This window comes from Nicotiana tabacum, chromosome 8 (assembly GCF_000715075.1).
Source record: "Nicotiana tabacum cultivar K326 chromosome 8, ASM71507v2, whole genome shotgun sequence".
NCBI classification, from domain to species: Eukaryota; Viridiplantae; Streptophyta; class Magnoliopsida; order Solanales; family Solanaceae; genus Nicotiana; species Nicotiana tabacum.
Window position 1 is genome coordinate 95,032,828 of NC_134087.1, and position 144,179 is coordinate 95,177,006.

Sequence of the window (144,179 nt, forward strand, 5' to 3'; positions counted from 1 at the left end):
AATTCCCCCTCATATATAAAGGGGATCCTTGTCATTTTGTAAAACACATAATATCATTTGCAACATTCAATACAAGATCATTCCCTGCTCTCTAACACATTCTCTCTTGATTCTATTATTTACATTTATTGCTTGCATTTATCGTGTTTATTTACTGTTCTTCATTTATTGCTCGTTATTGAACATAAAGAGCCTTCATCAAAGCTCTCAACACTGTTAGCCCTTCATCGGTTATCCATAGCTCAGTATCGAGCTCAAGCTCGAGGCCCCGTATAATCAGGCTCGAGGCCCCAATTCTCAGCTGCTCGGTTTTCTTAAACACACTATTTCAAGTTCATACCTTATTTCTTAGTCTCATAATTAGCACCTATTGCCTAACAACTAGCATAAAAACATATCACGTATTTTTAGAACCACAAAATTAAATCTAATTGTAATTACCATTTTCGTGGTAAACAGTTTGGCGCCTACCGTGGGGCTAAATATAATAGTGATTATTTTCTTGCAAGTTTAACACATAACACAAGTTATCTTTTACGCTTTTTCTTGAATCTTTGATTTCAGGTCAAAAAGTCTAACTCAGTGAATGCATATGAAAACAACGGTCTTGAAGACCATGGAGAGAATGGTGTAGCTGTGTCAGGTATTGGTGTGCCACCACGAAACCCTGAGGATGCACCAGAGCCAATCCCCGTGGATGTGGTCTCACGCGATGCCCAACACGTCGATCTAAGCTCCCACACTAAAAGGAGCATACGACAAGGAGACCAACAAGAAGTTTAGAAAACCCCATCTCGGGAGGAACAAGAGGTTAGCCTTCATGTTATTTTTGAAATGTTACAGGCACAACAACTGGCGATTGCTCAACTGCAAAGCCATCAAAAAACTCCAAGCACAGCAGCACCGGAAGCAGCTCCTCGAGCCGAACAGGTACTGGAAATATCGAGTAACAACGGGTCAGTAGCCGACCCCTCTATTATGAAGATGCTCGAGGATCTCACAAAGAGGATTGAATCAGGCAAAAAAATGATAGAAGCCAAGGACAAAAGGTAGAGACCTACAACTCGAGGGTCGATCAGATCCCGGGCGCACCCCCGATCCTAAAGGGTGTTAATTCAAAGAAATTCGTACAAAAGCCATTCCTGTAAAATGCCGCTCCAAAGCCCATCCCGAAGAAATTCAGAATGCCTGACCTTTTGAAGTACAACAGAGCCTCAGACTCCAACGAGCACATCACTGCTTACACTTGTGCGGTGAAGGGAAACGACCTGAGGGACAACGAGATCGAATCCGTCCTGCTAAAAAGGTTTGGGGAAACACTCTCGAAAGGGGCCATGATGTTGTATCACAACCTAGATCCAAATTCAATAGACTCATTTGCCATGCTGGCAGATTCTTTCATCAAGGCACATACTGGTGCCATCAAGGTGGCTGCAAGAAAATCCGACGTCTTCAAAATCAAACAAAGAGAAAACGAGATGTTGCGAGAGTTCGTATCTCGCTTCCAAATGGATCTGATGGAATTACCACCAGTCTCCGATGAGTTGTTAGTGCAGGCTTTCACGCAAGGTTTGAACGAACGAAGCTCGGTGTCTTCGAAGAAGCTGAAGTAGAATTTGGTTGAATATCCCGCCTTGACCTGGTCGAATGTCCACAATCGATACCAATCAAAGATTAGGGTCGAGGACGACCAACTGGGAGCCCCCTCGGGCTCGGTATATCCAAGCAGACTCCTGGTAAAGGAGCCAAAGCCAAACAAGGAAAGGTAACAACCGTACACCGAAGATAGGAGAAACTCCCCAAGGCATAGCATACCCCGAAATGATAGAAGACCAGACCGAGGTCAGAATCTTCGGGGACTCATGAGTAGAGTCGGATTCGACAGACATGCAGGACTGACGGAGGCACCCCACCTATCAGAGTAAAACTTCAACGTTGACGTTTTAGACATCGTATCTTCCATCAGTAAAATCAGAGATACCGGGTGGCCAAGACCTGTACTATCAGATCCTTCGCAGAGGAACCCTAACTTAGTGTGCGAATTTCACAGCACACAAGGTCATAGGACCGAAGATTGTAGACAGCTCCTAGAAGAAGTAGCCCGACTACTCAGCAAAGGGCACCTCCGGGAGTTCCTCAGCGACCAAGCCAAAAATTAGTTCCGGGAAAAAGAGGCAAACGGGAAAAATGAAGCAGATGAGCCGCAACATGTCATCCACATGATCATGGGAGGAATCGACATCCCATAGGAACCCACTATCAGAAGAACAAAAAAATCCATCACCGGGGAAAAGCGAACTCGAGGTTACACACCCGAGGATGCTCTCAGATTCAGCGATAAGTACATCGAGACCCTGTCTCAGCCTCATAACGACGCACTAGTAATCCCTTTTCTTGTGAATACATTTCAAATTAAATGTGTAGTTATGGATCCAGGTAGCACGACTAACATTATCAGGTCGAAGGTGGTGGCGCAGCTCAGACTACTTGACTAAATCGTGCCCGCCTCTCGAGTCCTCAACAGATTCAACATGGCAAGTGAAACAACAAAAGGAGAAATCACCCTCCTGGCCAATGTGGCCGACATGATCCAAAATGTCAAATTCCATGTCATCGAAGAAGATATGAGGTACAACGCCTTGCTCATAAGGCCATGGATACACTGCATGAGAGCAGTACCATCAACCCTTCATCAAATGATGAAGTTTTTGATGAAGGACGAAATAAAAATCGTGTATAGGTAAAAACATATAGCGAGGGAAATGTTCGCGATGCATGATGTGACACCAACGTCAATGCCTCCCACATCGAAGGAGTCAAAGGATAAACAAATAGTGAAGTAGCAATCACGAGACACATTCTCTACTACACCCGAATAAAACGAGCAAAGGACCGTGTCGTGTCCCAAAATCTAACGTTCGAAGCATATCAAGACCCATACTAAGGCTCAAAGCGCCATGCCACTAAGGTATAACCATCTCCCCTTTTATTTAAATCTTACACTAACGTTTGTGCAGATGTCTGATCGGAACAGTCGAAGCGCTACCCACCTCGAAGACCTTAAGGTTTCAAAGCGTACGTTGCACTCTTTTCCTTCGATCGGGTTTTATCCCAAGAAGGGTTTTACCGATAAGGTTTTTAATGAGGCAACATCTATATGCTACCTAGGGAGAATTTCACAAGTATTCAAGGCTTCTTTTCAATCAACCTCGAACGATGGGGGGCATCCCCCTTGAAGATCACCTTCTCGAAGAAGTCAAGATAAGCAAAAAAGGGGTCTCTATAGGAAAATGATTTATCGGGCCAAACGGTCAAATGAACCATGTCCGCATAGAATAATTGAGCCCTAGACGACGAAAATATGTATATTTGTACCAAGTAATCAAAGAATATTTCCCCTCCAACAAAACGTGTTACGCTTCTAAGAAGTACACTACTTTCATAAGAAATGGCTCTAGAGCCAGAGAATTCCCGAACACTCGGGGGCTGACGCCAAAAATTTGAGGCCACATAGCCTCCGGGTCAGAAACTTCAAACTCGTAAGCTCTCAATGAGGCAATACCAAGTTTAAAAGGAATGACTCCAGAGCCGGGAAACTTTGGATGACTCGGGGACTATCCCCGACTGTCATCCCTATCGAAAACTCGAGGACATAAGACCCAATGCGGGCAACCTCGAGCTCATAAGACCTTACAAAAGGCATAAATCCCGATCTTAAAGTAAGGCTATACATTCGAATTTGTAAGGCCCCTAAAAAGGCATACCCTCGATGTAAATGCCGAAACTACTTCACTCGGACACTGAAAGGCTACAGCCAAACGCAATGACTCCAGTCACAAGGCTCCGGCCAAACTCACGCGACTTAGGGATGCCCGACCATCGCTATAAAATCACAGGCCTTCAATTACTTCAAAAAAACTTCGAAAAGAACCGGTTAATCAGGCTACCCTTATTATAAGCAAAAGAGCTTCAATCATATCAACTCCAAATAATAGGCTTCGAAACAATTCAGCCATCGAGCAAAACCTCTTGAGGTGATCATTTATCGCTACATAACGGCTCACAATCGAGGTTCTTATCGAATTGTCGAAGAGTCGAGCGAGCACAAAAACTTCAAAATGTCTTTAGCGAGGAAAAAATAAAGCCCACATTAGAGGTCGTATCGACCCAACACGTAAGAGCCACTATTGTCAGCCCGCATTAGAGGTCGAACCGACCCAATGCATAAGAGCCACAGTCGTCAGCCCACATTATAGGTCATACCTACCCAACGCGTAAGAGCCACTATTGCTAAGAGGTCGTACCGACCCTATGCATAAGAGCCTAAGAGCCAGCTTAAAATTCAAAAACTTAAGGGTCAATGAGCTCGAGTCAAAATCTGACTTGGAGACTAAGCCCAAAATAGTTAACTAAAGGCGCCTAAGGGCAAAGGCGTAAGATCCTATAAGCCAGTCTAACAAGCCCCAGGGACAAATTATAAACCTAAGGGTTTCTACTCAAAGGCCAATTTGTCTGGCTAATCGTTTACAAAACATCAAAACTCAAGACAAAGAAAGGCATACACAAGTAAATAGAAATTCGTGGAAGGAGAAAACCGAAAGGTTTCTTTATCTATGCACATATGAAACAATGCAAGGCTACATTTGCAGATGTTTTCTAAGAGCCATGTACAAAGAATCAAAAACAAAAAGCCTAGTCTACGTCCCCCTCAAGGACTGTGGCACGTCGGCCTCTTCCTCATTATCTTTGGTATCGGACAAAAGGAACTTGGTGTCATATTCATCCGCCTTGGCCTGCGCTATCTCTTTCGAGAGATCGAAGCCCCCAGCATGAATCACTTCAAGGGTTTCCCTCCAAGATTTACACCAAGCATATTCATTGCTTCTGCTCTCTCAATCAGAAGCTCCTCTCAGCTCAGCCCGAGCTTTGGTAGTGTCTTTTAAATAGACGGCCACTTTCTTGTCGAACTTAGCTGAATCTCTTCAGCTTCAGCCCGAGCATCCACGACCTCGGCCTTCATCTCTAAAAGTTCGGACTCAAGCCTCGCAATCCTACTCGTCTGAATCAAGTTTTTTTCACGGGCATTCCGGAGCTGCACCTCGAGTGCAAAAACCTTGGCCAGAGCATTCTTCTTGGCCACAACATGGGCATCTATCTGAGCCTTTAGCTCGTTACACTCATGCTTGGCCTGACCAACCTCGCCCCAAAGGTGTTCCAGATCCTCTGCCTTGCCCTGCAACTGAGGTATCAAAATATTAATCCCTAAGGATAGAAGAAGGATCATGCGTTCCCTCGGAGCAAAAGTTACATGTTTGTCAAGGTGGCTTTCATAGTTCAGGCTTTGATTCGCCTCGTACCGAAGGTGCCTCAATTTTTTTCCCCTTTCATCACAAAGAAGCCTGAGGGATTTCTCCCTATCCAAGGTTTTCCTTAACCGGGCTTCACAGCGGAGCAGCTCGGACATGAGCTTGTCAAAGGCCTATGAAAAGAAGCTCAATGACTAAACGAAAATGTGAAATCAGAAGATCGACGAAATTGACCAAGGCTCACCGCAGAACAAATCTGCTGAGCCTCCTCAAAGGTTGAGCGTGCACCTACTTGCCTGGTCTCACCGCCCCCAGTTGAACTGATCGCGATAGGTACACGGTCGTTCAACACCCCGCTTGATTTAGGCTGCTCCTGGTCTCGAATATCCCTCGAAGTACCTTTGATGGGGTGCGAGGACAGTGGCTGAACACATGTATCCCTCGAAGTACCTTCGATGGTAAATGAAAATGGCGGCAAGAGAGGAACCATTTTTCCAAGGCTAGAAGCCTCAGATGCCGCAGGATCAGCAGATATATCTTCTTTGAGCCTTCGAGTAGGACTTGTCTCGCTAAGAGCACTCTTGTCCTTCGAGGAATCCTTCTGTTTGTTATCAGTCCTCGACCCCAAAGCCGACGATTCTTCCTCCTCCCCGAGGGGGCACGGCCTCATCTCAGAAAAATCTCCAATACCTTCGGTGACGGAGTTAGTACACATAAAAGAAAGTACCTTTCAAAGGAAGCAAGCCACACACCACGTACCGTGATGTTTTGTCTCCCATCTACCTTTGGCCAGATCTCACCACTTACGCTCATCGTAAGTTGAGCAAACTGCCAGTTTCCGAGACCAATCCGCTAGGTCGGGAACCTCGTGTGGCATCCATGGGATTGATGCAAAAAAGAAAAGGAAAGGAAAGCATCTTTACAGAGTCCACCTTCACTATGGGCAAAAATAACAAGAACAAAAGTGTACCACTTATGTGTGAAATTCCATTTCTCAGGAATTGGAAGGAACTCTGCAGGGATAATATCGACAGTCTACACTCGAACAAAACGACTCATCCACCCTCAGTCCCCATCTTCTTCATTACTAACAACAAAGGGCCAAGTGGATCAACGTCGCAGAGTAATCAGGCCTCGATGATGCAAGGGCCAGTACAGTCTAAGGAGATGACTAAGGGTGAACTCGAGCCCGACTTTATCTGCAAAATACCTTACCATCAGCACTATCCTCCAAAATGACAGGTGAACCTGTGTCAGGGTAACCCGACATCTCCTACAAAATTCGAGCACGACTCTATCGAGGGGACCCAACGTAAAGGAGTACATATATACGTTCAAAAACCCCTCGACATGAGCCATGATGCTCTCTTCCAAGGAGAGTACCTGCAGTAACACTTTTTCTCCCCATCCGTAGTCTTTTCTAACTACCTCGAGGTGCTCCTCCCCTATTGAGGAAATAAGCCTCAACGCATGCTCCCGATGACCCTGAACATTGGGAGGTCTCTCTAACACAAAGTCCCTCCTCGTGACAATGCATCTCAAGGGTAGCTCACCAGATACCGGCGGTGTACCACCAACTGAGCGCAAAGCGGAGGCAGAACTCTCCTCTTCTTAATGAATAGGTTTGGATGTAGCAGCCATGGAAGGTAAAGGCTTGGGTGAAAGCTGTTGGAATGGTAAGAGAACTAGCACAGAAAAGAGCTCTATAATAGGGATAGTTACCCAAAGTAGCGAAGTCCTCAAATAAGAGATAAGCAAATTCATATATATAGAGCAAGCAGCAACTGTTCGCCTATCCTGAAGGCAAATTAATTCTGACCATGTCAGTTCTATTTTTGGGGAAGTGTACTGGTAGGACCACCCCAGTCACTTCACAACCGTGGAACATAAATGATACTGCCACACAGCGCTTGGGAGCTGTCACAAGCATCGATTCTAAAAAGCTATCAACCTAACCCCAAAATGGTGCCCGATCTCGAGGGTCCCGACTATTCCAAATATGGGCTCCGAAGAGCCAACGTCAAAATTCAACAGACTAACTTTACATAAGTGTTAAGAATAAATTCGAAGACTTGAAGCAAAATAATTTTCTTATATTGCCAAAAATATATTTACAAGGGGCGTCTTTGCAAGACCTTTTCCCCCGAGAAATTCATACACAAAAAAGAATGGAAGACGACGTAGGTCTATTCTTCGCCGTCACTACTCTCCGAGTCATATCCGGAACCCTTATTCGAAGTGGCCGAGAATGTCGATTCTTCCTCCAAGTCTCGGGATTCCTCAATCTCAGCTGAGAGATCAGCGCCTTTAGCGCTTGCTTCCTCGAGAGCTTGCCTCCTTGCCTTTGCACGAGCGTAAGTGACGGTCTAAGCTAACTTCTGCTTGGCTTTCTCCAATATTTCTCAGGCTCGTTCATACGCAGTAGCGGTATTTTTCATGTATGAATACGCATCCTCTTCGGCCTTAGACTTGGCCGCAGATAGTGCAGCAGCCTCCTTTTGGACACTTTGTAGGAGATCACGGGTCGATTCCAGCTCCGATCGCAAAATGTCTCTCTCCGAGGCCACGGCCTCATTTTGCTCCCTCAGCTCGAGGATCTCCGCATCCTTGGCCACGGCCTCTTCTTGAAGTCGCCCCATGATGGCATCCTTTTTCCCTACCTGTAAAGACAAAACAAGTTTGTAAGCATCAAGCTACGAGAATAAAAACAAACTCGTGGATGCCATGTTACCTGCTCAGCAAGGCCAGCCCTTTCCTGGCACACTCCCTCCAAACTAGCCTGAAGCCCGCTCAACTCATCCACCTTTTGAGCATAAAAGGCCTTCGACTCCTTTAGATCCGAGGTGAGCTTCTCGATCTCCTTCCCACAGTACAAAAGCTGGTCTCGGAGCCTAGAAAAGGCATGATCATACATTTTCTTAGCCTACAACAAAATAGGGAAGTTAGAAAAACAAGGGCAAAAATTTTTGAAACACCAAAAATGCATCAAAATATGTTCACCTGTTGTTGAAGCCTTTCCGCCTCCTCAAGAACGATGGGAGCATCGTGGTCAATGTCCTCATCAATACCATCGATGAGGTTTTCAAACATATCTTCCCCCTATGGGAAGCCTCAATACCAACGGTAGTCGGGTCCTGTGTATCCCTAAATTCCCTCGGTGAGTACGAATGGCCAAAAATAAAGCCACCCAGGGCATTAAGTTCCCTAAGGGTCTCATCTTGCCCCCGAGAAGCTTCAGGTTCAGGCCCTCCAAAGTCTCCAACAGCGAGACCATCGGCGCGGACTATACCATGTCCGACTTGGAACTCGGGGGCTATGCCCGCACCCTCCTCGAGGGTCTCCTCAGCACGGGTTTGGTCTATATCGACCACCCCTAATTCGGTGGCTTTTCGCCCAACAACTTGCGAAGCATCTGTACCTCGCATCGTCCTTTGTACCAAAGGCCCTTCATCATCACTATCACCTTCATCCTCGGTACGAGGACTTGCCATAGCAGCCGAAGCTGATACCATGGCATCAATCTTAATTGAAGCCTCGGTCAAAACTTCCTTCTTCCTCTTTTTACCCTTGCGGGGTTTCGAGGTGCCCTCTTCACCAGCAGGGGCTGGCCTCATCGACACTTCATCCCTAAGGCCTACACAAGCATGATGCATCAAACTTCCACCAAAAAGGATACTCATAAGGAAACCTAGCAAAGATAACGGTAAAGAGCATACCATGGTTCTTGGGCTACCACCGTGTTCTGGCCAAATCACAGAAAGAACGCTAAATATAAGGAAAATTGGAGTCCAACTGTCTAATCCATCCCTATAGGTTCCGAACCGCGCCTGGGTACTAAGCGGTGACTACACAATCAAAAGAAGATCATTTTTCAAAAGGGGGCGAAAGGACAATAAAACATGCTCAAGGTAAGGGCACTTACGTTGCATATTCCATTCCTCCGGGAATGGCATCCTATTGGCTGGGATTATGTCCGAGGTCCTTACTCGGACAAACCGTCTCATCCACCGTGATCCCTGTCCTCATCGATGCTCGAAAAGAACGTCCTCACAGATCGAGGATGAAGCTTGATCAAACCGCGAAAGATACAGGGGCTATATAGTCTGACCAAGTGATTGAGGGTGAATTAAGGTCATACCCTCGACCTGGTTAGAAAAATATCAGATCATATAGACAATGCTCCAGAATAAAGGATAGATTTGGCCAAGCGTCACCCGATACTCACGACAGAAGTCGAGAATCACAGGATCTATTGACGGGGGAGAAAGGTCCGAAGAATTTACGGGACCTAGAGTAAAGGGGTATGTATATACACTGAGAAAGCCAGCCTTATGGTCTATTATGCTTTCAGTAGGTCTAGGAATCCCAACTAACACTGTTGGCCACAGATTGGCAGTCTTCCTTCACCCCGTGTGTATTGGTCACCATGCTGATGTATCGAGACACGTCTTCACATCGGCCTGGTGTAGCAGGAGGATTTTTTACGGAAAAATCAGATATGGTATCGAATTTGGTAGGGGTACATTATTCGACAGTTGGAGGTACTTTTGGTTTACCTCTAGATGACCGAGATGAAGAAGTGGTGCCCTCTTTCTAAGGCACTATTTTAGAGGTCCTAGCCATGGCTATAAAAAGGTTTTTGAGAAAGGAAGTGAGGAGGCAAGCGCGAAAGGGAAAGGAATGTAAGAGATGGTGAACTTAGCTCTATAAGATTGAAGATGTTGTAAAAGTGTGAATAACAAGGCAATTGAGGTATTTATAGAGACGTATGGGCAGCGTTTGGGAAACGGAAGGGCCAAACCAGTAGCGGTTCGTGGGCTTCTCGATAGTCGTGTTGATAGCGACTCCTGCGCGACTTTTGAGTCATGGCATTTAATGCTCTGATAGGCGAGAATTCAAGACCATTTCTTATCATTTTCATTCTAAGAAACGTGGGGACTATCTGTATACGGCTAAAATCGGAATGCCCGATTTTATGATCGTTATGGTATCCCTCAGCCCGTTTTTGGAAGGCTCGAGGCCAGGTTTGAGGCCCGACCCTGAGGGTTTCCAATATGCTCGACCTCGGGGCAGAGTAAATCAGTGGCTATGATAAACGAGTGGGAGATTCTCAAGGCACGTGACTAAAGCTGACCAAGCCTATTAAGTTAGTACAAGCCCGTACCATGACATTAAATAGATGTACCAGTCATATATCTTTGTAATAAATGCATTTGTACTATGTTGGAATTCCCCCTCATATATAAAGGGGATCCTTGTTATTTTGTAAAACACATAATATCACTTGCAACATTCAATACAAGAACATTCCTGCTCTCTAACACATTCTCTCATGATTCTATTATTTACATTTATTGCTTGAATTTATCGTGTTCTATTTATTGTTCTTCATTTATTGCTCATTATTGAACATAAAGAGCCTTCATCAAAGCTCTCAATACTGTTAGCCGTTCATCGGTTGTCCATAGCTCAGTATCGAGCTCAAATTCGAGGCCCTGTATAATCAGGTTCGAGGCCTCGATTCTCAGCCGCTTGGTTTGCTTAAACACACTATTTTCAAGTTCATACCTTATTTCCTAGTCTCATAATTATCACCTATTACCTAACAACTAGCATTAAAATAGATCACGTATTTTTAGAACCACAAAATCAAATCTAATTGTAATTATCATTTTCGAGGTAAAAGAATCATTACCCAATTGATATCTCTGAAAATCCCTCAAAATATCGTCCAAATCCGAGCTCCCAAACTCGAGTTTTGATAAAAATAGCCAAACCCTCGTTTTTGAAATGTTATATTCTGCCCAGGTAAACCTTCTTCACGAACGCAGCCATACCCTCACGTTCACGTAGAACAAAATCTTACTGACCAAAATTCCTCTTATAGAAAACATATAGTATAATATAACATGAGATTTGGTTCCGGAAAAATTTGACTTTTATAGAGAAGTGTTGTTATATAAGGATACTATTATAAAGAGGTCTAACTGTATACCGCGCGGATCTACCTTGTGTGAAGCAGTGTCATCGCCGGAAAGTTTCATAAAAGATACATATAAATTACATGAAACAATATCCTATTTAAATATATATTCTAAGATAACCTTGCTGAACAAACACACTTGATTAGTTCACTGATCAAGCGCTTCTCTCGTCTAGGAGAGGTTGAGTGATCGATACTGAATTTTGTATAGAATGCGTGCTTTTAAGTTTTTAAAGCTCCTTTTTGTGAAAAATTTGATGTAGGCAGTATAATTTAAAACCAAATTGAAAACCAGACGGACTAGGATTAATATGTACGCTAAAGGTAAACAATAAATTCAGAATTCATTTATTCACTTCTTTAAATATTGATACCGCTTAAAAAAAATTTTGCGTACGCCTATGACTGTATATGTATGTAACAGAGTATTTAATAGGTTTTATTCTATGCATGTTGTACGGTAACTGAATCAATTTTAGTGCATAACGTAATGAAAGCCAGCTACTTTGTCCTTAAGAGTGCAGTTTTTTCCTCTCTTTTTCTTTTGATTTGCCGTTAGCAAATATTACAGAAATAATGAGCCGCCTCAATAATTGGCCGCCGAAGCGGGCTGGATGTAAGATTTACTACGCAAAAGTTTGAGCAAAGCAAATATTAAACTAGAAAAATATTGGTGTGATTGAACAAGTACTGAAGTTCAGCTGTTCAGAAGTGAAGGAATTTGCTCAACAATAATTGTTTATAGAAAAAGATTTACAGTAAACACTAAGCTTGAATTACTAATACAGTAATACCCATATTCTTATTCCATATTTTATCCCGTTCTAATTAATGCATATGCAAAATTTCAAGTATAACTTAAACATGTATTATTTTTGTGAACACGAAAAAGAACATACCAGATAATATATAACTTATAATTTTATTCGGGTATGATCTAGGAAATAGACAACCGTATAATGCATGTTTTGAGTTTTATACATAGGGTGTTCATGATTCGGTTTGGATTGGTTTTTCCCAAAAAGGAAATCAAGTAAGTCGGTTTTTTAAATATTAGAACCAAACCAAACCAATTAAGCCGGTTTTTTCTCGATTCGGTTTTTGTCGGTTTTTCGGTTTTTGTCGATTTTTCAGTTTTTTCGGTTATTTGTCGATTTTTTCTTAAATATAAGACATACACTACCAAACACACATTTCGGCGACCACATTTTCAACGTAACACTATCAAATCAATTGCCCTTTGAGAAATCTATTATTTACCAAGATATATTGATGATAATTGAATCAAATAGTGATGAATAATTTAAGGACTCAATTAAAAATATACTTATTTTTAACATGAAATAGATTCTTACATTTAACAAAAGAAAACTACCAATTAAACTAGAATGTAAAGGTAAAGAACTATACTAAATGTGCAAACGATTAATATTTACTATAAAATTTAAAACTTTGTATAAAGGTATACATATATATAGGTGTAATAATAAATTTAAAATAGCTACTCCTATATTCGGTTTGGTTCGGTTTTTTTAATTAAAACCAAATCCAAACCAAATTTAATCGGTTTTTAAATTTCAAAACCAAAACCAAACCAAACCAAAAAGTATCGGTTTTTTTGGTCGGTTTGGTTTGGTTTTCAGCTTGGTTCAGGTTTTCGGATTTTTATGAACACCCCTATTTATACATGTATTATAAGGTAAAAAATTCTGTGGGCCCAGAGATAAAATAAGAATTTGAAGTTTATGGGTTCAAGATTCTAGTATGTTCAAATTACTGAGTTCTAAATTAATGATTTATACATATTCTATAGATTTCTTAAGGCAAAATACAGAAATTAGATTAAAGTTATTTGGTTCGGTTGAACCCATAACCTTTGTTCTAGCTCCGCCCATGTTTGCGCCTAGTGCTTACGCAAAACGAATGACTGCAAAACACATGCTCCATCTTTTATATACATATTTATCAGTTTGCCATAATTAAGTATATGTATTATCACTTAAATTTTTACTCTTATAATTAAATTGGTTGATTTGATATAAATGTTAAATAGAGGTACATTTACCTTTACTAATAACTTGTAATGAGTCACGAGCAAATGAAAAGAAATGTTTCTGACCCTACACTCTAAGCTCCCATGATTCGTTCTGTCAAATGAGTTAATAATAAGGACGATAATGCAGAAAGCAGCAACCAACCTTCTTAAATGACTTCTCCAATATTATTATTATTATTATCTGAATTCTCTGACATAACAATGATGGATTCTCATTGAATGCTTCTCCTTATGATGACACCAGCATGACTATTATTTCAGTGCCACTTTGACGTCTTCATCTGTATTTTTGTCTATCTATTTATAGTACAGATGACTATACCCTAAATGAAACATCTCCCAAAAAAGCACAACTGTTTGTTCTTCTAAAACCCTAAAAAAGGTACTTTGACAATTACTCACAAAATGCCTCGAACTAGATGGAAACCAACTCCACAACAGCTGATGATCTTACAGGACTTGTACAGAAAAGGGTTGACAAATCCTAATTCTTCAGAAGTACAAATGATAACGTCCCATCTTTCTATGTATGGAAAGATTCAGTGGAAGAATGTGTTTTACTGGTTTCAAAACCACAAAGCTAGAGACAGGCATAAGATGAGAAAACAACTTTTGCAAAAATACCCTAAAGATGATCATCGACAACTCATTATCAACAACAAAAACCCTCCTTCTCCTTCTCCTTCTCCTTCTTCTTCTACTACTGTCAGTCAAGTTTACTCTCACTCTCCACCTATATTTCTTCATCAGGTACACTTTTGTTTGTTGCGGTTTGTACGTGTAAGGGAGATCGCTTTCATACGTATGCTTTTTTCTTCATATAGTAGTAATGATTGTTTGATAGATCCACAAATATTTGATATACATTTCTTTGTACAATATATACAAGGTTTGAGCATAAATTATAGGGTTCGAAACAATATATGATACTCTATCTCCGCCCCAGTCATACATGCAAAGTTAAATACTCCTGGTACTCTTTCTTTTTTAGTCCGTCTAAAAAAATCACCTTATTTAAAAAAATATATACTATATCTTTAGAACTCATACCTTACCCTTAATGAATTGATTTACAAACACACAAATATTTATGGTTTATTTTAGTCCATATATTTCAAAAATCTTCTTTAACATAATTTGTAGGTGCTCTTCTTATCCGAAAAATATATATATCCACACTCAATGTTACCCTTGTACATACACTTTTACCACTTAAACAATGTTAATTGATAGGTCTTCTCAACTTAGTTTATATATCACTTAACAGTAGTAAATTTATGTGATTTAGTATAATACCTAGTACAGGAAAAAGAGAAAGTGTCCTCAATATAGCAACAAAGTCTATAAGCATGTATATTTTTAGGATAAATGTTAATTCTGATATATCTCGTCTTTTATCTCTAGGTTGAAGCAACAACAGAAGTGTCACCTCAAATGATGAACTACCTTTGGGGAAATCGCATGATGAGGATGAACGGTAGAGATTGGATCTTGATGACAGACAAGGGTTCTTCTAATATTGTCCATTGCAGCAACAAAGTACCTCTCAGGACATTAGAACTCTTCCCCGTTGAAACGACTGGCTTCAAGGATTAGAACACAAGAGCAGCGCACCACTTATAAATCTTCTTTTTTAATATGCTTTATATATCACTAATATATATTAGTGGTATGTAGTTAAGTATATTGTTTGAAGAGTTTAGTGCTCTTGACTCGTGTATTACGCGGTAGTTTGAGTTATGTGAGTTAGAAACATGCATCTTTCCTTTCTAACTTTCTGATGTTTGTACGTCGATCGGGGTGTGCATGCTTAATTGGTTGATTTCATTTTTTGCCTAAGACCCCATGACTCAATGAAGTTGCTCTAATGGTAGAGGAGAAGTAGGCACACTTATGATCTTTCTAAGGTAAGAGTAAAAGAAATAACATTCCATGTTTTCTGAGTAAATGAACATAAAGTTTAAAAAAGAATTTTTTTTTTTTTTTTTTTTTGGAGCTTATCTTAAACATGTTACGACACTTTTGTGGATAATATGTTATTAAGGATAAAGTAAGAATTTAAAGTAATGAGATAATTTTAGAAATATTCCGTTTTTTAGAGGCGGAGCCAGGATTCCAACATTACGAGTTTTTGATTTTATAATGACAATTTTAAGTGTTAATAAGTGGGTTCTGAATTATATTTAATGAATATTTTAACATAAATATATTGTATAAGCAAAAATTTGCTGGATTCGGCCAAACCCGTATTCCGATCTCTAGCTCCACCCCCGACGTTTCTATCTCAATGACCTCGTGGTTTATGATGTTGCACTTACCTCTCTTATTTTAATTTTTTTTTGGGTAACAATTCTTTTTATTTATTTTACATTAATATTAAAAATTGCAATCTCACAAATTTACCTTTTCCTGATATTAAATCCTTTAGTTAATAATTTCTATAAAAATTTATATTTAACAAATTCTTTAAAAAAAAAAATTATTCCTGTGTTCGAAAATCCTTTTCCCTAAATACTTATTCCTCTCCCGTCATTGGCTGTTATCGAAAGCATTCAATTATGAGTGTAACGAAGCGACTTCAAAGAATTTTGCACTTCTGACACTGACCAGTGATCAGCTTCCTTCCAATGGGTGAAGCGAAGCCACGCCAGACAAGTTTGCTTGTGACACTCACATACAAGTGGTTATAGCAAGAAATGACCTTTTTTTTTTAAATATTAATAAATCTGACTTCAATTGTAGTAAATGGCATTTTGATAGAAATAATCAACTTGTATTTACATCAACGAAAAATAGGTAAAAAGAATTGTTAAAAAAAAATTAAATTAAGTATTGGCCGTGCAAACAAAGTCCTACATTATTAGCTGAAAAGATTGATAACGTTATACGGATCTCTTAATGGTGTTAGGCCATTTGAGAAAAACCGTACAAGTCAGACAATATCACATTATGTCATGGGTGTTTTTGAGCCGGTTGAGCCCAACATTAAGGAATGTAAGCGTCATAAAGGAAGGTATTGTGATGGGAAACATGAAGGCAGGTCTATGAAATTATCGGATCAATTGATTTTGTGGTTCTTTACAAACTTGTTAATTATCCTTTTAAATTATAAAACATATAACTTTTTAAAATGGATTAATAAGAAATAATATAATCAAATAGGCAAGAATGAAAATTATGAATGTCATTTAGTAGATTTGTCTTCCACTAAACCAAGTTTCAGCCGAGATTTGACTTTATGACCACTTATCTCCAAATTTCACATTTATTTCCCAATATACATGCATGGTAGAATCTTTCCGATGGTAGAGTCACAATTTGTCTTTAACTCAAAGCCGACAATTTTTAAAATTGATTATCTTAAAACTTATCTTTCACTTCGAATATGCATCTCAATGTGGAGTATTTATGTTTTCGAAAATCTGAAATAATCTAAACATGGCAAATAGAGTATTTATCTTTTATTTCTCATATACTCCTATTTTTCGACGTATCTCTTAGCTGCTTTAATTTCCCTTTAATTTCTTTTGCTTTTTTGCTGGTTAAATCTTTTCTTCTCATATTTGTTGGATCACATTGTAATCTTTGTACAAGTTTAACAAAATGATCGGCCACTAATGTTGTTAAATAGTATCAATAATTAGTCCATTTCATCTTCAAAGCCAATCGTCAGAGATCGGTCGATGGTCCACTAATGGCAACTGACAAGAACTTTCTCGTGCTCTTTTTTACATCAACTCAATAAACACAAGTCATATTTGTACGTAAATTTTATTCATTTAGTTATAATTAATAAGGGGTTAATTTCACTGATGGTCACTCTGTTTTAACTTCATTAAAGTCACTCAACTATTTTTTGTCACTTAAAAGTCATTTTGGCTCAAACTTCTACCATAAATATGACATGACGTAAAATTTAATGAGAAAAATTCAAAAATAAATGTCACATAAGTTTAAATGGATCATACGCACTTTAGATCCATTTCTCCCTTAATGTGATTTGACTCATAACCCAAATGGGTTTCAATAGGGGGCAAAACACACACCCCTAATAAAATTAGGTCTTGTGATTTTTTTTGTGGGGGGTTTTTATCGTACAAATATAATATTTCTTTTGTCTAAACAATTGCAATAGGTTGTCTGTAATTGCATGTTTATTGTAAAAATAAACTCTTATTAGCCTTATTATTATTATTCTTGTATGCTTATGATACATTAATATGTTATGTAAGATGAATACAATACTATTTTAATTTCACTAGAAAATTATAAATATGTTATGTGAGTTGGATACAATAGTATTTTAACTTCAGTAGAAGTTATAAAATGACTAGGATGTGGCATACAAACAAGATAAGAATTTTTTTAGTATAGCATAATTATAAATGAGCACAATGTAACAGAAAAGGCAAGAATTTTGTAGTATAGGATAATCATTTTAAACTAATGTGAAATTTAATATTTTTTTAATTGAAAGCATTTGGGTTATGGGTCAAATCACATTAAGGAAGAAATGGATCTAAAGTGGGTATGATCCATTTAAGCTTATGTGGCATTTATTTTTGAATTTTTTTCATTAAATTTTATGCCATGTCATATTATGGTAGGGGTTTGATCCAAAATGACTTTTAAGTGATAATGTGAAAGTTTAGTTACTTTTAAGTAATAAAAAATAGTTGAGTGACTTTAGTGAAATTAAAACATAGTTGAGTGACCATCAGTGAAATTAACCCAATTAATAAGTATATGATTTTGCCTGAATTTTACCGCAAATTAATATAGTTTGATGCAACCATTATAAGTTTTTCCAGTCCGTTACTTAGACAGTATTCTATATAAATTATAGTTACATTAGTAGGTCCCTGCTAGTAGTCTTGCTCAGGTTATATTAAAGGTGAAATACATAAAGCGCCAGCTTATTTGGATGGTTGTTCCCCATTGTATCATATTGTATTGTTATCCTAAAATAATGTCTGTTTTGATTGTTTCATTAAAATTGATTGTATTGTATTGTTAAATTCATTGTTCCGGAACAATGAAAAGTCCCCTTTTTTGAAATAACCGATTTGGTGTGGTGGGATTGTTTCCTATTTTTCTTTCCAATTATGCCCTAACTTATTGCTCCACAATTCTAATTTACCCTTTACCTTTTTTTCTATTTTAACTCCAAATCTCCAACCTATAACCTACTTTTTTTTCCAGAACTTCTGCCGCTAATGTTAAAGGTGTTTTAACCCCTTCTGTTTTATATTTTCTCCTAATTTGCGTTTAACTCAATTCTGATTAGCTATGTTCATTTGTTTTGCCTTCTTCTGTCTCGCTCCTCTGTTCTGGTTTCTGAAGGTGTTTTGCCTTCTTCTGTTTTATTTTTTAAAATCATTTGTATGCATAATTTTTGATAAATTTAATATCTAAATAATTGAGGGTATTTTAGTAAACTTATCAGTTACAGTACAGTCCGATATAGTCAAACCAAACAGTGAAATATTATTTAACAATAACAAACAATACAATCTATCCAAACATTGTATTCTTAAAACGATACGATACAATACAACAATACATTATAAAACAATGGGGAACAATGATCGAAACAGAGTGTTAAAGGCGAAATACATAAAGCGCCCCTTTAAGTTGTCCTCAACGATCAACTGAACACCTCAACTGACCCCTTTATCATTGTAACGACCCGACCGGTCATTTTAAGCTTTTGCGCTTTGATCGCCAGTTCTCGGGCATGACTTGCCCCGTGTTATGTATTATGACTGATGTAGATCGTTGGTTTTGGTTTTCAGGCAAAAAGAATCTGAATGAATTTGAAAGAATAGTCTCAGTTGAAAGCTTTGAATTTGAAAGGTTTAACCAAGAGTTGACTTATGTGTAAATGATCTTGGATCGGAATTTTTATGATTTGTCTAGCTCCATTAGGTGATTTATGACTTAGGAGCGTGATCGTAATTGGTTTTAGAGGTTTGGTGTGGAATTTGGCTTGAATTGGCGAAAGTAGTATTTTAGCGATTTTCGGTTGATAGGTGAGATTTTGATTCAAGGGTCGGAATGGAATTCCGAGAGTTTTTGTAGCTTCATTATGTGATTTGGGATGTGTGTGCAAAATTTCATGTCATTCGGAGGTGATTTGGTCGGGTTTTTGATCAAATGCGTGTTTCGGAAGTTTTTGGAAAACTTAGGCTTGAATTCGATGTGAATTGATGGTTTTGATATTGTTTGAGGTATTTTGTTGATTGGAAAAAGTTTGAATGATGTTATGGAGTGTGTTGGCATGTTTGGTCGGGGTCACATGAGGCTCGGATAAGTTTTGGAAGAGTTTTTGGAAGATTTTTGCCGTTTTGAGCATAAGCACATAATGATCCAAAGGTCCATTTTTAGTTCTAGAGATTGAAATTTGATTTTGAGACTTCCAGAATTTTGATAATGAATTATAGGACTGATCTGGAAAGTTTGGTCTAATTTCATCAAGTCGCGATTGGGTTTTTGACGCGAAACATCTGTTAATTGTTTAACGAGCGAAATGGATATCGCACTGAGCAAACGAACTACGAATTGAGTTTCGATTGAAGTACTATGTTCGTATCATTATTTGTGACTCATAGGAATAAGAATCATCGAATTCAGAGTTTGTATGGTGGAGTTAGAGCCTTTTTAGTAAAAATAAATATTATTGGTGCAGAAGGTTCTGGTGTGCACCTTTAGCGACCAGATTTGGCACCTTTAGCGACCGGAAAGGTCTTTTAGCGACCAAAATGGGCTTTATTTGTGCTGTTCTATTTTTTTAGCTCATTCACGTTTTCTTGTGAAAGAACACGGCTTGGGGCGATTTTTGAGCAAGAAATCATGGGAAATCTTGAGGTAAGTCACTTGTGATCATTTCTACTCCATAATATTAAATTATCATCGAATAATCCGACTAGATTACATGTTTTTGAGGAGTAAATTGGGGATTTAGGCCTAGGAATTTGAAAATAAGATTTGAAGATTTGAGGGTCGAGTTGATGTCCGATTTTGGTAAATTTTATATGTATCGTGGCGAGATAAGGAATCCGTTGATGTTAATTTTTCTGAATTTCGAGAAGTGGGCCCGGGGCTCGGGTTTTGCCAAATTTCGGGATTTTTCAGTTATCTTCGATTGGGTATTGTTCCTACAGCATAATGTGACATATTCATTTTGATTTTGGATAGATTTGATGCAGGAAGAGGCCAATTCGAGAGGCAAGGGCATAGCGAGCTAGACTTTTGGCCGTCTTGAGGTAAGTAATTGATGTAAATGATGTCCTGAGGGTTTGAAACCCCGAAATTTCACATTGTAACGCTATATTAAGGTGACTTGCACGCCGGATAACGAGCGTGGGGTAGAGCACCATTGGGGATTGTGATTTGGTCCGTCCCGAGAGATGTTTTTTTACCGTGTTTTCTACTTGAACTAAATTGAGAATCATCCTTACTTAGATTTGATTGTTACATTTGGGCTTCTTGCCAATTATTTGAATCCTTCAGGGATTGATATCACTGTTTTCGCATATTTTGCATATCATTTGATCTCAGTCCAAGGTTTTAAATAATGTTTTGCAAACTCAACCATCTTTCTAAGATTTGAAAACTTAAATGATATTTCTAAATGATATTTTGGGTTGAGAACTATTGTTTTACGAATGCCCAAGGGGCTTATGATGATTTCTGGACTGAGCATGGATCGGGCTGCGTGCCGCAACAGTGTTACATTGATATTGAGGCCGAGAGCCTGGTTGATTACATTGATATTGAGGCCGAGAGCCTGGTTGATTACGTTGATATTGAGGCCGAGAGCCTGGGTGATTATACTGAGATTGATATGAGGCCGAGGGCCTAGATTTGATGCCACGAGATGGCTTGATATTGCGCTTGGGCTGTAGGAGCCCCTCTAGAGTCTGTACACACCCCCAGTGAGCGCCATCGACGATAAATAAATATGGATGGCTCGGGCTGCACGCCGCAGTGGGTACCAGAGGGTACCGTCATATGCATTGCATTGCACTCATGCATTTATTCCTTATCTGCATTATCTGCCATAATAATTATGTGCTCTTATTTCATTGACTGGTTGCTTCATACTGTTCTGAGCCTGAGAGGCTGATACTGTTCTGAGATACTGAGCCCGAGGGGCAGATTTCTACTTATTATTTTGATACTGAGCCCGAGGGGTAGATTTCTACTTATTATTTTGATACTGAGCCCGAGGGGCAGATTTCTACTTATTATTTTGATACTAAGCCCGAGGGGCAGATTTCTACTTATTATTTTGATACTGAGCCCGAGGGGCAGATTTCTAATTATTATTTTGATACTGAGCCCGAGGGGCAGATTTCTACTTGTTATTTTGATACTGAGCCCGAGGGGCAGATTTCTACTTGTTGTTTTGATATTGAGCCCGAGGGGCAGATTTCTACTCGTCATTTCACTACTAAATTACCTGTTTTACTGGTTTAAAAGAAATTTCACATGATGTTTCACTGAATTGTTATTTTAAATGATTTCACTGCTTCTGTATAGAATATTGTGTGCCTTAACGTGTTTTCTTACCTTCAGTCATTATTTATATTTATTACTCACTGGGTCGGAGTACTCACATTACTCCTTGCACCATGTGTGCAGGTACAGGTATTCCTGAGGCATAGAGCGAGTTTTCTGCTGTTCAGTTTTCATCGGAGTTATCGAGGTAGCTGCATGGCGTTCGCAGACCCATTTTCTCCCTTATCTTCTGTTATTTATGATATCTTCAGACTTTGTTCCTAATTCCATACTTTGTAGAATTTAGTAAACTCTATAGTAGATCATGACTTGTGACACCCCGGTTAGGGCTGAGTTGGGTTGGATTTCCATATTTTATCTATACTTTCCGCTATTGGATATTATTAAACCATGTTTATACTATAATTGTGTTAATTAATTGTCTTAAAAGGATGAATTGGGTTGAATGACTGGCCTTGTCTTCATGAGAGGCGCCATCACGACCAGGTTCGGGAATTGGGTCGTGACAATCACCTTATCATGCTCTAATCGAGTAAATACCCGAGTGCAACAGATCATATGCGTGAGTTACACTTGCCGATGACGTGGCAAATGAGCCAATTAGTGTACTACACGTGTAATTTATAATAAAATCTTAACACATATATAATTAACCAAAAAAGAAAATGAATTTAAAGACCTTTTCCCTCATCTTCTTCATTCCACCCAAAACCAGCGCCAACCCCCCCTCACACCACCACCCCGCATTCATCTTCTTCCTTCTGCCCCTCTTCTGCGTCCCCCATCAACTTCATCTTCTTCCTGTTCTCCTTCTCACCTTTACTAACCACCACAAAAACTCAATCCCATTTTCGGCAGTTTTCACCCATGGTCTTCCCCCATTAATCCGCCTCCTCTCCTTCAGTCTTGAAAAATAATCAATAGCAGCAACCACGCCATAATAATATTATTGACATTCATAAAATTTTAATCTCATTTTCGGTAATTTTTAACCATAGTTAGAGCTACTGGGTCTTCACGATTTGTTTGCCGAAAAAAATGGACGGTGGTTGATTTTAGTGTTGTATTTATGGTGTTTAGGTGAAATTCTAAAATTGAAAACACAAAAAAGAAAAAATAGAGATATGGGTGTTACTCCGTTTTCTCAAAGAAGAAGAAGACCTCAAATAGTTTCCTTATTTGATCTTTTTATATGTGGGTATGTGTCATCCAATTTCTTGGGAGGTGCTAGAAAATCAGTGTGAGAGATTATTTGGGGGGAAGTGGGTGGGGGCCGAGAGGGGGAGTGTGAAGGAAGAAGATGAAACTCGTGTGGGGTCCACATTATTTTAGAAAGAAAAAAAAGAGAAAACCTAATTTTAGGTATGCAACTCGCGTCCTAGAGAGTGCATTTCACACAATGGGGGCTGACATGGGTCGAGTTGTTCAGTTGATCGTTGAGGACAACTTAAAGAGACGCTTTATGTAAGCGGCAGATAGACTAATTTGGCCGGTATTCACTAATGAGTAGCTTTAGAAGATAAAGGCCCCCCTTATATTCTCCACCCATCTACAACAAATAAATGAAGACGAGAAATTGCTAAATCAACTGCTCGTCCAGAATGGCTGGTAATACCACTTAAAGGCAGATAAACCGTCCACCCAGCTCTTGATCCAGAGATACTGCTTCAAGAATCAACTAAACTCAGGAAGTGAGTTTAAGTTATTTTTCCTATATTAAATGGCCTAACACAAGACAAAAAGGTATCTTGGATACCATAAATAAGACGAATGGCCTTATTGTGAACTGAATTTTACCGCAAATTAATATAGTTTGATGCAACCATTATAAGTTTTTCCAGTCCGTTACTTAGACAGTTTTCTATACAAAATATAGTAACAGTAGTAGGTCCCTAGTAGTCTTGCTCAGGTTATATTAAAGGGATTTTCTCATTCCTATACACTATTGAAAACTTTATAACCCTAAATGTTCATGTTTAGTAAATTACCCTACCTACACAAGTTTTGTTTACAAAATATATACATTCCACCTTAAAAGACTCACAATCCATTATTAATGCCTTCAATTAAGGGATTTAGTTACACCATTTTCCTTCTTCTCATTTTCAACTACGAAAGATTAAAAGCTAGGGCTATAAGGTCTATAATAAATATGCTAGCTATAATAAATTGCAGAAATTAGATCTGATTTATACATAGTAAAACAAATTTCATACAACTAATTATATATTATACAACTTATCTATAACTTTCACACATTATTTCTATCCAGTTAAATACAACTACAATAACATACAACTTAAATATAAATTTTATACAAACTTTATACATTATGTCTTTTGTATATTTTATATCTGATTTATACATAGGAATGAAGAAGGACTTACAACTAATTATATATTATACAACTTATCTACAATTTTCATACATTATTTCTACTCAGTTATATACAACTACAATATTATGCAACTTAAATATAATTTTGTACAACTTTCATACAATAGTTAAATGAATAAAAGAAAAATAAATAAACAACAGAATACAATTTTTCTACAATTTTACTACAATTTCTGCAATATAATGTATGTCATGTCGTCATCTTCCTCTTGATCTTCTTCTTCTTCTTCTTCTTCTTCTTCTTCTTCTTCTTCTTCTTCTTCTTCTTCTTCTTCTTCTTCTTCTTCTTCTTCTTCTTCGAGTTTCAATCTGAAATTCATCCAAAACCAAGTCTAATCTTCACCAAAACCCCTCAAAATTGAGATATAAACTCCAAACCTTATTCCCAATTATTTACAACAACATCCAATCCAAACAAATAATAATTTTTGAAAACTCAAATTCGAATTCAAAGCTTCAAAGCTTTTTAATGGCTGTCAATGGTGGAATTGCTGCTCTCTTTTCCTTTGCTTTACATTACTGAAATTTGGGATTGAGAGATAGAGAGAGAGACGTAGAGAGAATTCTCAATTCTTTGCAACAACATTCAATCCAAACAAACAATGTCTTTTGAAAACCCAAATTCGAATTCAAAGCTTCAAAGCTTTTTAATGGTTGTCAATGGTGGAGGGGTTACAGATTTTCGCTGGTTTTAGAAGAGGAAATAGTGGGTGATTGAAGAGGAAATCATGGGGTGTGGTTTGATACGTGGGTGAGGGTGTGGGATTTGGAGAGAGAAACTTGGAGGAAGTGGGAATATACAGTAGAGTTAAATTAGGAGACTAATTAATACCATTAAAACACTTAAAATATACATAAATGGTAATTAGGTATATAAAAGGTAATTATATTTAAAGTTAAGCGTGAAGGGTAATATAGTTTACTATATGGCATAGAAATGTAAAAATCTCTATTAAATGGCCTAACATAAGACAAAAAAAAGTATCTTGGATACCATAAATAAGACGAATGGCCTTATTGTGAACTATACGATAAAGCAATTTTAATGCATGCGTTACAATGGTTTTAGTGAAGATTTAATTTAATTTTTGAAAGAATATATGTTATAAAAATTGCCACATATGTCCATATGTTATTTGTTAGTCTAAATTTATTTATCCACTATACTAAAAATAGATGTTCATTTTTATTTGTCCAATTTGAAAAACCAGTGTATAATTTTCTATTTTATACCTATTTTACATTTCTTATTAATAAGTACTACTCCCTTCGGTCCACTATAATTGATTTTTTGGCTGATTTTTGTACAATATTTGAATTTTCAGATATTAAAAAGGAATTAATTTCTTTTTTTTTTTCAAAGTTGTCCCAGGAGTAAAGAGTTTCAGAGTATCTGTTATATTTTCAATGAATAAATTAAAGAGATAGTAAATGTTATTATTGTCAGTTAATTAATGTTAAAAGGTGGATGGATTCGTATGTGTGAAAATAGCCAAAAAAATCAATTAAAGTAGACTAGAGTGAGTACTTATTTCCAATTCATTTTCCAACATATAATAAATAGTGGGTGATATAGTAAACCATGATATCTATTATTTCCTAAAGGGTGTGCCAAGTCAATAGTGGAGAAGTAAATTTGGACCGAGTGGACGGAGGGAGTATATGAAAAGAGATTTGAATAAGAATTGTCATTGTTCCAATTAATGTTGATGATTTAAATATTGCTGAAACTGCAGACAGCTGATCAAGAACTATAAATAATTCGAATCATTGCTATGTCTGAAACAGATAAAAAGCAAGATGAGTAAGGACTGAAATAAAGTCCGACTTTCCCAAATATACATCAAGCAACATATTCTTGACACTATTTCTAGAAATTTTCTTTGTGGAAATTGAAGCGAGTGGATGAATTCAAACTAAATTCTTGACACAGCCTTCTAAGTGGTTTTGTTAGAGTGGGACTTCCGCAGTAAAACACCCCTGCAATATATCATAGGTTAAAACTTCACATGAGGAACTAAGAATAAGCAGTTAATATCTTTGGCATATATAAAATACTGATAAGCACTTTAAGCTCTTTTCTACTAAAATAATTAAAGTAAGTTGTTTATAAGAAAAAATATGAATGTAAAAATATCATTATATGAAAAAGCACGAAAATGGAATGGAGGAGTATGGCCAAAGATGCTTCTAATCTAACTGAGGGAATTATTTACTCGTCCTTTCATCAGTTGCCTAAAGGTGCTAAAGGACTCTTCCTGATGAATAAATGGCAAATTCCCACTTTTAGAATTAGATATGAAAAATATAATTTTTTTGTTAGTTAAACATAGGAAAAGGAGGAGATAATAAATTTATTTTTGTCCATAAACCCCCTCCTCATCTATATCTTACTGGTTAAGTTTACAGTAAGCAATGCATTGTAAATGGAGGTTAGGCCAAGCCCCCTCCAAACATGGTTGTTGTCGGAAGATGAATATATCCCAGCCTACGTATTAATGGGCAGTTTTAAAAAAAAATAAAAAATAAAAAAAATAAAAATAAAAAACGAGTATAGAGCTTTTATTTTTGTGCATGGATGCGAAATAATAAATATTTGATCAAACCCGAAAGTATTTGTAAGCTAATAAAATCCTAAGTTTGGGTAAGGCATACAAAGAAAGCCGACAACCGCACCAAATCAATAATCCGAATCAAATCGGAAAAAAAATTGCACTATGGTTTGGTCTGATTTGGTTTGGTATTGGGAAAAAAATCGATCATAATTATTTTGGTTTTGTTTTAACTAACAAAAATTAAACGAAACCAAACCAAACCGACATTATAGGTATAAAAGTTTTTAAAATATTTATCGTAATGTAATTTATAAATATTTCTTAAATTTTTCATAGTTCTCCCTTTTAATGGATTATTTTGAGTTTGGACTTAAATTTTTTGAATGGTCTAATATGTTTTATAGCTTAAAAATATTAATAACTCAAATAAAGGCCAAACCAAAACCAAATCAATAATAATACTAACAAAAAAACTTCAACTTTATATTAAGAATGATAATAGTGTTGGATATTTATTTTTTTAGTTTTGCATTGATTTAAGTAGTTCCTCTCTATCCCCTGCAGGGTAGGGGTAAGGTCTGCGTACATTCTACTCTCCCCAGACTCCACTGGTGAGATTTTACTGGGTTGTTGTTGTATTGGTTTAAGTAGTTAAAATGAATAATTTATTTTTGTCGCTGTTTAATCATGTAATTAATACTTAATATATTACTTGTACTTATTTTAATATGGCTTAGTACATTTAGATTATGTTCACTATCATTATGGCTTTATGTGTCGAATTTTTTAATACAATATCATGACTCATCTAATATTATTTTGTGTTATTTTCTTAGGTAATACCTATATAGTTGTATCTTATTTAGTGCTTTTAGATTATGTTCATTTTCATTATTAATTAGCAATATTTGTTTTTATGCGATTTTATTATCTTTATTGTTGATTATTTTAGTATAATGATATGACTCATCTTACATTTTTTTGTGTCATTTTCTTAGGTAATACCTTCTATAGTTGTATCCTACTGAGACCAAATAAATATTTTAAGCACAAATTATATGTTTTGTGCTATAAAAAGTATATTGAAAAAAAACCCGAAAAGAAACCGAGATTGAAAACCCGACTTTTGTTAGTTTAGTTTGGTTTATAGATTTCCGACATAATTTGTTTGGTTTGATAATTAAAAAACTCAAACCAACCCGACTTAGATGACCTAATTTTGGTACTCACCAAATAATATATAAGTTAAGAAGTGCTTATAAGTTAATTTGACATGTTTATAGACTTACCCAAATAACAATTAAATTCTTGGAGAGATTGCCGGCAATATTCATTTATAAGCAGGTTATTACAAAATTGGTCAATTCATAAAATAATACTAATATTAGCCAATTAGCTATTTTGTGGCCAAAAAAGAAATCAAATTTTTTATTTTTTTAGTGGGTGTTATTATAATAGATTGGATACATCTAAAGGAGTTTGAACCTCTGTTTTGGGGTAAATTGGTGGAGTTTTGAGTTGGTTTGAATTGAAAATTCAAAGTAGAAGATGAACATGAAAAAATAATATGTGTATCACATATGTATCATATTGGTATCAAATGTGTATCTCATGTATATCTATGTGAAAAAAAATTAAACTCGATTTTAACTACGAATTTTAATACCAAATCAGTCCAAATAACCTCCAATCTTCCTTAAATTTTGTATATTTACTCATCTATATGTTTTCAATGAATTTCAACTATACCCATTGAAAAAGGTCCTTTTTGCTTAGATTTTTTAATATATATATATATACACAAACACATTGTATTTCATCATATTCGTTGCCACCTCATCCATGAAATTTCCTTGGAAAAACTCCCGGCTATATCCATTTATAAGTAGATTATTACAAAAATTGATCAATTTATAAAATATTACTAATAGTAGCCAATTAGCCATTTGTGGCAAAAAAAATCAATTTTTTGCTTTTTTGAGTGGGTATTATTAGAATAGATTGGGTACATTTTAAGGAGCTTGAATCTCAGCTTTGGGATGATTTGGTGGAGTTTTGAGCTGGTTTGAATTGAAAATTCAAAGTAGAAGATGAACATGAAAAAAATGATATGTGTATCACATATGCATCATATTTATATCAAATGTGTATCAGACATGTATAGTTGTGTATGTGATACATGTGTCGCAGAAAAAAAAAATTGAACTCGATTTATCTACGAGTTTTGATACCAAATCACCTCCAATCTTCCTCAAATGTTGTATATCGACTCATCCATATGTTTTCAATGAATTTCAACTATACCCATTGAAAAATATTATTTTTTGCTTAGATTTTTGGAATTTTGTATACATATATTTTTTTTTTGCATTCATCACCTTGTTTGTTACATCATCCATAAAATTTTCTTTCTGTCTTGCATCTAATGTTGTTGATCACGTGGAAGAAGATCTTTGTGTACATTTTTGAAGAGAAAGAAGCTTATTTATTTGGGTTTTTAATTTTTATATGTGCTTTTTGGTAAGTCTATGATTAATGGCTAGAAATTGGTAAGTCAGAACTTATTTGGAACATTTCTATCAGATTTGTAGAGACTGGAACAATATGCGTTCTTTTTAAAAAATAAGGGGGCTTACCAATTCGAGAGGATGGATGGGCTGCTGCCAAGCGAGAGAATACCTTTTTCCAATTTGGTCTTGCAAAATGTGTTCTTATCTGTTATAGAAGCTGTGTCAATAACAATATTGTTTGAATGAAAATCATGGGTAAAGAGGATATATATATATAATACCCGACTGTCGGAGACAACATCAACTCCATTTTTAGCATGTTGTAGTGATTGCACCATTGCAATAAGTGCAGATCGAGCATCTCCTTCTTCATATACACTTGTCAAGTAGTTGTGCATTTCTATCAATTCCTGCTCAAAATATATTATAAATGTATTAGTTGAATTTTATGGAAACAACGAAAATCATGTTTTGAAAACTCACATTATGGTCATATTCAGCAATGTCATCCATTACACCCTTGAACCAATCAAATGATCCTTGTTCTCTTGTCACCCAGTAGAAATATGCTCTGTTAGGACCTCTCTTATTACTAGACGATTCACCAACTTGCTGATTCTGCACTAGTTGAATTTAGTTAGTAGTAGCAAAATCAATCCATTTTTTTTAGTAATATGTTCGAGAGGAATTTTCAGAAACCACTATTGTTTAGTGGTTATTAACTTTCTATAGCTACCATATACATAATTACTTCCTATAGCTACTATTCAGTTGTTTCTTCGTTGTATTCGCGTTGTTGTATTCATGAATACAGCAGCAAAAACGCCTAAAAATCAGGGCAGTCCAGCTGTACGCGCATGTATTCACATGTATTCGCGCCATATATTCATGAATACAGTAACGGCAATCGTCTTAAAAATAGGTATGTTTAGATGTCTAATAACGGAAAAAAATAAATAGCGTATTTCATGCCTCAATGGTAATATATACCATAAATACTTATTTTGTTATAAAATATAAAAGGTAGCTATAATATAAAAGGTAGCTATAAAAAATAATTTTGGTGTATAAAAGGTACCTCCTATACTTTTGATATAGGAGGTAAAATTTCCTATGTTCTCGTGGCACTCAGTATTAGCAAAATATGGTTTTGGAAGTAGGAACTTACAGATTCAGATTCATTGTTTAGAAGGTCCTTTAAAATGCTGATAAATGGTGTTGCTCCTATTCCCAAGCCAATCAGTAGAAGTATATCATATTTCTTGTAGTTCTGAGCTGGTGCACCATAAGGTCCTTTGATACTGATTTTGGGAAATCTGCTCTTCGTCAAAATACATACATATTATAAGTTCCAAAATGAGAATTAGCAGCTGTAACGACAATAGAACACACTTCATACTCGCATTGAGACTGTTCAACATTTGAATATGCTTTGGTTTCCATTCTAACAAGACTTCCTTTCCTTGATCTCGCAGATTGAGGCTCACATGCCTGCAAACGAGAGCTTTAATATCAACAAAAGTACATATTCTGCCCTCACCATTCATCAAGGAGTTTAACTTCCATTCACTCATTTAAAAGGTAATTACATTTGATGAATTTTATTATTTTTAGCTCATTAAATAGCAAATGAAAGTGGCTTGGAGAACAAATTTGTTACCTTTTCAAATCTGGTTTTGAGCTCTGTAGTCCAGTCTCCCAATGTACGTATATGGACACTTAAATAGTTATCGTCTGGTGCACAAGTGATTGAGAATGGATGCCTGTAAAAAACTTCCTTAGCGGAAAGTGATGGCCAGATTTGTAATTGCAGTGAGAGAGTTTGTGTTTCTTCAATTACCATTCAAAGGTTGATATATCTGGACATTTAACAAAAAGGTACATTCCACTCTTATACTTGAATCCAGGAGGTTTACTCATATATAATGCAAGTACATTCCCTGTATACGTGACAGCCTGCATATTTTTAACACCAAATAAAATCTGAATTCAGCAACTTCTGTAATTGGTTAAAGTTGATAATAAATTTGTTCAAAATAAAACCTTTATGATATTGACATGGTAGCTGTGCTCATAGACAATGAGAGTTCTTTCCGTAGCATACGCAAGTACTGGAACTGCAAGATACATCCATGTCTGCACAACGCAAGTATTCTTTCATCACCAGTTTGATTTTAAAAGCCATAATATGATTGATGTGCATTTTTCAAGTTACCACATAACTTACTGCATAGCTAGAGATGTCAACATACCGTCTTTTTGTACCATTCTTTGGTAAGGTATATGAAGTAGCCATGGAGGATCAAGAGGATGTAGACGAGGAAAAGCAGATGATGTGCATACCAAAACGCGTTAAAACCTGCTAAATGATGGAACGGCCAAGGCAATTTGATGACATTCCTTCTGAATGAATGTGTTGCCAATGTGAATGAGAAAAGCATGATAAGTGTCATCAGAATCCCTGTTATTCCGGGGATAGATGCAACGAGATTCAAGTAAGTCGGTTGGTGGTAGTCAAAGTTGCTTCCATGAAGTGTCATAAATTTGGTTTGCGGACATGATGTTAGTTTCACAAAATTGCAGCTCATATGAAAGAGCGCGTGAATAAATGTTGCTATTGCAATTCCCCATGCAATTATCTTGTGGAAATTGATGTTATCATCAAAGGGAATTATTGAACCAAGAAAAGTTTCTCTGAGCTTAGTAAGAGTTCTTCTGCAAACAGGAAGGAGAATGAGAGCCATATTGAACTTAAGTGTCTCCCCTGCACCTTTAGCAATGCAAACACAATACCCCATGATCTGAAAAGCTGTTTTCCTTTTAAATTGTTGGAACTTCCATATGAAGAGTATCAAGTTTATGCACAACCATAATGTTAGGAGCCATATTCTTTTCCAGTTTTCTTGTATTTTCTCTGTGGTTTTGCATAAGAATTTACTGACTGGAGTTCTGTATTCTTTCGGTATCATGGTTTTTGCTAGTGTTTGCGATCTCTTCAGAGTTTTTTCCCCTTCTTCTGATCCCACCATCCCTCTTAGTAGAGCTTCAAGTTGCCACATCTGCTTTCAAGTACAAGACGAGATAATAAAGGAGTTTAAGTTCTGCACATAGATAGTGTATAGATTTTTATAGAATCATATTACGTTAAACTATCTACTTGCTGTCAATGTTTCTTTCATCTTTTCTTTAGCGGAGGGTCTGTGGGAAACAATCTCTCTGCCCTCTAAGGCTAGGGGTATGGCTGTGTACATCCTACATTCCCAAGACCCCACTTGTAAGAATCCACTGGGTTGTTGTTGTTGTCGTATATTATGTTAAACTACAATAATAGATAACTCTTCATAAAGATAGGGCAAACTGCTATAACCGATTAAATTTGCGCAGATTGTGCAAATATTGCTTATACTATCAGCTTATATAACTTAAATACATTATAAAAATAGGAGAAAAATAGCATTTTTCAGTGGCATCTTTACCTCAATATATCCCATGTGATCAGGGTCAAGCTCTTCCATAATTAGAGCTGCATATGTAGGTGCATGTTGCTTGAATTTTGACAATTTGTTTGCTGAGGCACTCATCACTAGAACCTTTTTCACAAATATACTTAGTAGATAGACTTGCAAAATAAGAAGAAAGAAGAAAATATTTACAAGGTACATTTTGCTCACCTCCTTTACCTCTTCCTCTGATAGTTTGCCATCACCATTCTTGTCACACCTGAAATATTTGACCATCATTAGTTCTTTAGAAACAAGGCTTTTAGTTTTTTTTTTCTCACATTGAATAACTTCTTACATGTCAAAGAAAATAGAAAGCCTTGCATCAAGAGATTGAGTTGATATGTCCTCCCAAAATCCTCTCACTTCATCTATATTTATACCATTTTCTGTGTTAACCTTCCTACGCCTTGCCAATGTGTCAAATAATTCTCCAGCAAATTCCTTGCTTTCTCCCATACCTATTTATGCAAAATATAGAAATGTTACTTTCTGCTATAACTGAAAGTAAGTTTATACTATGAAAAAGCCAGAAAGTTGAACAAAATACCAATGCAGGTCCCAAATTTCTCTCTGAATAGCCTCCCGTTAACTGCATTTTGATTGAAGCGTTTCTCGACACTTCTCCAGGCATCTCCTTCCTTCCCTGTTGTTGAAAATATAATTCAGTAAATAAAAAATTTCCTTTTTCTTTTTGTAATAGATTACTAACTGATGAGATTATCACACAATTCAATATGGTATTAGATCGAGCACATAGAGGGCCCATGTGTTCAAATCTAACCGCCACCATTATCTATAATCAGTTGGCGTCCAGAATCTATTGGTCCAATTAATCTAGAGTACCAAAGTAGAAGACCTACTATGGGGGTTTTTAGCTACCATAGAGAACTCGAACCCTGTACCTCCTAGTAATTCGTCACCCCATTATCAAAACGAATTCACACATTTTAGATGAGAATAGTTACAGAATTCAATACCTGTGGTTGTTCTGTCAAGAAAGCGCAAGCTGTTGAGGCCTCTAGCAGCCCCTGATTGCATCCTCCCCATTCTTGGGACAACTCCATTTCTTCTTCTTGAAATGCTAAAATTTTTCTTGAAAGATTTTTGGTTAACAGGTTCTTGATTATCCGGAACATCACTATCTATTTCAGCATTTTCAAGAATCCATTTCACTGAATTGTCTCTAGATAAGTCCCCATTGTCAATGGGCATCATACTATGTGATTCTCTCCTTCTTTGATGCAAATACTCTGTTCACAGAATTTGTATTTGGTGGATGAAAAAGAGATTTTAGAGCATAGAGGGAAAAGAGAGGAGAGTTCGTTAAGTCAGTTGTTTGACAATACACCGTTTTTCAAAAACCATAGTGTCCCCCACTAAACAGCAGCTAAAATGAAGTCTGACTATTATCCACCCCCCGCCCCTTTTAGTTTGCATTCATGTTCTTTTCTTTGAGTTAATTGAATAATTTTAAAACAGCCAAGGAGTAGTTGAATGAAAGTTTAGTCACTAAATGACTGGATTTATACATAAGATACTGCAATTTGTCATTAACCCGTAATGTCAATACAATATCTTAATTTTAGCAAGCTAGGGACAGATCATATGATTAAATATATTTATCAATGTTCCAATGCTTGCATTCTTGGGAATCAAATTTGGTGGGGAAAATGCATCTTTAAGACGTGTTCGAATTGTTCAATGCAAGAAGTAGTCCTTTGTGATCCCCAATCAGCTCCTACTTGCAAGCACGTCGTCCTCCACTGCTTTTATTTATTTATTTCCTTTTGATATTCTTTTTCTCTTTAAGCTTTTGGGTTTTGAAGTTATCATTGATGGATAAAATGATGAAAGCTTAGAACCTTTTCTAATATTTGTCGGACTCTTATGTACACAAATATAAGTCAGTTGACTTGGATTTGGATCTAATTTGGCAATTTCTTCTTCCATTGATTTATTGCTTTCCAAAGTCTGTCATGGGCCAAGCATTTCTCTCAGTCAAACTGTATTTACCATGAATATCCAAAATGATATACTTCATTGTTTTATTTTATGTAACACATCTTTCTTATAGCTAGAAATAATTTAATTTTAAACTTTCCATTTTTATGCTAGAAATAATTTAACTTTAAACTTTCCATTTAAATTTAAAAATTTAAAAGAATGACCTCAAGATGTCACATTGAACAAAAGACACCTCAAAGCTACTCATTCACTATATTCTTGTCATTGTCTCAGAAAACTCCCAACTCTGCTTCGTAGAAGAGCTCAAACAAGTGAAACTCTTCTCAATAATAATTTAAAGAATAGGATACACTAACATAAATTACATGTAGGAAACTTTTTTTCTCTCTTTCTTTTTGCGATATGGTAACCCACATCCAAAACCCTCACTGAAGGAGCCCAATAGAGGCTTCTTCCACTTGCTCCCTTGATGACTCGAACCCCCAACGCTATGATTGGAGGTGGAGGGCCCTTACGACTAACCTATCCCTCACTCGTCCATGTAGGTGAATTCTTATGTACAGCTTCCATATCTAATTTCTATAGTCCTAATTAATAGTAGTGAGGGGAAGTCTTGAATCTCTCAAAGAATGAGCGTCCTCTGCAATATGCTTTACATCTCCATTTGCTTGCTTCAGTGATTTTCCATCCCAAAATGATTTCAACAACTCCTCGAATGGAGGAGTTTTGAGCTCTTCAATGGAACCAACGCTTGGTATACTGAAAGCTCTCTTTTTCGGTGTAGAGCATGATGGTTCGTCAACCTAGTACAAGTGACAAAGATTTGGAGAAACAAATTACATGAATAATGACATTCCCTACAGAATAGACACGAGAGTTTCTGTCATATAACGCTATGTCCTTACCATGTACTCTTGTGAAAGACATTGCCCTGCATGATCTGTAATTTCAACAACCTTGTGGTAGTGCCCACTCTTCAATTCTCTCAGCTCTCCGCAACAAGGAACAATCATGGAATCAAGGTTTCCACAAGCATCACGGTCAAGTTGTAATGAATCTGCAGATCTTAATTTAGTTAGCCGGAAGATACCAAGCAGCCAGCAAAGGTCATTAATATATGTGTTAAACTTTATAGCTTACGGTCAATGGAAGAGAGTAGGTTTTTGTTGGCAACATCAGTGTCTTCAAGAGTAGATGACACGCCAGAAGAAAACTGTGCACGCAATGCTTCATTGGTATTCAATCCTTCGCTACAAAAATATACAAGCTCACAGTAAATAAAAGGTGATATATTGGAACTATGAGACAAAATCCTTGAATAGCAAGTGAATCAACCAACCTAACTATTTTATCCATAAACGCAACATTTCTTTCCTCTAGACTAATCAAAGCGCGTTGAGCATTCGTCCACTGTTCAGCACCCAATTTTGCCTTTTGCAAACTGCACAATATGTATTCAAGTAAGCAGAGAGAGGCCAAGAAAAACTTCAGCAGCCAAAGAACACATAAGTACTCATCAGAGGTGATATGGTATATGCTAGGAGAACATACCAAGACCGTAGCACCTCCTCCATCTCTTTCTTCCCGTTTTCCACAGAAGCAGTATCCTCAAGATAATGGCATTCAGCCATTTCCATATAATTGGTCCATTCGGCTTTGACTGAAGTGGTTGAATCATGCATGGTTGACATCTCTTGTTTTAGTCTGCTGGTTCGGTTGTAACCACTTTCGCGGAGGTCATTAATTGCGGTTTGAACCTAGAGCAGACCAAGTAAAATATCCATTAGCTTTCGCAGTCTACAGTAGATAAAGTATTAAGTCAATAATTGTCATCTCGGATCCACGATGTATTCTTCTTGTCACTGTTAAATGAAGAATAACATTATTCCATCATTAAGTACAAGCACTAGAAACAAAATTCATACATAAAAACTAGGCATGATTATGCATCTTTTTGCCATATTTATTGGTCAATGAAGTACAAGTACTATCGCTTTGTCTAGGTTTAGGGATAATATAAATTTTTAGCCAAAACTGTACTGATGCCTTTCTTCAGCTGGTGAAGCAAATCATGATGCACGCATTTAAATGACCAATAAATCACCATACCAATTTTTTCTTCCTAGCATTTGATCCTTCAAGGAGTTCCGCCACTTTCTGCAAGATTTGCTTCTCCTCATTGGCAGCACATTCCTGTAAAAGGAAGATATCCATATGAAACGGGGCTAAGATGCATATTGACCTTCATTAAGTGAAATAGAGATGCACATGGATGACTCCAATTACCTCAAACTTCTTTTCAAGTTCAGAAAACTTCTGGTCGCTGACTGTCTGTGCATCTTCCACTATATCACCCAATTGGGAGACATGCATATCTAATGTCTTAAAGAAGTTGCCAGTAACTTCAGAAAATGACCTTGACGTTGTGATTGTCCTGCAGTGAGCCTATAAAGCATCCAAAATATATCACACAAACTTGAGAAGGAAAAGGAGAGAGCTATAGAGAGGGGAACCAAGGGGTGAAGGGGGAAGATTTCACAAAATAGAAACTACTGATACCTCACGCTGTTGTGCTGCAAATGCAATTAGTTTCTCTTCCTGGCTGTGAAGACTTTTTTGAAGATCATTAACCAAGGTATTAGCTTCAAAGCCAATCTCCTCAAAAAGCTACATTTCGATACAAAGAGATAAGCTGATTGTCAATACTACCTGGAATTTCTCAGAGAATTAAAAAAGAGGCATACCTCTCGGAGAGCAGATGAATGTTTAGAAAATTCAGAGTTTAAACGATCAAAAGTTGACCGAGCATTGCCATCGAGCTCCCCAGCCAAACCATCTAAAGCTTCGATACCCGACCCAAACATGATTTTCAAATTGTCTAGGCGCCCTCGAAGCTCCTCCATAGCCTAAAAAGTACACCAAAACCCATACTGATTAGCACGAGTAAGAATCTCTGAAGCATGTATGGCTGGCTAGGATACTTTTTTATACCCAACACTGGTTGAACATGCATGCGAAATGTGTTGAGACACAAAAGAGCAGGTTCAGATTTTTAGCTAAGTTCAGACAATTGGATTTAAGTCTTTTCATCTAGATTCCGCTGCATCAGAATGGATATTTTCAAACATTCCTTTCATATGGGAAGAAAATTTAAATGCACGTATGAAATTTATTGAGAGGAATATGAGAGAGAGAGAAAAAAAAAATAGTTAAAAGAAAAGGAGAATCAACCATCCATCACTATAATTAGAGGACACATGACGACTGCTGAATATGACATGTAAATTTGGATCACACATAGTTTTGATTGTGTTTTACAGAAGCGCTTTTGCAATTTCTCGAAAATGGTATGTAGATGATGATAATCACATCCTTGGGTCTAGGCAATATTGCAAGGCCAACCCTTAATTTAGTTAAGTCAAGGATGCTTAAACTTTGTAGACATGACATCATGAAAACAATGAATTCTGTAAGTGTAAATAGAGAAGTGCATACTTTAAGTCTTGTAGCTTTTTCCAGAAACATTGTAGAGTGTCTTCTTTAAAAGGTACATGGTAAATTTTAAGTCAACTATACCTCAATCTTGCTAGATACAAAGGATTGCATGTCTTCCTCCATGTGTTTGAGTTGTTGCTCTTGTTGGGTGGCTGAGGAAGAGACACTCTTATGCAGAACTTCAAGCTGTTGAGTTAATTGGGATTGGAACTTTTGAATGAGAACTTTGTTTTCATATTCTATTTTGTCCTTGCGCTCTGAAATCGACCATTATCAGTATAGTAGGTGCAATGCAGCCTTTATTTGAGAAAGAAAGTTCATTACATCTACAAGTCTTTAAAAGCTGTTGACATACCAATCTTTGCAAACAGGTTTGAGACATCTGATGCAGCATGTTCCAGCTCAGCTCGAAGTTCAAAGGCCTGCTCAACCAGTGATTTTTCTGGTAGAAAACGTACGCTTTAAATATCTCATACAACTAATCCGAAAGGTAAAATGACTCGAAAAACCCAGACTCCATAATGTGTCTCCTTTGGTGAATTTGGTATTATTTCCCTTAAAGAGAAATATGACCTCATCCCAAATTGTTTATAAAAACACCAAAAATTGCATAACCCCCACCCCCCACACCCACCCCCCAAAACAAAATATATTCACCCCAAAGTTCAGAGGAAAAGCATGCAATTTCAGAACAATAGCAGATGGCTAATCGAAAGAGTCTGCCTTGACAATGCGCAGAGGATGCAGCTTACCAGACTTTAGAAGGTTCGTTATCAGAAATTCCTTTTCTTTTATTGTTGTAATTGCCAGCCTGTGTTTCTCTTCAAGATCAGCCAAAGTATGTTGAGTTTCCTGAAGCTTTCTCTGAAAGATACAAAATTATAGCTAATCTCCATGAGAAAGAGGTGGACAACAAATGAAAGCTTCTGATATTAGGTGGGGTCAGAACTCCATATACCTCTGTCTTGTCAAGTTTGTCAGTCAATTCAGTGGTCAACAACTGCTGAGAATTGTACAGTTCCTGAAGCTCCATGAGTTGCTGTTTGCAGCAGGCAAAAATGTAATGAGTTTTGAGTTCTCAATGGTCAATAAGATCTAGCTGAGTTATTAATCAGTAGCATACCTTGTCTTTAGATTCTAAGTCAAGTTCCATCTTTTCTATCTTTTCAGACATTGCCTGAGAGAGGAGAAAAAACATGTTTACCATAAATGAGAAAAGATTACAGGATAATTCGACCAATCATGGGGATCTATGGATCAGGGCCTAACCTTTTTCTCTGCTTCCTCTTGGAGATATCGATCTCTTGGTATGTAGATGCCATTCTTCTCTCTCGCAGCATACACCTCTGTTGGCATTAAAATGGAAATTTTATGTTTCAAAACATAAATAATCTAACTAGCATCCGAGATAGAGATTCATGTACAAAGAGAAGAAGAAAGCAGTATCACCTTGCTTCAGTCTTTCAATCTCAGAATATAAGTCCTTCATTAATGCAGATTTCATCATCTTCTGGTTAATCTAAATAACAGCAAAAGAAAAGTCAAGGACAGTTGAACACAAAATCAAACAGACGGCTTTTGAGAATGCTTGATTGTCCACAGAAAACTGACCTCTGGCTTATTCTTTATGTTTTTGGCACGATGAGCATAATCTAAAGTGCTCAGAGTCTCTTCCATAGAGTGAATGGAGGGTGATATTGTCGCAATTATGCATGTCTTTGTTTTCCCTCCCAATGAATCCCTCAACAATCTTGTTATTTTGCTCTCCCTGACATACCAACAACTGCTTCTCAAGGTATGTAAAAAGCTTCATACAATATTGTGTAATATAGATATGGATTTTTAAGCACCTATATGGGACATGACCAGAGTGCTCAACTAAAGAATTTATAACACGACCAAGTGTAAGCAAACTCTTGTTGATTTCCCCAGCTTCCCTCGCTCTGCCCTGCAAAAGAAAATCTATCATCTAGTACAGTTTACTATAATGTTTACAGAAAAAACACAATCAAAGTGGGAAAAAGAACCAAAAAGAACTTGAGAAGTATCTTCCAGGATAATTTGCCCTGAAGAAGGTAAAATTATGACATTTCTAAAACAACTTTTGCACGCTTGTTCTTTTCTTTCTTTCTTTCTTTTTTCCTTTTCTTACTAACAAACTTGCTAAATGCAATGGTTAACGAATTACAGAATTTTAATGTCTCACCTCTCTTGCACCAGAACGTGAAATGTTTTCAGAACCCGCAAGGTCTACAAGATTAAGTTTGCCACATTTGATCATCTCTTCCCCTTCTGGAGTATATTCCTTGATGTGAATTGTGATAGAGAATATAGAATGAGAACGACTGCTCTGTTTGTTAAGAAGAGTTTCAGCTGTACGCCTTTTAGCAGAACCTTTCTCCAAGACATTATAGATTTCATTTGCAGAGCATACTATCTCCTCTTCCAGGCCTCTAACAAAAACTCCACCCTTACCATCTTCCATCAGAGCTAATGGTTTCTTAGATTTGTCATCTGTAAACTTATTACATTCCTCTGGAGCTAAAAGATCGGTTATCTCCTCGTTATACAGCTCCAAGAATGTTACTTTCACACTATATTCGGCACTTTGAGCTTCCAATATGTCAAAGATTTGCTTTATAGCTCGTGGGATAACACCTGCATCACTTGGAAATTCCCCATTCTAAACGGGGTGACTGTAATGAATTAATATGAAGAAGAAATTAGCATAACAAATGCATTTCTAACAGCTACCAACCTTCTTTCTTCCCCCTCCCTCCATTGTATAAGTTTTCCCTGTTCCTGTCTGCCCATAAGCGAAAACTGTGCAGTTATAGCCCTCTAGAACTTCAAAGACAATAGGACAGATTGCAGAATCATACAAGTCCTTCTGTTTGGACATAGGACCAAAGACCTGGATAGCATTACCCAACACAATGTTAGTGTCATCTCAAGAATCACCAGATATCTTGATTCACAACCTTTTTTATTCTTCTTTGCAACAACAACAACAACAACAACAACACAACTATGCCTCAATCCCAAACAAGTTGGTGTCAACTATATGAATCCTTACTGACCACGTCACTCCATTTAAAGTCATCTCATGCCAATATTATGCAAATACAAATAAAAAGTATTAGAAGTCCTATATATTTTCAAAAAGTATAAATCTTTCTTTTTTTCAGCAGTACCAGAAAAATTAATTTTGTACCGGAACTCAAGAAGTATGGGCATTCAGTCTAAATCAATCAAGCCGGCAAATACACCTCTAGCATCAAACTAGTAGGAGCTGGTTATTATATGAATTCCTTGTATCATTCTGCTCTAAACAGGCAATGTGTCCGAATTATTACTTGAAATTACCGTTTTAACTATACACTCTACACTTTTCTTTTTCTTTTTTCGTTTTGGCCAATGTTCATTTGTCCTTTATCTATATTTCAGTACCAATGCTATCAAGATAAGGATAAATCAAATAAAAAAAATTCAAAACCTTATCAAAGACAAATGTTTTGTCAATCTGCTTATTAGCAATGTTCTGCATAGCAGAAATTTCTCTTCTTCCCTCATTGCAGGAAATCACCGCTGGTGTATTCAATCTCATCTCATCCTCACTCAACGGCCTGCATATTTCATAACAATTCCATCAAATACAATCAATTCAATTCAGAGGTTACACTAAAGCTCCAAAATGCTCTGATTTTACTAACCTGCAACGCACAATAACCTGCACATTGACGCCTTTATCTTTGTCATGATGCTTTCCACTCATATTTCCTTCCACCGATCGCAGATCTCTAGCCGCCTTATCGCTCGACCGCGGTGTCTGCGACGGTGACCGCGTGACATAGCCACCTCCTCCTCTTCTCTGTTGCTGCTGAGATTGCGACGACTCCATTTCTAGAATGATCTTCTAATTATATCCTCCAATCTCACAACCGTTTCTACCGATTCTCTGATTCAACTCAGCTCGTTTAGAAATCTAAGAACAAAATCCTGATGTAGCAATATAGAAACTTCCAGAAACACAATGTCACTCGATTGCGCTGAAACAGTATAAGGAGAGGTGAAAATGTAGATTTTCACGTCAGATGTGAGAGGTAAATGCAAACGAAAATTCACCGTCAAATCGAAAATGATTGATCAAATGCTTGAGAATTGAGATTTCATTATTCAAATAACAAAATCATGAAAAAAATCGGAAAAAGAAGAAATACATTGATTGAAATATATGCATTTATATTTGTACGATACAGACAAACGACTAAGAAAATGTGTAGACTTACCGACGATGAAATCGCCGGGCGGCCGTTGAGAGATTCAACACAATGTGAGAACAACGGCGATGTTTTAGAGAGAAGATTTTGGAGAGAGAATGTAGTGATTTTGATTTGAAAAGAAATAGACTGTGATAAATTGGTGATTTTTTCTTCTTTTATGGTTATAAAAAGAAATAGTATTAGAAGGAATTGAGAAGAGCAGCTGTGTGCATATGCGCGTGACGTGAGATAAAGTTGAAGAGAAAACTCAGATTTTGTGGCTGTTACGGGGCATTTGAAATAGATTTTTGACCGTTGTAACATAAAAACAGAAAGAAAAGGCTTTAAATATAATTGAAGGATCTGGTCATGAGAGGGCACACTTTTGCTAATTATTACGAGAAATGCCACAGAGTTTGATTGCTATGATAATTGATAAGTAAGGTGAGCTTAGGGCTTAGGCTTTTCGAATTTATATTTCTGTTCCATTTCCAGACAAGAGGGTTGCTATGATGGTAAGCAACCCCCACTTCCAATTAAGAGATTGTGAGTTTGAGTCTCCCCAAGAGCAAGGTGGGAAGTTCTTGGAGGGAAGGATGTCGGGTTTAAGGTGGGAAATTCGTTGTTCCATTTCAAATTACTTACGGTAGTACTCCCTCCGTTCCAGTTTACTTGAACCTATTTCTTTTTTGGTTCGTTTCTAAAAGAATGACCTTTTAAAAATTTGGAAACAATAGCTTAATTTTACAATTCTATCCTTAATAAGAATGTTTTATAACCGCACAAATATTCTGTACTTCTTTTTGACTTGTTTAGTACCACAAATTCTAAAAGTTTTCATTTTTTCTTAAACTTCGTGCCCAATCAAACAAGTTCGCATAAATTGGAACGGAGCGAGTAACTGTTTTCTAATTCTCTTGGTTATTAGGCATATCTGTTGAAAAATTAAAGAGTTCGTTCATACATAAATAAATAATACTTACTCAAAAATTAATGTAAGAAAGCAGATATTGACATTTAGAGATGGCAATAGGGCGGGACGGGTTCATCTATAATCTGCATAAAGTTCAACCTGCCCCGCCCCGCACCACATAGCAAGATATTCTGTTTTCAAACCGCCCCATCCCGCCCCGCACAAACCCGCACCGCACAGCCCCGCAAAGCAAAAAAATCATTTTTTTCATTTTTAACAAGTAGTTTCTATTTTTTTAAAAATTCCAAACAAATTAATGATAACCTATGGCCTTCTTGTCTCTTTTTCTCGATAGTTCCAGTTATGTCCATAGTGTTTTTAATGTGCTACTATATATCTACTACTAATCTTGTTAGAAAACATCTTTTAGCGTATTACTCCATAATAAAAGTGGTAATTTAATTAGTGAATTAATTATAATAGTCAATTTTAAAATAGCTTCTTAAAACTAGTATGCTACATTCCTACCGAACAGACGCATCAATATTAAATTTTAATGACCTAAAAAAGTGGTAATATCTGAATATGAACTAACAAAATTTAAAATAAAAATAAAGATATAAAGATGAGCAAGGGAACGTTTATAAAACAGATTCCAATTGAGAAAGTAGATTACAACTCTACGAAAATATTTGATTCTTCTTTGATGAAAAGCAGCAAATGTGCGATGCAGGTATTAAACAAATGCACAACCCACAACCGCAGTGAAATTAAAAAATACTCTTGAACCCGCCCCATACCCGCCCCGCCCCGCATAAGCTTAAACCCGCTCCGCTCCGCCCCCGCCCCGTTTGCCAATGATATTTGGAAAATTCTTAACCGAGAGGCGAGAAATTATCTCAATTTTCAACTATAAAATGAAAATGAGAATAACGACAAAGAAGGTGAGAATGCTAAAATGGTGTATAATTATATTTGTGTATTAACAATGTGAAAATTAGTTACTCCTACTAGTTTACTTGATTAATTACTGATTTGAGGACGACGTGTAGCCTCTCCAAAAAATTACATCTATCTGGTGTTTATACTAAATTATACTATTAATTTATTATTAATTAAATGATATATTAAGGTAAAAATATATATTAATTTATTACTATGATTTACCGAATTGTTGTTATTGTTGTAGTACTATGATTTAGTGATAGTGTATGTGCATATACATGTCATGTATTAATTGATCGAGTTGGTATTAAGAAACTTAATTTTTTATTAGTATATTGAGGGTTATTTTAAAATATATGAATTAGTGAAAATGGATACGGTAATGTTGGGATGATTTGAATTAATTCTTTTCTTCTCGGGTGTTAATTTTGAATTCAAGAATCTTCTTATTTATAGTTTCAAGGTTTATTTCCCCAAAAAATAGTCTCTGAGTGCTTTAGGAGCTTATACAGATGCGACATTCGGCAAGTTTAGCATACGTTAAATGTCAACTCTCTTTGAAAACTAAAATTACCACTTTCATAGCTTCATTTGTAGAGCTGTCAATATGAGTCGGGCCGGGCTAGTCCAGCCTAACTCATATGGGCTTTAGCAATTGACGGGCTGAGCTGGGCTAGTCTACCTAAAAAAAGATAATTATTTAAAAGTTAAAAAATATCTTATTGGAAAAAATTCGCAAAACTTAATAACTTTTTATATTATTCCAATATATCACAATAAATACTAAAAAAGTAAAGACATGACTATATTTCATTCACTAAAAGTCAAAACTTAAAACGAACTATTCAAGTGAACATCCATGATGCTTATGAGATATCCAACACATCATCTTCATCAAACACATTTGAATTCGCTTGTGACAAGGTTATCTTCACTTTCATCTACAATTCATACGCAATATTAATTAGTTAAATATTAAAAATAATAAATTTTAAAAATTAATAATATTTAAATTCACATAAAAAAATATTACCAGTTTGAGTTCGGGAAAACCTGTGCAGCCAATTTCGAGTAGTAACAAGTGTTTGGATATTTTCATAATAAATGCAACTTCTGTACTTTGTAAGAACACGCCACCAATGCTAAATGTTGATTCTGATGGTACAATGGTAATAAGAATGCTAAGTACATCACGCACCATCATTGAAAGATCGAGATATTTTCTAGAATCTCTTGAAATTTCTCAAGATCAAGTTTTGGTTCCTCTTAGTAAAGATCCAATTCTGACTTTTCATCTCTAAAGGCAGTATACTTTTTATTTTTTTTTATATATTTTAAATAAATATTTTTTAGGCCCACGACCCGGTCCAGCTTCAGTCAAGCCTCACGGGCCACGGGCTTACTCGAGTCAGGCTTAAAAGCCTCGTTTTTAAACGGGCTCCAAAAATTCTAGCCCAACTTTACTAAATCACGGGCTGAGTTGGGCTGGCCCAACGGGCCAAGCCCATATTGACGGCTGCTAACGTATGACCAGTTCACCTTTCTTCTCTTATATATGAGTATCTTGTTTGACTTTACTAAAATACCATAATATTTCGAAATCATAGTGATTGATTTACTCAATGATGTTGATTTTTTTTTTCTCATCTACTCAAGGATCTTTTCTTCGATACTAATTAAGGAGTGGGGCTAGCAATAGATATAACGATTATGAGATATATCAGTGTTCAGATTCTATTAAGGAGTGTTGCTAGCAATAGATGAAATCAATATGATGATAATGATATATATCAATCTTCAAATTCTAGCTAGTATTGACGAAATTGTCAGATGATTTTCTCATATTTGTCTACATTTTATAGTGGATAGTTATGCTGTTTTTTCATTGATGGGAGAATGTGAATATTTGATATAATAATTTCTGACTTGCGTAAGTAAATCCAAACACAACCATTATTAAAAATAATTCACGGATATTATTTGTGATGTTTTAGAAATTTAAGAAAGTTATTTATATCTCTCAAATTTCTCTAGAAGAAAAAAATGTGTTTCTTTATGGAGTTAATTTTATCCATGGTCATTAAACTTTTGTGTTTGTTATTCAAAAGTCACTTCTTTTTTTTGGTTAAGTAAAGATCATTCAACTTTGTGTTCATTAGACAAAAGTCACTTTTCTTTCTTTTGTTACACAAAAATCATTTTACTTTGTTCTAGTTATCACAAAAGTCATATTTTTACTTGAAAAGTCTATTATGCCTTTGATATTATATAAACCTTCATATTTATGTAATACCTTCTATATTATATACTATATAATATACTTTTACCTATGTATTTTATTTATAAATAAAATAACTTAATATTATTTTATTTATTATTTTTATAATATATTCGTATATTTAATTTTTTCTAACTTTAATTTTCAAGATATATTAGTAGCATTATAAAACAATTTTTTTTCCAGCAATTCTTTTTTTTTTTTTTGAATTTAATTGACCGACCAAAGTTGGTCGGTAATTTTCCGACCAACTTTGGTTGGTTGGACCTTCCGACCTTCAAAATACCGACAACACGTTAATGGTTGCATTTTGGACGGTTATTAGTCATTACCGACCAACTTTGGTCGATTCTTTTTAACGGTTTTTCTCGAATTTCAGTAGTATAAAATACCCAATTGTTCAGGTAAATCCCCCAAAAATATCCGCAGCTAAATTCGCATGTAGAGTTACCTAGGAATTTTTCTTCAGATTAACATATGATTTTTTCATCATTTTCTTTGTTTGTTTACATGCGAATTTTCTCACGGAAATGTACTTGCCGATTTTTCTCTCTACTAATATATATTAAAGTTACTGACAAATTTTATAATGCTACTAATATATCTTGAAAATTAAAGTTAGAAAAAATTAAATATACGAATATATTATAAAAATAATAAATAAAATAATATTAAGTTATTTTATTTATAAATAAAATACATAGGTAAAAATATATTATATAGTATATAATATAGAAGGTATTACATAAATATGAAGGTTTATATAATATCAAGGGCATAATAGACTTTTCAAGTAAAACTATGACTTTTGTGATAACTAGAGTAAAGTAAAATGATTTTTGCGTAATAAAAGAAAGAAAAGTGACTTTTGTGTAATGAACACAAAGTTGAATGATTTTTACGTAACCAAAAAAAGAAAAGTGACTTTTGGGTAATAAACATAAAAGTTCAATGACCATAGATAAAATTAACTCTTTCTTTATGACACGTATAATCCAATTTGATTTTATTTTAAGGCTAATTTATGACTACAAATTTGTGATTCTACATGTTATAAAAAAAATTCAGCGTAAGATCGAAAAAAACGTTTAAATGTTGCCGTCTTAAGTTCATTGACTAGCGCCGAGTTTACCTTATCAAGACGTTTAATAAAAGGTTGCTGTCTTTAAGCCCGTAAAAGGGTATAGCCAAAAGCTGGACCAGTTTAATAACTCCATTATTGAGCCAGTACATATAGGTACTTATCAAAAGTGAAATAGCCGTTACTATTTCCTATCTGAATTAAAAAGTCTATTGTAAAAAGAGCAATTACTGTTGTCGCTACTGTGTTAAAATAGAAATTAGAAAAAAAAATTGTTAGAAGAAACTGGAAAAACAGTAAACTATAAGAAATATTCCGAGTCCACAATTTTCTTGTGTGTCCTTAAGGAATTTTAACCCCCTCACAAGTTGGCAAGGTAATGGATTAAATCCTCCCAGGATGAAACGGAATAAACCTTCCTGCAATAGTGACAATACAAACTGCAGGATACCAACGAACTCAAAGAACGGAGCAAAATCACACTTACGAATTTGAAAGAGAAACTGCGAAGTAGAATGCACGATTTTCAAAAGGAAGTTCTATATTTTTTCAGTATGTGAAAATGAAGCCATGCCTCGGAATTTATAGGCAATTGTCAGAAGAAGTGTGATATCTGTTTATAATGTGAACAGATATTTGAAAGGAAGAGGTGTCTGCTCATAATGTGTACAAAAGGGAAAATCAGTTTAGCGTTTTGGATTTCAGTTAATTCCGTTAATGAACTGACTGGCACTTAATTAATTCTTAAATAATTAATTAAATAATTAATTAAATAAACTTTGTCAAAAAATTAATCTCATCGATCATTTGACAAAGCCAAAGCCGAGCCGAGCGACGACGACGGCGCAAGGCTTCATTCTCTTCAACTCCTTTTAAGAGCTCTAAGAAGTGATCCTATATTTATACACACAAGTGTAGTTGTCCCTCACCAATGAGGGACAAAGTTCACTTGATTCAAATTTTCCAAATTTTTCATTTCCCTTCATTTAATTTCCCATAATTTTCCAATTCACACTTCTAACCTTTAAAACCCAATAGCTTAAATTCCAACAATTACATACCAAGATAATTATAAAAGCAATCATGAGGAACATGAGAGTGATAAATTAGTAAAGAAATATACTCCTAACATAAACAGCAAAAGTAAGACAAGCAGTGGGGTTAGTATGCATGTGGTTCACAGGACAAGAGCGATGTGAGTCCGCAGATGCAAATAATTTGGTATTCTCTTTGTGTTATAGTTTCAAACTATAGTCTATAACCAAGCACATTAATTACAAATTATGTAAGTGGCAATTACCGGTGAAACGGTACGTAAGAATCAATCAAATAACATAGTAGCTGATATTCGACTTAAAGTATGTGTCTTTATATGCATGTCGCCTCACATTTTATTTGTATTTTGTGGAATTTGGATGTATAATGTAATGATTTATGCTAATTAATGGTATTTTTATGTGTAGGAATCATCCGGAGGCAATTTGGGACGAAAGTAAATGAATTGAAGCGAAAAAGGGAAGAAACGAGAAAAAACCACAAAGTAGTGCCACTGGTATATGTGGCCCAGTTTCCATAAGCATAAAATTTCCGGCGCCAGGGCTAGCGCCCCACGCTACCTTGGGCACTGGTGATGGGGACTTGTCCTATTTTGCTCGGGACCTGGTTATTTCGGCCTACACACCCCCAACCTGTATAAAAGGGATCCTAAACCTATTTTGGAGATGAGAGGACATTTTTGAGAGGAGCCGTCGTGGAGGCCGGAGTTCATCGGATTGCATCTTTCTTCCGCCAAACTTAGTAATTTTTATGTTTCTTTGTGTGATTTGTTGTTTGACTACCATGTCTATGTGGAACTAAACTTCACGTTCTAGGGTTTTGGTTCTCTCATGACTATTATAATTTGAATATTGATTTTGATTTCTTGATTTATCATATTAGGTTATTTATTCAATCCTACGCCTAATTATTTGGTTGCTTGATCACCAATTAAATACTATCTACGAATCTAGAATTGAACTCGAAAGTAAAAATTCTAGATTGCATATAGAATTGAGTAGAGCAAGTTCTTGAACCTGAGCATCAGGGAATGGATTTGCGGTTAGGATAGACATATACCTAATTGCCTTGCTTGATTGATGTACAAGAATTATAAATGCGTTCTTATTAGTTCTAATTCCATAGACATATAGGCGTTAGGTTAGCTTGAATAGACGAATAAGAACTCGACATATTCTTATTAGCGATATTAACCCTGTCAACCAATAAGCTAGATAAATTAGTTAGTCAATTTAATTAAAGAATACAATAGGAATGTTAGATAGCCCATAATCCTAGATCGTTTTCATAACATTGATAACATAAAAATTTGTTCTTCCTCTGTTCAAAGTTCATTATTTATTTTTCTTTATTTTAATTAGTTTAGAATTAAATACTTTTAGTTTTAATTCTTTTTAGATAGTTAGGATAGTTTAATTTAGTTAATAGTAAATCATCAGTCCTCGTGGGTTCGACATTCGACTTTTAGTCACTTTATTACATGACGACCGCGTATACTTGCGTGTGCGTTTGGCCGCAACAAACTTTTGGCGCCATTGCCGGGGACATAGAAATAACTATTTTTCTAGATTAGACTTTTACTTTTATCTTTACAAGTCTTTCTTCTTCTTCTTCTTCTTCTTCTCTTTTGTAAATATTTTATTTTTATAACTATTTGATTTTCTCTTATTGTGTTTCTCGTTCTCTCAGCATGACATACAAGGATGAAATATACGGAAGTAAGGTTATTGAAGAAAACGCTTGGTTGACGAAAGATTTTATGGCCCGTATTTTTGGGCTTGTCATTGCTTGACCTCTTAGAGATCTGAATTTGAATATGGGAGTAAAGGTTGGTATTGGGACGGATATTCTCGATTAGGGGAATATGTGAATCGACATTGTCTTCTAACAACGTTGGTAAATGATTGGTCTAAGGAGAGAGTTGATCTTGCACATGAAATTGACAGTTTTGGGTTAGTTGAGCATCACTTTAATGCAAATTTGAGTGCAAAGGTTGATGCGTGTAACACCAACAATTTAATGATGAGTTGTGTGAACCTGAAAAAAAAACTTCTAGGCCAAATTGAGGAGCTAAAACGAGAATATCAATCATTAGACCATATTTTTCTTGAGGATGCCAGTGTTGAGAAGAGAGCTCTAGAGTCATATGAGGGAGCAAATAACATTACTTTGGGAGAATTGAGTGTGTGTATATATGAGGATGTAAATAATAGTACAATTCATGAGTTAGGGTGCATTAGACCTTATTCCAACCATTTTTTTCACATTGTGCTTAGATAGTAAGATAGTAATTAAGTCATCTGAGCCTTTGGGGAACTCAAATGGTGAGGATGAGAGTGCCCATATGCTTAAATTTGTTGTGTCAAAAAGCAAAAATTACATTCCTCATCTAAAGGCCGAGAAGTGCATAGTAAAAAAATTATTACTTGGCCTGATTATCTTTGCAGCTCCACCAAAGGAGCATAGCCACATACTGGATGCCTATTAGGGGTACAATTCATAAGTTCAAAGTGGAGGTAAAAAGTGGTTCAAGTTGTGCCACGACTTTAAATTAGGTGCTTGTTGGGAGGCAACCTAGCTTTACTACTTTCTTTTATTTTTATTTTTTTATATTATTTTTGTAGTGTTTATTTTTGTTTTGTAGGATTATGAGAAGATGAAGCAAAGCCATAGGAAATATGCAAAATAAAGCTAGATGGTTGAGACTAAGTGTGGGCCGCCCACACATAGGACCGTCCTTCGGAGAAGTCTGAATATCTCGTGAGCTGCTATTGCTTCGATCTTTGGCCTTCTAGGGAGTTTATCTTACCCTCTTGATTTTATTTATGATGTGCATTAATAACACTGCACTCTTTTAAATGTGGAGTGGAAGATTTTTTGTGGTTTGTATAGTATTATATTAATATATTGCTAGTTTACTATCTTTTTATTTTTAGATAGATTCTTTTTTTTAATTGCATAGTTAGTAAATTAATGGTGCAATATAGTAGTAGTAGATTTAGTATCTTAATTTAATAAAGAAATCAAAAAATACAGAAAATCAAAAAAATATTTGAAAATTTTGGACTTTTCCCAACGCTGGATCTCCTAGACAGTTTTCTTGAGGGATTAAAGTCTAAATAATTTTTTTAAAATAGAAAAACATAAAAACATGTCTTTTAGTTTTTTTAGGTACTAATAATCCCCCGTGGTTTTTCTTTGTGTCTCGGTTCTTTCCCATGGGATATAGTTTGAACCGAGTAGTTTTTCTTCTTCTTTTAGAGTAGATTAGGAATTTAGGGAATAAAAGAAGGAAGAATGATGAACCTAGGCGCTCTTGACTTATTTGATAGTAGCATATTTTGATTTTGGCATGTGTAGTATCTTCCCTATGATTTGAAATTATTAATGATACCTTGCTTAGTTGGATAGCATGTTTCGTGACGCCTATGTCTCGTTTTCTTGACTTGTGTTCACTTTATGCTTAATGCTTAATATCTCGTGGCTCCGTGAATACTTGCATTTGTTGAGAGTCAAAATGTGACCGTCCTTAGTGAGTCATATGTCATGTGTGGTGAGGTTTTTATGTAGTCCATGTATTGTACTTGTGTCTAGAACTTGCTCGTTATGTGAGTGTAGGCAAAATTTAGGTGATGCTCGGTGTGAAATGATTTTAGGCCTTCTTTGATCTTTTTGAGCTTAGTGTCATGACCCAAAATACACTAAGGGTCGTGAGGATGCCGGACACCGCTGTCAGGTAAGCCAATCATAAATACTTAATTTACGCCTTGTTTTAATAATTTTGAAAATTATGATTTTTCCTTCAATTTTACTAGTAAAAGATAACCGTTTCAAATTAATTAGAAATGTTTAGGAAATTAATACAAATACCCCTTAGTCATCCTAGAACCCGGTATTACAAGTGCATGAGAATTTACTAGGGAATGAAATAAAATACAATAATTGTCCGGAATACAATTGGACAGAAAAGCAAATACAGTACAATACTCTAAAAGAGACTTTGCTGGTTGCGGATCGTCTCGAGAGGTACAGCTCGCATGAGTCCCAGTATCAACCATGCCGCTGCACCAAACTAGGCCACTAGACTTACATACGCCTGTGCAACAAAAATGCACAACAAGTATAGTATGAATACGAAAACAACGTGTACCCAGTGAGTATCCCGTCTAATCTCGAAGAAGTAGAGACGAGAGGTCAACTTCGACACTTACTAGTGGTCCAATAGTAATATATTAATAATGCGAATAATCATGGATTTATTACAAGCGACAACAAATTTAAGTAAGTCACGAAACAAGTAAACATCCCTTTTTATATTAAGAAGTCTCCAAATTCATAATCTATTATTTATCAATTTATCTCAGACCAGGGAAGCAATATCAGTTCATAAATCTCAAGCAAGCACTATAAGCATGCGCAAAACATGCCGAGGTCGTACGACCCGATCCAAACAGGTATTTAAACTGTGCACTGCCAGAGGGTCGAATGGCGCGAACCGTAGATGCATCTATTTAATCTGCCGAGGCGTTCAGCTCGTTCCAAAATTAAACACACACAGACAGTCAATCAAGAAGTCATCAGGGAAAATTATCCAAAGAAAAGCCAATTCTCTTTTTAACAATTCAAGAAAATGAAGTTTAATCTTTTTAGAAATTCGTTTATTAATTCAATGTGATTTAAGCAATTCAAACTGCCAATAAGATTACAAATATTCCAAGTATATCATGCTTTTGGATCCTAGACTACCCGGACATAAACATAATAGTAGCTATGCACAGACTCTAGTTACCTCGTGCGTACGTAGCCCCCACAAATAGAAGCACAAATCCAATTAATTTACCTATGGGGACAATTCCCTCTTACAAGGTTAGAAAGGAGACTCACCTCACTCCGAAGATCCATCACGGGCATTCCACGTCCTTCCGAAGACTCAAATTGATGCACGATGCTCCAAAACTAGCCAATAATTATGTAAACCCATTAATATATGTTCAATTACTCATTATAATCCAATTTATAATAATTTTTAACCCCGATCGAAAGGTTGACAAAAATGCCATCGGGCCCACGTGCCCGAATTTCGAAAGTTTTCGAAGATAAGGTTTACCCATAACCTCACGAACTCAAATATAATTTACTCTCAATTTCATATCCAAAATCGTGGTCAAAATTCAAGAATACTAATTTTCTAGGTTTTCTCTCAAACCCCAAGTTTTCATGCTCAAATCCATATATAATCATGTATTTAACTCAAAATTAACATAAACCACTTACCTCATGCTTGGTGGTGAAAATGGCACCTCAAAGTTGCTCCAAAATCGGCTCCAATGGAAGAAATGGGGTTGTAATGAACCCAATCCCCGATTTAAAAGAACCTCACTGCCTCCAACATTTTCGCACCTGCGGCCACTTGACCGCTTCTGCGGTTGCGCAGGTGCGACCCACTAACCGCTTCTGCGGTCCTCCTCTAGCCCCCCAACTTCCGCATCTGCGTCCTTCCTTCCGCAGGTGCGGTCCCGCTTCCGCAGCAAGATTACCGCATCTGCGGTCCCAGCCTAGACCATCCACTTCCGCTTCTGCGGCACCTAGGCCGCTCCTGCAGCTCCGCACCTGCGGCCAAAACCTCGCAGGTGCGGTTACACCAGATACCAGCTGCTTCAGTCCTTCTTCAAATTATAAATTTGATCGGTTAACCATCCGGAATCCACCCGAGACCCCCGAGACCCCAATCAATCATACAAACCAGTCCCATAACATAATGCGGACCTGCTTGAGGCCTCAAATCATATCAAACAACGCTAAAATCATGAATCGACCTCCAATCCAAACTTAATGAACTTTAGAATTTCAAACTTCTACATTCGATGCCGAAACCTATCAAATACCGTCCGATTGACCCCAAATTTTGCACACAAGTCATATTTGACGTTACGAACCTACTCCAACATTCGGAATCGGAATCCGACCTCGATATTAAAAAGTCCACTTCCGGTCAAACTTCTCAAAACCTTCAAATTTCTATCTTTATCCAAATGACTTCAAAACGACCTACAGACCTCCAAATTCACTTCCGATTGCGCTCCCAATACCAAAATTACCATGCGGAGCTATTCCGAGAATCCCAAAGGGACATCGATAATGCTGAAATGCACTACAACCCAACTTATGAAATTCTTCCAAAAATGCTAACTTCCACAATAGGTGTCGAAATATTCCCGGGTCTTCCAAAACCCGATCCGGGCATACGCTCAAGTCTAAAATCATCATACAAACCTACTGGAACCTTCGAATCCCGATTCCGAGGTCGTTTACTCAAAAATCCAATCTTAGTCAATTCTTCTAACTTAAAGCTTTCGAAATGGGAATTCTCTTTCCAAATCAACTCCGAACTTCCCAAAATTCAATTTGACCATGCGCACAAGTCTTAATACCTGATGTGAAACTGCTCACGGCCTCAAACTGCCGAACGATGTGCTAGAGCCCAAAACGACCGGTCGGGTCGTTACATTCTCTCCCATCTAAACATATGTTCATCCTCAAATGTGTTGAGTATTGTACTGGAGATGTCCGAAATCACTATATAACACCTTGAGCACCTACTCGTGCTACCACAGCTCAGCTGAGCACATTAACTTGATCAAATCTGAAGATATTCTCCTTTATTCAACAAATAAGCTTAGAACCCACTTTCATCATCCGAAATTCTCTGTGAGGCCTGCTTCCAATATTTGAACACCGTATCAATCACTACACGGTGTGCCAGAACATGACTGCATACCTTTGCTGAATTCTCACCATGCACCACATCCTCCATAGGACCATATTAACATTCTCTGATCATAATAACCGATATTCCCCGAATCTGATGCTCACAATGCACCTCATGACATGTATAAGTCTTGTTCCAATTCTTACAATACTTCCACGACGGAAGAGACATGAAGAAATTCGTAACCAACTGCCGAGTCAACAAATCATTGAGGCTATACTCCTGACAAGAACCATTACCTCATTTTGAACCACTTAATGGTATTTTCTCTTTGATATAATTTATATAATCCAATCGCACTGATCCTAGATCCAATAATCTTGTCTCACCCAGTACGAATTGCTCAGGCAACAAGCCATCCCTGATATGACCAAAAGTCTTATATGATGCCACAATGTGCCAATGGGCTACCAACTCGAATGTGATACATAAGGAAACCGAACTCTGGAAGGGACTACTCAACTCACGCTGCTAATATGGACTTTCCTCAGAAAATGGAAAACAAAACACACAAAAATTAAAATACAGAAAACTGTACTCAACATCATACTGTTACGGCGTGCAACCCGGTCCAAACAACATACCCATGGCGGCATGCCACCCGATCCACACATAAAATTCACATAAGGAGATACACACCAAGCTAAATTGCTCATTACAACAAAATACCGAATATTGGTCCCAAGCACACTAAGTGCATAATACCATCCCTGGGGAGACATATAGCACCATAAGCCACAAACTTAAGCACAACTAAGGTGCGATATATGTTCTAAAACTAAAGAGCCATCCTACTCACATAACACCATCGCTACGCGGAATCTCAACACATAATAAATTATCGAGCCATTCACAACTCACATGATACAATATAGCATTACATGAAACAACCGACGACAAAATAACATCCAACGTCCGAATACTCCTCCATAAGGAGCGCTATGCTGAAGTGAACACATCCGGCCTGATATAGAGCCCATATTCGTACTTAAATCAATTCACACACCTCAAGTCGATTCTGATTGTATCGAAATAAGTCCATAATCTTTCCTGGGTCCATAATAACCCACTTTTTCCCATACACAAAGGAACAACCATCATAACCGGAGTAATCCTCCACAGTCCACAACCCAATAAATCGAGTGCCCTCTAGGCATCAATTCTCAAATTAACGATATCACCACAATCTTCATACTTGATTTAATTCTTCAATCAATCAAGTGACAACATGCCACACTTATACAACCTCCCCATAAGGCACGCTCCCACGACCTTCTGTAACAGATAACAAGTCTGTACATCCATGCCACCAGCCGCAATAACGCTGAAAAATGATCAAGAATCCTTAACCAGGATGCGAAGCCTTTTTCACAGACCACCGATCTCAGGCGACGCTGAAGACAATGACAACTTACTCTCAAACATTCAAAACCCCTTTCCTGATCATCCGAGCTCATGAAGTCCTTGTCAACACTAAACCGCAACCTTGATCGTCACTTTCAAATTCCGTACCACTCACTGCACCTACCACGCCAATATGTGATAGCACCAGAATTTCATCATAACTCCTGGACAACTAATAGAATAATACTTCATCATATAAAAAGTTTTCACTTAACTCATTTCATGAGAACCATAGCATCACGCGAGTGAATCCTCATAATCGTAGAACATGCAAATCCTCAAGTAGTGGTCTAAGCCACCATAGCCCTTCCGAGATCCGCCTACCCATAACAGGTCACAATAGTTGAATACTTCCAAAATAGGATCAATCACGGCGGCCGTCAAGCCTCATATGTACTGTCACAAATCACATGCATAACTTAATCACGCCGAAGGAACTGATCACTGCCATCAGCATGCCAATTCAACAACGGCTAACCTATCCAACATTTTCTAATTTATCCTCAACTGACTCATAAATAATAATAATTCAATTCAACACATAACACACTCCATCCGCTCTCAACCCGAGTGACCCCATTCCACGAGACCACCCTGTCTCCAAACCAATGAATCATTTCATACACCCCTTGCACGCACATTCGTATCTTCAATTGATATACCCGTTCTGATAACTCCTTTACAAATCCAAAGTCTTTTTTTCTCTTTTTTTTCTCCCAACGCTACACTACAAGTCAAAACATCATAAAACATTTTGAGCCTCTTATCATAAGCTGCTACAAAAGCTTGATTCTTAACCATACTTATAGGCTTGAAATCATTAGGCACCACACTTTAACCTTTGGATCGACTAGGACCGTTGTTGAGAGTCACCCACTCTGGCTTGGTCCCGAATATAATCAACTCCAAGGCTCCGCTGGCATATGGACACCCATCTCAATAAAGCACCCGACTGAATCACTTCCCTTGTAAATCAACTCTGTACAAAGCATAAATCTTGAATCTTCCCAAAGCCTGAACATGAGCCAATAAGGCTAACTTTAGCACACCTTTATCAATTCCTTTGCTCAAATTACAACTTATGTTCTTTTCCCTTAGCTGAAATAACTCATCAATATGCTAATAACCAGAAACCTCGCAAGTAGTTAACCATGAAACCCAATCATAGGCGGTGAGACTCTCCCACTTAGTTTGAAGCCACTATTACACAACTATGGAATCCACCAAGATTCTTTATCTCTCATTGATATAACCTTGCGCAATTAACCGCCAAAATTCTCAGAATCTTTCTGTAAAACCCTTTTTGAATACTTTAAATCATCAACCACATTCGCATGACCGATCTCTTTGCCGTATAGCCAATAGAATTCTTCGCAAAAGCTTCGCCAACCATACGACCACTGATCTGCTCATAGGAGATACCCACCTGTGAAATTACGTGCCGACGTCTTCCAACGCTGCTGCACGGGGTACAATCATTACGACATCAATAACCCATCCTGAGTCTGAGCCCACTCTCTAGCTGTACAAGTCCATTCACTTATCGTGGACATCAATTAAATGTGCGACAATATCCTTCCATGCCAAGTCATGTTGCATCCTTCTTCATATCAAGCAACTCCCTTCTATCATATCCAACCTCCCACCGCATAATAGCCAATACTTCAAATTAAATCCGTAGACCCAATCATTATCCACTAAAATTCCTGAATCATTCCAAACTTTCCTCCATGGTGCGTAGTAATCCTACCACAAAACTCATATGCAACTCCGCCACTCTCCCACTTTGGCGGAACTCAATCCTTTAATCAGCTACTCGACCTTCGCTTCTTTTGCCTGGCCTTCTAGAATATTTAACCACCGCCTGACACTTCCCACATGTCCTTCCTCATCCTTTGCTGATAGTTGTTGCGTTAATTCAATCTCTATCTTTGTAACATTCGCGCCAGCAGATCGTCACTAACTTTAAACTTTTTCAAAAATCATCTTTTCTTGAGCCGTCAATATTAGAAACACCGATTCAATCCTGAACCACCGCACCCCGCGATATCTGACAGCCGCTTGTCCAATACTTTTGCACAATAACATGCCCCAAAGGCGAATCGTAGAAGATCATAACACCAGCGAACTTAACACATCCAATCGAGTATGACGATACCACATCGCAGATGAAAATTCCACCACACTTGAAAATACGAGTCTCATTACTCCATCAATCCAAATCTGGACATTCATAGGCCAACTGTTTTTCCTCCGCCGGAAATGAAATACCGAATCTCTAAATCATGCACTGAGTAGACCTCCTTCCAAGTTATTCACTACCCCAACATATAAGCTAGTATCCTATTATCACATCAATACTGTGCGATAACAAATCATGAGCAATCATAGCAATCTGCGCATAACCTCAAAGCTCTCAAAAGTGCAGCTACCGAGATGAAATGACAAAATATCCTTCCGCCAGGTGACGACAATATCCCAATCTACTATGCAGGGAGTATTATGTTGCACCACATCTTGTAGTATCACTAGAATTCTTCAATTATTGATTTATAATAAGTGTTTTGCGTCGCGTAAGATTGAGTAGGAAGGAAACAAGGGCATAAGCCTCAAAGGAATCAAATCGCACGATGAGGAATCAAGAAGGGAAGTACTCCTAACAGCCCTGTAGCCTCTCGAAGATAAGTACAGACGTCTCTGTACCGATCCGCAAGACTCTACTAGACTTGCTCATGACTTGTGAGACCTAAGGGAACCTAGTGCACTGATACCATGTTGTCACAACCCAAAATTCACTAAGGGCCGTGAGGGCGCCGGACACCACTGTCAGGCAAGCCAATCATAAATACTTAATTTAGGCCTTGTTTTAATAATTTTGAAAACAATGATTTTTCCTTCAATCTTACTAGTGAAAGATAACCGTTTCAAATTAATTAGAAATGTTTAGGAAATTAATACAAATACCCCTTAGTCATCCCAAAACCCGGTGTCACAAGTGCATGAGCAATTTCTAGGAAACAATATAATACAACAACTGTTCGGAATACAATTGGACAGAAAGAAAATACAGTACAATACTCTGAAAGAGACTCTATTGGCTGCTGATCGTCTCCAGAGGTGCAGCTTGCCTAAGTCCTCGTATCAACCATACCCAACTAGGCCACAAGACTTGCATACATGCACCTGTGCAATAAAAATGCATAGCAAGTGTAGTATGAGTACGAAAATAACGTGTACCCAGTGAGTATCCCGTCTAATCTCGAAGAAGTAGAGACGAGAGGTCAACTTCGACACTTACTAGTGGTCCAATAGTAATATATTATCAATGCGAATAATCATGGATTTATTAAAAGCGGCAGTAAATTTAAGTAAGTCACGAAACAAGTAAACATTCCTTTTTATATTAAGAAGTCTCCAAATTCATAATCAATTATTTATCAATTTATCTCAGACCAGGGAGGTAATATCAGTTCATAAATCTTAAGCAAGCATTACAAGCAAGCGCAAAACATGTCGAGGTCGTACGACCCAATCCAATATGCATTTAAACTGTGCACTGCCAGCGGATCGAATGGCGCGAATAATAGATGCATCTATTTAATCTGCCGAGGCGTTCGGCCCATTTCAAAATTAAACACACATAGACAGTCAATCAAGAAGTCATCAGGGAACAATTATCCAAAGAAAAGCCAATTCTCTTTTTAACAATTTAAGAAAATGAAGTTTAATCTTTTTAGAAATTCGTTTACTAATTCGATGTAATTTAACCAATTCAAACTGTCAATAAGAATACAAATATTCCAAGTATAGCATGCTTTTGGGTCCTAGACTACCCGTACATAAACATAATAGTAGCTACGTACGGACTCTCGTCACCTTGTGTGTACGTAGCCCCCACAAATAGAAGCACAAATCCAATTAATTCACATATGGGGGCAATTCCCTCTTACAAGGTTAGAAAGGAGACTCACCTCGCTCCGAAGATCCATCACTAGCATTCCACGTCCTTTCGAAGACTCAAATTGACGTACGACGCTCCAAAACTAGCCAATAATTATGTAAACCCATCAATATATGTTTAATTACTCATTATAATCCAATTTATAACAATTTCTAACCCCGATCGAAAGGTTGACAAAAATTCCCTCGGGCCCACATGCTCAGATTCCGAAATTTTTCGAAGATAAGGTTTACCCATAACCTCACTAACTCAAATATATAATTTACTCTCAATTTCATGTCCAAAATCGTGGTCAAAATCCAAGAATACTAATTTTCTAGGTTTTCTCTCAAACCCCAAGTTTTCATGCTCAAATCCATATACAATCATGTATTTAACTCAAAATTAACATAAACCACTTACCATGCTTGGTGGTAAAAATGGTACCTCAAAGTTGCTCCAAAATCGGCTCCAATCTAAGAAATGAGGTTGAAATAAACCCAACACCCGATTTAAAAGAACCTCACTGCCCCAGCATTTTCGTACCTGCGGCCACTTGACCCCTTCTGCGGTTGCGCAGGTGCGACCCACTAACCGCTTCTGCGGTCCTCCTCTAGGCCCCCAACTTCCGCATCTGCGTCCTTCTTTCTGCAGGTGCGGTCCCGCTTCCACGGCAAGATGACCGCATCTACGGTCCCAGCCTAGCCCAGCCACTTACCCTTCTGCGACACCTAGGCCACTCTTGCGGCTCCGCACCTGCGGCCAAAACTCGCATGTGCGGTTACACCAGATACCAGCTTCTTCAGTCCTTCTTCAAATTCCAAATTTGATTCGTTAACCATCCGGAATCCACCCGAGGCCCCCCAGACCCCAACCAATCATACAAACCAGTCCCATAATATAATGCGGACCTGCTTGAGGCCTCAAATCATATCAAATAATGCTAAAATCATGAATCGACCTCTAATCCAAGCTTAATGAACTTTAGAATTTCAAACTTCTACATTCAATGCCGAAACCTACCAAATCCCGTCTGATTGACCCCAAATTTTGCACAAAAATCATATTTGACATTACAGACCTACTCCAACTTTCGGAATCGGAATCCAACCCTAATATCAAAAAGTCCACTTCCGGTCAAACTTCTCACAACCTTTAAATTTCTATCTTTAGCCAAATGACTCCAAAATGACCTACAGACCTTCGAATTCACTTCCGATCGCGCTCCCAATACCAGAATCACCAAGAGATGCTATTCCCAGACTCGGAATCCCAAAGGGACATCGATAATACTAAAATTCACTACAACCCAACTTATGAAATTCTTCCAAAAATGCTAACTTCCACAATAAGTGCCGAAACATTCCTGGGTCCTCCAAAATCCGATACGGGCATACGCCCAAGTCCGAAATCATCATAAAAACTTTCTGGAATCTTCGAATCTCGATTCTGAGGTCATTTACTCAAAAATCCAATCTTAGTCAATTCTTCCAACTTAAAGTTTTTGAAATGGGAATTCTCTTTCCAAATCAACTCCGAACTTCCCGAAATTCAATTCTGACCATGCGCACAAGTCATAATACCTTATGTGAAGCTGCTCACAGCCTGAAACTACCAAACGACGTGCTAGAGCCCAAAACGACCGGTCGGGTCATTACACTTAGTGCTTATCTTAAATAAAAATGATCTATAGTAAACTCTTTTGAGCCTATAAACATTTTTTGAGACCCACATTATAAGCCTATACCTTTTTTGTTCTTAATTGATATTATTTTGATCGTTTTACCTCTTAAAGCACTTTAATTATGAAATGAACGCTAAAAGAAGTAAGACGGGAATTTGGGGGGCTTTTGAGTGGAACCAATGAAAAGAAGAAATGTGCACTTGTGTTGTAAAAGAATACACCACTAACGAAAATTGTAGAAGAAGAAAAAATTGTTATTGAAAAGAAAAGAAAGAGAAAGAAAAAAAAACATGTAGATACATAAATTGACAGCTTGTCCTTGCTAGTGGCTATAAATTAAGATGGTTCTTAAAGAAAGAAGGAACATTTTTAGGGGGTGATATTGTTTGTGAAGTTGAAGTTGGATTGAGGAAATATGCTCTTAAAGTTGATCATTTGATGTGATAAAATGCTTAGGAGGGTTAGGCATTATTCCTAAATATATCCTACCCGTTCCTTAACCCATATTACAACCATGAAAAGTCTTAATTTATTTTAGATCGAGTGAGATTATATTAGTAGAGATTTACATTATGGGCAAGCCTATGGTACTGTAACGACCCGACCAATTGTTTCGTGAGTAATAACCTCATTTTTCCCATTCATGATTCCTTTTGCATTCTTCCTCTGTATTTTATTGTATCGTGTTAGTTGGTTCGAGTCCGGAGTGGTTTCGGAGTGGAATGAGACACTTAGTCTCCTATTTAGAAGCTTAAGTTGGAAAAATCAACCGGATATTGACTTATGAGTAAATGATCTCAGAAGCGCGTCCGTTAGGTGATTTTGAACTTAGAAGCGCGTCCGGAATATGATTTGGAGGTCTGTGGTAGAATTAGGCTTGAATTGGCGAAAGTTGGGAATTTGGCGATTTTGGTCAGCAATGGAAAATTTGATATTGGGGTTGGAATGGAATTCCGGAAGTGGGAGTAGGTTCATAGTGTCATTTGTGACGTGTGTGCAAAATTTGGGGTCATTCGAACGTGATTTGATAGGTTTCGGCGTCGTTTGTGAAATTGAAAGTTTAGAAGTTCTTTGGCTTGAATCCGAGGGTAATTTGGTGTTCTGATGTTGTTATGAGTGATTCGAAGGCTTGACTAAGTTGGAATGACGTTATGGTATATGTTGGTATGTTTGGTTGAGGTCCGAGGGCCTTGGGTGAGTTCCGGGTGGTTAACAGATCAAGTTTGAAGTTTGGAGAATGGCTGAAGTTTGGAACTCAACTATCATAACCGCACCTGCAAAGAGGGAACCACATATACGAGCCGCAGAAGTGGGAATTTAACCGTAGGAGCGATAGGAAGAAGAGTTGGCAGAGTCCGCAGATGTGAGGGGTTAGCCACACCTGCGATGGTCGCAGAAGCAAAAGAGAGGGTGCAGGTGCGAGGCTGAACCGCAGAAGCGTGAGGATTTACGCACCTGCGTGAGCACATATGCGATCTCGAGGCCACAAGAGCGAGGTCCGGATTTTAAGTGAAGTTCCGCACTTGCGATAGTCTTTCCGTAGGTGCGGCGTCGCAGAAGCAACAACTGGACCGCAGATGCGGTATCGCTGGGCAAAAAGTATAAATAGCACACTTCGTGAATTTTGGTTCATTTCCTCCGTTTTCAAGTCAGTTTTGGAGCTTTTGGAGTGATTTTTGAAGGGAGATTTGAGGGGTTTTCAGTGAGGTATTCAGTCAGTATAAATATGAACTTTACTTGCATTATTGCTCGTCGCTACTTCTCAGCCTTTATTTACTGTTGTTACTTATTGAGTTGGCGTACTCACGTTACTCCCTGCACCTTGTGTGCAGATCCAGGCGTATCTGGACACGGTAGCGGCTGTTGACTATTCCAGTTGCAGATATTCTCGGAGATAGCAAGGTAGCTGTCTCGCGATCGTAGACTTGCTCTTCTCCCTCTTATCTTCCTTTAGTTGTATTTCGTTATTTTCCAGACTATGTTAGTCTTGATATTGTCAGGCAAATAGTAGTAGATGCTCATGACTAGTGGCACCCCGATGTCGGGATTTTTTTCTGCACTTTTGTTTTGATTTGAACTCTTTTACGTAGGTTTTATGTTAAATAGCTTTAGAATTATCTTTCAAATGAAAATATCGATTTGTTTTGATAATGTGTCGGCTTCCCTAGTACCACGATAGGCTCCATCACGACATGGTTAATTTTTGGGTCATGACATGTACCCATTGCATGCATATGACTTCTTTTTTGAGAGTGAGAGATTTTCTATTATATATGAGAGTCCTTAAACTATATTTGATCATGAGATTCAGATGTTTGGATTCAACTTACTCTCTTTGCTTTTGTTTTGAGGGCACGTGGTTTCATGAGGGATAGGTAATATTATTAGACTTCTCTAGGATGTTGGGTGTTCAAGCCATGAGTGCATTGTGACATTGAGTCGGTTTGTGAGGTTACAATTGTTGTGAGCCTGTTGTCTTTGTTTGAATATTTTTGAAGAATGACATAGAGAAAGGGAAGCATATGTGATTGCATATGCTAGAGTTTAATTGTTGCTATCAACTATGGTCATTGGTGTAGAGTACTCAAAGATAGAGTAATTTGTTGGTTGACTTGAGGAGGAGCAACATTTAAGTGTGGGGTGTTGATATTCAGCTTAAAGTATGTGTATTTATATGCATGTTGCCTCGCATTTTACTCATATTTTGTGGAATTTGGATGTATAATGTAATTATTTGTGCTAATTAGTGCTATTTTTATATGTAGGAATCATCGGAGGTAATTTGGGACGAAGGTGGATGAATTGCAGCGAAAAGGGGAAGAAACGAGAAAAAGTCACAAAGTAGCGTCACAGGTAGCGTTGGGCGCTACCTGTGGCCCAGTTTCTAGAAGCATAAAATTTTTAGTGCCAGGTCTAGTGCCCCATGGTACCCTGGGCGCTGGTGACAGGGGCTTGTCCTATTTTGCCCGGGACTTGATTATTCCGGCTCTACACACCCTCAAACCGTATAAAAGGGTCCTAAACCTATTTTGGAGAGGAGAGGACATTTTTTAGAGGAAAACACAAGCATAGAGCCACCGTGGAGGCCGGAGTTCATCAGATTCCATCTTTCTTCTGCCAAATTTAGTAATTTTTATGTTTCTTTGTATGATTTGTTGTTTGGCTACCATGTCTATGTGGAGCTAAACTTCACGTTCTAGGGTTGTGGTTCTTTCATGACTATTGTTATTCGAATATAGGTTTTGGTTTCTTGATTTATCATATTAGTTTATTTATTCAATCCTACGCATAATTATTTGATTGCTTGATCACCAATTAAATACTATCTATGAATCTAGAATTAAACTCAAAAGTGGGAATCTAGATTGTATATAGGATTCACTAGAGCAAGTTCTTGGACCTGGGCATCAGGGAGTGGATTCATAGTTAGGATATATACCTAATTGCCTTGCTTGGTTGATGTATAGGAATCATAAATGCGTTCTTGTTAGTTCTAATTCCATAGACATATAGGTGTTACGTTAGCTTGAATAGGCGAGTAAAAACTCGATAGATTCTTATTAGCGATATTAACCCTGTCAACCAATAAGCTAGATAAATTAGTTAGTCAATTTAATTGAAGAATACAATAGGAATGTTAGATAGCCCATAACCCTAGATCGTTTTCATTACATTGATAACATAAAAATCTGCTCTTCCTTTATTCAAAGATTATTATTTATTTTTCTTTATTTTAATTAGTTTAAAATTAAATACTTTTAGTTTTAATTTTTGTTTAGATAGTTAGGATAGTCTCATTTAGTTAATAGTTAATCACAAGTCCTCGTGGGTTCGACATCCGACTTTTAATCACTTTATTACAACGAAAATCATTCAACAACATTCTTAGTTGGGAAGACCTCTTTCCCTTTAGCTTCTGGCAGCTCTGGATTACTAGGAATAACAACCTCTTCAACAACAAAAAGGATAGTATCCTTATGTCTGTTGTATTGGCTAAGACAACTGAGTATATCATTATCTCAGTTAACCAAACACTCACAAAAGAGAAGACCATCTGGGTCAAATGGGTTCCCCCGTTAACAAGTCATTACAAGCTCAATACCGACGGGGCCACTTTAGGGAATCCTGGGAAGGGTGGTGTGGGGGGAGTTTTCAGAAACTCCAGCGACAACTAGGTGCTGGGATTTATGGGAAGTTTGCTTCACACCACAAACACCCAAGCTGAACTACTTATAGTGCTGCAGGAGTACAAATTCCAGAGCAAAAAGGACTCATCCCCCTTGAAATCAGCACAGATTCAACAGAGGTAATAAGAATGCTTAATTCGAGTAACCATGTCTTTGACTGAATTATTTTTTAATGCAGGTCAATCATCCTAAGATTAAGAGACGTGGTGGTGAAGCACAACTACAAGAAGACGAACAAAGTAGCTGATCTTATGGCAAAGAAGGGTGCAAACAAAAACCTTTTTGGTAGAACAACAACTATGACAGTTCCTCCGGTGTTTGCAAATGAAGCTTTTTGGGCATACATCTTAGGAACTATTTTTCCTAAGAAGATTTTGGATTGTAATATATATATATATATATACTTTTGACCACAACTCAGGGGTTAATTCATACCCCTGAAAACAATGCATTTGTTTAGCTATATATATCATCCCGTTAATCTATACTATATTAAAAGCACGAAGGCCTTTAGCGAAATGTCGTTCGCCTTTTTTATCCCTCTAAAATAGAGTTTTCACTGAACAAAATAGTCATTTGATTATTTTCCTATTATATAGGAATAATCATGTAATTATTTTCCTTATATTTAGAAATAGTCATTTAATTATTCTCCTAATATTTAGAACATTAATTTTTCTAACTCCTTCCAATTCTAGAATTTACATTCTAATATTTAGAATCTAACGCTTATATGATTTAGTTATAAGCAAATTGAAATAGAAGAACTATGCTTAACTTACGTCTCTAATTTGTAAGTAAAGAAAGTATCCTCTTTCATTTAGGAGTTAAAAGTTTTTTGGCAATTAAATAATTTTTAATTATTTGATTTAGTAAGAGCTCCTAATATTAAGAAATTTAAATTATAAATCTCTTGCTTAATATTTAAAACATTAAAATTAACTAATATTTTAAGGACACACCTTTGATTTTATTATTGTTTGTTAAACAATTTATAGCCGATCATAAATTTAAAACCAATTAATTCAATACCATTAAATTATCTTAGTAAAAGTAAAAATAAAATAAAAAGATTTTTTGTGAAAAATTATATTTGATTCTCTGGGTATACAATAGTATATCCATTACCTTTTAGTTAAATATATCTTCTACAAAATTTATGTACCAAAATATAAAAACACATTCTTAAATACTAAATTATCATTCACTATTATGATATTCTTTAACTCAACATCAAATGTTAGAAATACTTCAAACTGATATTTAACAATTGCACATTAGATATATACAGTTTCATAATTTTATCATAATTTTTAAAAGTTTTATACTTCTTGATATGGGGTACACGCGCAAAGCGCGTACCCTAACACTAGTTAAAATTCTGCCTAGCCTAAATTTTCGCCCCTATGTTGAAGTATTAAATTTGTTTATTTTGTAGTTAATATCTTTTAGGTTTAGGAGATCTTTTTGGTTAAATTTTTTGCTTAAATCGCACACACAATTTTCTTTTTAGTTAGGAGTCTGTATTATTTGGTAAAATTCACACTACGCGCATTGCGTGTGTACCTAATCTCAATATGTAAGTATACTTACTAAAAGTTATATTCGAATATAAAATAAAAATTTTAAATTTTTGAAATTGATGAATATTCAAATTCTATATATTCAACTTTTCAGTTTTAGCAAGAATACATAACTTTTGAAGAACAAAGCCTAGAGCGAAATATCAATAAACCTTTTTACCCTTAAAAATAAATTTCAAATAGGATAACGAAGGCCCTTAGCGAAATGTCGTTCGTCTTTTTTACCCTTAAAAATATATTTTTACACCGGACAAAATAGTAATTTAAGTTATCTTCCTAATATTTTGGACTTTAAAATCATTTAAAATATTAATTATTAAATCTATCCTTATTAAAAACTCCTAATATTTTGGACTATTAATCCCACTCGCACAATGACACTGCCCAAAAGACATAGTTTGTTTTGACATCCAATTCTAATTCTTCTCTTGTATACGAGAGGTATGGAAACTAATTACAACTTTTCTCATGATACGTTCATGACTTCATATCCATTACAACACATAGGTATCTTCTTCTTTCTCTTTATTTTTGTTTTTGGCTATACTTTTACCATAATTATTCAAAGATAATAAAATAAATTAAAATTTTGAATCTTTTGGTCTTTTAGAAATTTGAGAGTGATGAGGTAGAGTTATAGCTCCTAGAAAAATATTGATAAATAACAAAATAAAATATTAAATAACTAATATTGAATTATAAAAAATAATGTAATACTATACTAAAAATATAAGAAAGCTATCATTTATTAGAATGAATATAAAAAGAAAGAAAAATAATAATGACAACTCTTTTGAATACCTTTTGTCTTATGTTACATCCTTAATGCTTCAACATAGCAATTTAATTTTTAATAATTATATAACAACAAATTTTGCTCTATTTTTTATTTCTTTCATGGACAAGGCTCTTTTTGTGAAAATAAATTTTTGTACCTTAAGAATTTTGTCAACTTGATAAATAATTTTATTTATATAATAATTTTGAATTTTTTTTCTTACCTAGTTTAATAAGGAAAGGTTTAATATTGCAAAAGTTTAATTGATTTCAAAATCCTAATTATTAGGAGAGTAAAATTAAATTATTTTTACCCTTTAAGAATTAATTTTGCACTAGACAAAATAGTCATTTAACTCATTTTTCTAATATTTAGGACTTGAAAATTAATTACTATATTTTAAGTATTAAATCATTCCTTATTTAAATTGGGTAGAAAATCCTAAAATTTAGGACTTTAAAATCAATTTAACTTTTACCTTATATTAATCACTTAAAAACAAAAACACCAACGTTTCCTTTCATTAACAAGAGATATATTACCTATTATATATTTTCTTAATTCTACAATATCAGTAATTGATATTTTTTACTTTAAAACTAATTTAGATGTGAATTACCTTATATGAATTATTTGTTTATTTTAGCAACGTGACATTATTAATTTTTTCATGTTACAATTCAATAATTAAAATTTGGGATGTGCTATATTAAGAATTTGAATCAATAAAACTTTAATGAGTTACTATAATAATAAAAATAAATAATTAAGTCTTTGAATTAATTATTAGCAAAAAAAACATAATCCAATTATTTTTCAAATGCACCCATCTAAGTACAATTAATTTTGTAGTTAACAAAACTCCTTACATATGAACATATAACTCTTCAAGAAATTTTTTCGAAAAAGCTGAAAAAAGTGTGGACTATTAGAACAAGTAGGGGTAAAATCTCCTAAACCAAGATTTTGAGTTACCCTTGCATGGAGTGACTTGATTTCTCCAAGTTTAGTAATGCATGGCTTGTACTCTCCTTCTCCAATATTTTAGGGATGGTAACAATATAAATTATTTACTCATTATTTGAATAATGTGAAATAATTATAACTCCTTAATTAATTTAGTTCCTGCATAGTGAAGAAAAACTGAATATTCAATTCAATCTATTATTTATCAAGATTTAATAATCTGAGTTGATATTCTTACGAAAAGATTTTTAAATGGCAAATTAGTAAATTAAAAAATAATTTTTAGTTGGTTACTTTTTTTTTCTTTCATAAAGTTGGATAAAAGGTGACAGTTGTGTTGCTGAATCTTCATAAACCGGGTCTGAGAAATATTTTCAACATATTAAAAAAAGAAATTACTATCACAAAAAGTAAATTCAACCCCTATATTTTAATTAATCTACTCTTTTTTTTTTTAACTTTCCATGTATGAAATTATATGTATAAATTTATTCAAGAGTATTATAGAATTTTGCAGTTGATGCTTATTACTATATTATAATCGATTTTGCATTAATTTTTATTCATTCCACCACAAATGCTATTCCTATAAAAAAAATCTAATTTTTGTATATATCATCCCGTTAATTAAAAAAAACGTATACATGTCCTAAAACGACCTTACATTTTTGAGGTTAGAAACAAATTTCGTCTAATAAAGATCTTAATTAAATTAAACCTATGTGTTCCTCCAACAAATATATTTTTCTGTGAGTGAAAATGGTTTGTTATAGTCTTAAAATGCATATGTAAAGGTTAAAATGTATTTTTGACACTAATAGCCATATATGCACTGATTAAATTTGTTCAGATTCTACCACTTGAGCTGTTACATTGAAATACAATACAACTTGTAAAAGGGTCTACAGGAATATGATACTTGCAGACTGAAACATTCTTCTCATAATTATATTGCTCCAATAAATAGATGGTTGAAGTGAAGCTGAAGCTCCATTTTATCACCAGAAAGATGATATATACTGTTACTTAGAACATACTCAATCTACGTTCACTACTACGCTTTACTTCTCCTATTTTCTTTTCCATAAAAAGCTCTGCACTCACTGACACAGTGACACCAGGTCAATTTGCTAAACATCTGTGTGTGCCAATCCTATACTTTCCCTTCGGCAGACCTCAACCTTCTTTTTCTTTACTTACTTTATTAGTCAAGAAAGATTTTGAATACGTCCGTTCGAAGAGGGTATAAATTATTTCAAAGTTTAAGTTGTACGTTCTAGCAATATATAGACTTTTTATATCATCAGGTTAACAACGACCTCAACAATAACAACGGCCCAGTAACATTTCACTAGTGGGGTCTGGGGAGGGTAGTGTGTACGCAGACCTTACTTCCACTCCGAAGGAATAGAGAGACTATTTCCGAAAGACCCTCGGCTCGAAAAGACGAAAAGAGACAATATCATCAGAAAACGTAGGAAGAATAACATCATGATATTTATAATAACACGCAACAACGACAACAACAACAATAACATACCCAGTATAATTCCATAAGTGGGGTATGAGGAGGGTAATGTGTACACAGACCTTACCCATACCTGAGGAGGTAGAGATTATAATAACACGTAAGTTTACGTAAACAAAACATAATGCATTAAATGAAAAAATAGAGCAACTATTTATTAATTACCAGTTATAGTATAAAATAAATTTATATTGCCGGTGTATGTAATAATTAAAATTTATTATGTATAGTTACGCTTTTTTTATTAAAAACATTAGTAAACGTATATATCCTTTAAGTTGAAGTCCTCAGACCTCACCCATTGATGTAATACTATATCTACCAATGCCTTTATATTTGAGCTCCAGCTAACTTTATATACTTTTGCTCTTTGTACCACCAGAAACCACATGCTGATTTGTTATCAAGTCACAGCCATATCCAAACACCAAATCCGCAATTTTTGGAATTCTACCTTAAATCCTTGCATGTGGAATTACTGGTGAAGGAATCATGTATGGGTATGACACTTTACTACTCTCTCACCCAAGCATGTGTTGATGTTTAGGATTTTCATAATTTTGTTTTAGAAACTCACAAGGAATACATTATATCCCTATTAGGCATCTTAACTTTGAAAAGAAGCTCCGTAAATTAGAGTGCTCGATTTTATCTTTTTTTTTTCTCACTATAAACTTAAGAGAACCTAATGAATAATCAATGATGTTTAGTTGATTCAATTTATAATTCATGAGTGTAAGCGTACTAATTTTTTTCACAACTTGTATGACATCCAAGCCAATTAATATGTAAATTTCTTGTTTGTATACCTTTTGTTTTTCCCTATTTTGGTTATAAGGAAGCATAAGATAAAACCTAGATTTGGGCAAGATCCCAAATTTTAGGGAATTTCAGTACATAACACGCACGCATGGAGATTGGACAGACGAAAGTTGGAAAAGTTTCTCTCACGACTACTTCCTCAGTTCAAGTTTACGTGAACCTATTTCCTTTTTGGTCCGTTCAAAAAAAAATGATCCCTTTCTAAATTTGGTAATAGTTTAGCTTAAACTTAATTCTACTCTTAATGAGAAGCTTTTATAACCACACAAATACTCTGAGCCTCTTTTTGACTTGTTTAGGACCACAAATTCCAAAAGTTTTCATTTTTTCTTAAACTTCATGCCCAATGCCAGTCATAAATTGAATCGGGATTAATTCCATGTAGTACTTTTGTTTTTATCCACGTAAAAGAATCACCAATAAATTGGTTACATGTTTTTTTTTCTTTTTGCATTCGTTTTTGAGTCTCAAATATATATTACTCTCTTCGATTCTAAATATTTGTGAAAAAATATTACTCTTTTTGGTCCATAATGTTAGTTGTTTTAACAAATTAAATTTGTTTTCAAATATTTGATGTTTCTATAATAACAAGAAGTCATTTATTACTTTCTTTTTCAAATTTATCATATAGTGCTTTTTCCCAAAAAGTTTTTTTATTACATTAGGAGAAGGGAGGCCGGAGAAGGGAATCCTATACTATTGATATGTTTGAACTCTCTAGCTCAATTGCGGAAGACATGGAGTTTGCCAAATGAGCTAATCCAACACACCATCTAACAATTAATGCTTCAATTATCGGAGTGTTAATAAAGTATGAGACGTTTAGTTGAAAGGCAAAAGACAGTTAAGACAAATATCATTATGAGTAATGCAATTGACAAGATAATATGGATATGAAGGAGTATTAATATAATCATTTATTACTTGGTCAAGAATAATTCAGACTATGAGTGAGAGCTGCGGTTGATGTTATGAGAATCCGAGTTAAACAGCTGACCAGCTTTGGATGCTGACATTTTAGCTAACATTAATAACAGTGTGTGTTCCTAGTGTTGAAGTTTGGCAAAATGCCAAAGTCCCACATTGGTTGGGAGTTAAGTTTGGGGGGGATTTTTCCCCTATAAAAGAAGGCCTAATGTTTAGGATTGAAACACACCTCTCATTTGCCTTCTCATCTGTTTAAGGCATTTGTATCTTCTCTCTTTAGTATTATTTCACTTGTATTTTTGGAGTGGAATAAAATATTTGGTTGTGTCCGAGGAGTAGGCGGAATTAGCCGAACCTCGTAAATTCTGGTGTTCCCTTTATTATTGCTTTATTGTCTTATTTATTATTTGGTGGCTGTCATAATTTTTGGTATAGTAGTTGTGACTTATTCACACTCTATACATTTGGCTTCCGCAACAATTGGTATCAGAGCCAAGGTACTGTCTAAGTATGCTCTGTGGTTGCAGCATAGTCTGATCTTCCACATCAGAAAAGATTTATCTTGGTAACTGAGTCAAGGTTCTGTCTGAGTATGCTCTGTGGTTGCAGCTTAGTCTGATCTTCCACACCAGAAAGGAAATAATCTTGATTTGTGTCGTCAGCTATTAAATAATATTTGTGTCAAAGATGGGAGACAATAAACAAGAAGAATCTACATCAAGTGTCAACAATACGTCATCATTGGCATCTTCGCTTATGACAAGAATTGTGTCAAATGCGAAATTTGCGGTCGAAATATTTGACGGGTCCGGACATTTTGGGATGTGGCAAGGCGAGGTTCTAGATGTCCTTTTTCAACAAGGGCTAGATCTGGCCATTGAAGAAAAGAAACCAGATGTTATTGGAGAAGAAGATTGGAGAATTATCAACCGTGTTGCTTGCGGTACCATTCGATCCTACCTTGCTAGAGAGCAGAAATATACACAAAGGAAACTTCTGCAAGTAAATTATGGAAAGCACTGGAGGATAAATTTTTGAAGAAAAACAGTCAAAATAAATTGTACATGAAGAAGAGACTGTTTCACTTCACCTATGTTCCTGGTACCACGATGAATGAACATATCACCAGTTTCAATAAGTTGGTTACAGATTTGCAAAATATGGATACAACTTATGATGATGGTGACTTGGCCTTGATGTTGTTGGCGTCACTTCCTGATGAGTACGAGCACCTTGAAACTACTCTACTCCATGGAAATGACGAAGTTTCTCTCAGAGAAGTTTGTTCGGCTTTGTACAGCTATGAACAAAGAAAGCGAGAAAAACAGAAGGGCGGAAAAGGAGAAGCACTATTTGTGAGGGGTCGTCCTCAAAATCAAACGAGGACAAAGAAGGGAAGATCCAAGTCAAGATCCAGACCCAGCAAAGATGAATGTGCCTTTTGTCGAGAAAAAGGGCACTGGAAGAAAGACTGTCCGAAGTTGAAGAATAAGGCCAAACATAACAATGGAAAGGCCATTATGGATTCAAATGTAGCTGATTGTGATGATTCAGACTTCTCATTAGTTACAACAGAGTCATCAACATCATCAGACATATGGTTGATGGACTCGGCTTGTAGCTATCATATGTGTCCCAACAGGGACTGGTTCATGGAATTTCAAGAAGGAGAATATGGAGTCATCCACACAGCGGATAACAGCCCTCTTACCTCATATGGCATTGGTTCAATACGATTAAGGAACCATGATGGAATGATCAGAACATTGATAGATGTTCGATATGTACCGGATTTGAAGAAGAATCTCATCTCTGTGGGAGCCCTAGAATCAAAAGGGTTCAAAATCATTGCAGAAAATGGAGTGATGAGAGTATGCTCCGGTGCACTAGTGGTAATGAAGGCTAATCGGAAGAATAATAATATGTACCGCTATCGTGGCAGTACAGTTATTGGGACAGCGACAGTAACATCCAGTGACGACAAAGAGGCAGAAGCAACCAAGCTATGGCACATGCGCTTGGGACATGCTGGAGGAAAATCCTTGAAAACTCTATCAGATCAAGGATTGTTAAAAGGAGTAAAGGCTTGCAACTTGGAGTTTTGTGAGCATTGTGTCAAAGGGAAACAGACAAGGGTTAAATTTGGTACAGCGATCCATAATACTAAAGGCATTTTGGATTATGTACACTCTGATGTTTGGGGTCCTTCCAAAACACCTTCATTGGGTGGGAAGCACTATTTTGTAACCTTTGTTGATGATTTTTCTCGAAGAGTGTGGGTGTATACAATGAAAAACAAAGATGAAGTGCTGGGAATTTTTCTCAAATGGAAGACGATGGTGGAGAATCAAACAGGCAGGAGGATCAAGTGTATTCGCACAGACAATGGAGGTGAATACAAAAATGATCATTTCAATAAGGTCTGTGAAAATGATGGCATCGTCCGACACTTCACTGTTAGACATACACCACAACAGAATGGAGTGGCAGAACGTATGAACCGGACCTTGCTGGAGAAGGTACGGTGTATGTTGTCCAATGCTGGCTTGGGCAAAGAATTTTGGGCTGAGGCAATTACATATGCATGTCACCTCATTAATCGTCTACCATCTGCTGCTATTGATGGCAAAACACCATTTGAAAAATGGTGCGGAAAACCTGCTGTAGATTATAACTCTTTGCACGTGTTTGGCTCAACTGCATATTATCATGTGACGGAGTCAAAATTGGATCCAAGGGCAAAGAAGGCTATTTTTATGGGAATTACTTCTGGAGTCAAAGGATATCGCTTATGGTGCCCTATGACAAAGAAAGTAATATTCAGCAGAGATGTTACCTTTGATGAATTTGCTATGGTAAATAAGGTAACAGAAGATACCAAACAAAATGAAGGTGCTTCTAAGCAGGTGGAGTTTGAGGGAAAATTTATTTTTCCTACACAAGAAGCAGAGGAGGAAACAAATGAAGATTACCCTCTGGAAGGAGAGCCAGTAGAGGAGATTCCAACTCAGGAATCTCAACAACAACTTGAATCAATAGCAACCAGCAGGCCAAAAAGAACAATAACGAAACCTGTTCGTCTCATAGAGACGGTTGCTTGTGCAACCTCAATTGTAGCTGATGATGTTCCTACTACTTATAAAGACGCTGTCCAAAGTTCAGAAGAAGATAAGTGGAGGATTGCCATGAATGATGAAATACAGTCCCTTCATCAGAATCATACATGGAGATTGGCCAATCTCCAGAAGGGAAAGAAAGCAATTGGGTGCAAATGGGTATTTTCAAAGAAGGAAGGATTTCCTAACCAAGTAGATGTTCGCTACAAAGCAAGATTGGTGGCCAAAGGATATGCTCAAAAGGAGGGAATTGATTACAATGAAGTGTTTTCTCCAGTTGTAAAACATTCCTCCATTAGAATTATGTTGGCTTTGGTAGCACAATTGGATTTGGAACTAGTTCAGATGGATGTAAAAACTGCGTTTTTACATGGAAACTTGGAGGAGGAAATCTACATGACTCAGCCAGAAGGATTCAAAGTTGCTGGAAAAGAAAATATGGTGTGCAAACTTGAAAAATCGTTGTACGGATTGAAACAATCTTCTAGACAATGGTACAAGTGATTTGACGAGTTTATGTTGCGGCAAGGGTACAAGAGAAGCAAATACGATCATTGTGTGTATTTGCACAAGCTTAAAGATGGTTCCTTTGTATATCTTCTCCTATATGTTGATGATATGTTGATAGCTTCCAAGAATTCGGAAGAAATTGATAAGTTGAAGATTCAACTGAAGAAGGAGTTCGAGATGAAGGATTTGGGTGAGGCAAAGAAAATTCTTGGCATGGAGATAATTAGAGATAGACGTTCAAAGAAACTCTGTTTATCTCAAAAGGAATATTTGAAGAGAGTACTTCAACGTTTTGGCATAGATGACAAGACTAAGCCAGTTAGTACTCCACTTGCTTCCCATTTTAAGCTAAGTACTACTATGTCGCCAATGGATGAAGCTGAACGAGAGTATATGTCAAAGGTACCATACGCAAATGCTGTTGGTAGCTTGATGTATGCAATGGTTTGCACAAGGCCTGACATTTCACAAGCTGTTGGAGTTATTAGCAGATATATGCACAATCCAGGGAAGGAGCATTGGCAAGCTGTGAAGTGGATTCTACGGTATATTCATAATACTGTAGATGTCGGGTTAGTTTTTGAGCAGGAAGACAATCAGTTTGTAGTTGGATATTGTGACTCAGATTTTGCGGGTGATATGGACAAACGAAGATCAACTACTGGTTATGTGTTTACTTTTGCAAATGCACCAGTTAGTTGGAAGTCTACTTTGCAGTCAACAGTTGCTTTGTCTACAACAGAGGCAGAGTACATGGCTATTACAGATGCTGTGAAAGAGGCAATTTGGCTTCAAGGATTGCTAAAGGAGCTTGGTGTTGAACAAAAAGGTATCACAATTTTTTGTGATAGTCAAAGTGCTATTCAATTAGCGAAGAACCAAGTTTATCATGCAAGGACGAAGCACATTGATGTTCGGTATCATTTCGTACGAGAAATCATAGAAGAAGGTGGAGTCACGGTGAAGAAAATTCATACTACAGAGAATCCTGCTGATATGCTGACAAAGGTGGTGACTGCGGTCAAGTTTCAACATTGTTTGGATTTGATCAACATTGTTGAACACTGAAGATTGAAGATGAAGACACAACCAAAATTTGTTATTGAGAGAGAATTGAAAATGTGGAATTTTGCCAAGGTGGAGATTTGTTGAAGTTTGGCAAAATGCCAAAGTCCCACATTGGTTGGGAGTTAAGTTTGGGGGGATTTTTCCCCTATAAAAGAAGGCCTAATGTTTAGGATTGAAACACACCTCTCATTTGCCTTCTCATCTGTTTAAGGCATTTGTATCTTCTCTCTTTAGTATTATTTCACTTGTATTTTTGGAGTGGAATAAAATATTTGGTTGTGTCCGAGGAGTAGGCAGAATTAGCCGAACCTCGTAAATTCTGGTGTTCCCTTTATTATTGCTTTATTGTCTTATTTATTATTTGGTGGCTGTCATAATTTTTGGTATAGTAGTTGTGACTTATTCACACTCTATACATTTGGCTTCCGCAACACCTAGCTCTCTTACTTTCTGCGTTCCTAGCTCTCATAAATGTATTTTTCCTAAGCTTTTCGGAGATTGTATTGTTCTGTCAAGTGCCGAGTTGACCCATTTCACGGCCCAAGGCGCACGAAATATTTACTCTTAATTTTGTAACCAAAGAGGACTTTCTTAAACAAAAATTGTATTATAGATGATGGGCGTGTGACGACCCAAAATTCCTCCGAAGGAATCGTGATGACACCTAGTCTCTAAAACTAGGTAAGCCTAATATTAAATGAAATAACAATAATATTTAATTAACACCGAACAATTTCGAAATAGAAATCTTTATACAAATTTACAATCCCAAAACCGGTAGTACAAGTCATAAGCCCTTTTAGGAGTAATTACACATAATGAATACATCACTATTCCGGAATAAAAGGAAACAATGGAGATAAATATAATAGAAGGTGACTTCGGAGCCTGTGAACGCCCAGTAGGTGTACCTTGAAGTCTCCAGTCACACCAAACATAAGTCGCAAATCTAACTCGATCCAAAGTACCTGGTTCTGCACAAAAAGATGTACAGAAGCGTAGCATGAGTACACTACAGTGGTACCCAGTAAGTATCAAGCCTAACCTCGGTAAAGTAGTGACAATGCCAGGTCAAGGCACCTACGAACATATGAACCTGGGCAGGATATGACATGAAGCTAACAAGGAAGGAATATCTAAGTAATACTAATATCAGAAAGAAACAGATTACAAACACTAGTAACGATAAGGGGAACACAAATGATGATGAGAAATAACCAAGTAGTTATACAACCACATAATTGGGGTACAGATGACGTATATATGTGCTTAAGTGGGAAAAATGATGTCAACTCAACCAATCAAATTATTTCTAATACACACTTCCAACAATCCCAATTCTCGTAATCTCGTATCATAAATCACAACTTCCAAACCTTTAACACGCATGGCAGCCTATGCCTACATCTTCCCATCTCACTTTGCACGGTAAAATTCACGTGCTACTCAGTACATTATATCTGTGTCAAATGCTAATTAAAACGTTCAAGAGATTTTATTTTTATATCATAAAGTAAGATTACAGTCTCTAGACCAAGTAGGAAATCAATGAGAAAGATGAGTTAGTTTTAAAAATCAATTGAGTGAAGAAAAATAATATTTTCAAATAAAATACAACCTCGAATAAGCTATTGAATTTAATATAGAATTTATTAAGTTAAAATATAATAAAAATTCCTTTTTAAGTAAAATAAAAACCTCAGATTGGTTAAGGAAATTAAGTTGAGAGATCAATTGGAGTAAAATATGACAACTATTAGAAATGATAAATACCGAAATATACGGTGAGTTTCATCTTAAAAGTCACACAAAGTAGCATGCTATTAATTCTTTTATTTTTAAATTACTATATTACAAACAATTTAGCATGATAAGAGGTAATGACTCAACGTAGTAAATTCACCTTGAAATCAATTCACCAGAATAATAGTATTAGGAACAGAGCTAAGGACATGCCGACAAAACAATAAGTCAATGACAACAACTCAATCCTTAGAAAATAGTGAAAACCGGAAATACACATTCTCAAAGTCTCGTACGAAGAAAGCCAATACAATAAAACAGGGAATACGAAATACAACATATGTTGTAGCGCGCAACCCGATCCCACCATATAATATTAATATCATAATTCACTCTTATTTTACCATATCAATTTGTTAGACCCCATGTTTTTGTACGTGAAAATACGCCATAAGTAAATTGATGAAAGATCGAAAATGAGATGTTACATCCCGTATTTTCATACGTTAAAGTTTCGTCGTAAGTTAATCGACGTAAGCTCTGAAATGAGATTATTTTGAGGTTATAAGTATTATGCTATTTCAAACAAGTAATAAGTAAATTCGTGAAGGTGAGAGGGTAAGCGAATAGAATAAAATGAGTTTCGTCGAAGTTTGACAATTTGGGATAAAATACGGTCCAAGCTATAACACCCCGTATTTATGGACTAGTGCCATATAAGGTACCACATGACCATGATAGTAAGATGTATAAAGTGTGTTAAAAGAGAATATTATTTTAAGTAATTTGAGATAATTCTTAATTATGTGAATAATTGATTAATTATTGGATTTGAGTAGGAAGTTAACAAATTAATTACAAATTTGTGGATAACTAATTAAGTGAGAATTTTGGATAATTACTAGACGACAACATCCACGTGGGATTATGGAAATTTTGTAGCAAATTGCCACCTATTCATGACCTTAAGAATGTGATGGCAACATTTAAAGATACGTGCACCTTTATATCATTCTTATTGAAGAATGCTATTAAGAAGGCTTCTCTAATCCACAAGGTCAGGTGGATGGAATCTGATCCAAAATTCCATAAGGGAAATTAAGTTGGATAAGAGACTTTGGTCTTCTACTTTCTTCGATTTTCTAACGACTTCAAATGTGAAAGGCCGGATACTTTCTTAAATTGAGTCCAATTCTTGGATCGAAAAGGAAGGAAAAAGAAAAGGAAAAATACAATTAGTAGTCTCAACGAATGAGATATCAAGTTGGAACCTTGCACCTGCCGTTGATTAAAACAAATGCCATCAAAAGGAATTTGCTTCTCTTTGAGGATTAGAAGTCAGTTAACTACTTTCAAATGGTGTATCAAATGGTGTTACACTTTGAGAACAACAAAGTGCGGATGAAGCTACAACAAAAATCCATACGAGATTACATTATGTAATAGAAACGTAATTTGCAATTCTAAGAGAGTACGGTACAATCTTTCTCAAGAATATCATACGAATTTTTTCCTACTTCGATCTCGCTGTTACGTGTTTCATCGCGATTGACGTGTGTTAGAGGGATTGTCAAGAGAATCGGCTCAGGTATGTTAAGGCTATCCCTTTTTTCCTTTTGACATGATCCATATGATATAAACGAAATGAGCAAATACACAACTTTCATAAATATTATATTCATAGAATCATTAGGGTGCCTATATTCATGATTCCCCATGTGTCCTATTATTCTATCATCTATTCAAGGGTCTCGGAAAATATGTAAGTTGATAAAGTTTACTTCAGGATATTAATCAAAGGCATATTGATCTTATGACATACCGAGAAATCTTATTAACTCACTTCTTATGCATTGCATTCAGTTATACATGCACATTGACCCATGACCAGATGGCGTTATATACGCGTATATATATGTATAAAAGATTATGGCGTTATATACACACCACCACCTGATCAGCTGGTATACGTTGATGATTTTGCCCACAGTGGCCGAGATGAAATGATGGGATGCCCTCAGAGGCTGATGATGTTATGTACGCATATACCTATGCATGGTATGACATTTATACACATATGCATGACATTATAAATATGAAGTGATTCACAGAGCTATTTAGACTTACATGCCGAGTCTTTTACTCTATGTTTCTCTCATGTCTATTATTTACTGATTTTCATTCCTTACATACTCGGTACATTATTTGTATTGGCGTCCCTTTTGCCTAGGGATGCTGCATTTCATGTCTGCAGGTCCCAATAGATAGGTCGAGAGTCCTCCAAGTAGGCTATCAGCTCAGCGGAAGGTGTTGGTGCACTCCATTTGCTCCGGAGTTTCTTATTTGGTCATTATGATTTGGACATGTATTTATTGATATGGTGGGGCCCTGTCGACCATTATGGTATTTATCTACTCTTAGAGGCTTGTAGATATATGTTACGTATATGAAAGATTGTATGGCCTTATCGGCCTATGTTTAGTGTATGCGTGATCATTTTGGCCTTATAGGCCCGTACGTCGTTTGTATAAGTTGGTGTATCATGTTGGGTTATTCTATGTTGAGTATTCCCTCATGCTTTATTCTAGATATCTCATGACAAACTCTCTGGTTCATTTACCTATGATAGAATCATACGAAAGATAAGTTACGTTGGTACTAGATTGAGTAAGGCACCGGGTTCCCGTCGCGGCCTATTGGTTTGGGTCGTGACAAAAGTGGTATCAGAGCAGTTCTATCCTAGGAAATATACAAGCCGTATCTAGTAGAGTCTTGTTAATGGGTGTGTTGTGCACCACACTTATAAGCAGGTGGCTACATGGCATTTAGGATTGTCACTCTTTCTTCTTATTCTAGATCATGTGGTAGAGCTCAGTTGTAAGAATTCAAAATCCTAAATTTGATTTTATTCTTAATACAACGATACCTACATCCAGAAAGACAGTTGGTAAGAGATTGTATATGGATGTGGAAGAGTTGAGTCAGAGGAACTCGATTTTACATGATGCTAATGATGAGTAAATCTAAGGTCTTCCGTAGATTATGTGTGTACCAAGATGTGTAAGCTTCTTGTTAAGGAGCCCTAAGGCATAAATATCTATCCACCCATATGGTAAAAAGCAACGAGAGAATCAGAAGGTACAAGTTTCAACAAGTAAAAGAAGCAAGGTGAAAAAGGGTATGAGGTACCCAGCTAGTGAAGATTATCATTATTTACCATTCAGGAAGAGAGATATAAGCATTTTGAGTTACCTTCAATAGTAACAGAGGTATGTACAATTGGCCACGCCGATCTCAGTTATGCCCTATAGGAGCTAACAAATATAGTTTAAGAGAAGGTCTGGATATCAGGATCCGGCTGGGGTTAGAGTAACCCAAAATGGTGGATGGATTGTTTGCGTTAGTTGACGTTTCCGAAGGATATTGCAAATATGCTAATAAATCTCCTTGTGAGACACCTAGATGGTGTACTCTTGAATAGTACATCTAGATATGAATACTAGAATGTTCAAAAAAAATAAATTACAAAGACATGCACTGGAATCCTAGAAGGGATAATATTATCTTAGTATGGCTCCCGTCCCTAGTAGAGCGAGAATGTTACGCAACCCGAAGAGCCAGGGGATGGAGCAAGGGAGCTAAAAGCAAAAAAATGTATTGTTGGAGTTTTCAGAATAAAGTGATAGGCATAAATATTAGCAGGGAAATAAGAAGAGAATTAATGAAGCATTATGAGTAAGATGTGATACATGGATGACAATGGTAGATAAAAAAAATAAAAATAAATGAATGATAGTATTACAGAGTCTATAGTTAAGGGAAGGAAAATATGAGAGGTGACAGGCCTTGAGACAACAAAAGAGTATAGTCCATAAAGTTGTATCCTCATTTCAAGAAATAAGTTTGTGACTCTAACGTGATTACCAGAAGGAAAAGTTAGACCCCAAAGTAATAGAAATCAGTATAGACTGGTGAACAATATAAACTAAACATGAATTAGGGACTGAGTGATTTGATAATGGTCGGCATCATGAGAATTTCAGATTGCGTTCCGGCGATAATAAAATGGACAACAAAAGAAGATTCATGAGAAATTCATAGAATGGTCATTCAAGAAGATGCTTCCCTAAAGCAAGCAATGTGAGCAAAGTTAAGCTTAAGGGACTGTATGTGCCAGTTACACTAAGTGTCACCCTCGTGAGAAAGGAATTTTGTTATCCTTGGTACAGAAGGATTACCGCAAGGCGAGTAAGGGTCATCGATGATGTGAAAAGACGCTAAAGATGAAGAGGTAAAACATCTATAGGTAGATCGTCGTAGCTCTAACTCTTAGTACTCCCCTAAATGGGGGAATATTGAGTGATGTGGCAATAAATTAGATTAAGTGGTTTTAGTAGCTATGGAATGGTAATGGAAGAATTCAATAAAAATAAGAAAGGGATGAGATTGAACTTATTCAAATTCTATAGTTATGCTACGATTCCAAAACATTATGCAAACATGACGTCAAGAAAAGGAAGTAAGGGTTGCTCGGGATCTTATTGATAAATAAGGAGCCAGTGCGAGAGATAAGTTAAGACAAAGAAAATAACCCAAGAAAGATTACGCGGAATATTAATATGAGAATGGGCCAACGAGTAGTTAGTAGTTGATTCAGAAAGAGCCTAGTTATGGCTAGACAAGAGGATACAGACAAATCAACAGATCATGCAAGATAAACATAGTGAACCCAATATAGGGAATTCAGTCTTGCAGATATGACATCGTGACCCTTGAGATATACACACGCCAGACACTCGTCAAATTTTTGGCACCGTTGCCGGGGATTGGCTAAAATCTACTATAAATTAATTGTTTTACTACTAATTTGAGATTTTTTTTGTGACGACCCGGCCAGTCGTCTCATGAGTTACCGCTCCGTTTCCCCCATTTCAGCTTCTTTACGCTTCGTTATCCATGTTTTATGTGATCGAGTTGATTAGTTCGAGTTCGGAGAGGATTTGGTAAGAAATGAGACACTTAGTCTCTTTTAAGAAGGCTTAAGTTGGAAAAGTCAACCGGGTGTTGACTTATGTGTTGGAAAGCTCGGAAGTGAATTCTGATGGTTCGGTTAGCTTCGGGAGGTGATTTGTGACTTAGGAGCACGATCGGAATGGGTTTTGGAGTTGTAGAGAAGATTTAGACTTGAATTGGCGAAATTGATATTTCGGCAAATTCCAGTTGATAGGCGAGATTTTGATATAGGGGTCAGAATGGAATTTCGAGAGTTGCAGTAGCTTCGTTGTGTCATTTGGGATGTGTGTGCAAAATTTCAGGTCATTCGGACAAGATTTGATAGACCTTTTGATCGAAAGCATAATTTAAGAGTTCTTGGAGTTCTTAGGCTTGAATCCTATGTTAAATTGGTGATTTGATGTTGTTGTAAGCGTTCCGAAGTGTTGAACAAGTTTGAACGATGTCATGGGATGTGTTGGTACAATTAGTTTGAAGTTTCGAGGATCCCGGGTAGGTTCCGGGATGTTTTAGGCCGAAAATCATAGTTGTATCAGGTCTAGGAGGGATGCAGGCCCCAGAACGCACCCACGCGGTTCGCTCAAAAATGAGTGCGCCCACGGTGAGTGCTGTGCGGACCGCACAAAAGCGGGCGCGGCTGCGGTAGGCGTCGCGCGGATCGCACAAAAGTGGGCACGGCCGCGGCGAAGAACTCTCCCGCTGGTCTAACTTCGAAAGCTTATATATTTTGATCTACAAGGAATTGTGAGGTGATTCAAAAACAAAAGTTGTAGACCTACGTGTTGAGTTTCTAGAAAGGTAAAGATATCGCAATTTGGACATTTGTAGCAAAAGTTATGGCCAAAATACTAAAGCCTGTTACTGCAGAGGAAGGCCTGTGCGACCGTGGTTGCGTTTGCGCGGACTGCACTGGCTTGCGCGGACCGCGGTCATTTTGGTGCGGCCCGCGATAGCTGAAACCTGAGGGGTACCTATAAATACGAGGTTTTGGGTTTTATTTAATATTTTAACCTAGAGAGCTCGGATTTTGGCGATTTTTCGAAGTTTTTTCAAGAAATTCATCGGGGTAAGTGATTTTAACTTAGATTTGGCTAGAATACATGAATCTATCACTGAATTCATCATTTAATTCGTGATTTGAGATGGAATATGGGAAGAAAATTGTGAAACCTTTCAAAAATATAAAATGATGATTTGAAGGACCAAATGGTATCAGAATTGGCTAATTTTGGTATGGTTAGACTCGTGAGGGTATGAGGATTCGGAAAATATAAATTTTACCCGATTCCGAGACGTGGGCCCTGGGCTTGGGTTTTGCTAATTTCGGAATTTTTGATATTTTTTGAATGTTTTCGCTTGGGCTTTATTCCCTTAGCATATTGTGACGTATTCGTTCTGATTTTGGATAGATTCGACGCGCATGGAGGCCAATTCGAGGGGCAAAGGCGTCGCGATCTAGAGAATTAGCCAGTTTGAGGTGAGTAATGGTTGTAAATGATGTCCTGAGGGTTTGAAACCCCGGATTGCACATCGTAGTGCTATATCGAGGCAGTATACGTGCTGGATGATGAGCGTGGGGTCTTTCACTACTGGGGATTGTGACTTGGTCCAACCCGATTGATGATTTTACCGAATATTTGACTGAAATTCATTTGTTATCATCAAGATTTGGGCTGATTGCCATATTTGGGCTTCGTACCAACTATTTGAACCCTTCAGGGATTTTTATCACTGTTTCCTCCCTGCTTGACTTATTATTTGAATTCAGTCCTATTGATATCTACTGTTTTACAAGCTCAGCCACTTCTACTCAGATTTGAAACTTAAATGATATTTCTACATCATATTTTGGGCTGAGAACTACTGTTTTACTAATGCCTAGGGCTTGTGATGATTTTTGGACTGAGTGAGGCTAGCGCTTGGGCTGTAAGGGGCCCCTCCGGAGTCTGCACATCCACAGTGAGTGCGAGTACCCATTGTTCTGAGTGATTGATGCTATGCCCGAGGGGCTGATATGAGTGATTGTGAGGTAGCCCGAGGGGCTGATACTATTCCAAGAGTGAGACCGAGGGGCTGATACTATTCCGAGAGTGAGCCCGAGGGGCTGATACTATGCTGAGCAATTGATAATGTGCCCGAGGGGCAGATTTCTACTCATTATTTACCCGTTAAATTACCTATTTTACTTGTTTTAAAAAGGAATATCATTTGATTCTTCACTAATTTACTACTTTAAGTGATTTTACTGCTTAATATGGAATTGCTTTGTGTTTTTACGTGTTTTATACTTTCAGCCATTATTTGTAATTGTTACTCACTGAGTCGGAGTACTCACGTTACTCACTATACCGTGTGTGCAGATTCAGGTATAGCAGAGTCCGCACCTGAGCATTGATTCCGTCCAGGCTAGGCAGTGATTTGGAGTTACGAGGTAGCTGTTGACATCCGCAACCCCTTGTCTCTCTTATCCTCTATCATTTTTGTTTTCTTCAGACTGTTGTATCAGATTCCGTACTTTGTAGACCTATAGCAGATTCTGTAGTAGCTCATGACTTGTGAAGCCCCGGTTTGGGCTGTGTCGGGATGGTTCCTGCTGTTGTTAACGTTAAAATTCCGCAATTTATGAGTATTATATTATATGTTATTACTTTTTATGATGATTAACTGTTTAAAAGAGGTGTTCCATTTTGGTCTGGCTGGACTTGTCTTCCCGAGAGGTGCCATCACGACCTGGTTCGGGGATTGGGTCGTGACAAGTTGGTATCAGAGCCTAGGTTACATAGGTCTCACGAGTCATGAGCAGGTTTAGTAGAGTCTCGCGGATCGGTACGGAGACGTCTGTATTTATCCTCGAGAGGCTGCAGAACCTTTAAGAAAAACTTCATATTTTTGAAACTCCTGTCGTGCGAACTTGTTGATCCGAATGCTAAACTTCTGTTATTTGATTCTCTCGCAGACGGCGAGGACTCGTGCTACCGGATGAGGTGGACGACCACTAGTGCCACCCACTGAGGCCACCAGAGGTCATGGACGCGGTCGTGGATGTGGCAGAGGCAAAGCAGCGAAGGCAGCACCTGTTGACCCACCAGCTGCCCCAGCTCCGGATCAGGCTCCCGCTATGGATGCTCCAGCAGCACCAGTTTAGGCACCAGCTGTGCCCATCGTGGTTCCGGGTCTTCAGGAGGCCTTGGCATAGATCTTATTAGTTTGCACTGGCCTGGCTCAGACAGTTTCAACCACTACAGCAGCAACTACTTGACATGCCGGGGGAGGCAATCAGACCCCCGCTACTCACACACCTGAGCAGGTAGTGCAGGGACTAAAGACACCGGGGGCACCTCCAGCTCAGCCGGTTGCACCAGCTCAGGAGTTTGTTGTGCCAGTTATGCCGGATGATGAGCAGCGTCATCTTGAGAGGTTTGGTAGACTCCAGCCTCCGTCATTCAGTGGTGCCGAGGGTGAGGATGCCCAGGGTTTTCTTGATAAGTGTCAGTGGATGCTCCGTACAGTAGGGATTCTTGAGACTAGTGGTGTGGCATTCACCACCTTTCAGTTTACTGGGGATGCTTTCACATAGTGGGAGGCGTATGAGAGACGTAGGTCGGTTGGAGAAGCACCCCTTACTTGGCAGCAGTTCTCCACTCTCTTCTTGGAGAAGTATGTGCTGCGTAGACAGTTCGAGTGGTTGCGACAGGGGGATATGACTGTGTCACAGTATGAGTCGAGGTTTTCTAAGTTGGCTCGTCATACCATTTGGATGGTTCCGACAGATCGTGAGAGGATTAGGAGATTTGTTGATGGCCTTAACTATCACCTCCGTATTCTTATGACCCGAGAGAGGGTGTTGGGTGCTACATTCAAGGAGGTGGTTGATATCACTCGTGAGATTGAGACGGTTCGCCGTCAGGATCGATAGGAGAGGGAGGCCAAGAGGCCTCGAGGATCTGGCAGTTATAGTGGCGCTTCTTCGAGGGGCCAGTTTCAGCATGGTAGAGGCCGTTCTTTCAGGCCTGCTCAGTCAGCCCGCCCAGAGTATCGCGGGGCATCTTCGGGTCATGGTCATCATGGATCTCAGCGGGGCCAGTCATCACTCAGTGCCTTTCCAGCCCATAGTTCATCTCGTGCCCCGTCAGCTCAGGGTTCTTCTATGCCCAGTGCATCAGCTGGTCACTCCGGTGTGAGGGGTTCCCTTCAGTCCCCTTCTCCAGCACCTGGGAGTTGTTTTGAGTGTGGAGAGTTTGGACATGTGTGGAGGCAGTGTCCTCGTCGTGTTGCTAGTTCGTCCTAGCAGAGGGGCCAGCCCTCGACTTCTGCTCCAGTTACTTCACCACCCCCCAGCCAGCTAGGGGTGGAGGTCAGGCAGCCAGGGGTCACCCTAGAGGGGGAGGTCGATCAGGGGGCGGTCAGGCCCATTTCTATGCACTCCCAGGCAGACCCGACACCATTGCTTCAGCTGCCGTCATTACAGGTATTGTTTCAGTCTACCACAAAGATGCCTTTGTATTATTTGATCCCGGTTCCACCTTTTCTTATGTGTCCTCATACTTTACTCGTTATTTGGGTACACCCCGTGAGTTTCTTGCTTTACCTGTTCATGTATCTACCCTAGTGGGCGATACTATTGTTGTAAACCGTGTGTACCGGTCATGTGTGGTAACTATTGGGGGTCTGGAGACCCGAGTGGATCTATTGCTATTGAGCATGGTGGATTTTGATGTCATTTTGGGCATGGATTGGCTATCTCCATGTCATGCTATTCTAGACTATCATGCTAAGACAGTCACTTTGGCTATGCCGGGTGTACCGTAAATCGAGTGGCGTGGTGTGACTGATTATATCCCTAGTAGAGTGATCTCTTTCTTGAAGGCCCAACGTATGGTTGGGAAGGGTTGCCTTTCATATCTAGCATTTGTAAGGGATGTTGGAGCTGAGACTCTTAGTATCGATTTTGTCCCAGTTGTGAGGGATTTTTCTGATGTGTTTCCTGCAGACCTGCCGGGCATGCCACCGGACAGGTACATTGATTTTGGTATTGACCTGGTGCCGGGCACTCAACCCATTTCTATTCCGCCATATCGTATGGCACCAGCAGAGTTGAAAGAATTGAAAGAACAACTTCAGGAACTCCTAGATAAGGGGTTCATTCGGCCTAATGTGTCCCCTTGGGGTGCATCGGTTTTATTTGTGAAGAAGAAAAATGGCATGATGAGAATGTGCATTGATTATAGGCAATTAAACAAAGTAACAATTAAGAACAAGTATCCTTTGCCTCGCATTGATGATTTATTTGATCAGCTTCAGGAAGCGAGGGTATTCTTCAAGATTGATCTCCGTTCTGGTTATCACCAGTTGAAGATCAGGGTTTCAGATATTCTTAAGACTGCTTTCAGGACCAGATATGATCATTATGAGTTTCTTGTTATGTCTTTCGGGCTAACCAATGCCCTATCAACATTCATGCATTTGATGAACAGCGTGTTCTGGCCTTAACTGATTCGTTCGTTATAGTATTCATTGATGATATCCTGGTGTACTCGCGTAGTCAGGAGGAGCACGCAGAGCATTTGATAGTTGTGTTGCAGAGATTGAGGGAGGAGAAGGTTTATGCAAAGTCTCCAAGTGTGAGTATTGGCTCAGTACAGTGGCTTTCTTGGGACACGTGGTGTCTAGCGAGGGTATTCAGGTTGACCCAAAGAAGATAGAGGCGGTTCAGAGTTGTCCTAGACCGTCCTCAGCCACAGAGATTCGTAGCTTTCTTGGGTTAACAAGCTATTATCGTCGGTTTGTTCAGGGATTTTCATCCATTGCATCGCCCTTGACCAAGTTGACTCAGAAGAGTGCTCCATTTGTATGGTCGGACGAGTGTGAGGAGAGCTTTCAGAAGCTCAAGACAGCCTTGACCACAACTCCAGTGTTGGTTTTACCATCACCTTCGGGTTCATATACTGTGTATTATGATGCTTCGAGAGTTGGGATTGGTTGTTTCTTGATGCAAGAGGGTAGAGTTATTGCTTATGCTTCTCGTCAGTTGAAGCCCCATGAGAAGAACTACCCCGTTCATGATTTGGAGTTGACTGCCATAGTTCATGCATTGAAGATTTGGAGGCATTACTTGTATGGCGTATCTTGTGAGGTGTTCACTGATCATCGCAGTCTTCAGCATTTGTTCAAGCAAAAAGATCTTAATTTGAGGCAGCGGAGATGGTTGGAGTTGCTTAAGGATTATGATATCACTATTCTGTACCATCCGGGAAAGGCCAACGTGGTGGCCGATGCATTGAGCCTCGGTTCGTGAGATTGGATATTTCGGAGCCCAGTCGGGTGTTGGCATGTGTGGTTTCTTGGTCTTCCTTATATGATCGTATCAGAGAGCGCCAGTATGATGATCCGCATTTGCTTGTCCTTAAGGACAGAGTCCAGCATGATGATGCCAGAGATGTGACCGTCGGTGATGATGGTATGTTGAGGATGCATGGCTGGATTTGTGTGCCCAATGTGGACGGGCTTAGAGAGTTGATTCTGGAGGAGGCCCATAGCTCGCGGTATTCCATTCATCCGGGTGCCGCGAAGATGTATCAGGATTTGAGGCAGCACTATTGGTGGAGAAGAATGAAGAAAGATATCATGGGATTTGTAGCTCGGTGTCTCAATTGTCAGCAGGTGAAATATGAGCATCAGAGACCGGGTGGCTTGCTTAAGCAGATGGTTATTCGCGAGTGGAAGTGGGAGAGGGCTACCATGGATTTTGTGAGTGGTCTTCCTCAGACTTTGAAGAAGTTCGATGCTATTTGGGTGATTGTGGATCGGCTGACCAAGTCTGCGCACTTCATCCCTGTGTGTACTACCTATTCTTCAGAGCGGTTGGCAGGGATTTATATTCGGGAGATTGTTTGGTTTCATGGTGTTCCGGTCTCCATCATCTCAGATAGAGGTACTCAGTTTACTTCGCAGTTTTGGAGAGCCGTGTAGAGAGAGTTGGGTACTCAGGTAGAGTTGAGCACAGCGTTTCATCCTCAGACGGACGGACAGTCCGAGCGTACTATTCAGATATTGGAGGACATGTTACGTACTTGTGTTATTGACTTTGAAGGTTCATGGGATAAGTTTCTACCACTTGCAGAGTTTGCTTACAACAACAGCTACCAGTCGAGTATTCAGATGGCTCCATATGAGGCTTTGTACGGGAGGCGGTGTAGATCTCCGGTTGGTTGGTTCGAGCCCGGCGAGGCTAGACTATTGGGGACAGATTTGGTTCAGGATGCCTTAGAGAAGGTGAAGGTGATTCAGGAGAGGCTTCGGACAGCGCAGCCGCGTAAGAAGAGTTATGCAGACCGGAAGGTTCGAGATGTGTCCTACATGGTCGGTGAGAAGGTCTTGCTGAAGGTTTCGCCCATGAAGGGTGTTATGAGGTTTGGGAAGAAAGGCAAGTTGAGTCCTCGGTTCATTGGGCCTTTTGAGGTGCTTCGGAGGATTGGGGAGGTGGCTTATGAGCTTGCTTTGCCACCCAGCCTGTCGAATGTGCATCCGGTATTTCATGTTTCTATGCTCCGGAAGTATATTAGGGATCCATCTCATGTTTTGGACTTCAGCACGGTTCAATTGGATGATGATTTGACCTTTGATCTGGAGCCAGTAGCTCTTTTGGGTCGCCAGGTTCAGAAGTTGAGGTCAAAGGATATGGCTTCAGTGAAAGTGCAGTGGAAAGGTCGGCCCGTAGAGGAGGCTACCTGGGAGACCGAGCAAGAGATACAGAGCAGATATCCTCATATGTTTGAGGCTTCAGGTATGTTTCTTGACTCGTTCGAGGACGAACGTTTGTTTTATTTGGGGAGGATGTGACGACCCGGCCAGTCGTCTCATGAGTTACCGCTCCGTTTCCCCCATTTCAGCTTCTTTACACTTCGTTATCCGTGTTTTATGTGATCGAGTTGATTAGTTCGAGTTCGGAGAGGATTTGGTAAAAAATGAGACACTTAGTCTCTTGTAAGAAGGCTTAAGTTGGAAAAGTCAACCGGGTGTTGACTTATGTGTTAGAAGGCTCGGAAGTGAGGTCCGATGGTTCGGTTAGCTTCGGGAGGTGATTTGTGACTCAGGAGCGCGATCGGGATGGGTTTTGGAGTTGTAGAGAAGATTTAGGCTTGAATTGGCGAAATTGATATTTCAGCAAATTCCGGTTGATAGGTGAGATTTTGATATAGGGGTCGGAATGGAATTCCGAGAGTTGCAGTAGCTTCGTTGTGTCATTTGGGATGTGTGTGCAAAATTTCAGGTCATTCGGACAAGATTAGATAGACCTTTCGATCGAAAGCATTATTTAAGAGTTCTTGGAGTTCTTAGGCTTGAATCCTATGTTAAATTGGTGATTTGATGTTGTTATAAGCGTTCCGAAGTGTTGAACAAGTTTGAACGATGTCATGGGATGTGTTGGTACAATTAGTTTGAAGTTTCGAGGATCCCGGGTAGGTTCCGGGATGTTTTAGGCCGAAAATCATAGCTGTATCAGGTCTAGGAGGGTTGCAGGCCCCAAGACTCACCCACGCGGTTCGCACAAAAATCAGTGCGCCCACGGTGAGTGCTGTGCGGACCGCACAAAAGCGGGCGCGGCTGCGGTAGGCATCGCGCGGATCGCACAAAAGTGGGCACGGCCGCGGCGAAGAACTCTCCCGCTGGTCTAACTTCGAAAGCTTATATCTTTTGATCTACAACGAATTGTGAGGTGATTTAAAAACAAAAGTTGTAGACCTCCGTGTCAAGTTTCCAGAAAGGTAAAGATATCGCAATTTGGATATCTGTAGCAAAAGTTATGGCCAAAATACTAAAGCCTGTTACTGCAGAGGAAGGCCTGTGCGACCGTGGTTGCGTTTGCGCGGACTGCACTGGCTTGCGCGGACCGCGGTCATTTTGGTGCGGCCCGCGATAGCTGAAACCTGAGGGGTACCTATAAATACGAGGTTTTGGGTTTTATTTAATATTTTAACCTAGAGAGCTCGGATTTTGGCAATTTTTCGAAGTTTTTTCAAGAAATTCATCGGGGTAAGTGATTTTAACTCAGATTTGGCTAGAATACATGAATTTATCACTAAATTCATCATTTAATTCGTGATTTGAGATGGATTTGGGAAAAAAATTGTGAAACCTTTCAAAAATGTAAAATGATGATTTGAAGGACCAAATGGTATCGGAATTGGACAATTTTGGTATGGTTAGACTCGTGAGGGTTTGAAGATTCGGAAAATGTAAATTTTACCCGATTTCGAGACTTGGGCCCTAGGCTCGGGTTTTGCTAATTTCGGGATTTTTGATATTTTTTGAATGTTTTCGCTTGGGCTTTGTTCCCTTAGCATATTGTGACGTATTCGTTCTGATTTTGGATAGATTCGACGCGCGTGGAGGCCAATTCGAGGGGCAAAGGCGTCGCGAGCTAGAGAATTAGCCAGTTCGAGGTGAGTAATGGTTGTAAATGATGTCCCGAGGGTTTGAAACCCCGGATTGCACATCGTAGTGCTATATTGAGGCAGTATACGCGCTGGATGATGAGCGTGGGGTCTTTCACTACTGGGGATTGTGACTTGGTCCAACCCGATTGATGATTTTACCGAATATTTGACTGAAATTCATTTGTTATCATCATGATTTGGGCTGATTGCTATATTTGGGCTTCGTGCCAACTATTTGAACCCTTCAGGGATTTTTATCACTGTTTCCTCCCTGCTTGACTTATTATTTGAATTCAGTCCTATTGATATCTACTGTTTTACAAGATCAGCCACTTTTACTCAGATTTGAAACTTAAATGATATTTCTACATCATGTTTTGGGCTGAGAACTATTGTTTTACTAATGCCCAAGGGGCTTGTGATGATTTTTGGACTGAGTGAGGCCGAGTGCAATATGTAAGGATATGCTGAGTGATATGAGGCCGAGGGTCTGAGATACTTTATATGCCACGAGGTGGCTTGAGTGATGTGAGGCCGAGTGCTAAGTGATGTGAGGCCGAGTGCCGAGTGATGATGCCACGAGGTGGCTTGATATAGTGCTTGGGCCGTAAGGGGCCCCTTCGGAGTCTGCACAACCACAGTGAGCGCGGGTACCCATTGTTCTAAGTGATTGATGTTATGCCCGAGGGGCTGATATGAGTGATTGTGAGGTAGCCCGAGGGGCTGATACTATTCCGAGAGTGAGCCCGAGGGGCTGATACTATTCCGAGAGTGAGCCCGAGGGGCTGATACTGTACTAAGAGTGAGCCCGAGGGGCTGATACTATGCTGAGCGATTGATACTGTGCCCGAGGGGCGAATTTCTACTCGTTATTTACCTGTTAAATTACCTATTTTTCTTGTTTTAAAAAGGAATATCATTTGATTCTTCACTGATTTACTGCTTTAAGTGATTTTACTACTTAATATGGAATTGCTTTGTGTCTTTACGTGTTTTTATACTTTCAGCCATTATTTATAATTGTTACTCACTAAGTTGTAGTACTTACATTACTCCCTGCACCGTATGTGTAGATTCAGGTATAGCAGAGTTCGCACCTGAGCGCTGATTCCGTCCAGGCTAGGCAGTGATTTGGAGTTACGAGGTAGCTGTTGATGTCCGCAACCCCTTATCTTTTTATCCTCTATCATTTATGTTTTCTTCAGACTGTTGTATCGGATTCCGTACTTTGTAGACCTATAGCAGATTCTGTAGTAGCTCATGACTTGTGACACCCCGGTTTGGGCTGTGTCGGGATGGTTCCTGCTGTTGTTAACGTTAAAATTCCGCAATTTATGAGTATTATATTATATGTTATTACTGTTTATGATGATTAACTGTTTAAAAGAGGTGTTCCGTTTTGGTCTGGCTAGCCTTGTCTTCACGAGAGGCGCCATCACGTCCGGGTTCGGGGATTGGGTCGTGATAGGAGGTAAATAACTAAATATAATTATAGGTGAGTACGAACATCAAAAATTCTATCGGGGATACGATGTAATAAGCTCACAGCTTTACAAAAGTTAGAGGGTCCTCCTTAAGTACTACAATAAAAGACTAGCTGAGGAAATAAGGAAGAAGGCTTCAACCTAAACATAGTAACTTGAAGGAGAAATGGTCATGTAAAAACAGTCTCACTACAAAATTGCGTGCACTCCAAAAGAAAGTAATATTTGAGACCATATGATTTGCACAAAAATTCCGACATGCGTGGGAACTAAGATAAGCTAAGTATGCATGCAACAAGGGGTAGAAAGACCAGGAAAAGTAATAACTTACATTTAAAGAAAGTTGAGAAGGAACGAAAGGAATTAGTTACGTTATGAACGCACTTAAGATTTTTAAGTATTATCCATGCAGCATATATGTTGACAATCATACAGCTGTAGAAGACTCTGGTATAAGTTAAAAGAAAGAATTGAGTCCATGTCACAGACAAATGACTGAATTGTTAGAAGATTGTATCATGGATATTCCATAGCTACCATGAAAGACTAAAGTAATAACTAATACCAGGAGCTGCAGATCAAAAGATAGCTTAAGCCTACATAAAGGTTGATCAGAAGGAAGAGGAAACTAAAGAGTTATATCAACCAAGTAATTCAGGAGTTTGATTATTGGACGTAGAAAATTATAGAAATCGTGATTGAGAAGATTGTAGAGTCACTCTTAATATCAGAGGTACAAGAGAGATAGTACAACAACCATATTCTATAGTGGCTCTACGATAAAGCCAGTTAGAAAAGTACCAGCCTCATAAGAAGTTAGTATGAAGCTCCCATCGGATTCTGTATGCACCAGAGGTGCAAGTATTATAATAGAGCTTCAAGTTGTGGATGTGAATTATACCTGTGTGGGAGGGAGGTCATGAAAGAGATAGAAGAGGTGATGCGAGATTTTAAGGTAAATAAGGTAAAGGTGAACAACATACGAGATACTCAAATGCTGAAGGTTGTGAATAGTCCATACTTTGGATAGAAGGCTAGAAGTAGGGTTATTCAGTATCCATGAATAATGGCAGCATCGTTAGTGGCATATCTTCCAGCCTATGGTTTCTAGGTATCGAGAGGTTTAGTTACGAGAGTAAATAAGAGTTAGAGACGATGTGATTTCTTGCTTGATGTTCCAGAATAACATAAAGAAATCTACGGTGCAAGCAAGTTGAAGGAAGGTTGCGAGTAGTATAAATAGATATGTGTAGGTCGCAAGCTATAGTATGGTAGAGCGACAAGGTTTTAGGAAGACATGAGTAAGGATAAGAAAAGACAAGTGAGAAGGTGACGAAAATAGATAAGTCCTCGGGGTTAAGCCCATGAAAATAAGAGAGCTGATAGTTTTTCTAAGTTATAGAAAGCTCAGTATAGCCTGAATGAACTCAAAGGAGTCTAAGACTAATAGCATTTAGAAGAGATGAAATGCTGCCCTGATAGTAGAATGAGGGTGTAATTGTATTAAATAAAGGATGACGTTTGGGCCTTCGATTGAGTAATGTTTTGAAGAAAAATAAAAGGAATTTCATGAATTGTACAGGATTAAGATACCCACGTAAGGTGAATCACATTGGAATGCTACGAAATACGGTTATGGAAGTACAGTATCGCCCCTAGATGGATCAGTTTAATTACTTTAGACGTTCCCCGATGAGACGTGAGCGCTAGCGACAATGTTGCATAAGAGGTGAAGTTATCAATGGTAGATTATAGATCAACATTAAGGTGAATCAACAATAGATGGATAAAAGTTCAACAATATGAGATGATGTCAGGTTGTCATTCTTAAGATGAACAGTAATGAGGAAGCATTAAAGGATTTATATTTATACATATATGATAAGCAGCGAAAAAGTAACCAGGAGTCACATAATTGCACTTACAAGGTCAGAGTCGTACATGTTGCATGATAGAAGATAGGAACAGTTACGAGATTGGAAGGATTCCGACTACAAGTCACGGTGTGAGAAAGAGGCCTAAAGGGGGATGCCCTGGCCTTTGGATTTATTCACAGAACAGTTGCCTAGATGGCAAGGAGAGTACTAAATTAGTCACAAGAGCTATATGTTATGATAATGATAAATGCATCAGTCAACATTCGAGGACAAATGTTCCAAAGGGGGGAATGATGTTACACCCCATGTTTTTGTACGTGAAAGTACGCCATAAATAAATTGATGAAAGCTTGGAAATGAGATGTTACATCCCATATTTTCATACGTTAAAGTTTCTTCATAAGTTAATCGACATAAGCTTGGGAATGAGATTATTTTGAGGTTATAAGTATTATGCTATTTCAAACAAGTGATAAGTAAATTCGTGAAGGTAAGAGGGTAAGCGAATCGAAGAAAATAAGTTTCGTCAAAGTTTGACATTTTGGGATAAAAAACGGTCCAAGCTATAATACCTCGTATTTATGGACTAGTGCCATACAAGGTATCACATGACCATAATAGTAAGATGTATAAAGTGTGTTAAGAGTGAGTAGTATTTAGTAATTTGAGATAATTCTTAATTATGTGGATAATTGGTTAATTATTGATTTGAGTGGGAAGTTAACAAATTAATTAATAATTTGGGGATAAATAATTAAGTGAGAATTTTGGATAATTACTAGGGGATAAATATTCCCTCATGCTTTATTCTAGATATCTCATGACAACCTCTCTGGTTCATTTATCTATGATAGAATGATATAAAAGATACGTTACATTGGTACTCGGTTGAGTAAGGCACCGAGTGCACGTCGCGACCCATTGGTTTGGATCGTGACACAATTCACCCTTATTTCACCTTTTGCGGCGTGCAACCCGATACCACTATACAATATCAATATCATAACAACAACAAAATATGTTGCGGTGCGCAACCCGATCCCACCATATAATATCAATATCATAATTCACTCTTATTTCACCATAACCATCCACCCTTATTTCACCTGTTGCGGCGTGCAACCCAATCCCACCTTACATTAACAATATCACAATATAAATATCTTTCCTTATTCCACCACCTCCCTTATTTTACCTGTGCGACGTGCAACCCGATCCCCCGTACAATAACTTAAATCAACAGCAACAATTCAATATCTAAGTATGAAATCACAACAATTTGGACATGTAGCAAATAAGCACAAGGTCATAGAAGAAACTCAACAATTAAGAGGTAACAAGACAATAAGGAATGCAATAACTTCAACTAAGGCATGTAAGGTCCAAATAACGAGTAAGAAGTATATTAGGTGCTAACAACATCAAATAGAACACGTAAGAGTAGACTAAAAACGAGATATCACATGCTATGACAATTCAATTAAAGGCATGGAAAAGACACTAAACAATCTAAACCATTCAAATACCATATATAGACCGTATACCCACTCGTCACCTTGCGTACACTGCTTTCATATGACAACATAACATAATTTACTCAATTCCTAGAGGGTGGTTTCCCCCCCACAAAGTTAGACAAGACACTTACCTCAATTCGGCTAACTCAATACTCAATTTAGCTTTTTCTTTACCAACTCACCACCACTCGGCTCAATCTGGCCAAAGACGACTTAAATATATCAAACAATGCAAGAGAAAATAATTCCAATTAACAAAGCTATGATCCTTATACAATTTGAAAAAAGTCAAAAATAGTCAACTCCACATGCCCGCACATAGGAACCAGATAAAATTTATAAAACCCGAACATCCATTCTGATTCGAGTTCAACCATATCAAAATTATCAAATTTCGATATCAATTCGTCCTTCAAATCATCATTTTATATTTTTGAAAGATTTTACAATTTTCCCCAAATTTTCCTTTAGATTCTCATGAATTTGATGTTAACTCTAAGATATAATCACAAAATATTATTGACAATTGATTAGAGGAACTTACACAATAATTTGATAAGAAAATGCTCTCTCAAAATCGCCCACTCTCGGACCTAGGATTCACAAATATGATAAAATGAAGCTAAGCCCCGAAATGGAAGTCTTAGCCTCAGATGTCGCATTTGCGATATCCAAATCACAATTGCGATGCTCGCAAATGCGACAAAAGCGTTGCAAAAGCGAAGTCTGACCAGCTCTGTCAAGGTCGCAAATGCAACACAAGACTCGCAAATCCAAGCTCAGATATTTCGTAAAAGTGACAGTTTGCGTCGCAAATGCGAAGCTGCCTAATCGCAAATGCGTTGAAGTAATTTGCAATTGCAAACACCCTTGCCCCAGCCCATCGTCGCAAAAGCGAGAATGATCTTGCAAATGCGGACATCACAAATGCGATGAAAACCTCGCAAATATGAGAACAGAGACACCAGCAAAACTGAACCTTCTTCCAACACTCCGAAATGCATACAAAACTCATCTGAGCCCTCAGGGCGCTATACCAAACATTCGCACAAGTCTGAAATCATAACACGAAATTTCTCGCGCGATCGGAATACCAAAATAACCTCTAGAACCATAAATCGGATGCCAAAACACATGAAAATAACTTCAAGAACTTCTAGAATCACAACCAAGCTTCTGAACCATATCAATCAACTCCAAATGACACCAAATTTTGCAGGCAAGTCCCAAATGACTTTCCAATTTTTGTCGAAATGCTCCAAATTACCCTACGAACCTCCAAATCCAAATCCGGACATATGTCTAAGTCCAAAATCACCACCCGAGCCTATCGAAACCATCGAAACTCCAATCTGAGGTCAAATACTCAAAAGTCAAACCTTGGTCAATTCCTTCAACTTCGAGCTTCTCAAATGAAAGTCACTCCTAGATATCCTTTCCGAACTTCTCAAAAACCCGATCTGATGATGCACGCAAGTTATAGTACACTGTGTGAAGCTACTTGTGACCTCAAACTACTGAACTAGACACAATTGCTCAAAACAATAAGTCAGGTCGTTACATCTTCCCCCACTTAAACATACGTTCGTCCTCGAACGTGCCAGGAGTCGTTCCAAAGTTATTAAATCACAGCATGAGCTCACCATACATACACCCGGGGGTGATTCCCCTATCACCCAAACTATGTAGGACTGACAATGCAACTTACTGAAGATCTCACTTCATCCTTGGTCCATAACCTTAGGACAAAACCCAACCCTCAACATCTGAAACTCATAATAGGTCCTGAATCTCGCATCATCACACTGTATAAACCTGATCAAGATGAATCGAGCCACACTCCAACCCAGGGTACAATCACATGATGTTCCACACAACTCAAATGCCCATAGTAATAACTTCCAACAACCATAGCTGTCCCATAACAATCTTGGCACCGGTAATACATTTCACATCAAATAAGACTTTGTTATGGACCTCCGCAATGCTCCCCATGATAAAGAAACATGCGGGAACTCATAGACGCCCATGAAATCAACAAGTCAAGAAGTTATCTCGTCCCTACACCAAGCAAGCAGCCCAAATGACAACTCATTACAGAACCCCACAGATTATCACACCATACGGTTCTTACACCCCAACCAGCAATAACTTAGTTATGTAGTACAAATAGAAGGAAAGCAAGGTATGAGGACTATCTAACAAGTACAATAGGTGTAACAACAAAAGTACAATTTCATTAAATCATCCCAATAAGGGAAAACAAAACACCAAATAAACACAAGGAAATGGTATCCCACATAACAACCAATGCGGCCTGCAGCCCGATAGGGATACTCATCGAGCCAAAGTGCTCGGGTTCATTGATCACATGAATACTGATATCAAGCACAATAGAGTGCATAAGTGTAACTGTGGGAAAATGAATAGAAATAATAAAACATGGAGGAAAGCAAGCACAACTATGGTGCAATGAGCAAATCAACATCATGAGAGCCATCTCATTCGCATCACCATAAAGCCTGAACGGAATTACAACATACGTGGAGAATAATCATATAACCTCATAGCCAATCATAGCATAAGAGAGTAGCACATAACATAGGCCAGGGGCACAAATAAAATCCATTCTGCCCAGTACATAACCTTGATAACAATCTCACAAGAGCCCCAAACTTGATCTGATATAAAATACACATTCCCATTGAGCTTTCAAATAGCCCCCCAACCAAATCCTAATCATTCCCACCTAGGAAAATATCCTTCCAAAGTCCATAGCAACCTAGCGTTAATGTATGCTATCAGTTATCCCATTCTCAACATTTCTTCGCAATCTGTAAACAAGAAATAGTCCGCATATGAGGACATCCAGCCCTAAAACCTCATGAATACAAGAATTTCCATACCCGAACTCAACTACGCTACTCGAATGGCTGATATATCATTCACACCCTATCATCTCAATGAAGCACCCACATTGATTTTTTCGGCCACGGCAAAAAACCTGAACCTCAGAAGCCTCAGAACTCGGCAATCACCGTACCGCTAGCCACACATCCGCGAACCAAAACACAAGGTGCCTTCCTAAAATGCATGCTCTTCACATGTGATGCCCAATAATTCCAACATTCTATTAACTTCTGATATCTATCCAGGAGAAAACAATAATATTTAGCAATATACTTTATGTCCGTAGCAGGCAGCTGACTCAAGCCGTGGTCAACACCATCAAGAACTCTTTGAGACCCGTCCGCATGCAAATAAGCCATCAGGACCGTGTCTTCCCAACTCAACCGAGTCACACAAATCTTCCAACCCAAGAGTACTGTCGTAATTGCCGATAGAGAATTCCCATTCAAAGAGGACCAATTACTCCCATTGCTATGCTGACCCAACACCATAGAGCTGATCTATTTCTTCGGATACTCCTCGTCCTTCTTCTGGATAACATTTCTCCTTGTCGATACACAATGATACCAACCAAAGCCAAAATACAGAAAGTCCTAGCATGAATCGCTGGCGCATAGCTAATACCGAGAGCGCAATACCATACATGAGGGAATGCAAAGGAACATAAGGTATATGCTTCGAGCTGAATCAATGTCGCACGACAAGGAATGAAAGAAGTAGAATTTCCTAATGGTTTCCGTAGCCTCTCAAAAATAAGTACAAACGTCTCCGTACCAATTCGTAAGACTCTACTAAACCTACTTATGACTTGTAGAACCTATGAACCTAGAGCTTTGATACTAACTTTTCACGATCCAAAATCCTTCCAAAGGAGTCGTGATGACACCTAGTTTCTAAAATTAGGTAACCCTAACATTAACTGAAATAACAACAATATTTAACCAAATATAAATATTTTGAAATAGAAATATTTATACAAATTTACAATCCCAAAACCGGTAGTACAAGTCATAAGCCCTTCTAGGAGTAATTACACATGATGAATATATCACCGTTCAGGAATAAAAGGAAACAATGGAGACAAATACAATTGAAAGTGACTTCGGAGCCTACGAACGCCCAGCAGGTGTAACTTGAAGTCTCCAACCACACCAAGCACTAGCTAATAATCAACAACATCCGAAGCACCTGGATCTGCACAAAAATGTGCAGAGGTGTAGCATGAGTACACCACAGTGGTACCCAGTAAGTATCAAGCCTAACCTCGGTAAAGTAGTGACGAGGCCAGGTCAAGACACCTACCGAACATATAAACATGTGTCGGATATGACATGAAGCTAACAAGGAAGGACTGTCAAAGTAATACCAATAGCAGAAAGAAACAACATTATAAATAGTAGTAACGATAAGAGGAACATGAATGGCAACGAGAAATAACCAAGTAGGTATACAACCACATAATTGGGGTACAAATGAAGTATAAATGTGCTCAAGTGGGGAAAACGATGTCAACTCAACCAATCAAATCATTTCTAATACACACTATCGCGCCTCCTTTTTTTTCCTCCGCAGAGAGAGAGAGAGAAGTCCGAGTTTCGATATTCATAGGGGGCAATAAATCCTTTCCTTTTGGGAATTGGGTATTTGAAGAGTCGCCACCTAACGGATTATGGTGCGTTAGGTCACCTAGAGTGATTAACTCTTGGATTGGTTTGCATTACCAGAGATTAGGGTAAGGGATCGAAATAACCTCGAGGGGAAGGTGTTAGGCACTCTTCTTGGTCCACAACTGTGGGTCCCGACCGAACTTATATTTATGAATTAGTCCAAATAAATATTTGAAACAAATAATTACAAATAAGGCATGTTTTTATAACTCAAATAATAAGACAAAGGTTTTGAACAAGTTGTATTATAAAACAAAGTTTAAACAAAAGGAATTGTGAAAAGGAGGAGTCCTAGGTTGGTTAGCCTATAGGATCACCCCACACAATGTTCGGTAAACACTCCTCAATGAGGGGCTACACGTGACATTAGAACGTAGTCATTATATCCCATATATACCCTTCCCACCCTGTAGTGGTCATTAAAGCGAGTGTTGGTCAGCGATCTCTATTGTGTGTTGTTACCCGTCCCTTCTTAATGGTCCTGGACGAATTTTAGGACCTCTGCCTGTAGGTAGTTCTAGACAGACCCCTAAGGTTTAAAGGTGAAAATGCTAAGGCGACAGGCAAAAACAATTAGGACTTTCACCTCCTCAAACAACACACATAATCAGCACAACTCAAGCACAAATAAGGGCCTTTTGTTGAACAATATCCTAAGGCATGATGTCTATGTGAATATCAAGACCCAGAAAATAGGCAGTTGATTTCATAAACTCAGAAGTAATGACCCTATCAATTGCCTACTGATTTTTTAAAGCCTGTTAAAAATATCAAAATGACATTAAGTAACAAAAACAGTTTTAGAGTTGCAAGATTTGGAAATGCCCTATAGGCTTGCCTACGCGTAGAATAATGGTAACTATATTTTATATAGTAAAACAAGGTAGGTATTTAAAACAGACTCTTGAATCCTTATAGGCATGCTATCTAATGATAGGTTAGGGTAGTTTTTGAAAGAACTTGTTTCAGGGAAATATAAACCACTCAGTTAAACAAGTTTCGAAGTGAACTAATCATTGATTTATTTAAACTGAACTAGTTTAGATCAACAAGCAGAATTTTTGATGGCATTCCTTATAGGCATGATATCTAGTTGTTTAACACTTATTTTTAGAAACTGGCGGGCATGATGAAAAACACAGCTAAACACTTGTTATAACAGAAGTCGAATGGGTTTATATCCTATAGGCATGGTATCTACTTGGGAAATTGATTTTAAGACCTATAAACATGATTTCTATTATGGAATCACCTGAGACCTATAGGCATGATTTCTATCATGGTAAGACAAATATAACAAGATGCAAAAGTCCTATAGGCATGGTTTCTATTTGGTAAGGCAATCATAGCAAAATGTAAAGTCTTATAGGTATGGTTTCTACCCGTATTACCCCACAAACATGTAGCTACCCACCCTTTTCATTAATTACCCCAATATTCATTTACAAATTATTACAGACCATATGAACTAATTATATAAGTAAATAAGAAAATAAGAAGTTATTCTATAGGGAGTCTACAAATAGGCCCAGATTTCCAAAAGCCTCCAATAGCCTCAAATGCCCATATTCCATAGACAGTATCATTAGTCTAGGTGAATCAAAGTTCCCTAAGGATCTCAAGGATCCCGGGCAGTGCTTACACCTAGACTTGGTAACCAAATTGAGTAAATGCAATGTAGAATGGCCAGCCTCAGTATGCTAGAGTTCAGAGGGTTCTCAAGAGGATCCCAAGGCAGTACACATACTGGAGGGGGCAGAACCTATAGACTTAGGAGTAGAGTGAGAGTGCTTGACATAGTTTGAAAGGTTTCAGTAGGAAAACAGTATTAAAAGAGATTTGCTAGAAATAGTTTGTGGAGTAAAAGAGGGAGTCATGCGGTAAAACAACTTTGAAAAGAGAGAGTTATATGATTAGACAATAGTAAATCAAACATGAAGTCCAAAACCACATTAGCAATACTCACAGGACCAAACAGAAGGAACAAACCTACACACAGGGGTGATGGGGATTGGGGATACATAAAACACATGATTGTAAACACATAACAGGCAAAGGTCTTAGGAATTGGTACAGGCATGATCAGACACAACTGATCAGACATAGTAATAGAAGCTGGAATGCTTAAGGGGGTTTAGTATAGGATCCACATGATTTCAGGTCAATCCCAGAACCATACAAGTTTAGGAGTGTAGACTACTTCATAAGGAGACTCATATCCCAGAAACCAGATAGAGCAAAATCACATGGAGACAGACTACATAAAGGGGAGGGGGGGTTAACATGTTTATACTGATCTTAAGGAAGGGGTGTACATAACATGCTAATCATGCAATCATATCAACTAGAGTTTCACACATAAAAACCATAAGTAAAAGCAAACTAGAAACAAGATGAACTGAAGCAATTAAAGAACCATATTATTTTTGGAACTTGAATTGAAATTAGAACATACCAGTAAAGAAGACAGTAAACAAAAGTGAAGGAGCAGGAGAGCACAATAGTTAGCCTTGGCTTGCAGCCGACTAACTCAGAATAATAGCAAGTAGCACAAAAGAGAGAGCATAAAGTTTAAGTGTGTGAGAGAGAGAGAGAGCTTTTGAACCAAAGTATTCATGTGTTTTTTTTAATGAGAGAGTGTGTATATATAGAAGTTCGAAAATTAGGTAAAATAAGGCAAGAATCATAGCAGCGTAGTAATTATGGAACTAAATACTAATCAGAATCAAATTGATGCAAGTACCCCTTTAATTAAGGGGTAATCAACCAACAGTAATAGGCAGAAATGATTAAGGAAAGAAATCAAATAGAGCATAAGGTACAAAATAGACAATTAGGGGTAAGTACATAGGGGTTTAATTAAGGAAACAGCTAATGAAGAATCAGTAAAATACTCGGTTAAACAAATAAGGTAAGAAAACAAAATAAAGTTGAAGAATATGGAAATAATCGAAAATCATCACATAGTAAGTCAAGGAATTAGGGATTCGAAATCACTGACTTAAGGATAATAACAAGTAAATAAGTTAAAACAGGAAAATCGAAAGTCTGCAGGGAAGTTTTCAAATCAAGCCAAGAAAAAAGGAGTTCAGAGTCAATCAAAGAGAGAGTTTTAGCATATAAAAAGAGTGAAATAGGAACAACCAAACACAACAAGCAAAGAGGCGAGTATTGACCAGTCAAGATGACCACAAACATACAGAGGTGATAAAAACTCAGTAAGAACATATTCGAAGCAAGATAATCATAGAAACTCAAACAAGAAACGAGCAGTCATGATAATGCATAAAACCAAATGAAGAAATCTAAAAAATTAGGGCTTTCAACATAGGCGAGTTGAAAGGGTAGTAAAATCATAGAATCAGTAAAAATATGCAAGAGAAAGGAAGTTTAAACATAAAGAATCAGTTTAACAAAGGTTTTAGAAGGAGTTCCGAAAACCCTAATTTTAGAAGAAGACGAAAACACTTGAAATCACATGGTTCTTGTAAAGAGTTCCAAGAATAGTGTAAAACATCAAAGAAACAAACTTAAATTGTTTTAAAATCTAACAGATCTAGGAGATGTAGGCAGAAATTAGGGTTTCAGAAGAAACCCAAATAGAAATGAAAGAACCTGTCTAGAATCCCAAGGATCGTAACAAGTACAACATGATTTTGCCCGAAATCAAATTGAAGTAGCCAAGATCAGACAAATGATAAACCCTAGATGCAAGTCGGCGTGGCCCTGGGACCTTGAAGACCTTAGAGAAGGCAAGCATAGCATTAGAGGAGCCATTGGAGGCTTAGGAGTTGATGGGAGATCACCGGAGAAGACCGGAAAAAGAGAGGTCGGTGGTTGAAGGGGCTAGGGTTAGGTCGAGTTACTAAGAGAGGAGAGGAGATGAGAGAATACAGAGGAGGCAGATTTGGAAAATGAGATAGGGTTAGGGGGTCGTTTGGAATAAAAAAGGAAGGGGTTAATACGGGCCGTTGATCTCTCAAATCAATGGCCATGATTCAATTGATTCTGGGTCGGGTAGGCGGGTTTATAGTTTGGGTCGGGTAGTTTAATACGTAATTAGGCTGGGGCTGGGTTTAAATTGGGCTAAAATTGAAATGTAAATCTGGCTATATTTTAAATAGCTAATGTTCCACTATATAATTTATAATAAATAATAGATAATTTCTGGAAAACAATTTTGTATACTAAAATGATTTAAAATATGTATTTAACATTTTAAAAATATAGAAGGTCGATTTTGTGCATGTAAATGTAATTATACTTTAACAGGGCTAATATTGTAATTATATGCAATTTTAGCTTTAAAAATACAAAATGCAATTAGAAAAATGCATCAAAAATATTTAAACCATATTTTAGCATAAATATAGATATTAAATGACTAAATCACCACAACAATAATTTAAGGTATAATTATTGGGAATTTTATGAGTAAAAGGGAAGGAAATAAATCAATTTAAATATTTAAAATTATGGAATAATTATAAAAACCTTGTGCATGCTTATATATATATATATATATATATATATATATTCTATTTTGAAGGTATTTATGCATATAAAAAATATAAAAATAAATTGGGTATCAATAGCTGCCCCTCTTTACCCGGGAAGGATGAAAGAGTTTTCGGGTAAAGAAATAATGGCCAATTTTGACCAGATGGGATGTTTTGAAAGACAAAGGTCGGACTCCGGTCTTTGAGTTGCCTACATATTCCTGGTCTTACATGAATCAGGCCATGTGTAGATCTGGATTCATCTGCAGAGTATGCCGATGAATTTACGGCAAGAACGGACACGCGATGCGGAAGCGGCTACGGTGAGCGGTTAAAGCTTGAGATGGTTGGAGGGAATAGGAGAGATATCACTCCTGCTAGGATAGCAGTTGCTTACTGGTTACCTGTGGATAAAAATGCTACAAACGTGTATTTGCGAAAATTTAAACATGATGCAGATTCCTTTTAGACCATGAAGGTTGTCTTTAGACGGTTAAAGATGACGTCCTTGGACCATGATGTCCTAGTCCATCAATTGTTTAGTGAGGGATTCGCAGGCCATGAAATGATGTTCTCAGGCCATGACAAATGGTACCTCCGAACCATGACGCCTTTGAATAATGGTATGCAAATTTGAGGGATCCTCAGGTCATGACATGGTGTCTTCCAGCTATGAGGATGATGCCTTTAGACTATGATGCCTTCAGATAGATTTGGCGATATTTTAGCCCATGATATGAAATAGTCATGATATTATCAAGACAATGATTAGTCTTGTGAAATGGAGGGCAGAGCTTAGCCCGATTGGAAAGCAAATAAATAGAAAAATATATCAATATTTGTGCAAAAAGGGACAGTGCTTAGTCCCATACGAATGTGGAGGCAAGGATTAGCCTCATGCAGGTGTGAAAGCAAGGATTAGCCTCATGTAAATATGGAGTCAAGGATTAGACTCATGCAAGTATGGAGGCAGGGATTAGCCTCATACAAGTAAGGAGGCCGGGATTAGCCTCATGCAAGTATGGGGAGACAGGGATTAGCCTAATAGAGTCAGCGATTAGACTCATGCAAATAGGGAGGCCAGGATTAGCCTCATGTAAGTCTACAGTCAAGGATTAGACTCATTCCAGTAGGGAGGCAAGGATTAGCCTCATGCAAGTATGGATTCAAGGATTAGACTCATGCAAATAGGAAGGAAGGGATTAGCCTCACAAAGTCAAGGATTAGACTCATGAAAATATGGAGGCAGGGATTAGCCTCATGTAGGTAGGGAGGCAACGATTAGCCTCCTGCAGATATGAAGGCAAGGATTAGCCTCATACAGGTATTGGGGAGAGGTATTAGTCCCATGCAAGTATGGAGGTAGGGATTAGCCTCATGCAAATTTGGAGGCAAGGATTAGCCTCATGCAAATATGGCGGAAAGGATTAGCCTCGTGCAAGTAGGGAGGCAAGTATTAGCCTCATGTAGGTATGAAGGCAAGGATTAGCCTCATGCAAATATGGAAGCGGGGATTAGCCTCATGCAAGTAGGGAGGTAAGGATTAGCCTCATGCAGATATAGAGGCAAGGATTAGCCTCATGCGGGTATTGGGGAGAGGGATTCGTCCCATGCAAGTATGAAGGCAGGGATTAGCCTCCTGCAAATATGGAGGCAAGGATTAGCCTCATGCAAATATGGAGTCAAGGATTAGATTCATGCAAGTAGGGAGGTAGAGATTAGCCTCATGCAAGTAGGGAGGCAGGGATTAGCCTCATGCAAGTATGGGGAGGTAAGGATTAGCCTGTTGGAGTCAGGGATTAGACTCATGCAAATAAGGAGGTAAGGATTATCCTCATGCAAGTATGGAGTCAAGGATTAGACTCATGCAAATAGGAAGGCAGGGATTAGCCTCACGGAGTCAAGGATTAGACTCATAAAAATAGGGAGGCAGGGATTAGCCTCATGTAGGTAGGGAGGCAACGATTAGCCTCCTACAGATATGGAAGCAAGGATTAGCCTCGTGGAGATATTGGGGATAGGGATTAGTCCCATGCAAGTATGGAGGCAGGCATTAGCCTCATGCAAATTTGGAGGCAAGGATTAGCCTCATGCAGGTATTGGGGACAGGGATTAGTCCCATGCAAGTATTGAGGCAGGGATTAGCCTCATGCAAATTTGGAGGCAAGGATTAGGCTCATACAAATATGGCGGCAGGGATTATCCTCGTGCAAGTAGGGAGGCAAGGATTAGCCTCATGTAGGTATGGAGGCAAGGATTAGCCTCATGTAGCTATGGAGGCAAGGATTAGCCTCATGCAAATATGGAAGCGGGGATTAGCCTCATGCAAGTAGGGAGGTAAGGATTAGCCTCATGCAGATATAGAGTCAAGGATTAGCCTCATGCAGGTATTGGGGACTGGGATTAGTCCCATGCAAGTATGGATGCAGGGATTAGCCTCCTGCAAATATGGAGGCAAGGATTAGCCTCATGCAAATATGGAGTCAAGGATTAGATTCATGCAAGTAGGGAGGTAGAGATTAGCGTCATGCAAGTAGGGAGGCAGGGATTAGCCTCATACAAGTATGGGGAGGTAGGGATTAGCTTCTTGGATTCAGGTATTAGACTCATGCAAATAGGGAGGTAAGGATTAGCCTCATGCAAGTATGGATTCAAGGATTAGACTCATGCAAATAGGAAGGCAGGGATTAGCCTCACAGAGTCAAGGATTAGACTCATGAAAATAGGGAGGCAGGGATTAGCCTCATGTAGGTAAGGAGGCAACGATTAGCCTCCTGCAGATATGGAGGCAAGGATTAGCCTCGTGGAGATATTGGGGATAGGGATTAGTCCCATGCAAGTATGGAGGCAGGCATTAGCCTCATGCAAATTTGGAGGCAAAGATTAGCCTCATGCAAATATGGAGGCAAGGATTAGCCTCATGCAAATATGGAGGCAAGGATTAGCCTCGTGTAGGTATGGAGGCAAGGATTAGCCTCATGCAAATATGGAGGCGGGGATTAGCCTCATGCAAGTAGGTAGGCAAGGATTAGCCTCATGCAGGTATTGGGGACAGGGATTAGTCCCATGCAAGTATGGAGGCAGGGATTAGCCTCCTGCAAATATGGAGGCAATGATTAGCCTCATGCAAATATGGAGTCAAGGATTAGATTCATGCAAGTAGGGAGGTAGAGATTAGCGTCATGCAAGTAGGGAGGCAGGGATTAGCCTCATCCAAGTATGGGGAGGTAGGGATTAGCCTCTTGGAGTCAGGGATTAGACTCATGCAAATAGGGAGGTAAGGATTAGCCTCATGAAAGTATGGAGTCAAGGATTAAACTCATGCAAATAGGAAGGTAGGGATTAGCCTCACGGAGTCAAGGATTAGACTCATGAAAATAGGGAGGCAGGGATTAGCCTCATGTAGGTAAGGAGGCAACGATTAGCCTCCTGCAGATATGGAGGCAAGGATTAGCCTCATGGAGGTATTGGGGATAGAGATTAGTCTCATGCAAGTATGGAGGCAGGGACTAGCCTCATGCAAATGTGGAGGCAAGGATTAGCCTCATGCTAATATGGGGGACCGGGATTAGTCTCATGCAAAGAGCGAGTAGTAGATAAGAGTAGTGTATTTCTTAGCTGGAGATATATTCAGTGTCTGATGGCCGTATGGATAGTGAGTTTGCTTTTGCGAGCGCTGTCGTTACGTCAAATGTGCCTGATTTCAAAGAAAAATTGTAAGTTTTGTAGGGGGAGGTTGGTTCGTACTTCTATCCGCTGGCTTTGCTTTTCTCCATCCTGGCAGCCTCTGCGAGTACCCTTTAGGTAACACCTGACTGCTATAGAAATAGAATTTTTGAAAATATGCAATTTAAGAAAAATAGAGTTGTTTTAGAAATGTATTAATATATCGAGTACTTTTGATGAACTAGTGACTGTAACACGTCTCAAAGATGTTGCAGCGCTCTTATGGAATTTTGAGGGTCCTCTTCAAAATTCTGCCCCAGTTTGGTAGATGATCTTTGACTGTTTGCGAATGACGGACCCTGCTGAACCTTCTTCGGAATTTTGCGAATCCTTCCCAAAATTCTGCCCCAGTTCTTAACTGATTACCGACTTCCTAGCATGCGATGGAGTTGGCTGGACTTGCTCCGGAATTTTGAGGGTCCTCCTCAAAATTCTGCCCCAGTTTCTGTTCTTCTGGGAAATGAAAATTTTATTATGATATGATCGAACCCACAAGGCTGCCTACGTATATCCTCTTAAACGGGAATTAGGTCAAGCGTAGTTCAATTACATCAGAAGAGAAATGTAAAGTAATTTAGGCATAGTATCTCTTGACTGTGTATGAATTGATTGGTTTTGGCTTGACTTCTCCATCCATTTTTGCAAGTATGAGTGCTCATCCTGTTAGTACCCTGTGAACTATGTATGGACCTTTCCATTTGGGAGAGAGTTTCCCTTTGGCTTTATCTTGATGTTGGAAGATTTTCTTTACTACCAGCTGCCCTGGTGCGAACTGTCTTGGTTTGACTCTTTTGTTGAAAGCTCTAGACATTCTATTTTGGTAAAGTGGGCCGTGACATACTGCGTTCATCCTCTTTCCATCGATAAGGGCCAATAGTTCATAGCGACTCCTTATCCACTCTGCATCGTTGAGTTTAGCTTCTTGTATGATTCTTAAAGAAGGAATCTCTACCTCGGCTGGGATGACCGCCTCAGTACTATAAACCAGCATGTAGGGAGTTGCCCCGATTGATGTGTGAACCATGGTGCGGTACTCCAACAGGGCAAATAGTAACTTCTCATGCCATTGTTTGTGGTTCTCTACCATTTTCCTTAGTATCTTCTTGATATTTTTGTTGGAAGCTTCTACGACTCCATTCATCTGAGGTATGTAGGCTGTAGAATTATTGTGCTTGATTTTGAAAGTTTCACACATAGCTTTCATCAGATCACTATTGAGATTGGTGGCGTTGTCGGTAATAATGGACTCAAGAACTCCGAATCGGCAGACAATACGATCCTTGACAAAATCTGCGACGACTTTCTTGGTTAAAGCTTTGTACGATGCAACTTCTACCCATTTTGTGAAGTAATCAATGGCTACCAGAATAAACCCGTGTCTGTTTGAAGGAGTGGGCTCAATCAGACCAATAACATCCATTCCCTAGGCGGCGAATGGACAAGGTGAGATTGTTGTATTGAGCTCATTTGGCGACACTTTTATCATGTCGGCATGCACTTGACATTGAAAGCATTTGCGTACATACTAAATGCAACCCGTCTCCATGGTCATCGAAAAGTAACCTGCCCTGAGTATCTTCTTATCCAAGATGAAACCATTTATGTGTGAACCACAGGTCCCATCATGCACATCCTCAAGTAGCTTAGAAGCTTCCTTCACGTCGACACACCTTAGTAAACCTAAATCAGGAGTTCTTCTGTACAAGTTTCCTCTGCTGTGGAAGAAGTTATTTGACAATATTTGGAGCGTGCATTTCTGGGTGTGATTTGCATATTCCGGGTATCCTCCTTTTGATAAGTATTCTTTGATGTCGTGGAACCAAGGCTTTCCTTCTGCTTCTTCCTCGACATAAGCACAATATGCCGGCTGATTATGGATCCTCACCGGGATGGGATCAATGTAATTCTTATCTGGATGTTGTATCATGGATGACAAAGTGGCCAATGCATCGGCAAACTCATTTTGAATTCTGGGCACATGTCAGAATTCTATCTTTGTAAACCTCTTTCTCAATTCCTGCACATGGTGCAGATATGGCAATATCTTGGAATTATTGGCGGCCCACTCTCCTTGTACATGGTGCACAAGCAAATCTGAATAACCAATCACCAGTAACTCCTGAACGTTCATGTCAACTGCCATGTTGAGCCCTAGTATGCAGGCTTCATATTCTGCCATGTTGTTGGTGCAAGGAAATCTGAGTTTGGCAGATACCGGATTAAGGTTGTCAATAGATATTTAAAAACCGACTAAACCGACCGAACTACACCGTACCGAATTGAATTTTAGGTTTCTTTTAATAAAACCGTAGGTTTTTATATAAATCTATAACCGTACCAATAATTAGGGTAGATTTTTTATTTTATGAAAATAAACCGAAAAAATACTGAACCATACCAAATAAATTTACAATGTGAACAATATATTTATATATAAAGTTTAAAAATAATAAAGCATTAAATTTTTTCTTGGGCCTTGGAATTAAGAAACAATTACAAGCCAACAAGTAATTAAACTCAAAATCTTAATTCCCAAACCTATTATGCTACTCATATTAAAACTAAATTATTTCCAACATGTTCACTAGCAAGACACAAGGTATTATCGCGATTATGAGTAGCAAATTACAATATATTGAATATGTTTCCTTTCGTATGATTTTGATTTATATTTTTTAATATTTAATCTTCTATAGACTTTATTCTTGAATCCCAGCTTAGTTAATATTTTTCCACTCATGCGATTTATATTATTTTTGTATTTGCTTAGTTTTTTTACGTTGATGTAGAATAGTTGATGGATCTATACTCTAGTAATCTTTCATATTTTCTTAATTCATCACTTTTTAAACTGTAAAAATATCTAGAGAGTTTTGCTAAGTCATATAAAAGTAAGTATGTTATTGCATTCTACTTCTACTAGTGACTTTTACATGACATTAAAAAAAATTATCGAAAATTTACCGAATCGTACCGATACCAAAGAGAAACCGACATGATTGGGACGGTTTCGAGAAGTCTAATTTTGGTTATACATAACAGAATAACCGAAAAATTGGTATGGTAAATTTTTTATAAAATAACCGACCGAACCGAACCATTGACACCCCTATACCAGATAATGTTAACCCGTTTCTGATACCAAGACTACTCCGATGCCCACTCCTTTAAAATTTACGGCTCCATCGAAGAATATCCTCCAACCATCATATGCTTCGGTAATGTCTTTTCCTACGAATGATACTTCTTCATCAGGAAAATACATTTTCAAGGGTTCGTATTCTCCTTCCACCGAATTTTTAGCAGGGTGATCTACCAATGCTTGTCCCTTGACCGCCCTTTGAGTTATATAGACGATATCGAACTCACTTAGTAGTATCTGCCATTTGGCCAACTTTTCAGTCGGCATGGGTTTCTGGAATATGTACTTTAGGGGGTCTATCCTGGATATGAGGTATGTAGTGTAGGCACAAAAGTAATGCCTCAATTTCTAGGTTGTCCAGGTCAAAGCACAGCAACTGCGTTCAAGCAAAGAATATCGTACTTCATAAGGTGTGAACTTCTTACTCAAGTAATTTATGGCTTGCTCCTTCCTTCCTGTCTCGTCATGTTGTCCCAAAACACATCCGAAGGCACCATCTAATACAAATAGATAGAGTAGCAAAGGTTGTCCTGGTTCTGGCGGGACTAGAACTGGAGGTGTGGACAAGTACTCTTTTATTTTGTCGAAAGCTTTCTGACAATCCTTGGTCCAGCTTGTTTCGACATCCTTTCTTAGCATCTTGAAGATGGGTTCACATATGACTGTGGACTATGCTATGAAGCGACTGATATAGTTGAAACGCCCTAAAAATCTCATCACACCCTTTTTGCTCTTAGGTGGTGGTAACTCCTAAATAGCTTTGACTTTAGACGGATACAGTTCGATCCCTCGACGACTGACACTGAATACAAATAACTTTCCTGTGGGAACCCCGAATGCACACTTTGCAGGGTTAAATTTCAAATTGTACCTCCTTAGCTTGTCGAAGAACTTCCTTAAGTCTACTACGTGATCTGCGACCCTCTTGGATTTGATAATGACATCGTCCACATACACTTCTATTTCATTGTGTATCATATCATGGAAAATGGTTGTCATGGCTCTCATGTAAGTAGCCCCAGAATTCTTCAGACCGAATGACATCATCTTGTAACAATATACACCCCATGGTGTAATGAAAGTTGTCTTCTCTGCATCTTCTTCATCCATCCAAATCTTGTGATAACCCGTGAAGCAATCTACAAATGATTGGAGTTCATGCTTGGCGCAATTATCGATCAGGATGTGTATATTTGGCAATGGAAAATCGTCCTTGGGACTTGATCTATTTATATCCCCATAATCAACACATACCCTAACCTTCCCATCTTTCTTCAGAACCGACACAATGTTAGCTAACCAAGATGGATATTCAACTACCCTGAGAACTTTGGCTTTGATCTGCTTGGTAACTTCCTCCTTGATTTTCAGGCTCATGCTTGGTTTGAACTTTCTGAGTTTCTGTTTTACTAGTGGACACATGGGATTAGTAGGCAACTTTTGAGCCACTATGAAAGTGCTCAAACCGGTCATGTCATCATATGACCATGCAAAAATATCCTCATATTCTTTTAGGAAACGAATGTACTGTTCCTTCTCTGTTGGTGACAAGTGAATGCTGATGCGGGTCTCCTTGACGGTCTCGGTGTCTCCCAAATTTATTGCTTCTATTTCGTCCAGATTGGACTTAGGCTTGTTCTCAAAATTCTCAACCTCCCTAACAATTTCCTCGGGTATCTCATCTTCTCCCTCTGAGTCACTATTCTCATGTTGCGCTGCCTCATTACATATCACAGTCACTGGTTCATCAGGAAAAGTAATAATAACGTTGTGGAAAGGAAAAGTGTAAAGATAGTAGTGAATAATAAAGAGCAAATGCATTTGATTAAAACTTGAAAAATTGTTCAAACAGAGCACGGCTCGATGAATTGAGCATTTATTTTGAAACAAATAAAGATTAAAAAGAAACTACAGGAAATTTTAAATGCCTAGAACGGCTATAGAAGTAAATTCTGCCAAGCTACCCAGGGACTCGGCAAGCTCGGGATGGTGTGGCGGTCCAGTTTCTGAGAATAGTTCCCTTTGCCACAGTCTGAATAGTGAGGTCTTCTTCTTTCTCCTCCTCAATTATGGCACCGCAATCCATGTCCTCATCCTCCAAGAACAAATTCTTCAACCTAGCGAGTGCTTCTTCCTCTGCAGTTCCCCATATTTTGTCAGCCTGATGAAAAGCCTGTTCCAAACGTGGCACTGGATGCTCAAGAGGGTAATATGGTCCAGCCATGGAGGTGACCAATTCCTGTACTCTTGCTATGTATATTGGTATCCGATCCCAAAAGTGGTACCATGATTTTTTAGCTGTATTGGTTTGGTGATACCTTGGAGGTTCTTTCCCAACCCTTTGCCGGGTTCATATCCGGACCATGCTAGTATGCTTTCTATTGTTACTCCACCACTTATCCTTCTCGACGACATTGACCCGTTCAATGTGATGATAGGTTTCCCCTCCTAGCCTTCTTCTATGTCTAATGGCCGGGATGGTTTGACTAGTGTAGATGGGGTTACTTCTATCTCCATGGCTGATTACTTCCTGACGGTTCCATTCGAATTTCACGGCTTGATGTAGTGTGGAAGGCACGGTTCCAGTAGCATGGATCCATGGTCGGCCCAACAGAAGATTATATGAGGCTAGTATGTAAAGCACTTGAAATTCAACGTCTAACCAAGTTGGCCCCATCTGTAAGCAAAGGTTGATTTCCCCGATCGTGGCCCTCTAGGACCCATCGAAAGCCTTCACATTCATGCTTCCTACCCATATCTCATGGAAACCTTTGTCCAACCTTTTCAGAGTGTCTAATGGACAAATATTTAGGCTCGAACCTCCGTCAACCAGAACCCTGACAATGAACTTGTCTTCAAATAGTACTGTGATATGCAATGCTCGATTGTGATTCAAGCCCTCAACCGGTAGCTCATCTTCGTGGAAGATAATCTTATAGCTCTCCAACACTTGTCCAACCATGTTGTCCATTTCTCCGCCAGTGATGTTATTAGGTACATAAGCCTCGCTCAGTACTTTCATCAAAGCATTCTTGTGTACCTATGAATTCTACAACAGTGACAAGATAGATATCTGCGCAGGGAGTTTGTTCAAATGGTCAACAACAGAGTATTCTTTTGCCTGCACTTTCCTTCATAGGTCGTCTTGCTAGGTCTCAATGATAGTCTGCCTAGTAGTGGCCTCCTTACTTGAACCTCCCAGGTGTTCAGGTGTATAGACTCTTCCAGTTCTAGTCATCCCCTGTGCAGCATCAGATTCCTCTACCTTGGCTTTCCCTTTCCACCGAGCCTCAACAACATAATCTAGGGTATTGCTTTTGAGTTGAATGGGGGTGTGGTTGATACTGTCACAGTAAAAGGTGTGACCACTTCTACTTCAAATGGAGCGGAGGTGGTTGTGGGCGGAGCCACTTCCACCTCGAATGGAACTGATGCAGCTACCTCAACATTAATTGGTGCCTGAGTCTGAACCATAATAGGAGTAAGTGTGACTACAACCTTAAAGTCATCGCCTTCTCGAATAAGCCCAATCGACCCCTCAGGGTACCATTCTTCATTTGTCTCTATCACGTGTACACCATCACCTCTGTGATCAGGGAGGGGATTGTTGCGGACATTAGGTGCGGCTTCCTTTGCTTGTATGACCTTGTTGTCAATTAGCGTCTGGATTTTATACTTCAACATTCAGCACTTAGTAGTGGTGTGCCCTTTCATACCAGAATGGTACGCACAAGTTTTATTTGTATTGACCCATTGGGATAGATTTTCTAATGCCTCAGCGGGAACGAGAGTAACGTAACCTGCAGCTTTTAACCTTTTATACAGTTGGTTGATGAGCTCAGCAATGGCGGTGTATTGTCTGGGTAGCTTGCGGTCGAAGTTGGGTCTTGGTCTTGAATAGTTTTGGTGTGCTGGTGGTGATTAGAAATGGGATGGTTGGGAGTTATATGTGTGATGGACAGTGGCTGGTTGGGAATATCTGGGAGATGAAGGCTGATATGTAGGTGGTGATGCTTGGTATGTGGGCGGAGGTGTTTGATATATGGGTGGAGGTGTTTGATATATGGGTGGAGGTATCTGATAGGTAAGTGGAGATTTTGGGCCCTGGGCCACCATTACTGCCCCAACATCTCTCTTCTTCGATATGCTACCTGATTAGAGTGCCTTATTCATGGCTTGCAGTGCCTCGAAGTTCGTTACATCCCGCTCTTGATTCCTTCTTCAATTGTTTCTCCAAGTTTGATGATGTCAGACAACTTGTGATTTTTGATAAACATCAACCTCTCATAATATTGTGCATCCTGTACCCTGACGAAGAATTTATTCATCTGTTCGTCATCCAAAGAGGGCCTGACTTTGGCCGCTTCCGACCTTCAATGAGTAGCATATTCTCGAAAAGTCTTAGTAGGTTTCTTCTTAAGATTATGAATGTAGAAGACATCCGGTGCATTCTCTATGTTGAACCTGAATCGGTCTATGAAATCCGATGCCATGCTTACCCAATTGGACCATTTCTTGGGATTTTGGCAGATATACCAAGACAAGGCATCCCTAGTAAGGCTCCTCATGAAGAGTTTCATCCAGATCTTTTCATCTTTTCCGACCCCGATAAGTTTGTCACAATAGGTCCTTAGATGAACCCTGGGATCACCTGTACCATCGAACATTTCGAACTTTGGAGGTTTGTACCCCTATGGCAGTTCGACATCCGACTGTATGCGCAGATCTTCATAGTTCAAACCTTCTATCCCTCTGTCATCTTCAACACCTTGAACTCGGTTTGTTAACTTCTTGAGTTCTTCGGCCATGTTTTTAATGAGCAGTCCTTCTCATAGGATTCTGGTGTATAGGAAATTGGTTGGGTATAATGAGGTATAGTTTCCACATATATGGGGTTGCTTTGATGGGTGCTAGGAACTTGGGTGTAGTGATGGTCGTTGGTGGAGTTTTGTGGATCAGGAACGGGCTGTGGTGTATTTTGGGGAGTGTGGTAAGTGGTGGTTGGTAGGTACTGAGTTGGTTGATGATGATGTTGTGTTGGAGTTGGTATTGGCAGCAGATTGATATTTTGGGGTGGAGTTGCGTATTGATTTGGTGTGGTAGGATTTTGTGGCTGTTGGTTTTGTGTGTTCTAAGGAGGTTCTTGGTTCTTCGTGCTTTGTTGGTGGATATCGGGGACATTGAGAGTGAGTGACAAGTTTGCCAAGTTTCGAACCTGCTCAAGTTTTCCATGTAATTCCAGTATCTTTTGTTCCAGTCTCAAGACCAGATCATTTGGGGCCAGAGTACTACGACCATCTGAAGTCTCTACATTCTCAATATTTTTCCTTTTGGATTCCACTTAAGTCATCCATCTTTGTTTTTCCTCTACCTTTTGTGTTGTTTGGAGGAGGAGGAGGTGGAGGGCCTCTGGATCTGGTATGATACGCCGATGAGGCCAGTATGAGTGAACCAACCTAAGGGGATGGGAATGACAATAAAAAAATAAGCAAAAACAAAAAGGTAACAAGTTAGTGAGGATCCTGAAATGCTTGCAGTATTTAAACACATATTGTGGAAATCTAAATTCGCGTCTTAATTTGCGAGCCTCGTTGTGCCCGAGGTAGGCCTAGAGACAAATAAACTTGGAGAACTTTTAATGCCAATAAATGCTTCATTTCATAATATAAAAATAGACAAATCCCAAAACGACACTAAGATAATAATAAAATAAGTCACTACTGGCACTTGGCCTTATTGCATTTTAGGAAAAGCAAGTAAATCTAGCCTATTTAGTCCCAGAAGGACCTTCCTCAGGTTGAATGTTCTCGTTGATCAAATCCTCCAGTTCCCATAGGTTCACTAGTAAGAATGACTTTGCCAAATGTCCTCTTTTTTTCCCTCAGCGTTCTGGCAGTCGGTGACTCTCTTCCTCACTTTTCCTTTCAATTCCAATAGGCTGTATTCCAGGTATTCCAGCTTTTTACTAGATTTGGCGGGCCTTTCTTTTCATTCATTGATTTGGTCGTCTGATAGAAGATTCCTCCACCAGTATAGCAAGAGTGAGGGTGTGCTAACCATACGGAAGCTGGGGACCTCGGTCCTTATTTTCTGCAAAACAAAAGGGTTAGGCCTTACCCCCACCAGACTCAGCTATTTATACATTTATGATCAACATATCAGCATTTAGTTTTCCAAATTAATGCACAGAACGTGGCTGTGTCCGTTGGGATTATGGAAAACCCGATGGACTTTGGATAATGCTTATCTTAAAGGATCATTATGTGGACAACATAACTGATCCGACTAGGTTTGACCATGATGCATGCACAATTTTAACCAGAGTAAGGTTTCTATAGGGTTTTAGACTGGTACCCTCAAGCGGACAACTTGAGGGGAATGCACAGAACCATCAACTACACCGCTGATTGACTGGTTTTACTGCAAATAAGCCTTTTCGAATTTAAGGGTAGTAAATAGGAAGAGCGTAATCACTCATTAAAATGTTGCTATAGGATTTGATACGCACGTGTGAAATATGATGTGGAGAATGATTTATGCAACAATTAATAACATGTAGTCAAGTATTTGCACGTAGGAAAAAATAAATACAACATTTAAATAATTGAAAGACAATTACAGGGGAAAAGAAAACAAAGAGACAAGTCAGGTTTAGGGATAAAAAACCGTAAACGCTTAAAAATGGACAATTAAATTCAAATAAGGGAGAAGGGTACGGGATAAAGCATGCTTGAACTATTTTGTAAAAGATAAGTTCGTTATGGTAAGAGCCTAAAAGGTATCCCCAACAGAGTCGCCATGCTGTCGCAACCCCTTTTTTTCCCTCCGCAGAGAGAGAGAGAGAAGTCCGGGTTGCGACATTCATGGGGAGGGGGGGTAATAACTCCTTTCCTTTTAGGAATTGGGTATTTGAAGAGTCGCCACCTAACAGATTATGGTGCGGTAGGGAACCTAGAGTGATTAACTCTTGGATTGGTTTGCATTACCAGAGATTAGGGTAGGGGCTCAAAATAACCTCGAGGGGAAGGTGTTAGGCACCCCTCTTGGTCCACAACTGTAGGTTCCGACCGAACTTATATTTACGAATTAGTCCAAATAAATATTTGAAACAAATAATTACAAATAAGGCATGTTTGTATAACTCAAATAATAAGACAAAGGTTTTGGACAAGTTGTATTATAAAACAAAGTTTAAACGAAAGGAATTGTGAAAAGGAGGAATCCTAGGTTGGTTAGCCTATAGGATCACCCCATACAATGTCCGATAAACACTCCTCAATGAGGGGGCTACACGTAACATTAGCGCGTAGTCAACATATCCCATATCTACCCTTCCCACCCCTTAGTGGCCATTTAAGCGAGTGTTGGTCAGCGATCTCTATTGCGTGCTGTTACCCGTCCCTTCTTAATGGTCTTGGAGGAATTTTAGGCCCTCTGCCTGTAGGTAGTTCTAGACAGACCCCTAAGGTTTAAAGGTGAAAATACTAAGGCGACAAGAAAGAACAATTAGGACTTTGGCACATAAAATAAAAGGGAGCAATTAGAGGCTCAAGTTCACCTCCTCAAACAACACATATAAGCAGCACGACTCAAGAATAAATAATGGCCTTTTGTTACACAATATCCTAAGACATGATGTCTAAGTGAATATCAAGACACAAAAACAGGCATTTGATTTCATAAACTCAGAAGTAATGACCCTATCAATTGCCTACTGATTTTTTAAAGCCTGTTAAAAAGATTAGAATGACATTAAGTAAAAAAAACAGTTTTAGAGTTGCAAGGTTTGGAAATGCCCTATAGGCTTGTCTACGCGTGGAATAATGGTAACTACGTTTTATATAGAAAAACAAGGCAGGTTTTTAAAAAAGACTCTTGAATCCTTATAGGCATGTTGTCTAATGATAGGTTAGGACAGTTTTTGAAAGAACTTGTTTCAGGGAAATATAAATCACTCAATTAAACGAGTTTTGAAGTGAACTAATCGTTGATTTATTTAAACTAAACTAGTTTAGATCAACAAGCAGAATTTTTGATGGCGTTCCTTATAGGCATGATATCTAGTTGTTTAACACTGATTTTTAGAAACTGGCAGGCATGATGAGAAACACATGTTATAACAGAAGTTGAACTGGTTTATATCCTATAGGCATGGTATCTACTTGGGAAATTGATTTTAAGACCTATAAACATGATTTCTATTATGGAATCGCTTGAGACCTATAGGCGTGATTTCTAACATGGTAAGACAAACATAACAAGATACAAAAGTCCTATAGGCATGGTTTCTACTTGGTAAGGCAATCATATCAAAATGTAAAGTCCTATAGGCATGTTTCTACCCGTTTTACCCCACAAACATGTAGCTACCCACCCTTTTCATTAATTACCCCAATATTCGTTTACAAATTATTATAGACCATATGAACTAATTACATAAGTAAATAAGAAAATAAGAAGTTATTCTATAGGGAGCCTACAAATAGGCCCAGATTTCCAAAAGCCTTCAATAGCCTCAAATGCCCAAATTCCATAGACAGTATCATTGTCTAGGTGCATCAAAGTTCCCTAAGGATCTCAAGGATCCAGAGCAGTGCTTACACCTAGACTTGGTAACCACATTGAGTAAGTGCAGTGTGGAATGGTCAGCTTCAGTATGCTAGAGTGAGAGTGCTTGACATAGTTTGAAAGGTTTCAATAGGAAAACAGTATTAAAAGAGATTTGCTTGAAATAGTTTGTGGAGTAAAATAGGTAGTCATGCGGTAAAACAACTTTGAAAAGTGAGAGTTACATGATTAGACAACAGTAAATCAAACATGGAGTCCAAAACCACATCAGTAATACTTACATGACCAAACAGAAGGAACAAACCTACACACAGGGGTGATGGGGATTGGAGATACATAAATCACATGATTGTAAACACATAACATGCAAAGGTCTTAGGAATTGGTACAGGCATGCTCAGACACAACTAATCAGACATAGTCACAAAACCAGCAATGCTTAAGGGGGTTTAGTATATGATCCACATGATTTCAGGTCAATCCCAGAACCATACAAGTTTAGGAGTGCAAACTACTTCACAAGGAGACTCATACCAGAAACCAGATTGAGCAAAATCACATTGAGACAGACTACATAGAAGAGGGGGTGGGGGGGGGGTAACATGTTTATACTGATTCTAAGGAAGTAGAGTACATAACATGCTAATCATGCAATTATATCAACAACAAGTTTCACAGCAAAACCATAAGTAAAAGCAAACTAGTAACAGGATGAACTGAAGCAATAAAAGAACCATATTGTTTTTGGAACTTGAATGGAAATTAGAACATTCCAGTATAGAAGACAATAAACAAAAGTGAAGGAGTAGGAGAGCACAATAGTTTGCCTTGGCTTGCAGCCGGCTAACTCAGAATAATAGCAAGTAGCACAAAACAGAGAGCAGAAAGTTTAAGTGTGTGTGAGAGAGAGCTTTTGAACCAAAGTGTTCGTGTGTTTGTGTTAATGAGAGAGTGTGTATACATAGCAGTTAGAAAATTAGGTAAAATAAGGCAAGAATCATAGCAGCGTAGTAATTATGGAACCAAATACTAATCATAATCAAATCGATGCAAGTACCCCTTTAATTAAGGGGTAATCAACCAATGGTAATATGCAGAAATGATTAAAGAAAGAAATCAAATAGAGAATAAGGTACAAAATAGACAATTAGGGGTAAGTACATAGGGGTTTAATTAAGGAAACAACTAATGAAGAATCAGTAAAATACTCGGTTAAACAAATAAGGTAAGAAAACAAAATAAAGTTGTAGAATATGGAAATAATAAAAAATCAGCACATAGTAAGTCAGGGAATTAGGGATTCGAAATCACTGACTTAAGGAGATTAACAAGTAAACAAGTTAAAACAGGAAAATCGAAAGTCTGCAGGGATGTTTTCAAATCAAGCCAAGAGAGTTCAAAGTCAATCAAAGAGAGAGTTTTAGCATATAAGAAGAGTGAAATAGGAACAACCAAACACAGCAAGCAAATAGGCGAGTATTGACCAATCAAGATAAACACAAACATACAGAGGTGATAAAAACTCAATAAGAACATATTCGAAGCAAGATAATCACAAAAACTCAGATAAGAAATGAGCAGTCATGCTAATACATAGAACCGAACGAAGAAATCTAGAAAATTAGGGCTTTCAACATATGCGAGTTGAAAGGGTAGTAAAATCATAGAATCAGTAAAAATATGCAAGAGATAGAAGTTTAAACATAAAGAATCAGTTTAACAAAGGTTTTAGAAGGAGTTCCGAAAACCCTAATTTTAGAAGTAGACGAAAACAATTGAAATCACATGGTTCTTGTAAAGAGTTCCAAGGATAGTGTAAAACATCAAAGAAACAAACTCAAATCATTCAAAATCAAACAGATCTAGGAGATGTCAGCAGAAATTCGGGTTTCAGAAGAAACACAAATAGAGATGAAAGAATCTGTCTAGAATCCCAAGGATAGTAACAAGTACAACATGATTTTGCCCGAAATCAAACTGAAGTAGACAAGAACAGAAAAATGACAAACCCTAGATGCAAGTTGGTGTGGCCCTAGGCCCTTGAAGACCTTAGAGAAGGCAAACATAGCATTAGAGGAGCCATTGGAGGCTTAGGAGTTGATGGGAGATCACCGGAGAAGACCGGAGAAAGAGAGGTCGACGATTGAAGGGGCTAGGTTTAGGTCGAGTTACTGAGAGACGAGAGGAGATAAGAGAATACAGAGGCGGTGGATTTGGAAAATGAGATAGGGTTAGGAGGTCATTTGGAATAAAAAAAGGAAGGGGTTAATACAGGCCGTTGATCTCCCAGATCAATAGCCATGATTCAATTGATTCTGGGTTGGGTAGGCGGGTTTACAGTTTGGGTCGGGTAGTTTAATACAAAATTGGGCTGGGGCTGGGTTTAAATTGGGCTAAAATTGAAATGCAAATCTGGCTATTTTTTAAATAGCTAATTTTCCCCTATATAATTTATAATAAATAACAGATAATTTCTGGAAAATAATTTTGTATACTAAAATGATTTAAAATATGTATTTAACATTTTAAAAATATATAAGGTCGATTTTATGCATGTAAATATAATTATACTTTAATAGGGCTAATATTGTAATTATATGCAATTTTAGCTTTAAAAATACAAAATACAATTATAAAAATGCATCAAAAATATTTTTACAATATTTTGGCATAAATATAAAAATTAAATGACTAAATCACCATAACAATTGCTTGAGGGATAATTATTGGAGATTTTATGAGTAAAAGGGAAGGAAATAAATCAATTTAAATCTTTAAAATTATGAAAAAATTATAAAAACCTTGTGCATGCTTATGTATGCATATATATATATATATACTATTTTGAAGGTATTTATGCATATAAAAATATAGAAAATAATTGGGTATCAACACATACATCCAACAATCCAAATTCTCACAATCTCGTATCATAAATCACAACTTCCAAACCTTTAACACACATATCAACTTGTGCCCACATCTTCCCATCTCACTTTGCAAGGCAAAATCCATGTGCTACTCGGTACATAATATCCGTGTCAAATTATAATTAAGACGTTCAAGAGATTTTATTTATATATCATAAAGTAAGATTACAATATCTAGACCAAATAGGAAATTAATGAGAAAGATGAGTTTATTTTAGAAATCAATTGGGTGAAGAAAAATAACATTTTGAAATAAAATACAACATCGAATAAGCAATTGAATTTAATATAGAATTTATTAAGTTAAAACATAATAAAAATTCCTTTTAAAGTAAATTAAAAACCTCAGACATGTTAAGGAAATTAAGTTGAGCGATCAATTGGCGTAAAATATAAAAGCTATTAGAAATGGTAAATACCGAAATATACAGTGAGTTTCATCTTAAAATTCACACAAGGCAGCATGATATTAATTTTTATTTTTTAATCACTATATTACTAACAATTCAACAAAACATGAGATAATAACTCAACATAGTAAATTCACCTTGAAATCAATTCACTAGAATAATAGTATTAGGAACAAAGCTCAGGAAATGAAAGCAAGGCAATAAGTCAATGACAACAACTCAATCCTCAGAAAAGAGTAAAAATGGGAAAGACACATTCTCAGAGTCTCGTACGAAGGAATGGAAGCCAAAACAATAAAACTAGGAATACAAAATACAACATATGTTGCGGCGTGCAACCCGATCCCACCATATAATACAAATATCATAATTTACCCTTATTCCACCATATCAATTCACCCTTATTTCACCTATTGCGGGTGCAACCCGATCCCACCATACAATATCAATATCATAAAAATAACAAAATATGTTCCAGCGGCACAACCCGATCCCTCCATATAATATCAATATCATAATTCAACCTTATTTCACCATAATAGTCCACCCTTATTTCACCTGTTACGGTGTGCAATCCGATCCCACAGTACATTAACAATATCACAATATAAATATCCTTTCTTATTCCACCGCCTCCCTTAATTCACCTGTTGTGGCGTGCAACCCGATCCCCCGTACAATAAATAAAATCAACAGCAACAATTCGATAACTCTATTTACAAGAATTTTTAAAATCAAGGGTATCAGTACGCGACAACAAAGGAACTACGTAAAAATCAAAGGAATACAACAAACTTTACAAAAATGACAGGACACGTAAAGTACATGATATCTAAGTATGAAATCACAAAAATTTGGACATGTAGCAAATAAGCACAAGGTCATAAAAGAAACTCAACAATTAAGAGGTAACAAGATAATAAGTAAGGCAATAACTTCAACTAAGGCATATAAGGGCCGAATAACAAGTAAGAAGTACATTAGGTGGTAACAACGTCAAATAGAACACGTAAGAGTAGACTAACAACGAGATATCACATGTTATGACAATTTAATTAAAGGCATGAAACGATACTAAACAATCTAAACCGGTCAAATACCACATATAGACCGTGTACCCACTCATCACCTTGCGTACACGACTTTCACATAACAACATAGCATAATTTACTCAATTCCTAAGGGGTGGTTTCCCTCACATCAAGTTAGACAAGATACTTACCTTAATTCGGCCAACTCAATATTCAATTTAGCTTTTCCTTTACCAACTCACAACTGCTCGGCTCAATATAGCCAAAGACGACTTAAATACATCAAACAATGCAAGAGAAAATAATTCCAATTAACAAAGCTATAATCCTTATACAATTTGTAAAATGTCAACAAAAGTCAACTCCACAGGCTCGCACCTTGAAACCGGATAAAATTTAGAAAACTCGAACACCCGTTCCGATACAGGTTCAACCACACCAAAATTATCAAATTCCGATATCAATTCGTCCTTCAAATCATCACTGTACATTTTTGAAAGATTTTACAATTGTTCCAAAATTTTCCTTTAGATTCTCATGAATTTGATGTTAAATCTAAGGTATAATCACAAAATATAATTTAAAATTGATGAGAGATATTTACACAATAATTTAATAAGAAAATGTTCTCTCAAAATCGCCCACTCTAGGACCTAGGGTTCACAATATGATAAAATGAATCTAAGCCTCGAAATGGAAGTCTTAGCCTCAGATGTCGCATTTGCGACATACAAATCATAATTGCGATGCTCGCAAATGCGAAAAAAGCGTCACAAAAGCAAAGACTAACTAGCTTTATCAAGGTCGCAAATGTGACACAAGACTCGCAAATGCTAGCTTAGATTTTTCGCAAAAGCGACAGTTTGTGTCGCAAATGGGAAGCTGCCTAATCGCAAATGCGATGAAATAATTCGCAGTTGCGAACTCCCTTGCCCCAGACCATCATCACTAAAGCAAGAATTATCTCGCAACTGTGGACATCACAAATGTGATGAAAACCTCGCAAATGCAAGAACAGGACACCAGCAAAGCTTAACCTTCTTCCAACACTTCGAAGCACGTATGAAACTCATCCGAGCCCTCAGGCTCTATACCAAACATCCGCACAAGTCAGAATAAATAACATTAACTTGCTAGCGCGATTAGAACACCAAAATAACCTCTAGAATCATGAATTGGATGCCAAAACACATAAAAATCACCATGAACTTCAAGAACTTCTAGAATCGCAACCAAGCGTTCGAACCATATCAAATCAACTCCAAATGACACCAAATTTTGCAGGAAAGTCCCAAATGAAATAACGGAGCTATTCCAACTCTTTGAATTGCATTTTGAATCCAATATCATCAAAGTCAACTCTCGGTCAAACCTCTCAGTCTTCTAAAACTTCAACTTTCCAATTTTTGCCGAAATTCTTCAAATTACCCTATGGACCTCCAAGTCCAAATACGAACATACGCCTAAGTCCAGAATAACCACCTGAGCCTATCGGAACCATCGAAACTCCAATCCGAAGCCAAATACTCAAAAGTCAAACCTTGGTCATTTCCTTCAACTTCTAGCTTCTTAATTGAAAATCACTCCTAGAAATCCTTTCCGAACTTCTCAAAAACTCAAACCGATGATGCACGCAAGTCATAATACACTGTGTGAAGCTACTTATGACCTCAAGTTGCCGAATTAGATGCAATTGTTCAAAACGACCAGTCAGGTCGTTACAGGGCGATTGTAAGATAAAGTGGAAATATTATTCCATGTAAAGTTAAAGTTTGTCCGTATAAACAAAAGAATCTCAAAAGACATCACTAAAATATATCCAGGTGCCACTTTTAAGCATGTTGTTTAAAATATATCCACGTTTTATTATGTATTAAAAGATTAGCCAATTCTCTCAAACTTCAAGATACGACGTCATGAAGTTTAAACCTCAAGGTTCAAACTTAAGGATATCAGTCCTTAAGTTTGAATATTTTGTCCAGAAATTAGAATTTTATATCCTAAATTTTAGACTAGGAGTTCAGAAATTCATGGCACTTAGTCCTGAATTTCAACAGGTCAAAATTTAGAACACTAAGTCTTGAATTCTAAATTACCAACTCAAAAAGTTAAGATACAAAAATTCAAGATACATATCCCTACCATTTGAGCAAATTATCTAATGTTTAAATACAATATAAATTATGAATATATTTTAAGTAGTAGGCTTAAAAGTGACTATTAGTGCACTTCCCTTAATTTTGGATCATTTGCTTCTTCCTTCACAACAACAACAATTCAGTGAATTCCCACAAATGGGGTCTGAGGAGGGTAAGATGTACACAACCTTATACCTACCCTAGAAGGGCAGAAAGGTTGTTTTTAGAGATCCTCGGCCAAAGAAAAAATGAAAAGAAATAACAGTAATAAGTCGTAACAACAACAAGATAAAACAAGAAGACCGAAGCCAAGAAAGCCAATACACACCAAGTAGTACTAACAATCTAAGAATTAAGAGATATCATACTAACACTACTTCTATCAAACTAAGAAGACGTAGGGAGAACGCTCGGCTACCAACTAACCTACTACCCTAATCCTTGACCGCCACACCCTCATATCAAGGGTTATGTCATCAGTAAGCTCCAACTACACCATGTCCCGCTTAATCACTTTCTCCCATGACTTCTGTAGCCTACCTCTACCGCTCCTCATACCCAACAAGGCTAACTGATCCACGTCCAATCTGCACTCAATTGTAAGTAGAAACGAACATTGGAAGAATAATATCCAACAAAAGTTGGTTTCGATTTTCACAGGGAGTTTAATATGGGTGTTAGGGTGTACATGATGAGAGTAAATGAAATAACTCAATTGAGCAACAAAGAGGTTAGAGGGAATATGTTTAGTAAACACATGATAAGGATAAATAATAAATCTAAATGAATAACCACATGTATTTATTAGAAGAAAATATTGACTACAAAATACTTATATTATATATCTTTAAAAGACTTAATAACGATGTTAAAAGAAAAATTTACGATATTTTAGTTACTTTTGAAATAATAAATCTAATGGAACAAGCATTTACGGAACTAATTGTATCACATGAAATAGATATATTAGATCTATATGAACTAAATTTATACATCTCAGTATTAAATAACCTGACCCTTCAAATAATTAGATCTATATGAACTAAATTTATACACCTCAGTATTAAATAACATGACCCTTCAAATTGGTATTATAGCTCTCAACTCTAAGTTATCCACTCAATACCTCTCGGTCATAGAGTGATTTTGCCCAATATGAATTTCTCAAGCCCAAATGGGTATCAAGATAACTAGTTTATATGAGCTCAAGTTGAATTTTACCTATCTCTAGTTCAAACCCTTTAACTAGGCTAGTCAAATCCTTAACTAGCCTAATTTTTTATTAGTCAAGTTTTCCTAGACTAGTCCATGTTTTTCAAGTAAAGACCAAGTCAAAAAGGTATGAATTGGTGTTTGCAATCATTAATTCTATAATTAAAGCATGAACAAGGCTAAATAACAAACGTCCAATCATAAACAAATATTAAATTAAATACCCATAAGGTTTACACACTAGGGTTGGGTTACAACCCAACTTAAAGTTTAGCTACTCATAGTAGAAAATGAAGAAAACAAAGAAGATATACTACTTAAACCCATAATATGAAATTGAAATGATAAACTATGATGTTTTTATCTTAAAATGATCACAAATTTCCTAAAATGGAAAACTACAACTGTTGAAACTTCAAAACTTGACTTAAAAATGTGATTCCCGTATGTTGATAGTGGCCCAAAATTTGCTGACAAAAATTCCCTTCGGGAGGTTTTGCGGCCGCACAATTCTACGTGTGGTCTGCACATTGCTTGACTATGTAGGGGACTGGATTGTGCAGCCACACAATTTGGTCTGTGACTGCGATTTAGCTTCTGCGGCCGCACAATTTATGTGCAGTCCACACTTCAGGCAAGGCTTCAAGTCATGGTCAGTTGCACACTCTCTGAAATTTCCAACATTCCTACAATTTGCACACTTTCATTATTTTTGGGAACATACATCAATATTTTCGGACCAAAACAAAAGTAAAAAGGTACTAATAGGTGGTCAAAATCCACACTTATCACTAACCTCTCACACCTTCTAATAGGGGTTTCTGTGCTTCTCTTCTTAACATGCACCAACCATTTCAACCTCGCCTTCCTCATATTATCCTCCATGAGGGGCCACACCCACCTTATCCCGAATAACTTCATTCATAATCCTATTTAACATGGTAAGCCCACACATCCATCTCAATATCCTTATCTCAGCTACTTTTATCTTATGGAAATGAGAGTTCGTGACTGACCAACACTCTGGCACATACAACATACTTAGTCTAACCACTACTAAACTTAGCTTTAAGTTCTAGTGGCATATTTTTATCACACAAAACACTTGATGTGAGCTTGCACTTCATCCACCCAACTCCAATAGGATGCATAACGTCCTCATCAATCTCTACATCACCTTGTATTATTTACCCAAGGTACTTAAAACTTCCTCTATTGGGAATGACTTGTGTATCCAGCCTCATATCCATGTCCGCTTCTTGGGTAACATCGATGAACTTACACTCTAAGTACTCAGTCTTAGTTCTGCTCAACTTGAAACCCTTTGACTCAAGCATTTGTCTCAAAACCTTCAATCTCTTATTAACACCACCCCGTGTCTTATGAATCAGAACTATATCATCTGCAAACAACATATACCGCAACACCTCCCCTTAAATGTGTCGCTTCAATGCGTCCATTGCTAAGAAAAATAAAAATGGGCTAAGAGTTGATCCCTGAAGCAACCCATAACCATTGGGAAGTGTCCTAAATCTCCTCCTGTTGTCCATACCTATATCTTAGCTCCATCATACTTGTCTTTAATCACCCTTACACATGCACACTTTTAGCCTCTAATCACATATATAGAACCTCTCTCAGAACTTTTTCGTATACTTTCTTTAGACCAATGAATACTTTATGCAAGTCTTCCTTTATTTCCCTATACTGTTCCATCAATCTCCTCACCAGATGAATGGCTTCTATAATAGAATAGTTCGGCATGAAACTAAAATGGTTCTCGGAAATAGACACACTTCTCTGCACTCTCCTTTCTACCACTCTCTTACAAATTTTCATCGTATGGCTTAGTAGTTGATACCCCTATAGTTGTTGCGACTTTGGGTATTGCCCTTAATTTTATACAATAGAATCATCGTACTCCACATCCACTCTTCAGGCATTTTCTTTGTCCTAAAAATGATGTTAAACAAGTTAGAGAGCCATTCTAATTGCCTTACTTGCACTCTTATAGAATTTTACAGGAATTTTGTCTGGCTCGGTCTCTCTACCCCTGCTCATCCTATGCATTTCCCCCTCAAACTGCACCACTCTTATACGCCTACAGTATCCAAAATCCCGATGATTCCCATAACGCTCCAACTTACCCAGCATAATATTCCTATCCCTCTCCCTGCATTTAAGAGTTTATGGAAGTATGACTGTCATCTCTGCCTAATCAATGCATCATCCATTAAAACTCTACCATCCTCATTTTTTATATACTTCACCTGATCCTGATCACGACCCTTCCTTTCTCTCACTTTGGACAGCATATACATCTTCTTATCCCCCATCTTTCTCCTCAGTCTCTTTGTACATACGTTCAAACGCCACCATCTTAGCTGCAGTAACCACTAACATTGCCTCCTTCTAAGTTACCTTTTACCACTCCCTATTAGTCTCTTCTCCACCTCATATATGCTCTCTATCAACTTCACATGTATTGCTTTCTTGGCTTTCACTTTTTCTTGGACCTATTCATTCTACCACATATCCCTTTTGCGGCTACCAGAGGAACTCTACGAGACCCCTAACACCTCTATTGCAGCTTCTCTAATACAGTTCACTATGATGGTCCACATACAACTCGCGTCTCCACTACTCCTCCAGCCCTCCATCCAGTAGCTTCTCTCTCAACTCCTGAGCTTTGTCTTTAGTCAAGGCACCCCACCTAATTGTAGGTAGACCATTCACAACCCTTCTTTTCCTTGTCCGCCTGATCGCCAAATCCGTAACTACTAGCCTGTGTTTCGTCATGAGATTCTCAATCGGAATAACCTTAAAATCTATGCATAAACCTCTATCACCGCTTTTAAGTAGAAGTAATCAATTTGGGTCTTGGCCACTCTATTCTATAAGGTGACCAAGTGCACCTCCTTCAAAACACGAGTTAACAATCACTAAATTGAATGATTTAGCACATTCCAACAACGATGTTCCTTCAACGTTCCTGTTTTTAAAACTAAAGTCGTCATGCACACCATCATAACCCCTACACAAAATCCCAATATGGCCATTAAAATCACCTTTTGTGATAAGCGTCTAGGTTTGTGGGATTCCCCGCATCAACTCGTCGAAGTCCTCCCAGAAGCACATTTTAACCTCCTCGTCCAAACTCGCTTGAGGCGTGTAAGCACTAACAATTTTCAAAGTGAGCCCTCCCACAACTATTTTAATAGATATCAATCTATCGTTCACCCTCTCAACCCCAACCAATAGCTCTCTAAGTTCTTTATCAACTAAGAGGCTTACCATATTCTTCCCCCTCACCTTCCCCTCCCCCCGAGTACCACAACTTAAACCCATCTGCCTCTCGGCCCCTCATTCCCACCCATCTAGTTTTCTGGACATAAGTTATGTTGGCCTTCTTCTTCTGGAGAATCTTCGCTAACTCTATAGACTTCCCCATCTATGTCCCTATGTTACAGGATCCAATTCTCATCCTAGATGTTCCATTACACCCTTACTACCCTTGGGCCATACCCTCCGCCACACACAAGGACCTTACTCTATCATTGAATACCATAACTACTATGGTCCAAAGGTACTGCGATATTACTAGTACTAGACCAACAAAGAGCTACAATAGGTGTATACTATAACAAAGCGAGCAGAATATTTTAGAAGTCCAAAAAGCCATTATTTAAAATTCAAAAATATATATTTTTATGGCCTGCAAATGTAGCATGCAGTCCAAAATTTTATTATGGATAAAATAATTTAGCTTATTATAAATCCTTTTGAAACTCTTATAGTATACAAAAATAATATGAAAAATAAGTGTATTTTCTAATACTTCATTACAAGATCAAACAAACGAAATGCTTTAGGAATCCTCACTCTAATTCTCGTGGTTATACATATGGAACAAAAATGTGCGCAAAGTCTTTCAAGAATTGGCCAATGTCAATGGGGATCCGATGATGTATTTTCTAGAGTATGTTTCTACAGTGTGAATCGCAATGGACCTTTTTGGTGTGCTATATTTCTCATAAGGTTAATTGAGCAACTCTTGTTCTTACCTCCTCTGTTATGGTACATAAAACACAACACAATTAACTTTGAATTTTCCTAAATGGGTCTAAGCCTTTTTAATCTTTGGCTCTACCTTTGTCTATATATGCACCCACTAAATCTAAATGCTAAACTTGAATTTTCCAGCATTACAATGAAGATTTGTTCATCTTATTTGCAAAGTTTGAACAATATAATTATGTCACTATAATGATGATTAGTATCCTATATGTTATCATCATCAACATAAACTAGATCAAATTGATTGAAATTTTATATGCTTTTACATGGCTAGAGATTTAAAATTGTAGTTTTATTTATCATGATTTTCTAAATTGCTAAGTGGAGGGGTCTTTTTTTGTAAAACAAAATTCCATAATAATGCACAACATAAGTTGACCTTTCAGTATTTTAGCCCACTTACAAGTTTGCAAATATGTAGCCAAAGATCAATAAGCTTTGATTTGTTTTTTTTAATCTCTACATCTTCAGGTGTGAAACATCCGTGTGATTCCATTCTCATTTTTTCTCAAGTTTCTACATACCTATCACATCTACAAAAATGCAAAAACAAACGCGAGAAATCTAAAATCACATCTCTTTTAATGCTAATCCTGTTAAATTTAGAATATGTTTTCGTGAGAAAATTAAAGTGAGTATTGTTTGAACTTATTAGAAATAATCTAAGTAGGCTGTATACAAATTTTGAAGGCGTTTGATGGAGATTTGGGCTAGTTTTAAACAAGAATTTCAAGGGAAAATCGTACAAAAAGTTTGTTAGAGATGCTTATACACTTTTATACAATATCATACACTTTAATACAAAGATGTATATTATATATATATAGTTGTATAAAAGTGTTAGGACCAAAAAATCAAGTGTCATGCGGAAGCTAGTAAAGCAAACCCTCAACGACGATAAATCAGATAATAAAAGAGAAATTTACCAAAAGAGACAAACATATAAGGTGGTTCGGTCAACTGACCTACATCCACGGTGGAGATGAGCAATTCACTATATAACAGAGAGTACACAAATATTGAGAGAACAACCTCACGAAGAGGCAAACACAAGTGACACACTAAATCTTGTCCCGTAAAGTTTTCCCCCTAAATATGACTCTCAAATCCCATATGGCTATATTGTGGATGCTACTGAATGAGAAAGAAGGATTCTCAATTTATAGAAGTCCAAACCTTTTTTAACAAGAAAAAGGACTAGCCAAACATGGAAGAATTATAATTTCCTTCTACAAAAAGGAAAACTCAATTATGGTAAATATGGTGTCCTTTCCTTCAAGATATATGAAAACCAAATATGGTAAGAAAATAAGGACAACAACTAACAATTCTCCTTCTTGGCCTGAATTTTCTGACAAAATAAACTTGATCCACTTTCTTCACATAGCGTTCAACAGGTCGCATCTCCAAATCTCTACTACAAAGTTTGTCTCAATGTGAGTAGTACTCCGGTCAACTTTCTCATACAAAAATCATGATTACCGTCAAATAAGTTGTGACTATAGCTAAACCTGCCAAGATAAACCTGTCTTGAACCTCCCTCTGATACCACTTGTTAGGACCAAAAAATCAGGTGTCATGCGAAAGCTAGTAAAACAAATCCTCAATGACGATAAATCAGATAACAAAAAAGAAATCTACCAAAAGAGGTACAAATATATAACGTGGTTCGGTCAACTAACCTACATCCACGGCTGAGAGAAGCAATCCACTATATAAAAGAGAGTACAAATATATTGAGATAACAACCTCACGAAGAGGCAAACACAAGTGACACACTAACACTTGTCCCGTAATGTTCTCCCCCTAAACACGACTCTCAAACCTCATATGGCTACATTGTGGATGCTAGTGAATGAGAAGTAAGGATGCTCAATTTATAGAAGTCCAAACCTTTTCCAACAAGAAAAAGGACAAGCCAAGTTATGGAAGAATTATAATTTCCTTCCACAAAAAGGAAAACTCAATTATGGCAAATATGTTGTCCTTTCCTTCAAGAGATATGAAAACCAAATATGATAAGAAAATCAGGACAACACCTAACAAAAAGTGTATAAAGATGTATAAGCACAATGATTAAAAATGGTAGTGATACACTATGTAGTAGTTGAAGAAGAAGAAGAAGAAGAAGAAGAAGAAGAAGAAGAAGAAGAAGAAGAAGAAGAAGAAGAAGAAGAAGAAGAAGAAGAAATGTGAGAAATTCACCAAATACCTGTAAATAATGTATCAACCTTGTATAAAATATTGTATAAGTGGTGTTAATACACTATTATACATTACTTATACAATATTATATACTATTATACAAATGAATCATATTAATGGAGCTTCACAAGTTCTTCTTCTTCCTTGGGCATCTTTTGAAATTCAACTCAAATCTAGCTTAAATCTGCTTCAAATTACTTCAAATTTGATTTTTGAACTCCTCTTGATGATTCCAATCAATTGGGACAACACCCAATCTAAATAAATAACAAAATCGAAAATTCAAATTTCTGAAATTGAAGCTTCAAAAAACCTTTAATGGTGACTCAAAAAAATAAATTCTCTTACGTAGTATGTTTTTCTTCTCATCTAAATAGTGGTTATCAACTTTGAATCTGAAAGGAGAATTGAAGAATACATATAATGATAGAGAAATTTTGGTGCAAAGTCGTGAGAGAGGAAAAACAAGTATGAAGAAAAGAAAAAAAATTAAATGGGATGGGCTAACTAGTGAAAAGTAATTTTCAGATTATGTACAACTTGAGTCATATCAGGTAAACAATTCAAATGTGGTCATTTTTTGATAGACTGTTGGGCCAAGTGACAAGGAGCGTAATTCCCCCTTTTTGTAACCCACTATTCACTCTTCTTTGACAACTTTTCTTGGAGAATAGTAAAAAGCAAGTCAACTCATCTCTAAAAAATAATATATCATCTTCCACGTCATCATCCAGCATGTTTACTCGTCATGGCCCGGATTTACCACCCTCGGGAGTCGTGATGGCGCCTACTCTTGAAAGCTAGGCAAGCCAAGAGTTACAAATTTTATTACCCTTTTTACTTAGCCTTTTTACAGTTCAATATCACAGGCGATCAACGGAGGGATAACCATAATAATAAAACAAATGCGAAAGACGAAATCTGATAATATCATTAAATACTAATACGGAAATCCAAAATACAACTCTACCCAGAATTGGTGTCACAATATCACGGACTATCTACGAATACTACAAACAGTGGTCTGAAGGAAATAATACAAATATGTCTCTGAAATACATAAAAATAGAATGGCAAGATAGAAGGGGACGCCAAGGCCTGCGAACGCCTGTAGGACTACCTCGGGTCTCCTGATGAACTGAAGGCAGCAACCTCACTGTAGTCCAAAAGCTCCAGCACCGGGATCTGCACATAGTGCAGAGTGTAGCATCAGCACAACTGACCCCATGTGCTGGTAAGTGTTGAGCCTAACCTCAGCGAAGTAGTGACGAGGCTAGGACAAGACTACCAAGTAAACCTGTGCAGTTATATCATATACAACAAGTAATAATGACAGAAACTAGCAGTTAAAGATGGGAAGGGGAAACATGCTCGGGGGAATATCATGTATAACAGAAATTCAGTAAAGAAGCATACAGAGCACCAAAATTCAACTATAAGCAAGAATAAGGAAAATAATCACAAGTACACTGCATCATCCTTCGTGCTCTTACTCTCGTTCTCACCATAAGAATCAATATATTTGGCACGGCATCACCCTTCGTGCTTTTACCTCACATAATCATGGCATGGCATTATCATTCGTGCATTATCACTCATATCATGGCACGTCATCACCCTTCATGCTTTTACATTTACAATATCGGCACGGCATCACACTTCGTGCATTAACTCTCACTCACAAATATCACGCACGACATCACCCTTCGTGATTTTACACTCATCCTTACCCAAGCAACAATTACAAAGCAATTCAGGCAAGGGAATCAATAAAATCACAATAGAATCCCGGCAAGGGAACAATAGTATTACAATAAAATCCCGGCAAGGGAAGCAATATCATAAGCAATAACATCCCGGCAAGGGAAACAATATCATAAGCAATAATATCCCAGCGAGGAAAACAATATCATAAACCTCTTCTCTTTTCCACAATTACTCCACAACTCAATTCTCAACTTGAGCCAATGCTCTAAAATGTTTAATTACCAAGAATACTTTCATGAACGTGCTTAACATTAGAAATCATCATGTTAAGCATGGATTACACACAACAGGATCACAACAATCATAGTATAAGACTCACAGGAATGCTTGACACCGACGTATAGATACTCGTCACCACACCTATAAGTCGTACTCAACAATTAACACATAGCAAATAAGACCACGACACCTATTCCCTCAAGCTAATGTTAGACCAAACACTTACCTCAATGCCACGAACACAATCAAGCCTCAACTACCGCTTTACCTCTCGATTCCACCACAAATTTGCTTGTATCTAGCCACAATTTACTTAACGATATCAGTAAATGCTAAATGAATCAATTCTAATGCATGAAAATAGATTTTCTAATGATTTCCCCAAAAACTCAAAAATCGACCCCATGCCTACATGGTCAAAACCCGAGGTTCGAACCAAAATCCAATTACCCATTCACCCACGAACTCAAATATTTAATTTGATTTGAAATCGGACCTCAAATCGAGGTCCAAATTCCCAAAAATTGAAAATCCTAAGTTTTACCCAAAAACACCCAATTTCCCCATGAAAACCCTTGATTTTGAATTAAAATCTTGTGAAAAGATGTTATAGATTGAATAAAATAAATTAGAAGTTGTTTACCTATGATTTGGAGAAGAAGCTTTGTTTGGAAAATCGCCCAAGAGAGCTTAGGGTTGGAGGAAGTTTAAAATATGAAGAAAATTTCATCTAAATTTGATTTTACACAAGCGTAGATATCGCATTTGCGATGTCAGGTTCGCAAATGCAAACTCGCAATTGCGGCCCAGGCTTCACAAATGTGATGGTAGGCCTGCCCTGTTAACTTCGCAAATGCGATCCCTCGTTCGCAATTGCGATCACTGTTAGAGTCGCTTTTGCGACATGGAACTTCGCAACTGCGAAGGTCACCCCCCTTCCCAGTCATCGCAAATGCGATGGTTAGTTGCAAATACGAGCTCGCATTTGCGAAGCCTGCAGACCTGCAATACATCAGTTGCTGCTCCTAAGTTCAAAACACTCCGCGGCCTATCCAAAACTCACCCGAGCCCTCGAGGCTCCAAACCAAACATGCACACAAGTCTAAAAATATCATACGGACTTACTCATGCGATCAAATCATCAAAATTACATCAATAACTATGAATTAAACCTCAAATTCATGAAATCACTCAAGAACATCAAAATTTTAATTTTCTCAAATAAAGGTCTAATCTATACTAAACGAACTCCAATTCTTACCAAACTTTGCAGATTTAACATAATTATTATATAAGACCTGTAACGCACTCTGAAACCAAAATACGGTCCCACTAATATCAATTTCAAACATCTTTACATTTTCAAAAACTCTTATAATTCAGTTAAATAATTTCTTTCAAAAATTCATTTCTCGGGTTTGGGACCTCGGAATTCGATTCCGGGCATACACCCAAGTCCCATATTTTACTACGGACCTACGAGACCATCGGATCAAGGGTCCATGTCTATTTACCAAGAATGTTGACCAAATTCAACTTTAATCAATTTTAAAAGCCAATTTCCTTATTTTACTTAGTTTTCACATAAATGCTTTTCGAAAACATGCCCGGACAGCGCATGCAAATCGAGGTGGGACAAAAAGAGGTTTTAAAGGCCTCGGAACATAGAATTTACTTTCAAAACGAGTGATGACCTTTTGGGTCATCACAGTTTACTACCTTTAAGAAGGAATTCAAGGACCAGTTGGATCCAATAAAAATTTCAACACAATTTGGCTTTTCTTTTAATTTATCCACTTATGTTTTTTTCCTTTATTCAATATCAATGTAACGATCCGACCGATCATTTTGCTTGATTCTTGTTCTCCTATTTAAGTTTCCGTATGTGATTTTGTTATTTTATGACTTGGGGGATGATTAGTTTGGTTTTGGAAGGGTTCGGGTTGAATACACTAGTTCCTTAATAGTGGCTTAAGGTGGCCAAGTTTTATTTGAGTCAATATTTTAAGTAAACAACCTCGGGACCGAGATTTGGTAGTTTCAATAGGTTCGTATAATGATTTTGGACTTGGGTGTGCATTCAGATCAAGTTTTGGGTGATCCCGTAGTGTTTCGACACTTCATGTTGAAAGTTGGCACCTTGAAGGTTTTAGAGTTTCTAAAATTTGATTTGAAGTCGACTTTGGTAATATCGATGTCAGTTTAGGATTTCGAGCCTGTGAATAGGTTTATATGGTGATTATTGACTTGTGCATAAAATTATGCATCATTCCGAGTTGTGTAAGTATGATTCCTCGCATTCGGAGCTAGTTTTAGAAGTTTGAAGTTTATAAGTTGATTAATTTGGTTTTATGGCGCGATTCTTGATTTCGATATAAATTTTATGTGTTTCAAGGCCTCGAACCGATCCGTATTATAATTATGAACCTGCTGGTGCATATGGACGGTGTCCCAGGTGGCTTAGGTGTGCTTCGGACCACCCGAAATTAAATAAAAAATTATAAATATTTCATTGTTGGTTTCCTTCTTCGCGAACATGAAGGAAACCTCGCATTCGTAATGAATGAATTGGACTAGGAGAATTTTGCTCTACATGTTTGCGACATAGGAGTCACAATCGAGATGCTTTGGGGCTACTGGACTTTGCATTCGCGGTCGATACGTCGCGATCACATAGTAGGAGGCAAGCTGGGGGCAGAGTCAAACTTTGGCCTTCGCGTTCACGAAGGATAAGCCACCTTGTTCATCGTGACTGTGGTGGTCCTTTTGCGTTCGCGACCGTAGCGAAATATACTGCATTGGCTGGTTTACCTTCAAAGTCCGTGGAAGTCCAACTACAAAATCCATGGTGATCCGCTCCCACTTCCACTATAGAATATATATCTGTTGAAGCAAGCCACCCAGTCTCTGATGCTCATATGTCACCTGCTGACAATTGAGACACCGAGCTACAAATCCCACAATATCCTTCTTCATTCTTCTCTACCAATAATGTTGTCTCAAATCCTGATACATCTTTGCGGTACCAGGATGGATGGAATACCGCGAGCTATGAGCCTCCTCCAGAATCAATTCATGAAACTCATCCACATTGGGCACACATATCCGGCCTTGCATCCTTAATACCGCATTATCACCAATAGTCACATCTCTGGCATCATCGTGCTTAACTTTGTCCTCGAGGACAAGCAAATGAGGATCATCATACTAGTGCTCTCTGATGCGATCAAACAAGGAAGACCGGGAAACCACACAAGCTAAGACCCGACTGGACTCCAAAATATCTAACCTCACAAATCGATTGGCCAAGGCCTGAACATCAACTGCAAGAGGTCTCTCCCCAATAGGAATATACGCCAAACTGGCCATACTTATCGCCTTCCTACTCAAGGCATCGGCCACTACATTGGCCTTCCTCGGAGGCTACGATGATCAGTAAACACCTCACAAGACACACCATACAGATAATGCCTCCAAATCTTCAACGCGTGAACAATGACAGACAACTCTAGATCATGAACGGGGTAGTTCTTCTCATGGAGCTTCAACTGACGAGAAGCATAAGCAATCACTCTATCCTCCAGCATCAACACACACCCAATACCAACTCTTAAAGCATCACAATACTCTCTATATGAACCTGAAGCTGTTGGCAAAACTAACATTGGAGTTGTGGTCAAGGCAGTCTTGAGCTTTTGAAAGCTCGCCTCACACTCATCCGACCACCTGAATAGAGCACCCTTTTGAGTCAATTTGGTCATGGGTGATTCTATAGATGAAAATCCTTGAATGAACCGACGATAATAACTCGCCAAACCAAGAAAGTTGCGAATCTCTATGGCTGAGGATGGTCTGGGCCAACTCTGAACCGCCTCTATCTTCTTCGGATCAATCTGAATACCCTCACTAGACACCACGTGCCCTAAGAAAGCCACTGAACTTAGCCAAAACTCACACTTGGAGAACTTTGCATAAAGCTTCTCCTCCCCTAACTACTGCAACACAAATCTCAAATGCTCAGCGTGCTCCTCTTGACTACGCGAGTACACCAGATTATCATCAAGACAAACGAGTCGAGATAAGGCCAAAACACACTGTTCATCAAATGCATGAATGTTGCTGGGGTATTGGTTAGCCTAAAAGACATCACAAGGAACTCATAATGACCATATCAGGTCATTAAGGTTGTCTTAAGAATGTCCAAGTCCATGATCTTCAACTGGTGATAACCTGAACGGAGATCAATCTTGGAGAACGCTCTCGCTCCCTAAAGCTGGTCAAATAAGTCATCAATACGAGGCAAAGGATACTTTTTCTTGATTATGACTTTGTTCAATTGCCTGTAATCAATGCACATCCTCATCGTGCCATCCTTATTCTTCACAAATAGCACCGACACATCCCAAGGCGACACACTAGATCGAATAAACCCCTTATCAAGGAGTTCCCGAAACTGCTCCTTTAACGACTTCAACTCTGTTGGTGCCATACGAT

At 37.8% G+C, this 144,179-nt stretch overlaps 3 protein-coding genes across 4 annotated transcripts; 1 reads left to right on the forward strand and 2 right to left on the reverse strand.

The window, feature by feature from the left end:
• The first annotated feature begins 13,699 nt into the window (after positions 1 to 13,699).
• Positions 13,700 to 15,167, forward strand: LOC142163585 (WUSCHEL-related homeobox 3-like). Its single transcript, XM_075220870.1, has 2 exons — positions 13,700 to 14,095; positions 14,750 to 15,167. The coding sequence occupies exons 1-2, from the start codon at positions 13,751 to 13,753 to the stop codon at positions 14,939 to 14,941; spliced, it is 537 nt and encodes a 178-aa protein (XP_075076971.1). The 5' UTR covers positions 13,700 to 13,750; the 3' UTR covers positions 14,942 to 15,167.
• Positions 15,168 to 25,958: 10,791 nt separating this feature from the next.
• LOC107805670 (putative respiratory burst oxidase homolog protein H) lies at positions 25,959 to 34,211 on the reverse strand. Its single transcript, XM_016629743.2, has 15 exons — positions 33,811 to 34,211; positions 33,381 to 33,476; positions 33,129 to 33,291; positions 33,002 to 33,050; positions 32,807 to 32,920; positions 31,583 to 32,389; positions 31,374 to 31,466; positions 31,171 to 31,286; positions 30,991 to 31,093; positions 30,730 to 30,821; positions 30,499 to 30,646; positions 29,814 to 29,948; positions 29,612 to 29,740; positions 29,457 to 29,535; positions 25,959 to 26,245 (listed from the first exon to the last, which is right to left on the reverse strand). The coding sequence occupies exons 1-15, from the start codon at positions 34,046 to 34,048 to the stop codon at positions 26,136 to 26,138; spliced, it is 2,472 nt and encodes an 823-aa protein (XP_016485229.1). The 5' UTR covers positions 34,049 to 34,211; the 3' UTR covers positions 25,959 to 26,135.
• Positions 34,212 to 35,015: 804 nt separating this feature from the next.
• LOC107805671 (kinesin-like protein KIN-5D) lies at positions 35,016 to 42,878 on the reverse strand. 2 transcript variants are annotated; one of them, XM_016629744.2, is made up of 23 exons: positions 42,583 to 42,878; positions 42,007 to 42,342; positions 41,790 to 41,919; positions 41,052 to 41,207; positions 40,500 to 40,976; positions 40,144 to 40,241; positions 39,905 to 40,061; positions 39,743 to 39,812; positions 39,563 to 39,639; positions 39,417 to 39,470; positions 39,252 to 39,332; positions 39,046 to 39,157; positions 38,649 to 38,735; positions 38,375 to 38,550; positions 37,543 to 37,704; positions 37,358 to 37,465; positions 37,085 to 37,243; positions 36,908 to 36,991; positions 36,350 to 36,555; positions 36,138 to 36,239; positions 35,939 to 36,048; positions 35,704 to 35,855; positions 35,016 to 35,601 (listed from the first exon to the last, which is right to left on the reverse strand). In XM_016629744.2, the coding sequence occupies exons 2-23, from the start codon at positions 42,192 to 42,194 to the stop codon at positions 35,386 to 35,388; spliced, it is 3,162 nt and encodes a 1,053-aa protein (XP_016485230.1). In that variant the 5' UTR covers positions 42,195 to 42,342; positions 42,583 to 42,878; the 3' UTR covers positions 35,016 to 35,385. The 2 variants fall into 2 exon arrangements, with proteins under 2 accessions (XP_016485230.1, XP_075075587.1); XM_075219486.1 differs by having other exon boundaries at positions 42,007 to 42,251; positions 42,583 to 42,874.
• Positions 42,879 to 144,179: the final 101,301 nt, after the last annotated feature.

What these genes read in the sequence shown, in the direction of transcription:
- LOC142163585 (XM_075220870.1), top strand. Translation starts at nt 13,751, where the DNA reads ATGCCTCGAACTAGATGGAAACCAACTCCACAACAGCTGATGATCTTA. An exon ending in CACCTATATTTCTTCATCAG is followed by an intron (nt 14,096 to 14,749) that starts GTACACTTTTGT and finishes TTTTATCTCTAG; the next exon opens with GTTGAAGCAACAACAGAAGT.
- LOC107805670 (XM_016629743.2), bottom strand. Translation starts at nt 34,048, where the DNA reads ATGATGCCCATTGACAATGGGGACTTATCTAGAGACAATTCAGTGAAA. An exon ending in GATATATCAACCTTTGAATG is followed by an intron (nt 31,094 to 31,170) that starts GTAATTGAAGAA and finishes AGTTTTTTACAG; the next exon opens with GCATCCATTCTCAATCACTT. An exon ending in TCAAAACCAGATTTGAAAAG is followed by an intron (nt 30,822 to 30,990) that starts GTAACAAATTTG and finishes TCTCGTTTGCAG; the next exon opens with GCATGTGAGCCTCAATCTGC.
- LOC107805671 (XM_016629744.2), bottom strand. Translation starts at nt 42,194, where the DNA reads ATGGAGTCGTCGCAATCTCAGCAGCAACAGAGAAGAGGAGGAGGTGGC. An exon ending in AAACATTTGTCTTTGATAAG is followed by an intron (nt 41,208 to 41,789) that starts GTTTTGAATTTT and finishes AATGCTATCCAG; the next exon opens with GTCTTTGGTCCTATGTCCAA. An exon ending in AACTTGAAAAGAAGTTTGAG is followed by an intron (nt 36,992 to 37,084) that starts GTAATTGGAGTC and finishes TTCCTTTTACAG; the next exon opens with GAATGTGCTGCCAATGAGGA.